This window comes from Dicentrarchus labrax, unplaced genomic scaffold (genome assembly GCF_905237075.1).
Source record: "Dicentrarchus labrax unplaced genomic scaffold, dlabrax2021, whole genome shotgun sequence".
NCBI lineage: Eukaryota > Metazoa > Chordata > Actinopteri > Moronidae > Dicentrarchus > Dicentrarchus labrax.
In genome coordinates, this window is record NW_026136713.1 from 28,527,186 (window position 1) to 28,671,364 (window position 144,179).

General features: G+C 40.0%; 1 protein-coding gene and 1 long non-coding RNA gene across 3 annotated transcripts; both read left to right on the forward strand.

The window, feature by feature from the left end:
* Nucleotides 1-56,461: 56,461 nt before the first annotated feature.
* Nucleotides 56,462-93,725, forward strand: ankrd50 (ankyrin repeat domain 50). Of its 2 annotated transcripts, XM_051419558.1 has the most exons (5): nucleotides 56,462-56,745; nucleotides 58,108-59,252; nucleotides 73,043-73,275; nucleotides 88,150-91,694; nucleotides 92,000-93,725. In XM_051419558.1, the coding sequence occupies exons 2-4, from the start codon at nucleotides 58,747-58,749 to the stop codon at nucleotides 91,689-91,691; spliced, it is 4,281 nt and encodes a 1,426-aa protein (XP_051275518.1). In that variant the 5' UTR covers nucleotides 56,462-56,745; nucleotides 58,108-58,746; the 3' UTR covers nucleotides 91,692-91,694; nucleotides 92,000-93,725. The 2 variants fall into 2 exon arrangements, with proteins under 2 accessions (XP_051275518.1, XP_051275517.1); XM_051419557.1 differs by having other exon boundaries at nucleotides 88,150-93,725.
* Nucleotides 93,726-100,167: 6,442 nt separating this feature from the next.
* On the forward strand, nucleotides 100,168-107,621 carry LOC127375091 (uncharacterized). The gene is made up of 2 exons (XR_007887307.1): nucleotides 100,168-100,335; nucleotides 102,401-107,621. It is a non-coding gene; the product is annotated as an uncharacterized LOC127375091 (long non-coding RNA).
* The last annotated feature ends 36,558 nt before the right edge of the window (nucleotides 107,622-144,179 follow it).

The following is a 144,179-nucleotide window of genomic DNA, read 5'->3' on the forward strand; positions in this document are numbered from 1 at the left end:
CTTGTGTAACCATACGGTGGTAAAATGTGTGCACTCCATATAAAACAATGTTAATAAGCAAATAGACTACTAAACAGATTTCAAATCAAACAATGTGTGTAATATTCATTGTTTGGGTGAGGTTGACTGCAAACGAAATGAACCTAGATAGCAACTAATGAGGTGAGGTGAGTGTAAGCTGGGGTGATATTACTCTCTATGGCTGTCACACTACCAATGAAAATGATCTTCCATTTCTGCCAATAGATCCTCCTGAATGTTGCACACTGGAACTTTAACTGCCCCACATCAGTTCAATAAGGAGAGATAAATTGAAGGATAATGTTTATTGAGGTTAACAGCAGAAAAGGACTTTGGCAATTATACTGTACCCCACGGATGTGATGCATTGCATTTTCAATAAGCGCAGGCCCTAGTACTATAGGAGATACTGAGAGTAGGTGTGGATGCTAATAGTGGTGGAGCAGAGCCAGATCTTCCTCACTGAACTTCCACCAAAGTTTCATCAATTGGAGTTTGCCACATTGCAGCTGCTGTCCTCTGAGAAGGAGTAAGCTACAAACTCTTTCAAAGCCTAGAGGCTATGAGTGGAATAATTGGAAAATGGGATTTAATTAAGCTTTAGGGTTGTGGCTGGCAAAATAGCGCAGCCACCCTAGCCTCAGATAAAGCCTAAATCTAAAAAAAATATTTTCAAGTGTTGGATGGGCTCATTGCCGCCCCTTGTGGCCAATGGAGGAAAAAAAAGGTCCCACGTTTATGAAAGAAACAACATTTTTAACAATCCAGAATTCTTTGTTGCTGCAGAAGATCTTTAACTTTATTCAGAAAAACATCTTAAGCCAGTTAAATGTTATGTGCATGGATTTTGAATTACATACATTGTCTCATGCTAATCCATGTAGCCTTTACTTAACTGTATCACAAATTGATGTTTAAGCTTTGACTTCACGATGATGATCCCATTTCAGAACATTCCCAAGGCTTTTTTAGATATATCACATTAGCTCATGACTTAAGAGGCAAAGAGCTCCAATGGCGCCCTCCCCCCCATAAGGCACTGCCTGTGTTTTAGTTACAACCTTGAGATGAGAGCGTATGGGTCCCAGAGGAAGTACTGGAGGAGGGGTCGTTATCATTTTTGGCAGTCCTCCCGTGTAAACCCAAAGGCCCTCCTCCATATTCATCAGGGGTGATTATGGGCTGACCTCCGTCTGCTGATAATCCTGAGCTGATGTATGCCCACCAGGCAGGCGTCATGGAGGAGGGCGAGCAAACCTGACACTGCGGCCAATTAGGTGTCTCCAAAGTGAGAGAGAGAGAGAGAGAGAGAGAGAGAGAGAGAGAGAGAGAAAGATGAAGAGAGGGGAGTACTGAAAAGATTACATTCATATCTACAGTAAGGTTTCAGTATTCATTTGAATTATGATTTTATTATTGTCAACAAATAGGTTTACAAGACGCCACAATAATAATAATAATAATATATATCAGAATCAGAATCAGAATCAGGAATACTTTAATAAGGGGGAAATTACTTTTGTTACATATACTCCATATGTAATAGAAAAAAACTGGACATACAATATATTAAGAATACTAATTAAGAATATATTAAGAATTAAGAATACATTAAGAATTAAGAATATATTAAGAATTAAGAATATAAAAGGTTTAAAATGTACAGTTTAAAGTCACAAGGTTTAATATAGACATACAATGCTTTACAGGGGAAAGGAAAGGAATAGAGATGATATAAGACGATAGTAAGGTTGATAATAACGCAACATAGCTATGGAATATCTAAAGATGTGATTGAAAAGCTGGTAAGTGGACCTTTTTATCTGGGGATCGAACCAGCAACCTTCCAGTCACAAGCCCTCTTCTTGAACCTCCAGGCGAGCACTGTTTTTGTGTGTTTTTATGGTTTATATGGGAAGAAACCAAGGGCAAACTCAGACTTTGGGGGCACCAACTGCAGAGTGACTGAGTGAGAGAGTGTGTGTGTGTGTGTGTGTGTGTGTGTGTGTGTGTGTGTGTGTGTGTGAAAAAAGCTAGCGATAATGGAGGTTGGCTGCTAGCCAACTTCTACAAACTTTTTTTTCTCGCCCCGGACAAACTGGAATAATGAACTTCAATACAATACGCGACATGCTGCCAACAATATTGTTATGCGAGTGTTGTTTGAATGATACAATGTCTTGGTGCTCACCTCGAACCTGCATCTCATCACTCTGCTTTCTTTCTGTCAGCCTCATTTGCCTCTGTTATTTCTTTTTACCGGAAGGTTACACTTTATACACACACATCTTTTTCTTTTGTTTCTTTTGTGGTACACCACTAGGCTAGAACAATAAATGTTGCCCCCACCTGACTGAGTATAATTAAACAGAAAAGTATGAGCCTGATCCTGTAACGATGGAGAACAATCGAGAGGTCTTTTAGTATGAGTTAAAAGACTTTTTGGCATTTAAGAAAATATTTATTCTCTTTGTTGCCACTAGATATGGGTAATGATTATCTTAGATCAGCATAAGGAAGCTCATTAATTAACACATCGGCTTTGTTTTGTTTGTGTTCATTCTGCACAGAAACAGAAACTTGGTGTCAATTTTCTCAGCAAACTCTAAACATGCATATTTAATCATTTCGTTTAAAGCAGCAACAAAAAAATTTGTGTTGATTCTGGCGGCCCCGTGGACAAAATTTCCCAAAACTATTTATTTAACAACTTTAATGAATTCAATTATCTAATTATTATTTTGCAAAGACTAATCAGTCAAAATGTCTCTGCATGTCTATTTCTGTCCTTTATGCTGATGCTGATTCAGATGAGCTTGCAACATTTTGCTGCCAAAACCTTGACAACCGTCACAGGTAGCATCGCGACACTGACAAATTCCGGCTGCAGGAGTTCAAACATGTGTCATGTTGTTTCTCAACATGTCACACTGCGATTTTGTTCTTCAAATTCGAGAGAGGGAGCACAGCGCAGCCTTTCACTCCTCACACTGATTAGAGAGCATCATGTCAGTGCCACATGCGAAGGAAAAACATCAGATACGTGACATTTTTAGATGCAGTGTGAACGTAGCTCCAGAGACCGATGGAGAACACGAGTTCCTATAGAGAAACGGAGGAGTGGAGGGTTAGACAGATGTGTTAGTGGTCAGGTCACAGCTGGATCAATTCGCTGCTGTTTGGACTGGCCACATTAATAAGAACTCGAACACCCTGTGGGCTCCAAAGATCCAATTTGGGAGCTGGGGAGCCAAAGGGAATCCATATTGGAGAGTTACACCAATAGGGAGGGTTCACTCTGTATCAAATTAACTGCACCATAATTCATGTGCAGTCCTGCTGCATTATTAAAGCCTCAGTGCTGCTTTTTCATGACAAGATCAATTATGGGTATGTTTTCTCTTCCAGGGTGTAATTAGTGGTGTAACCGTGGAAAGTACAATTTAAAAGTATTATCTGTACACTGTAAATGTTCATCTGACTGTCACTCAAAATACAAATACAGGTCGGTTTACCACCAGTGATAGAAAAAAGTAAACTTCTTTCTAAAGCCCGATAATACATTTAAAGCAGATGTGAAGCTGTCATATACTGACTGTCAGTCAGTATAAAGCTGAAGAATAAAAATGCTGATGTTAACTAAAACAACGTTTTATATAAGCTACCCCCATCCACCCAAGAATCTATGCTTCATGTTCTGAATTGGCTTTTACAAGATTGAATACAGGTGATTTATTCTACATTTTCAATTCACATGCATGATGGGAGATATTTTCCATGTTGACTAAATTTCCCCTGGGGCAGTGATTGATGTCACAGAGCCTTGGAGTGACCACAAGAGGAAGAAGAGTTGTGTATTTTGAGGTTAGAATTTATTATGTTGAGGGCATGAGGCGGGTTACGTGAGTTCACAAAATACATATCAGCCCCTTATTTCATCGGTTGTATAAAAAAAAAGTCAGGAGCCTGTAATTTTAGTGTCAAGGCATAATTTCTTGGATTGTATTTCCTTTAAAAACCCTGAAACCCAGTTTTCTCAATCAGTTTCTTGGTATAAGTGAGCCTATAAGAATATATACATATCATTCTTTAGGATCTAAGTTTTCAGGGGTTTTAAGACTTCGAGCGAGTTATGTGTCCACATGGCAACGAGCACAAACGACATACAAAACAGAAAACTATCATGATGTTTAATATAAATGATTAAAACAAAGATAAACCGTAAGGTACCTGATTTATATAAAACATTAAGCTTATGAACTGTGGTAGTTTTTTTAATTTATTTTCTATTGAGTGAATGAGGTTGTTATAGTTACAAAAAGGCAACTGAGGATGTGAGAACTATTGATTGGGCTACCTTGCTGCTCTATTTTAGATGCACTCAAGTTGAGTTCACACTTTTCAAAGTTGGTTTGCACAAAAGCAAACAGAACAAGCACACCATAGCACACGTGTGCACATGATTGTGTGAGACCTGTCATTTCCCACCACTGATAACGTTTTTTGTTTTCATTTCACTATTGTGCAGTTCAATAATTTAAAATTCACCTCCCCTTTGAAACCCAGATTCAATAACCCTGGAGCCTCCAGAGATTCACCATCCTATGCATGATAATCACTTGTAATTAACAGCTGAGTTTCCCTGTTTCCAAATGTGTGAGTTAAAATCAGCCTCTCCCCTCCTCCTGTTCAGCCTTTGTCACCGACACCAGGATTAAATTGCCAGTTTGACGACACTAAACAACTCAATTAAAGCTGCCGGACTCCACCAGCAGACGGAGGACACAATTCGGTGTGCTGATTTGCAGCGGGCAGATCCTGTCGGGGATAACGCGCTGTGGGAGATGTGTATTCTCCGCTTCGTGTCGAACGCTTAAGTACCTGCCGAGTTCAATCAGTGAGCGTGGAGTGAATTACAGGAGCAGGACAGGTCTAGCCTCTGGAGCACAGAGCTTTTAGTCTGCTGAAAGAAATAGCTGGCTTTCAAGGGCATTAGAAGAAGAAAGCATACAACTTTATCTGGCATACATATTCAGTTATTAATTGACTGGCAATGTAGTTACAATTTTTTAATGTCAAAGTTTTGCTATACTGTCCTTACTTCGGTTCATTCAGTGTCAGGCCTGTGAGAGTATGCCTGTCGTTATAACTGTCTGTGGCCCAGGAAGTACAGTCCCTCACCTGCAAACACTTCAGCTTGTTAGTGCTCGTTAGAGGTGAGTGTGTGTAGAGCTGAATTTAGAAGCCAGCCATTTGGGTTATTGGGAGGCTTCCATTTGCCACTAAGAAGTATGCTTAAATTTTGATTGAAAGTTTAATTTAAAAGTCGAAACCCTCAACATAGCAGTGGGTGCTGGCCAAATGCAGCTGAGATAAAATAATACAGCACGAGAGCGGGACAGAGAGGTTTGCTGCAAAACAAAGTTGTATACAATTTAAAGGAGTAGTTTTACATTTTCAGAAAATGCTCATCTGTTTTTTTTTTTTCCAGGCGTTCGATGAGAAGACTGATACCACTCTGATACCACGCAATAAGCTTAGCTTGGCATAGAGATTGGAATCCACCACCAGCTAGTGGTTCTAAAGCCCCTTAAATTACACCTTGTATCTTTTAAATGTTTCATGCATGTTTTTAGTTTTGCAGGGAGTTATGTGCTGTATCCAGTTCTTGTAGCACATTTTTAAACTTTTAAAGAACTGTTATCTCCTGCTTCTTTATGTGAAACTAAGCTAAAAGTTTCCTGGTTCTAGACCTATAGTTACTGCACAGACATGAGAGTGGAGTGGTATTGATCTTCTCATGTAACCCTTGGGGGAAAAAAAGATATATTTCTAAAAATGTTGCTGTAAAATGTAAAAATCCCTTTAAAAATGTATTTATGTCACCACTTTTTTCTTGTCTACTGGGAGCCATCACTCCCAACTCATAAAATATGTTGCTGTAGGTACCCCTCTAGAGTCATGTCTTGACATGCCGGTGTAGCTCAATGGTTTGATATGTTGTCAAAGTCATGTGACATGGTATAGAGAGCGAGACAGTCTATAAATGGAGTAGGTGAATAACATCTTTTCCTAATGCAACTTGTGCAACCATTAACCATGCAAGCTTTATTTTGAAACCAGACATTGCAAATGTCAAAAGCTACATTAACATAAATAAAACACAATATCCATCATATTGTTCACACAGTTTTACAGTATAATCATGGAAATACATTTAAAAACCTAAGTAAGTGCACAATTCACACATAATAAACCTCACTGAAAATGAACACATGACAATTAGACTAAATGAGGGGGCTATTTAACAATAAATGAATAGAAAACTCTTCCAGTTAGTGCAACAATGCTGAGATCCATTTGAAAAACTAAATGAATGAATGGGTTTTGGGTGTGTGACAAATCATTTTATTATTATACTTTAATTTTGATATTTCAATAAAGTGTGATGGACAGTTTTATAGCCTGTGAACTGAATCTTAGGAAAGGCATTCAACTAGCTGTGTTTTAAAAGACCCTTTTTACAGCAGACATTTTGACATATCATAGCAAGAACACCACAGCTGTAATTAATAACATTAATAATGGCTACGTTCAATTTAGGTATGTTCATGCTGGCTTACTGAGACACTTAAATTAATGTTATTAGTTCCTCCACAGTGACAAGTGAAAAGGGCTCATTGTATTTGCTGTCATGCTTTGTTAAAGGCCCTTTATCTGTTTGGACAGAGGATTTAGAGTCCTGTAAACACTAACCCTCTTGTTGATTTAATGGACAAACCATATCTCATATTAGCTCATTTTGAACATTCTCAGTTGATTTATTCTGAAACTTTTGTCCCTTTTTTATATCCAGAATGTGGTATGCAGAGGCTGGCTGTATGCTGGATGGGATGTGGCTGTCCTCTCCGCTGCAGGTGTTGGTGGTAATTGAGTGAACTCTCACCTTTCTTTGCCTGCTGTGCTTTTCAAAGTGTTATGAAGGTGTTGGAGGTGATGGTTGGTGGTGGCCCTGAGGTAAACCTGCATGGTTTTCATGAGTAGAAATCAGTGTATAAGGTTCACCTGCTCAGTCTAATGTTATGAAACACAAAGCCTGTGCAGTAAATCCTGTCTTAAGCCTGCAATCAGGTTTTGATGACACTCTCTAAAAGGTGTTGATTCAGCTCTATGGCCATTTTTGAGGCCTTCTTTATTTAGTGGGGATGATTCACTGTACTTTGTTATATCAAGAGGTGTTTCTAATATTTTATTTTATGTCCTTCTGTATGTCAATAAGGGTGGACAAAATATTAGAAACATCTTTTAGTTATAATGCTGTCCAATACAACAGCACCCCTAACTTCCACCTCAAACATTTCTGAATGGAATAGTCACTAAAATTGAATAGAAGCTGTTTCAACTATTGTGGTTTGTTGGACCTAGTGTTTAATACATATATTTTCCCTTTTTAAAGAAAAAAGTAATACATAAATCTAATATCTAAGATCTACAAAGCCATGGATCCAACTGTGGAGGAAGGGCAGAAGGGCAGAAAAAGAGCATATTATAGGACTTTGTACTGTTGACCCAGTCATTATTTCTCTAAAAAAACATCTAAGTTGTGATGTTTCTGAATCATCATGGCATGGTGTTATTTTATTTATGACCTGAGGGCAGACTTTCTGGCTTCCCCCAGTGAACAATGTGCTCACAAAACAGATTTTAATATAAGAGTCGGGCCTGCATCACAACACATTTCCAATTAATTCTTGCTGTTTGTTTTAACCATCATAATGGATGGGTGGGGTTGACCACAAAGCGAAATACAAAGAGTGGCAGTAAGTTGAGACAACAACAGGAAAAGTATTTGAATGTCAGTTTCCCTATGACTGACAACTTAGTTGACACTATCTGATTTATGTGGTTACTCCCACCCATCTGGGCAGCTGGAACTCATACAGAGATGTATTTGCATATAACAGTCAGTTCAGGTCAGTGCAGGTCAGGTGAATGTTCACACCGGCCAACTACTAATGTGTTATAATGTTGCTTTCTTCTCGGTGTCCATGTGCTGCTTTCACATTTCAGTGGTTGTGTGAATAAAGATGGCTTAAAGGTTTATTAGCCAGGTGAGTTAGGGCATAAACTTTATCTTATCCGCCAATACATCACGATATACGTAAAAGTGCAAACACTGTATGGAATATGGAATAGCAAGAGTAATAGATTTGTTCATGGAGTAGTATAGAACCAGGAATACTATGTATATATGTATGTGTATATATTATGGAAATTATTATATATATTTGCCCTGTTTTAATGAATTAATGACTTCTTCTTCTTCTAATTCTGAGGGCTCTTAGCCCCCTGTAACCAGCCTCCAGCATGTTCTTAAAAGCATTAGAGGGCTGGGAGTCCTATGGGCCCACTGTAACATGCTGTATGCTGCTAATAGGATTTGAGGTTCACACAGGGAGACTGATGCCCCGGGAATGGAGAGTATGCTGGAGGTATATTGTTAATTCATAAAAACTGATTTCTTTTTTTTTATTATTAAAAATTATCTCATAATTATGAGATACTAAGTCAATAATTCAGTAAAACAAGGCATTTACGTTTAAATAAATGCAATACACTTACATACCATGCTATGAAGCACGACACATGAATACATTTTTAAAAAAGAAAAAAACATTTAAGGATCGTTAAATGTTCAAATCAATATTTCCCTTTCTTTATCCAGTCTTTAAATAATAAACTAATAACGGTATTTTTAATAGAATTGAAAAATTGGGAAAAAAATGGGCGTCCATTGAAAGGCAGCCAAGCTGTTATTTTGGAACTGCCGCTAGCAGGCGCCAAAGTCAACAATTTTCAAATCCTACATATGGTGACTCTAAACGTATCAAGTTATTAAATGATAATAATTAAGTACTGGAAACGTCCAAACGTTCCACACTTATGACTTCATGTATATGCTTTTAGTTTTTATTTTAAAATGTAACTAAATAATTTTGACTCAAGGTCCATTAACTTGTTTCCCCCTGCTGATGAAGACTGTAAGATGTTCTTTAGTTCTGGAGACAGCTACTGGGTACACCCTTGAGTACACCACAAAATGATCTTGCCAAATTATGTTTGGCATAATGAATAATAAATAAATAAACATGACTCAGTTTATTTGCTGGCAAGTGGCCACAGTAAAAGCCAGCTGACCCAACAAGCACACCAAACAGATTGTAAGATATGTCCAGAGATAATACTGCTGAACGTTAAGTCTACACCTTTATATCCCAACACAGCAACAAGAGTTTGGTTAAGGCGTAGGTGAGGTGATGATGGATACAGGCACTGTAATAATCAGTAATGTGATTTGTGCTGCTTACCTTCCACCTGCATCCTTCTGACATCATAAGAACTGACCCTGGTTTAACTGCAGATGGCAGACATGAAATCCTGGCTGGATCATACATATGAAGGTAGGAGGAGGAGGAGGAGGAGAAGGAGGAGGAGGAGGAGGAGGGGCAAAGACTTTCATTTGGACCATCTGGATGGTGGATTAGACACCTTTAGTGCTTCAATTCAGTATGTGAGAAAAAAAATCTTTATTGATTGAAACAAAAGCCGGACACAGCACACACCGTGAACAACAGATGCTCTAGTCAGTCACTAAGAAAACTAAACTAAAAATTCTATGTGTGAGAAGGAAGAGAAACACCTGACATATTAAAATTACCAGGTGTTGGAGCCATATTGAGAGTTTTAGAATTTAAATGAGAAGATGTTTTGAGTTAATTTATGATATTCTGATTTATGAAAGAAGAAATGTGATCATTTTGTTCACTTATCTTTTTAATTATGTATTTTTAAGGAAACTGAGACTGTTCACTCACCTGCTCCTCCTGTATCCTGCTCACCAAGGAGCTGATAGGCAGGTAGGTAGGTGATTGACATAGCCTGTGTGAGAGTTTCCAACTACAGCATTTAAATCGTGTGCTTGAACCTTTTTTAATTTTTTTGTTGGAAAAGTCAACCGCAGTGTCTAGATAAATAAAAGATATTTCAGTTATTTAAAACAGACCATATCTCTGTGTCCTTTATGAAGTGTGTGTCCTCACCTAACTCCAGCTGGCTTCTTAGAATATTAACGTCGCCAGGTGTGATTGTATTATTTGAGTGAGTGCCACTGATTATTTTATCGCTTTGGGTTTTATGTTTTTGGGAAGCAATTCATGCTGCAAAATAAAAGCATCTTTGTTGTTTTGTAAGGGTAAGAAGCATATCAAGCAAGCCTCACTGATCATGACGCACAGCTATGTTGTTGTTTCTCATTTTATCACTTAGTGTTGACTACAACTACACTGTACACTATTATTTCAGAAGTGGCTCCAGACGTGGCAGATGTGGAAAGAGTGTCTCCTTAAAGATAGAATCTGATCCGCTGTAGTCAAAACAACCGTACAACCTGGGCGAAGGTTGAATGGGAAAGGGAGTAATCTCAACAAACTACTGCTTGTGTACCACGTGTAGGAGATGTGTCTGCTCTCTACATGTCATTGCCTTCACTTGGTGCATGCAAAGATGGCGCTGCATGAGTGGCTTCAAGTCGCAGCACCTCCGGTTATCTTGTGATTGTGTTTTTCTGTTGATTTCGAAGGGTAACTATACCCTCAAACTCCACTAGAACCCTCACTCCCAGCATATTTTAAAAATGCAACAGTGGAGTGGGGGAGCAACGACTGTAGGCAGTGATGGAAGAAGTACCCATATATTTTATTTAAAGGTCCAGTACATAACATTAGGAGGGACTAGGTAGAAATGTAATATAATATTCATAATGTATAATCACTTGAATATATGAATCATGTTTTCGTTACCTAAGAATGAGAAACACCATGTTTCTACAGTAGCCTGGAACAGACAAACCAATCACTGGGCTGTAGATAGTTTTTGTGAGTTTTTGTGTAGTTTCTCCTTCTCATCCCCAGGTCATCAAATAAAGATGCGAGCAGTTTTCAGTTAATTGCAATGTACAACTTCACCGCTAGATGCCACTAAATCCTACTCCCTGCTCCTTTAGGTTAATATAATGCTGTAAAAGTGAAAGTCCAGATCATATTTCTTTTTAGATTCAAGAAGTGAAACTACAAAAAATAATGACGGAAAAATTTAGTTAAAATATTAAAGCAAAAGTAGGCTACTTGTTGGTCCCATTACTGTATTATTATTACTGATGCTTTAACATGTAAGCAGCATTTTATTGTTAAAGCTGGTGAAGGTGGAGCAAATTTAAACTACTTTATATATTACTTATATATTGATGCAGTCAAATGAGGTATATGATATAGTGACTTTTGTAGCTAAGCATGTGTGAGAAATAGACTACATGGGCCATATATAGTACGCTATAGCAACAACAAGCACAGTTTTCACATAATATAAAATTAGCAAAAGCTGTAGTCCAAGACTTATCTTGTCCAATGAAGACGAGGTATACTTATAATCTATAACTTCAGTTTGTTAGTTTCGGGTTTCAAAACAGATCTTTATTTATAAAAAAAATATTTCTGAGGTGATGTGACTTCATTTCAGCTCATGCAGTAATGTAGCAAATCTGAATTATTTCTATATAAAAATATAAAAAAAAGAGCAAAGCATTTTATCCCTGGCTCCCCATCAGTTTAGTCAGGGACACAATTACAGATGGATGTCAGAGGTTTGTCTTAAAGAGATATTGCTATGCTCCACTGAAGATTCAGTTTCATTTCGACACAGATTTTCCAACAGAGCTGTACTTAGTATAAAGACAGAGCTTTGTTCACTCCACTGTGTGGGAGTCCATTTCCACCACATGTGCTCATATTTCACTTAAAGCTGCAGAAAATTATTCCAAGGTGGTAAATCTTGAAATAATTGTGTCGCTGCTTGCTGAGGACTTAAAAATGAAACTGAGTTTGGTGTACAAATCGCTTGCTTGTTGATTACCATGACCAATGTCTTTGAATGTTTTACAAAAAAATAAATTGTAAGTACAAGTTGCATTTTCAAATGATGCTTCTAAATGTACCCATCCACTCTGCTTCAGCAGTTCAAACATGGTTTCACATATTCTCTTTGGGCCTTCACAGTCTGAGGAGGTCTCAAAAACAGAAACAGCATAGCCTGAAATTATACTATCTAAGGCACTGAAATATGGATCACAGAGATGGGTGAGACCAAATGCAATCTGCATAAATACACATGAAAGAGTAATGACTCACACACACCACTCTCATTTGCCTACCAAGGTTTAGTCTTAAAGTAACTGAGGTTCACTAGCGTAACAACCAACCTTGGCAGAGATTGCTAGATGATGTGATTGATTTAGCTCAGACATCAGCAGCCCCACAATCAGAAACAGCAATTTGTTTTGAATGAATAGAAGAACTGGGTAGACACAGTATGAGCCTAACATGGTCAAGCATGACCAACATATTCAACCCCTAGAACAAGACATCTGGCTTGCCAGTGTGTAACATTTAGGGAGGATCTATAAGCAGAAATGGAATACAGTATTCATAGGTATGTTTCCATTAGTGTATAATCCCCTGAATATAGGAACTGTTGTGTTTTTGTTAACTTTTGTAAAAGAATGAGCTGTTCTTATCAACAGACGCCGTGGGCTGCCTTCCACCATATTGAACCATCTTGTTTCTACAGTAGCCCGGAACGGACAAACCAAACAGCATTTTTTGCAGTAGATTCTCCTACACACCTCACAGCGTTCTCATTCTCAGATCAATTATTAATGATAACAATATCAGGCACCAAGTGAACATTTTGTCCTTAGACTTGATGTGTTAGAAGCAGGAAAAATGGGCAGCGTGAGGATTTGAGCGACTTTGACAAGGGCCACATTGTGATGGCTAGACAACTGGGTCAGAGCATCTCCAAACCTGCAGCTCTTGTGGGGTGTTACCGGTCTTCAGTGGTCAGTATCTATCAAAAGTGGTCCAAGGAAGGAAAAGTGGTGAACCGGAGACAGGGTCATGGGTGGCCAAGGCTCATTGATGTACGTAGGGAGTTAAGCCTGGCCCGTGTGGTCCGATCCAACAGACGAGCTACTGTAGCTCAAACTGCTGAAACACTTAATGCTGGTTCTGATAGAAAGGTGTCAGAACACACAGTGCAGCACAGTTTGTTGGTACGGGGCTGCAGAACATTATGACCCCCAGGTGTTCACAATGTTATGGCTGATCGGTGTATAGTGAAAGTTTCAGCAAATATGACAAAAAGTTAGTTTTAGAAAAGTTACCTATTGCAGTTTTAAGTTTTTTAAATTTTGATTTATTAAGTCAAAAAAATAACCTTACCATGTAGTAATTTTGACACAGTGAGTCAAACTTTTGACTTAGTGTGAGTATTTAAATTTTTGTCATACCTAACTTCATGTATTTTCTTCTCTTCTTGGCAGAGATGGGCTTTCTTAAATAATTAATCCATTTACAAAAAATTTAAAAGAAGCTGGGATGGGAAGGAGTAATGAGCTGCCACTCTACAGTAATTATGTAATCTTGATGCAAGGTCCCGACAGTTTCTCTTTAGACATGCATAGTCTCATATTCTAACAATAAAGATCCTGCTTTAGCAGTGCTACACAGAGCAGCCAGTGAATGAGAAAGCAGCTGCTGGTGTGTCATATCAGCTTGATCTGCATCAGTTAACCCCAATGTGCAGCCCAGTCTCTTTCTAATGGAGGCTGTCAGCTGGCAGATCTGGCTTTTTCTCAGCACCTCCTCGACCTAGCCGCACATTATGTCTCCTTACACTCTGGTGCTCATGGCATCTCCACAAAGTCAGTTTTTCAAGATTTAACAAAAACAGGCCCACTTCATGATTAATGAATGCGTATTTTTAAAAATATTCAAGAGCCTATAACATGGTTTTTAAGATATCAGTGGTCAGATCTGTTTCTTAAGCTCACTGAGGACCTGGTACTTTGTCAGTGTCAGTCACACTATAAACATAAAAATCAGTGACAAATGAAAGGGGAAAAAAACACATGAAGTAAGACAGTGAGTGTCTTAGTGGGGTGTCCACAGTGAGCCTCTAGAATAGCTTCAATGATTCATGGCATAGATCCAAATCTCTGGCACTGTTCTCGAGGACCTTTAATCTGTCACTCACCTGTAGCTAAAGGTTTGTTCAGGCAGAACACAAAGTACATTTTTTGCTTGCTTTATTCTCTCAAATTCAACCAGATACTTTTTGCAATCCGTGTTTATTTGCACCAAAACAGCTAATGCAGGCTGCAGTAGACTGTAGCCTGCTAACAATGTGTCTCTATTGTAAGTATACACTCAGTTGTCAGTTTATCAGGTGCACCCAGCCACTGCTGTCAAATACAGCAGTCCTGCAATGAATCTTCATTAAGGTTATAATGTTCATTTTTGTTGAAACTGTTTTAGAGAGGTGTTGATTTTGTGTTGCTGTTGCGGCCTCATTGATATAAATGTGGTGGACAAAATAACAGAAACACCGGTCAGTATAACACAATACAATTTGACAGCACAGGATTTATTGCAGGACTGATGTAGTACACTGCATTAGTTGTAGCTAGGCTTACATAGTAAACACATATTGGGAGTCCCGACTTTGCATTATGTGATTATATTAAGTTACAACCACTCCTTAAGGCATTCTTTTTTAGCTTCCTTCTCTGTGATGCCTTTTCAAATCTGAATGTGAAAATTTTTGAAAATTTACTGACAAGTTAGTGTCAGTTTTTACCAGCTAAAGCTAACAAGCTAGCTCGTAGGCTACCAGATAGTGGCAGTTGATTTGACTGAGAAATGCTAATTATTACACAGCGATGTTCACATGCAGAATAAAACATTGCAGAGTCATGAAGTATGCTTGGTATAGAACGTAAAGAAACACAAAAACTCAAACAAAAAATAGTGATCAAGTATATATTAATCTAGATTTTTGTTTTTTTAAAATGTGTATGCATATAATTAAATGAATAAAATGACTCCCTCAATTAAGTAGTTTCATTAATTAATGGATTATTGCACAGATGTAAACTGCAGACAGTGCAGTCATTGCATGAACACACCATTTAACCAGACTGTAACTGATTTTCGAGGATGTAGCATCTTTATTGCCCTGAATAGCATGTCCCATATTTATAGTTTTCTGGCAAGCTTTGTGTAACTCTTGGAGATTTTCATGGCACAGTTTCAGAAAGTTTTACCGTCCTTGGACTGAAGACAACCTTTCAAAACCCACTAGATAATCTGTGCTGAGTTAAACAAGATGTTTTCTTTCCAAAAAGTTAACATTTTATAAAGTTTCCACTGGACATTGACAGTCCGTGTGCCATCTCTCACTTGGAATGTCATGCTGCACAAAATTGGAGCGAATGGAAACTTTTTAAGACATTTCTAAAAACAAAAAATACGTTTGGAAGAACCAACAAACAATATTTTTTTTAATTTCACTTCTTTCACATATTCACACCAACACACAAACAAAACACAAAACAGACTGTGTCACTCCATGCTAGATAAAATCACTGTTTTTGTCGTAGTGCAGAAACTACTCGACAGCTAGACGATGAAGTGAAGACTTGTTCTGCTGCAGCCAGAAAGTAAATGCCAAGATAAATTTGTTCCCTCTTCACGGCGAGACTCGCTGTGAATCTGGCGTGCAGTCCTGGCCTAGAAAATACACACAGCAAGATTTCACATTTTTCAGTGACAGAATCAAAAACCTTACTTCTGGCCTGTAAGTGTGTGTGTTCCAAACATCCTTTTGAAAAATGCTGTGTCTCTTCCTGTTGCCCTACTTATGTCGAATGGCCTTAAAAAGTGAAAGGGCAGAACACGTATTGTTTGTTTTTCTTGATCCAGTGTTTAAAAAAGTATGCCAGAATATAAACAGCTATCCGGGATCCATATTGCCCATCTCAGTACACTTTTCCTCTGTAGCTTTCAACAAAGCAAGCTCTGTGTTTCTGTGTTCTGCATGTGTAGGCCAAGTAGCAATCTCACGTGTTATTTTTTGCAATTCATTAGAAATATTTAACATGATAAAACACTATTATGCAGCTGTGTTTTGTTTTTTTCCCGCGATGGCTGACCTATGACCTGTGATGACTTGTTCTCATCCATCTTTAACCAGGATGGCTTGGTTTGAAATTTTCACTTTAAAAAGTGTCCCGCTGGAGCTTTGGAGAAAACTAAAGTAATCTGCAGTTTGCAAAACCTGATTTAATTACCACAGAACTAATTTGTCTGTGGAATATCACCTCAAAGCAAAAACACTAGCCCCATGGTAGTCGACTTAACCATTAGTCAATGAGAAAGGTCTTAGTCGACGCACTTTTCATTAGTTGAATAGTTGCAGAAAAACAAAAACATCAAAATCCATTCGGTAGCTGCACCGGGATGAAAGTATCAGAGAATTGTTGCAACACGGACCTTTTCTATTGTAACACAGGGAGTCACTTACAGCCGCGAGACTGTGTGATATTATACTGTGTTGCAATAATAAATGTTCAGTCTCTTGCTGGTTTTGGCAGTTCTGTTATCGTTTAACAGGCGACTGCTGAAATCTATATATTTAAATAATTCATATCATAAATGTCTGACAACTAGTTGACTGTTGGCTTTATCTAACGACTACTTGTCATCTAGGAAAATATTTAGTTGGGGGCAGCCCTAGACCCTACACCACCCTACTGAAACTGTCTCTACAGGGCCCCGACAATCTACATTGCAGGAGTGTGTACTCGTGGGCGAATAATGAAACCTGTAAGTGTGAAGATAACTAAAGAATTGACTGACTGCCACCATTGTTGAAGACAAAGTCGAAGACGATGGACTGAGAGAAATCATTGGAACTGAATCGGGAGAATCCTCTTATAATCCACCCTCGAGAGGAACCATCGTACACACTTTGTACGGGGGCAAGAGGGCACGGAGGATGAACATGCTTGAGCAAGCAAAGGACGTGGCTCCCACAGGGGACCATTGGACTGACAATTAACTGGGCATCAAAGTCCACTAAATGTCAGGAAAATAGGAGAGTATTTGAATTTAAATATACTTCCTTTGTGTTGATTCTACATTAATCCCATGCTTTTACATTTAAATATCCATTATTACAACAGTTTCCACAACTTATTATATAGAACGGCAGCTGTAGACAGCTTGGATTCGCAGCAGGTAATGAATTGTAACAGCGACCCAAAGTCACGGCAAAAAGACGTCAAAGTCAAAATGTATCAGAACACCCAAACCACTCCTGAAGCGTAATCCAGTTTTCAGCAGTTGATCTGCATGCTAAGAATGTGGAGGAGCGGGCTGAAAACTTTTCAGAACCACCTCTCCAGTCTGCAGGAGGTGAGTGTTTGATGCTCAAAAGATACTCAAAGGACTTCAGAAGTGTCTTTCAAGCAACAGTATGTGACCTACAAGGTTTGTTGAGGTTTGATTTATATTCACGTCATAGTGAGTAAATCACTGTTTTCTCTAGAAATAAATACAAGTGCAAAAATGATCCTTTGAGAGGCTTATTTAATACAGTTCTTTAAATTCTGTTGTGTGATATTATATAAATGTATGTGAGAAGATCTTATGTACAGTAACACCTGTGGTTCCCAACATTTGTGTGTCTATCCCCTTAAAACAAAGCTACTGTAAGTCTCATTGTGTCATTTTTTTCTCTTAACTTCCCGGCAGCAATCAAGAAATCAAATACTCTGAAAAACAAAATAATTATCAGGTATATGTGGCTGGCTGTTGCAGGCCTGTCATAACTAATAAGCCCAGCCACTCATTTCATCCGGGCCGTATGAAATGATTGTAGCTGCGCACACACAGCCTGTGCACTCAATGCGCATAAAAATCTGGCCATCTCTTGGTAGTTTATCCTTTAAAGGACCAGTGTGTAGCGTTTAGTGCAGTTTTTTAAACTGAGCCCAGGGGTCCTGTCCGGCCCTCCATATCCCTCCTTCCGCCCTTAGACATGACGTCAAAAAACGACCCTTTCATATACAATTAAAATAAAAACACAATTACATTTTGAAGAATGTATTTTTTTTGTTACTTGCAAAGGGCTGATAGGAAGAGAGCAGGTTTTCGGGCCTTGCAAACACTAAAGATGATATAAAATGATGATACAAAAATGTTTTTTGTATCATTTGTTAAGTATGGTGTTAGTAACTGAAATATTATCAGAATATTACACTTTTTTGTAGTACTTTAACATTGAAGTGGCCCTCTTATGAGATGACAATAGCAGCAGTGGGCCCAAGCCAATATGAGTTTATGAATATTATATTCCATTTCTGCCAATAGATCCTCCTAAATGTTACACACTGGACATTTAACACCAGAATGAAAAGCACTGTAATATTTAAAGAAAAGACATGAAGCATGTGTTTACTTTTCTAAACCAAAAGTTGTATATAAATTAACTACATATACATTTGCAGGAGACAGGGTTGCATTTGCAGTGTATGTGAGGTTCTATATCCCTGTAATATATATGCTATGATATGATATATTGCAACTAAAACCAAGGCAATGTCTCGTGCAATTATTGTATTTAGCAGCAAAATAACTCAATGGAAGGTGAAGCGTACCTCAGGTATAGACATGTACAAACTTACAACAAACAACAAAGTAGAATTACTAGAAACTCCAGACTGATCTTTCTTGTTCTAAGTGCTCTTACTCTGATTAGCACTGGCCTTGTAGTGCTGCATTAGGCTTTATGCTCATTATACAAGTGTATTATGTAAATAAATAGCCGCTGTTGTGATGATGTGTACTGCTCAGCGGTCCTGACTGAACGTCAAGGGCTCGACTCCCACACTCGTTGGCTCAGTGAGATGTTTTGGCAGTTATTGTGAAGAATCGTCATTAGCTGTGGGAGCTTTGTGCATCATCGTCATTCATTCTCTCAGACTTTCTGTCATATTTCTCTTCTTCTTCTTCTTCCTCCTTTTGCTTCCCTTGTGTCTCATAAACAGGCTCTCACATACAACCCTCCTGGTTGTGAGAGCTGGAGGCGGTTTGATTGTAGGGGAAAGAAAGGAAGAGTGGGAGCCGGTGAGAGCGAAGGAGCAGCAGAGTGTTCTCCCGGTTTGCTGTGTAAGGCCCGGATGAAAACCTAATTACTAGTGTCTGTGGGAGATGGACGCGTTTGGCTCGTCAGCAGAGAACAGCCGGAGATTCAGGGGCTTCGATGGCGCTCTGCGGCGTGGCTGCGAGGCATTCTGGGAAAGCTGCACCTGTCAGAGGACCACTGACAGCTTGTCCTGCTCTTGTTATACAGCCATGCGTGATCCCTCCCATTAGCAGGCCAATGACACAGTTGACTCGCTGTCTACAGGAGGGCGAGGGGCCAAGGGGGAGGATCTTTACCAGCCATGATGCTTCTGTTTGGGGCATTAAAGCTGTCAGTGTGACCTGGTTTACACTACCAGCGAGAAACTGATTTTTTTTCTATTTATTTGTTTTTCTATCCATCTATTTTTCTGTCTGTATGTATTCCCCTGTCTAGAGCTGGAATAATTCAACCCAAGTTATTTAGTAGGAGTTAGTTTGCCCTTTATGTTCAGAGACAAAACTTAAGGGTGATGGTCGCTCTCTATACAAAAACCCTAGTTTGCAATCAGACCTGCAGTTAAGGCTCACTTTTGCTCTTTAACCATAATCACAAGCTTTCCCTAACCTTTACTATAACTGAATTTACACATGCATATATTGTAGAAAGAGAGAGATGTTGGCATGGGACATTAAAAAACACAGGCATTGAATGTAGGTCTGGGTTTTACAGATTCATCCAATATCAACATACTTTTCTGCCGAGTGACTGATTGAGATCATTTACAGTAAATGAATTTGCCTTTCTACCATGCAGCTTGCCATAAAAACAGGGGATTACCATCAGCAGAAATCATCTACTGAATATTTTAATGCACAATAGGCTGATATAGACCATGTCATTGACTTCATCCATGAGTTACTACACAGCTCAAGAAGATCATGGTTTGGATCATGAGAACTAAATACAGGATTCCAACATGGCCCCCCTTCCTTCACATGACCCCAAAAAGAGGGGCCAGATCGATTTTTTTAGTTGCTGTACTGTAGTTGGCCACTGGGTCCAATTGGCAGCAAGGCTGGTATCCATGGTACATAATGGCATCCGGAAAATTGGTGGGGCAATAAAGGTTAAAATTAAAAAATAAAAGGGGAAAAAAGAGGATCCCATACAGACGCAAGATGTGTTCAGTTAGTTGCAATCTTAAACTTCAGCTCCAGGTGCTACTAAACCTTACACACTGGTCCTTTAATGAGTGTATTGCCTTGTCACAGAAAATAATATTAAATACCTTTTAAACAAGCAGTGAGCCCAAAATTGGTATAACATGTACAGAATTGGAGCATAATAACAGATTCTTAGTAAAAGACAAATAAATTGAGTTTCTAACAGTCAAAGCCTCACTGGATATCCCTCTCTTCAGATTCAGAGGCAGAGAAATAAAAGAATGATAATCAGCACGAAGACCAACTCTAAAGTCCTGATATAGCTTGTATATGGGGGAACAAGATATTGATCTGTGTGTTCAAGTTATTTTTCTATGTGTACATTTCTGCTCAATTTTAGAATTTTTAAAGATGATAATGGGCAATTCTTCCGCTAATTACAATTGTTGGCACTGTGGTTATCATAATGCTTATTACAAGTGTTATAGTTATTCTAAAAATATTATTTTAATAAATTTTAATATTTTAACTTGTATATGTGATTTTGCATTAATTGTCTATATTGTGATGTATATGTATATTGGGCAAAAGGCTTATTTATGTCATTATATTGATTATAATATTAATTTAATATCAATCTTTTTACCATTTTGACTACCTCTGTCTATAAGTTTTCAAAAGTGAGTTTATGAATTACATTGTCTGCATGTCATCAAATCATCATATTCAAATATGTAGTTATGTTTGTCATATTGTTGACATTTGGTTAGAAAAAAAAGAGTACACTTCTGAAGTTGTAAAGTCACTGGTTTGGTCAGATCAGGGGAAGGCAGTGAGTAACGTCCCTCTGCCCAGTTGCCCTTGAGCAAACCATTACCCACTAACTGCTTCAGTGGAGCAGCTCAGTGTCCGGCAGCAGAAGGCTGTGCCTCATCCCGCTGCGTTTTCTATGAGTTCTTCAGCCTCCCTGCAGCTACTCTGACAGGCCATTTCTGTAAACAAGAATTTCTTCTTTCTTAAGTGCCCAGTTAAATAAATGTAAAAAACAAAAAAAAAAAAAAAAAAGGATTGATTTTTGTCTCTTGCCAGCTCCGCCTCCTGCTCCGGGCAGCTTTGGTCATCTGCATCGTGTAAAAAAGTAAAAAAAAGTTGCCCACATATCACAACTGTGTAAGTGTAGCACATTAGTTTTGGAGAGATTGTACTGTTAGTTGTCAGGACTTAAAAAGACTCTGCAGAGGGTGGAGATGTTTATCTGGAAATTCACAGCTCTCTGCACGTGTTTCTACCCAGGCATCCGAGTTTGGGAATGACCCGATTGTACCGACAGCAGGAGGCTGTTTTTACACAAAGACAGCTGATTTCAGAGACGCCTCCCGACTCTGCGGGTCACCCAACGCTCTGTTTGTTGTGACAGCAGACTCCTCTGTGTGTTTCATTGTGTGTACACGTGTGTGCACACGTAGGTGGAGCTGACTAAGAAAAAAGACATTTCTCATGTATTTCTTTTCCCATATTTTCACTTAAAAGGCCTCTGACTCCTTTCTCAGCACTTCGTATCTGCCATCACTCTTTTCTCCCACCACTTCACATTCTCAGACAAACCTCCCTCCTTCAAATGGCGGAGGACAGGCTGAGTAATGGCAACCCACAGTAAACAGACCCAGATTGTCATGTGTAATATGACAGCCATATGAACTAGTGACATTCCTGGTTATTTGTATGTCTCCAGAGTAGAAGAAATGATGAATCTACACTGAGATTATTTCAATGTTTTGCCACCTACAATCATTTTTATTCCATGCGTGGAATATATTTATTTTTGTAATAATCATATTGTGCACAGTGCTATGAATATCTAAATCATGCAGTTCATATTAAATTACAGGAATGGGAAACTGACATCTTAGTTTTTGAAATTGTGGTTTCAAACATTTCAACATTTCAACATTTCAGCACTTCGCCAGTGGAACTAAATGTTATCATTGATTTATCTTATTAAAGGTGCTGTCGGTGAAATTAGCAATTTGGCTGACTCTCTCTCCTGATTGGATAAATTTGGAACGGGTTACCAGTGTTGTATTCTTTGATAACAATGATTACATCATGTTTTTATAAAATGTTCCTGTAATGTAATGTTACATGTAACATTTTGCCTGCAAACACTCTGGGGATGTTTTGTAGACGTTATTGATGCAACAAATTATAGAACCTTCCTGTAATGTGACATGTTAACAAAGGCAGAACATTTTCCCTGATCATTTGGTAACATTGTTGAGGTTACAGATTATACAATATTCTTCTATAAAAACTTAATATAATATTATATATATATATATATATATATATATATATATATATATATATATATATTCTAATACTTTTTAAAAATAATATTTGAGTCAAAATGTTACCACAAAACAGTTAAATATATTTTTAAGCATGTTATCCTACTCTGAAATAATAACATTTTCGGATGTGACAACCCCTCCGCTCCACTAGGTGTTCTTGTTTTTGGTTCTGTTTTGTTTTTCAGATCCTGGTTGGGGGCGGAGGGCCATTGGGTTGATGAGCCACACCGGGCCCGCTTTAGTGGGCTGCAACATGGGGGAGACTCATCAGGAAAAAAGTACCGCATTTGGTCATCAACACCTACAGTATGTGTAGCTTTTGCTGACAAGGGATTTCTTGTGGTCGTGTGAATAATGACTGTTGTCTCATTTTCAGGAGGAGGTTGGAGTGAGTGGTTGGATGTACAAAGCCTCTGGGTTTAAAACTCAACACCACAGTTTGCATCCCGTCCCCTACAAACAGTCAGTGGTTTCTTCTAACCACAACTTAAAGGTGCCCTGTGGAGTTTTCTTGTAAACAAACAATGTCATACACAGCAACAGCGACACGGATCATGCATAGAGATAATTGCATCACTCGTGTGCACATGCATGCACGTCCTCATGAAGGACACACAAAACAGGGATTCAATCATAAAGAAAACAGCTCCATGGTGCTACTAGTGGTCAAAAACTTCTAAATCGAACATGCATTATCTTTCTATCTCTATGTTTTGAATAATTCCCTTTGGTTTTTTTGTTGTTGACAGCTTGGGAAATGACAGATTGTGACCGCTGATCACTCATACTGTAACGCTGACGTCTTTTGCCTCTCGAGCTGCAGTCAGACAATAGACGCCTTATGGGCCGTCACACATTCTTCACATGCTGCTGAGATGTGGTGGATTCTGGCAAAAACCTTGCCTTCATTTGTTTTGTATCACTATTCAGGGCTTGTGATGGAGGACTCCTACAGTCAGATGACTTCTCATTCTGTTCTCATGTGACAAAGTGAAGAAAAAAAAGTGAATTCATGCTACTCTAAAATTATATTTAACTCATTTTTTTTCTCTCATTTTTATTAAAGGTTTACCCCCGTCTAAAGACTGGGAGTATTTTTGGTTCATTTTTGTGTTTTACATTTGTCCCATTTAACTTCACTGTAAATACATAAATGCATAATATACACACAGAGTTTAAGTTAATCTGTTAGGTCTGTCCATGATATTAAAAAGGTTATATTGTCAGCTTTCTGTTTGTTCACGCCAGCAAAAGTTGTGGGGCCAGGGGTATTTTCAGATTTCAAGGGGGATTTCTGATCTGGTTTGTTCAACTATTTATGTTGGCTCCTTGTTTGAAGAGGAATGTCTTTAGCTGCTTTTACATTTTTATCACCTGGGCAACAAAGTCTCAATTCTAAGAAAAGTCATTGCAAAACTATTACAGTATATAAGAACTTCCTAAAGGGGGTATTAAGTTAGTGATTGTTTGTTTGGTTGTTTTTTCCCTTTTACATTTGATTATTTTTCTCTCCCTTTCCTACCATTTCTATCTATTCATTTGTTTCCCTTATTTTACCACAGTAGAATATACAAATATTGCATACTTGAGCATGTGTACATTTACATTACACACTGTTTTGGCACCTTTTTGGCAAAATTCTTTTGTGACCATTTTACAAAAAATAAATCTTTGCAACCCTTCCTCATGAGATTTCCACAAAAAGAGAAAAAGAGAGTAATCTGGAAAAATAGAGATCCAACTGACAGGCTTTTTGAAAGGTGCAAATAACAGAATAAAACATGTTTGTTATTTCCTGTTTCAGATTTGAGATTGCACAACGTAACATAATGCTGCACTATGGAGGCATTGATTAAAATGTGTGGGAGGAATTGAATGCAACCAAAAGCTTAAATCACATATTTTTGTACCAATTTCATGTACTATATGCTGTCAGTCATTTCATGTGTGTGTCACTTGTATACACATAACATTTTGCTACAAAATAAGTAAAAGTATACTTCTTAAATTAATGGTTTTACTCTTATTTAACAGTAAAATTGTCAGGTTTATTAGACCTTCACTGTGTCTGCAGTTTGTTTCTAAAAGCCAGAAAAGAGTCTCATTCATCAGCATTAAAGAAGAAACTGAGGGTGGGAAGATGTGAAAAAGACGTGAAACCTTTCGTCAATCTCATTGATCTCATTCAGATTTTTTAATGCAAGCAGTTTCACAGCTTCACCATCACTACTCGCAGCCTCATCCCCCCTGCTCTGCCTGTTCTGATATAAGGTTCACAGGCCATATGTCTCGGTTTCGCTTCCTGCACAAACACATATACTCACACTTGAAACACTCAACACACAGAATTCACGCTCCACACACACACACACACACACACACACACACACACACACACACACACACACACACACGCACTTCTCATACATACATATCACCCACAGGTCTCCAGAATTCATCACCAGATGGTGTGAGGAACAGCCTGAGTCTGACTTCCCATCATTCCCAGCTTTTCTGTCATAGCAGTTCCAAATGAGTTTTTGAGTGTTGGAACTTTAGTAGATTTTTAACAGTGTCTTTTAGAATTATTCTCGGACAAAGAAATAAACGGAAGAGGGAAAGAAAACCTTACATTTAAAAATACTATTATAGACTATTGACTATTTGGCAAATGAATTGTGTTGCTTTAATTTGGAAAAACACACCCAAAATAAGAGTTTACCCTCAAAGCATTTTGTGTAAAATGTTTATTTAATGTGCTCTTGTGCTGCTAGCAGTGAAGGACTGTAATATGTCCATTTAAAGGGCTTATGCAACCACACAAACCCATTATCCATCTATATTTTAGCTGTATTAGCTTATTGTCTGATACAACATCGCTGCTGTCAGGATGCTGGCAAAGGCAATTAGTTCTGTCTCCCTGTCATAAAGATGCATTGCAGTGCTGTCAGTCGTTAATGTCATGATGCCTCCTCCCCTGAGGTTTTTACCTTAAGAGAAATTTAATCAACTAATTTATCCATTATAGCGTATCAAAAGCCTCATTCAACTTAATGTGTCTGCTCAACAAAATATCAGGCTAATTAAATTAAATAAATGAGTGAAACTCATTATGGTGGATGAATTCAATTAGTTTGCAAGTTGAAGCAGATAAAAAGCAAACACATACATTTTTTAAAATGGGTTACTCGGTTTAAATGCTTTGGATTAAAGGTACACTGTGGGGTTTTGTTTACATTCAGTGTTTACCACAAAAGCATTAATACATAGATATCCGTAAAGAATGACATAACACCAGACAGAAAAGCAGTGTTTCACTGCCCTTTTTGGTTGCGTGTTTTACTTTAACTGCACCTTTAACAACACCCAAAAGTGATGTCACAGTGTACTGACACTCCCTGGAGTACATTTCTACGTCACTGCAGCAAGATGAGAATTTAAACCACTGGTGGCCAACAAGAACAAGCTTTTCAGCTGCTGTTAAGTTAGCAATTATCTTGCATACATCATAAAATATCTGCAAAGCCTCTTTATAGTTTTGAAGCCCGGGATTGTTGTAATAGCTATCTTCTCGTCCGGCCCTTTTATTGGCCCTTTACTACCTTATGTTACCATAATTACCACAAACTGTTAAAATATAGCTACACTGTACTGCGAGCGACAGCCATTATTGTTCCTTTCATTTGGTAGATTTGCACTGCAGTTTTATTAACCAACACACCAAGAGATTTCAAATGCAGGTCCAACTCACAAAGATGAGATATTTCCAGGTGGTTTCTGAGTAAAAATACTCTGCAAACCAGGAACTAACTTAGAATTGAAATCTAGATTAATACTCAAACATCAGCTACTGGCCTGTAAATGTATAAGATCTTCATATTAGAAGGTTTATTATTTTGCCATTTATAGCTCAGTAATGTTTTTTATTTTTGCCTTCTGCAACTGCAAAAATACTGTATGTATTGTGTGACTTTACACTCTTGAACATACCGTTGAGCACACGATACAATCAAACTGGAACCAGCACATCAAAATATTGTTCCACAGCGCCACCAGTGGTCCAAAACAATGCAAGAAAAGGCACATAAACATTACAAGTAAATAACTGCAATTGCTTTCAGTTTATTCAAATAAAGGCGAGTATTAAAGGCACTGTTCATGTGCATATATGCAATCAGTTATTGCTGTTAGTACTAAATCCATCTACTGAGCTCTCTAACAGTCAGATACTGTACAAAAACCTTGGAATTGACATTAACCTTTCCCGACTACTTTGAAGATATTTAGCCCTTATTCTGGCTGAACTCATAATCAAAAACATCCATCACTCGAATTCATGGCAGGCTTGGCATTTCTTCAGTACTTCCACTGCTCAACAGTCACACAGACTCGGCCATCTGGGCACTCTGTGAGCTCTCTTCAATTCAGCTCGAGGGAAGCTTTTCTCTTCTCTAACAAGAAGCAGCTTTTCACAATTTAACGAGAAGCAATCTTTATATAAGAAGTGTCTCAATGCCACTGTGTATCCACTACCCAGCATGCCAGTGTTGGTGGCTGGTGCCACTGTCCAAGAGAAAATAAACAAGCGATAGAAAAGCCCCCGCAGACCCTCTGTATCTCTGAATACAGCATTGTTGTTTCAAACTGTACACAAAGGAAAGTCATTGTACCAGACGCAGATGAGTTCAATGTAAATGACTGTAGTATGTCGGACCACAATGGATCCACACATTCAACATGATTCTTAGGAATATACTTCAGACAAGGACCTACACATGTATGGTATGCCAACAAATTAAGATATTGCTTTAGCTCAGAAACACGTTTTTCTTTCTCTTTTTGCTTGAGAACAAGTTGTATCAACCTACAGACCTGCACTGTATTGTTGCAGGTAGGAAAACATATATAGATAACTTAAAGGTCCAGTATTTAACATTCAGGAGGATCTATTGGCAGAAATGAAATGCTCTATTTCTGCTGGAGGTGTACATGTGAAACAGTTTGTTACAATGTTAGCTATAACAACTTTACAAGGTGATTGTTGTCATGTGTCTATCAGCTTTAAAAATCAATAAATGCATCTTTAAGACCTTTTCTGAATTACATCAGCTGGTTTGCCTGTTATAGTATAGTGTGTAGGGACTTGGTTTGGGAACCGGAGGGTTGCTGATTCAAGTCCCACAGACCACAAAATATGGAGTGTGGACTGGTAGCTGGAGAGGTGCCAGTTTCACCTCCTGTGCACTGCTGAGGTGCCCTTGAGCAAGGCCACCTAACCCCAAGCCTGCTCATGGGGCGCTGTTAACGTGGCAGCCCCATCACTCTCTCCACCATCTCTCTCTCCCTGTTGCATGTCCACAAGTGCATGAAGTGTGTGTTTCAGCCTGTTTGTGTGTGTGTATAAAATAGAGTGAAAAGACCAATTTCCCCTAGGGGATTAATAAAGTATATCTTCTTCTTCTTTCTTAGTGGTGTCTATATATACTGGCAGTGTTTTGTATTTTTCCTAGTAATCTTAAGATAAAACAAGATAAGATGTACCTTTATTGATCCCCCGTAGGATGCAACAACTATAACAACAGAGAAGGAAAGTGTTGCTTACAAGTGAAGGTGCTTCTATAATACATAGGTATATGGTGAAAATGTCACTGCAGCTTTCCAATAAGGCAACTTTTATGAACACTATGAGTTGTGACAAATGTTTTTATTAATGCTAAATAAATATATTACTAATGTGTAATCAGAACAACTTTTGGGTTGCCGGGTTATGAAAATTCCCTTTGTAACCAAGTGTCTTAGCTGTGCTTAGTCCTCTAGAGCGCTTCTAAGGCCTGCAAGCTGCCTCACCTGAATTAAACAGACATAAGAGAATCCAAAGAGTTCTATGGTACTGTGCACCATTATCAGTCCTACAGCATTGGCTAGACCAGGGGTTTTCAAAGTGTGGGATAATGGGCCTCCCCTAAGAGAACTGAAAAGTAGCCCCCCCCATTATTATTACTTTTATTAGTGTTTTTGATGTTGCTTTATATGTTCCATGCAGGCTTAAAAAAAGGTTTTTTATAAACCGATTGAAAATCTTGCCACCTTATTTTGCTCACCTCTATTTTAGTGGGAACAATGAGTCTGTTTGATGCGGGGATGCACTGTAGAAAGGAATAAACGCAGATCATCCTCTACCCTTTCTTCTGTGACCGCAATTCATTAAGCTTCCTATCAAAAAACTCCCACGGCTTGGTTGTTAAACTTTGGTGCTTGGTTTCAATATGGCGTCGGAGTTTACATGGTTGCATACTGTCGTTAGCTAGCACCTCTTTGCAAATGACACACTGTGGCAGCGGAGCATCATCAGGACCAATGAATGAGAAACCAAACTCTAAATAATCAGGGTCATACTTCTTCCGTTTTCTGCTCGCCTCTGTGTCCACTCTCATTTTCACCTGAGGTACTAAAAATCGATCCATTATGATACACTTTTTTTCCTTTTTTTTTCGGGTGTATTTTTTCTCACGCCGCGCCTCCACTGAAGTCCTCTGGCGCCCACCTGGGGAGGTGCGCCTCACACTTTGATAACTGCTGGGCTAGACGATGTCAAACCATCTGTTTTAAGTTGGTTTCATAATGTTCTGCAGCTTCTCCCATTGGAAAGGTGAAACACATGTTCTCCAAGGAGGCACGAATGGGTTTTTTCTCTGTTTGGAGCCCATAACATATCTGAAATCATATCATAAGGTTTTGCAACTTTGCCATCCAAGTTATCTGTGTACATTTCCTTGATGATTTTTGTTCTTTGTTGTTTTACTATTTTTGTCTAGTTTTTTTTTCTCTTTTCCTTTGTCTTAGTCTAATTGTTTGTATGACTTGCTGTTGTCTGGGTCTAGTGTTTGTGTTATGTGCTGTCCTTGTTGAGTCCAACACGGACTGCATAACCTATTTAAACCGAAAATAAAATGACTGAAAGACAGAAAATTCAGTTTGTTGTGTTTATCTATAGGTGGTAAAAATCAGCTCAATCAGGCAAAGACATTTGTCACAACATGGCGACCCAAAACTATAATATAGTATGAATATTACTACATTTATAAACCTTATAAAGAACTAAATACTAAATAAATAATAGTCACAAAAATGTTGATACTTACTGTATCAGTAAAATATTCACTGACGTATCACAAAATCACTCGTGGTAACTCAAGAACGGAAGGTCGGAGACACGTCTGCCATAATTTGACCACGCTAAACACGGCGGAGCTGTCCCTGAGTCTCTATGACCTCTGTTTGCCTAGATACAACAATTTCGACTTCAAAATGGGCGTAACTTTTGAACGTCCCACACACTTGAGACCGGCACCAATGTAAAGAACATGCTCGATAATGGGGGGATAGACACTGGTTCCATCAATCTAGCACAAACACAGACAAAGTTATTCACTGTTATCACAAATTCTTATCACAAATTGTTAACACGAATTTTTCACACAAATTGTTATCAAGAATTTTTAACCCCATTTTTAACACAGATTTTTAACACGAATTGTTATTAAGAATTGTTATCAAGAATTAAATCATTAAAAGGCAAAACAAAAAAAGAACCTCCACATGGACTGTGCCTTGACGTGGCGTGGGGGCTTAAGTGCCTCAGTGATCCTAGAGACTCTGCAGATTGGTTCTACCCAGCTGAGCTACTCCTGTTTGGTAAGGCAGGAATAGGACCCAAGAGAAGGTCCTGAAACCTGACAGGCTCCCTTTTCCCTGCAATGCTTTTCTGCAATGCAAAGACCTGGTCACAAGGCCTGGACTAGACCCTCACTGCTGCCTTGAACTGGGGCTAGAGGATCCCAGATGTCCACATACCGACAATGGCTGCACGGCAGACAGTCATCCAGAACGGCATTCTGGATGAGATTGTGCAGCGGGGGCTCTGTTTTGACAGCAAGCTGCAGAGATATAGAGAGCAGGGCTTCCCGTGGCTGGAACTGTGCCTGCGGCGTGTTCCAGAGCACATTAAAGGTGGGTGCTTGCTCACAACTCTCTCCTTTCTCTCGTGCATTGGCATGATTGAAAACAATGCTTATGTGAAAAAAGAGGCAATACGGACCCTCATGAAGGAGCTCCCAATGACCCAGAAGACAACGCAGGACCTGCAGCTGCAGTCCCGCTTCTGCCTGCCACGTCGCTCTGGGTTTTTGGTGTGGCGCCTTCATGAGAATATCCCAACCAAACTGAAAGATACCCTGCCTTCCACAAAGCCACCTCCCTCCAAGAAACCTCGCCTTGAAAAGGAGGATGAGGACCATCCACCAGAGGAGGAGATGCAAGAGGTCGATCCAGACGAGGGACCATGTGACATAAGGAAGCAGGTTGTGCGCTTCTTGCCTGCCTCAAAAAACATTCCCATTTTCTGCCAAGGAGCTCTCACTGATAGGGCTAAACAAGGACCAGACCCATGGAGACGCCTACAAGGCCATTCTCTGGCTTTGTTCGTAAGAGAACATATCTGCTGACACAGTGACTACATGTCCATTAACATGTTGTTAGTGTGAGTTAGTGTTACTGCTCATGTGTGTTCTGCATAAACAAACCAAAAAAAAAATAAAATACAAAAAAAAAAGAAGAAAGGAGTGAGTATGTTACTGTGTGTGTGTGTGTGTGTGTGTGTTTTTTTTTGTGGGTGGGTGTGCGCATGCACACTAGAATTAAAGTAGTAGTTTAGTTAGGTAGATTGTTAGGTTAGGATTGTTCATTGTTCAATAGTAGTACTTTAGTAGTAGATTGTTCAGTTAGGTAGATTGTTAGATAAGTTACTTAGTTAGGCTGTTCATAGCAAAAAAAAACAAACAAAAAAACACATGTCCTCCACATGGACTCTGCCTTGACGTGGCGTTGGGGCTTAAGTGCCTCAGTGATCCAAGGGACTCAGATTGGTAAAGCAGGAATAGCTCTGCTGTGTAGAACCAAACAGGAGTAGCTCAGCTGGGTAGAACCAATCTGTAGAGTCCCTAGGATCACTGAGGCCAGACCAAAGAGTCCACAACTCACCTGATACCTGTCCATGTTCAGTTATACTTACCTTAACCACTCCCACACTTGGTGTTGGACCAAAAAAAAGTCAAAATACAAACCTGACCCAATCGACTCTAAATGGACTGAAACGTGCTCCTAGACACTTTCTGAAAATTCCATACTAGGGCTGACACTTTGAAATTTTTCAACATTGGATTGCTCCATTAACAATGAATGGACCCTCTGGCGTTGGACACGGTGTGGAGGAAAGATGTTCCAGATCTGGAACCTACATTTGACTGGGATAAAGTGTGGCTCAGTGTGGGCTTAGCATCCAGAAACCCTGATAATCAGCAAATACATTATAATTATATACACAGGGTATATTTAACTCCTAGGAAGCTTCATTTGATGAAGGTTATTGACGATCCTACGTACTTTCTGTTCCTCCAAAGTGATTGGCAGTTATTTTCACATGTTTTGGGAGTGTACCCCAGTGGCCGAATTTTGGAAGATGGTTGCCTTTAACCTCTCTAGGTTGTTTAAGATTAGACTGTCCTGTTTGCCTGTTACACTCATTTTGAATGATTTGTCAAGGCTGGGTTTGCCACTGGATAAGAGAAGAGCATTGTTGGCTGGACTTACGGCTGCAAAAAAACTAGTTGCCACACGTTGGAAACCTCCACATTCAATCTCTTTTCGAGCTTGGGTTTTAACATATTTAGATATTGTTTATTTGGAGTTGTCGACAGCTAGAGTCCATGGAGCAAAAGAGTCAGCAATAGAGGCTTGGCATTCACTTTTAACTACCCTCCGTGGGATTCAGGTGTAATATGTAACTGAGACTTGGAGTTCTGGATCCAGGGGGTGGGTTATATTTGGGGTTTTATTTATTTTTTATTTTTATTATTTTATCTTAGTTGTTAATCATACGTATCTGTATATATGCATATGTATAGGTATGTATGTGAATATTTATTTTTATGCTATATTTTTGTAACATGTATATACTTGTATGTACTTTCTCTGTAAAATAAAATAAAAAACATTTGATCACAAAAAAACAAGAGAGCTTGGTTTCAGGTCTCTAGGATGTTCCTATCCAGAGTTATTCAATCTCAAAGTTTCGTCGTAGGGCGGACAACGATCTTATAAACCCATATACCCTACCGAGTTTCATACAAATTGGTGAAACGTGGCGCCGCGGCTGCTTTGTTGAAATACTGTAGGGGGCGCTACAAACGCGATTGTTGGTATGTGAGCTACAGGCACCAGTTTACACCTGTCCTGTGAATTTCATATTCATAACTATTACGGTCTCCGCAGAGTGATTTACCCTGCCACCAGAGCGCCACGCAGTGGCGTGGTTTTTTTCTCCTTTTTAAGTGAGCCTCAGGGAGCCATGGGCAATCATCGTACCAAGTTTTGTTTTAATCACACGTGCCCATGTGGAGATATAAACTGCTTCATTTTAAAGAGCGCCACCTTGTGGCGATGGCCTGAAATTGTGCACGATGCCTAATGAAGACATAAGGAACTATGGACCCGAGGTTGGTGTCAATCGGACATACCAATGTGGAGAAATGCCCCACTTCCTTTTTTGATGAAAAATCAACAGGAAGTGCTAATTTTATAACATGCTTATTTTTTGAAATATCAAAACACTTCAAATTAGTTTTTTTGCCAGGACGGTCTCCAGATGCTACGTGAAAAGTTTTGTGCGAAGAAGACAAAAGGGCATCGATGGAACACGAAAGCGTAGTTTTGGATATTTCGCGCTGTAGCGAAAAAGAATTCTAGGCGAGAGTGGGCGTGGCCTATGTGGGGAGATGCAGCTCCATTCACCGAAAAAAATGCAGTGAAAGGGGCTAATAATAATAAACAGCAAAAACAATAGGGACCTTCCAGTTGATACTGGCTCGGTCCCTAATTATGAAAACAGTTTAGTAATATACAAACAAGAATTTCAAGGAGAAATGAGTTGAAATGTCCAGATGCAGACCAGCACCCAATCTGAGCAGTTATGTTTTTGGTTCAAGGTCCACCTGTCTCCTAAAAGGAAAATAAATCTACTCATGTATCTTTGGAAACAAACTGCTTCTGGACCGACGAACAGAATACAAAAGACAATACTTTGAGCCTCTTTGTAGCAGTAAACACACACTCTTCCTTACGGAAACTAAACCCGCAACATTTACAGAAACTTTGTGGGGTCGTATTTGGGTAAAGTACCACTTTGAATAATAACCTTAAAAGCTTGGTGTGGGCAGCTGTGGGCCTGCGTTGTACTAAAACAGTGTCTTTTGTGTGTATTCTGCATCTTCCCCATTCATTATTTCTCCCATCCCTGTACCAATAAACAATGGAGGAGGACAGGATACATTCTTGAAAAAAAAAAAGAAGAAAAATCCCCAAAATCACCAACAATGTCAACTTACTTGCTTTTGAAAATGTGCCCTTTATTTTTTAGACCTATTTAGGAATAACAGTGTATTACCATAAAAGGCTCATAATAGCACAGGGGGAAAAGAGTTAATGTCAATATACCCTGAATGGATAGCATTCCTACAAAACACACAATTTCCAGCACCTGGTACGGCGTAGAGCCCACTTTAGGCAATAATTGCATATTGGTTGTGGAGGGGAAGGAAGTGGCATACTGTGAATCGCCACCTTTAAAGAGGTTGACGGAGCAATCTTCTCTGAAATGCATTGGCGGAGCGCTGAAGCACGCTCAGAGGGAGAGAGGGGAGGAGTAACAGAGAGAGATGGAAAGAGGAGAAGAGCACAGCTTGTGAATGTTGCAGATCGTTTGTATATTTCTCAAGGCATCAGGTCCCTGTTGTCTTGCTGTTGTGCTTCCAGGTTACATTCTGTGAAGGCGTTCCTAATGCTTTCTTATTACTGGAACAGAGGAATGCTGGATTTGCAGGAATTAAATCAATTCCATGGATGCATCTTGGGACTTCAAGCTACACTGAGCAGGATTTTCTGTATAAATACACCAATTTAAATGACAACATAGGGCTGCAGCAGAGAAAAGCATCCCGTTCCCTCAAACCTCAAGATACCCAAGTTTCCAAAAAAAACAAGTCTTGATCAAGTCCTTACTCACATAATCGACAAAATTAAGCAAAAGCTCTCTTCGAACAGGATTAATGTACAGGGGTAAGTATGGAATGAAACACTCACTGTGCTCCACATCATTTTAACAATTGGGAAATTACAGGATATGGTCTGTAATAGACATGGACGTTCAGCAAGAGAGAGCCAAAAGACTCCCCTAGGGGGGTGCAGGAGAGTTGAAGGGGGTGTGTGGAGGGAGAGATGTGAGGCAAAGATGCTGCGTGAGGGGAATTTGAGCCAATAATCGCACTCCTTCTTGGATTCATAACGCAGTGAAATCTCAATACAGAGACATGAAACACATGTTGATGTCATTCAGTGTGACGTTCACTTCCAGAGGATATCATTGTCTCCAATGTCCATTGCAAATAAACATCCATAAATCTGATTAGGATCCATAGAAAAAAAATACACTGCACTTAAAATAATCACATTTTGAAGTTTCTTTCAGTATCTATTCATTGTTGTCTGTATATGCATGAGTACACTGCAAACAGCAACTGCTAATTTGGCATGCTTTTAATGTTGTCAATTTGCCAAAATGTAAACAAATAGGGGCTAAAAAACAGGGCTTAAAAGAGAATACTTATAGCTGACATTGCAACAGCCTATTTGCTTGCTTTACTCCATTACACGAGGACCAGTGAGTTCACAGAAAAACAGTAGGTAATTGTAATCATTACTGTGGCGGGGGTGAAAAATTACCCACATATAAGCACTCTGGATTAAAAACACTGACTACTGCAGGTAATGTTTATAATCACCCCACCTCCCCTAGAGAAATAAGTCCAGTCAGAATGATGCTTAAGGAGCAAATACTTTTTTTTTTTCAACATTTACAAGATCATAGACTAGCATGGGGAACAATAGCATGAATGTGCAGAGAAGGTTTTAAGGAGCAACCCTCATTTGAGACAAATCTAAAATAAGTCCCAAGGCCTGTAGTGAAATCACTTATTGAGTTACAAGCCATAAACTAATTATCAGGATACAATAATAAAGATACTACAGAGGCTGAGAAGGGCCATGCTTTCAATTATTTTTTTAATTCTGTTATCTTGCAATCACAAGTTGGTTTATATCAAGAAAACAAAAGGCCTATGTACTGCGAGACAACAACTTCACGGTATAATTACACTGTAATCCGATACATTATTTTAACAAAATACACAGATTACATTGAAAACTTTGAGTTACACAAACACTAGTAATTACTAGTAATTTTAAGTGACACTAACTTAGATTTATAAGTTACAGAAACATTCTTGATTAAGTCATTTTCACTAGGTATTTTAGGGACATTACAAATAAAAATCACAAAATTAAATCAGTGTCACTTAAAATTACTAAAGCTACTTGATCAAGAATGTTTTTTTAACTTACAAAACTGAATTAGTTTTACTTACAATTTTCAATGTAATACATTTTTTGAGTTAAATTAATTTATCTGGTTTCACAGTGATATGGTCAACTCAGTGTCTGGTTCATTTGATCAAACCTGATTTCAACTTTCAAGATCACTGTCATTACTGTCGGGGAGGATTCATAACTGAAATTAAAAGAGCTGTTACCAGAATCCACATCTGAGAGTTCATTTAAGCTATTCGAGGTCATGTATTTGTCATTGTACACACAAGAATGCACAAATAGTTGAAAGTTGTAATTACTTCACGCTACATACACATAGAACATAACAAATAATTCAATTTAGAAGAAAAACACAACTTCTAGGAGACGAGACGAGGAAATTGCGAACGAGGAGTGGAAGAATGTAAGAAATACATAAGGACTGAAGTATATAGTACACAAAACATATATTTTTCATGAATATATTTTACAGATGAACCACTTATTTATTCTATGCTGACTTTATGAATTCTTTATGAATTCATACTGTATATTAATTCAGCAGAGATGCTCATACAGCTGCTTTAACACTAATAGCTCACTTGACCAGAACCTAGAATGGCTAAAGAATCTTAAGGAGTGAAACTTTGTGGGCAGCAGGGGGTTGTAGATTACAGTTGGTTAATTATTTAATTTTTTCTCTTGGTAACCTCCTGGCAACCTTTTCAAAACTCCCACAGCTTTGGAAAAAATCTTCTAAGTTTAGTAATAAGTTCAACTCTGTGTGGAAAGGAAAGAGATTACTCTTACTTCGTCAGTTGCGTGTTCACTCATTTAACTCATTCCTTTTTTATAGTTGCATTTAAGCATTTAGTTGATCCCTTTATGCAGCTTACGATGAATACAACGTTAGTAGTTTAATCTTATTAGCAAGATTACAGTAAACAATCTGTGGTAAACTGCAGTAATTAGAGCTCTATGTGTGGCAAAATACTGCTGCGACTGAATGATCTCCTGTTGAAGTGAACAAAATAAAAGCTGAGGAGAGACTGGGAGGGATTTTTAACAGCAAAAGCATTTGTGATTGATTTTCATTTCACATTCCATCTCACACACTCTTCTTGTGGGCTGCGGTTTTATTTAAAGACTTTAAGACTAATGAAACAGATTTCGATTTTCACACACTGAGACGATGGTTTTCACTGTCCCTGATTGTCACAGCACCGAAACCAGCTCCTGCAGCATAAAGAACTCCTTGTTTAATCCAACTTTTTAAACTGCAAAGAGTCTTTATGATGCATTTTACGACTTTAATACACTTTACCTGGCATTTATGAGAAAAGTTTACTGCATATGACTTCAACTACCTCTCTTATAACCCTCTGCAAGCCAACTCCTCAGCCATTAAGTCACCAAATTAGTCCAAGTGGAAGAGAGAGAAGTAAAGTTAAGGGCCTCTGCTCAGAGTGCGGTGACCTCTGAACTCTTTGGCCAGTGCACACTTGAGTGAGTGTGTGTGTGACTGTGTGTGACAGCAAGGGGTTAACCAAAGAATGCATGGAGTCTGCTGGTACCTTGGATAATTGAGCCATTTGTGGCAAGGTCACTGCAGAGCAACCCCCCCCACCGAAAACCTCATGTTATCAACAGCCTTGACCAGAGCAACAACAGAGTCAGGCTTTGGTAACATCAGCAAATGTGTAAGGAAATGGTAAAGACTTGTTGTGGTAATTTCTCCATCTCAATCTCTGATATATTTTGGTGGGTGTCTGTTAGATCGCTGTTCTGTTGTACACATTTTTTTTTTTTAAATATTTGGAAATATTACTTTAAAACACCATTTACTCATATATATTTTGTTGTAGCATCAAATAATCCTTAAAGCAGCTATAATCTATATTTGTATAATAACAATATATCAAATTAAATATAAACAATGTCACAATGTAAAGGGTTTGCTCGTAGTGATGAACCTCCAAAGATTTATTACTTGAATCTTCAGTGCTGTCGGCCCAAAACTTTATTGTTTCCCATAGCATCATATTTCCCTCAGGAATTGGTGGAGACCTAAAACAGAGCTAAAAGAGAGTAAATATTGGACTTATAATTAGCAGGTAGCCAGAAACACGACTCCAGATGAATGTGCAAGTTACTCCATTTCTGCTGGATGTGTAAATAATCAACAGTTTGCTAACATGTTTACTATATAAACTGAAAAGCCACCCCTGTCTCATAGAAATTAGGTTTATATACAACTAATTTGCAACAGCAAATACTTTTACAGGGAAATGTAATGCATAGTGAATTACGTTTTTTATTACTAGAGAAATGATGTTAATTAACATACCTGGCAGGTTGCAAAATGTTGATACTGAACTTATCAGTAAAATGTTCACTGACAATGTATTTCATTCTTGCAGTCTTGCAATACTATAGCAACAAGCAGTAAGTTGAGACATAAGATCTTTTATTAACATTTAACCAAAATCACAATCTGGAGGCGAACTCATCTTGGGCTTTGACCCACTTTGGATGAACTCAGTCAATCTGCAAAAGATAATTTTATATTGAGTCCTAAATTGTTTCTTTTTCAAACAACACAGAATTTGTGAGATTTATTTTTTAACAGTTTCCATTATAATTCAACCAATTTCAAGAGAACTTTCTGTCACTTTCTTGCTTTAACATTAATGCCTTATTCTGTTCAAGATACTGACACTCATTTCCCTCAAAACAAGGAAAACTTTACTACATTAGTAAAGCAAAAAAATATAATGAAGGCCAAAAAGACTGGTTAGAAAGCGGGACAAATTATTTTGTGCAGTGGAAAAAAACTTGATATTTGATATAACAATCAAATAATCCACTGACATTGATGGTATCATCCTGTATAGTTGCAAACTGGGTAAAATGATGACGGGCAAATACCACTTGATTCAGATTTCATGATGTTCCAGACAAGCCTTGGAATCAGTTCATCAGACCAGTCTCCTTTTCAAAAGAAGGAAGTACAACAGGAAAGCTTTGTTGGTGAGACCTCGCTCTAATTGACTTTATGGCCCCGCAAACACAAACTGCAGCCTCAGCTGAGAGTGTGTGTCCTTTAAACAACCAGTATCATGGTCATAAAATCACCCAGACAAGCTCTTCTCTAAACACTGGAAAAAATGTTAAGTGGAAGTCAGCAAACGTTAGAAACAGACAACAAAAAGTGACTTTCATTTGTTTAATTTCACAGAATTCCATTTAATGAAGCATTCTTTCCAGCAGACGTCATGCAGCCAGCTTTGGTGCTACAGTATGTTAAGGCAGAGCACACAGAGTGTCATACAAGCTGCTGCCTGTTTGCAATTACACATAAACCAACCAATGCCGGGATTCTGACTCTCAATTTTTGGTTTTTATTGAGATGGAAAACAAAACAAAGTAATTATTAAAGCATTCCACAGTATTTTACTATTATGTTTATTCTATTTTATTTCTTTAACTATATTCCCTCAGTCAGGCATCAGGTAGTCCAAAGCTGGGTTTGACACTGGAAAGTTGGTAAAACTGACAAAACTCTGGAAATTACAAGTGGGTGGTTTTGTGAATGTCATTTCAATTACATATGGATGGCACTTATTTCGTATTTTACGACCAGTCTGCTCCATCTAGTTAGCTTAAGTGAGATAGGGTCTCACAGTGATCTGACCTATTCTGGTCCCCCACTATTTTTAACTTTTAGAAAATGATTTAATTTTCCAGCAAGGCTGAAAATATGAATTTATTTCACATTTAACACCTCAGAAACAGATTTATTTATTTTTGGCCACTTGGGGGCAGCGTAACAACTGTAATATTATCATGTTAAACGTTTATATGGTGAGTGGGAATTGATAAAAATTTAACGATTCCGATTCCATTATCGATATTGCTTATCGATCTGATTCCTTATCGATTCTCTTATCGATTCTCTTATCGATTCTCATTGGGTGAGGGAATAAGTACAAATTTGTTTGTTTGTATTCACTCGCTTTAATATCTGATCAGAGACAAGCACAGAGTATACACAAATTATGTGTAACAAACCTAAAAGTAGGTGAGCTACTTCTCAAAGTAAAGTCCAGGGACCCATAGCCTAGGGCAGTGTTTCTCAACCAGTATGCCATGGCACGCTAGTGTGTGCCTTGAAAGAGTGCCTTAGGATTAGGAAATTGTAAATTTTCACATTAATTGGTCCAGACTTTTTAAGCCCAACTGCCATTATGTGCCATAAAAACTAAAAACACAGACTGAAATAGGGTGGCCATTTCCTTCACATCAAAAAGGAGCACACTTTGCATACACGGAGACACGCAAGCAGATATTTGTTTGGTATCATCCGGTTTAAAATGTTTATGTTTTTCCACCAGATTACATAAAGGTGCATACACATAGCTAATAATAAATATAGAAGATACAGCTCATGACAACGTGCCCTTCCAATTCAGATTACATAGGTCTAATAAACATCATACAGAAACTGTTCTTAATGTTTTTATCTGGATAGATAAAGGGTTAAGTTATCTGTTGCTGAGAGCTTGATTTACAGCCTGGTGGTAGCAACTGCAGTGAGCTGGTGTTGTGACAAATCAACACATGGCTCATTTGAATATTAAAATTAGCCATGTGTTGATAGGTCACGAAATGTAACCAATGAAATTACTTATTTTGACACACATTTTTAGCCAATAAGTATAATCATTTTTGTGCAGAAAAATGATCAAGTCATTTAGAGTTACCTTCGGCATTGATAACAGATGGCGTCCCGTTAGCTCCGCTGCGGCTTGACTCACTTGTGTCGCTAGGTAGTAGTGTATCAAACACGCGACAGTCCTGCAAATGAATTGATGCTGTGTGGCCAAATGTTTCTGCATATTGGAGGTAGTCCCCCCTTTGACGAAATGGTTCTGCCTCGACGCCATGTTCGCTGTGTTCTGAACTAAAACAACGCAGCGCGTGTGTGACGTCATGACACATTTGCAACGAGCGGAACCGATAAGCGGAATCGTTAAGCAGGCACGCTAACGGTTCCAAGGAATCGATTCACTGGGCACCGGTTCTGAAGAAGAACCTCTCGATTCCCATCCCTAATGGTGAATGTGTTGGTGAAACAGTTGCCTGTTTGCATATTCAGCAGATACATTATCATCCATATTTGGTTGTGTTTCTTGCCATCTTGCAAACAAAAGTCCAATATTCCTTCTTCTTTTAGCTCTGTTTTTGTCTCTACCACCTCCTGAGAAAAATATCTAGTCTAGACAGCTAATCTGTCTTTATCCGCCCAGCTTGGTGCTGTACAGGTAGGGTACAGTGAGGACATAATTTTTCAAGAGAGGTCAACTGATTATTGTTTTGAGTTCAATGTTCCATTAGGACCTGCTATTCACAACGAATGCAGTATCAGCCAGCATCACTCTACCAAACACAATATGCTAGGTACTATGGAGAGGAGAGCAAAGGGCAAGTTGCTTGTGCTTAGCTAAAATTTTAGATTAAGTTTGAGACTCTTGCTTTACAAAAATCCTCACTAAATGAATGAAAGAAAAGAAAAAATAAAGCTCTACCTTCTGAAATACGATTTAAAGAAGCAAAGAAACGTGAGTGGTAAAAGCCGATTCTTTATCTGTGTGGTGCCGTTGCCCCGCATGCACAAACAAACTGCCATTTTCATTTGACTGAGTGCTCAGTGGGTCAAACCTCTGGGCTACAGAGTTAAAAGCATTTGGAACAAAAACACTGAAACTTTGGGAATTCAGGAGAGAGGAGAGCAGGAATAAAGAATGATGCCTGTAACTTGTTCCGTGATTATGTAACAGAAAAAAAACAGGATGATATTTTTAAACCCGGTCCTGTGCAGAGGTAGAGGAACAAACATCACACACCGCGCTCACCTCTATCATCTCCTTCAGCAGATTAGTCATTAATGATGCACAATATGTATGAAATGTTTTACAGTGTTCACCAGTCAGTTCCCATGTCCTAGATTTCCGGAGATGACATGTAGCTGTGCGACGGCTTTTTGTGTTGTTTTAGAATCAATTATTCAGAGGACTTTGAATTTACAATGAATTTTGTGTTGAATTTAAAAGCTGTGGTAATAGCATTAGCTCGCAGTGCTGGACTCGTGTTCAGTATTCATTCATTCATTTGAATTAATCAATTAATTCAATCATTAATGGTGTTGGTTTATTTTTTGGTATCTTTATTCCACTAGCAACCTTACTGATAAACTGGAGCCACATTAGAAATTAAGCAGTTTAGGTCTAGTTTAAGTCTATAGCCATGCCAGCAACTGTATGCTAACACATGCTAACAGGCTTAAATTGACATTGACACTTTCCCAGGGGGAAACTATGGCAGTACGTACAGGAACAAACCACATGGTACAAAAAAAACAAACCAACGTCAAACGCTAGTAGTACTAACAAATAAGTAAAAACCGGTATGCCATTTTAAGCACAGGCATTCATGTGTGCAGAATGCTAACATGATGTTTAGCAGGTCGAAGTTTAAGTGCACCATTTTAGGTAAGCGTGTTAGCATGCTAACACTTGCTAATTAGTACAAAGTGCAGCTGAACCCAATGGGAATGTGGGTCAATGGTTGTATTTGATCATAAACCAAAGCTTTGGACAAATTTCCATTTTGACCTGACGATGGCGCTAGCTCAAGGACATGGAACACCAAAGTGATTACAATTGATCCTGAGAGAAACATGGATGTCTGAACCAAATGTCACCGCAAGTTTTCCAATAGTTTCAGTCAGAATGACAAATGCCAGATGTAAAGTCCGGGATTCACCAAAACACATAGCAAAGAATCTTTGTAGGCCTAATAATAATAATAATAATAATAATTCATTTGAATTATAGAGCAAAGTTACAGTGCATACGTTAAAATAATCACAGAAACAACATACAACAATTAATCACACATTAACAGCAGTTCTGAAAAGATAGATTTTGATTAGTGAGTTGAACGTGGACAGATGGGTAGAGTCTTGGATGTGGTTGGGGAGTGAGTTCCAGAGAGAGGGGGCAGCTACGGAGAAGGTTCCGTCGCCCCAGGTACGATGCTCGGCCCTGAGTGGTGGCGACGGGAACTTGGCATCAGAAGAGCGGAGGCTTTAGGAAGGTGTGTTACAGAGGGCTTTTGTGAGTGAGGAGAAGGACTTTGATTTGGATCCGCTGTGGGACAGGGAGCCAGTGGAGTTTCTGGAGGACAGGGATGAGGAGAGGAGGAGACAGGAGTTTATTTAGGACTTTGGATGATGTGCCATATAAAACACTGTTGCAGTAGTCAAATCTGGGTATGATAAAAGCGTGGATCAGCAGCAGAGAAGGAGAGTGATTGGTGGAGAGAAGCTATGTTTTCGGGGGGAAAAAGCCAGTTCTGGTGATTTGGTTGACGTGCTGTTCAAAGGAGAGGTTGCTGTCAAAAATGACTCACAGGCTGCGGATCTGTTGGGAGGGAGACAGAGTGGAGTTATCAGTGAGGCTGAAGTTGTGAGTGTTTTTGGGGGAGGCCTGCAGTGCATATCTATCTGACAGATATTGTGATATTTCACTGGATAAGTGATAAGTTTCACCTGCTGGTGAAATGAAAAGTCAGAGGATCACAAAAGTCACTGGAATTCATCCACTGGGGACCATGGAAATCCATGAAAGGGTTTTCAAGATATTTCAGTCTCAACCAAAGTAGTGGACCCGCAGGACCCGCACTGGACGACATTATAATCCCAGTGCCGTTCTGTGCAGCTGAAAATAAAAAGAAGAAAGGAAACAAGTCCATGTTTTATTGATGTAATAAAGTGTGCGTTCCTGACTGTAGCAATTAAAGGACAGCTCTGTTTTATTACAATCTGGGTGTAATTGTCATAGTTATGGCCCTTCATTTGGTAACAAAAACTGTTTAGTCATCAAAAGACAGAGACATGGCTAAAAATAAGTCAGACAGGGCACAATAATGAGCTGTCAGACAATTAGACAAGTTGTAAACAAGCCTAAGAAGGCAAACAATAAAATTATCACCCAAACTGTTCATAAACATCCATCACAGCTGAAAACCCCACTTCCCTGGTTCTGCTTTAACACAAAGTACCTGTCGTAGGAGTGTGTGCAATGAGGGATTCTTACTGACATGCACACTTGTTCACGCTCACTTTCTGTTTTACCTTTAAACAAAGTGGTTTCGATAATCTGGTTAAATGTGTTGGCTTATTTGTGGCCTGTCTGATCATCTAACCACTTGTATCTCTTCAACTTCTTTAACTGCAACTGTGGCTCATAAAAAAGTCTCCAAATAAAGCAAAAGCACCATGTTGCTCCTTATTTGGGAAGTCCCATCATTCGAATATCCATGACGAAATCTGCGAGGAATCCCGATCTGTGTACATGACAAACGCAGTATTTAAGGGAAATGAAGATAGTGTTGACAGTGACAGAGAAAGACAGAGCCTGCAGGCACACAGAGAAGAACCGTTGCTTTAATGCAGTGCACACATTAGCTTGGATGTTATGTTGTGCCACTTTTACACACACACACACACACACACACACACACACTCCCCAGGGACATAAATATTTCAGAGAGTTGTTGTTAGTTCCAGTCTGCTGGGCAGGACGTGCCCGTAGTGAAGGAGCTAACACCGGTTTCTCGAGTAGAGTTCATGACCCATATAGAGGAAATAAAGTCAATAGAAGCAATCTGGCTTAATGATTTTATAGTTTGCTGCGTCTAGAGAAAGTCTTTGGGGGAGAAATTAAAATTTAGAAAACAAACAGAAGTTTTCAAGTTAGCAGTACAGGTTGGTGCCTCTCTTTTGGATTTCATCTGTGCTGACAGTGGATTGTTTCAGATTGGCCTCGGCTTGACCTTTGACTCCAAGCAAATCAATTAATGACACCAGAAGACAGCAGATGTTCAATCACAACTGGTTAAGGCAGTGATTTACATTCAAAATATGAAAAGGTCATCCCTTGAAGCTGTTGTAAAGGACCAGCGTGTAGGATTTAATGCCAACAAGCCGTGACGTTGCAGGTTGCAACTAACCCAATTCTGCTCAGCTTCTAAATGTGTTGGCGAAAAACGTGAAAGGCCCTACGTAGAGCCAGTGTTTGGTTTGTCCTTTCTGGGTTAATGTTGAAACATGGTGGTTTAACATGGTTGAGCAAAAACTAAAAACCAACTGTGCACTAGCTGCTCAGCACCCAACAGCAGCACCTGCATATAAGAATTGTTGTGTTTTCGTTACCTTAGAATGAGCGGGTCCCCTTCTACACAGTCCACCATGTTGTACCCCCATAGCCCACAACAGACAACCCAAACACTGTTTTTAGGCTTTAGAAAACTTTGCCCACAGCGGGAGACTTTGGCCAATCACAGGTCAGTAAGATAGTTGATTGTTGAGTCTCATTAACAGTTTGTCAAATACTGACACTTTGGGTCACCCCAAAGCTCTTTCTCCAGAATTGCTTACTGCACCTTTAAGTAAAAGTTGGTGGTCATGTGTAAAAGAACTGTTGACTGCTGAAAGGAAACAAGATGCAAACAGTGGTCTCAAGTCAGACTTTGTACACCCAACCTCCTCTTTCCTCCAATAACCTCAGATTGTCTCCAGTTTGACCTTTACCCCCCCCTTCAAATCAATTAGCTTCATTACCTCCATGAAGACGCCAGATGTTTAATTACAGCTGCTTCAGGTAGTGATCCATTTCCAAATATCATGTCTTTCCTTGAAGGGGTTTTTGTTGACCGTAAGATCACAGAACAATTAGAAAATGTATCTTGCCGAGTCATTGAGGCTTAATACAACTTTGATTTATTCATCTTAAATCAAACAGCTCTGCTTCTGGGTTGAAATGTTTAGGCTTTTTTCCAATGTAGTCTTATTTGTTTCAGAATTTAATTTTATAAAATGAAGTGATGACAGAGTGAAAAATAATGCGTATCCTACAAATTTTTCATCAGTTAAGTGCATATGAATTGGAGTGGAACAATCTGTCACACAAGTTTTAAGTAAAATAAGATTTTAAGAGTCAACATAAGATTGATGAACAATGTTTCTGCAGTGCAATTTGTCAATTTGTCCAAAAGTAGCACAAGATAATTGGAAAAGATTCTAACTTTTCTCTCAAAATATGACATTTTAATTTCAGTCTCTTCCTCCTAGCAGACATATCACGTTTCCCCGGTAAAGTAAATATCTAAATATGCTTCCAAACTCCTGACATATTTATCACCATATCTCTCTGATCTGAGGAAAGCTGTGCTGTGAAACACAACATCGTATTCTGCTTTCAAATGCATGCAGCTCAGTAGCCTTGAAACTGCCAAGTGTGCTCCCTCATTTTCCGAAGGGTCACTCATCTGAATCACGCAGTTTGCCTGTCAACTGTTGTGTATAGGCCTGAGGATACTGAGCAGGGAAGACTTGTCCAATCTGACAGGGAAAAAATAAAATCTCTATTTTCTCCAAAGGGCTTTGGGCTCTCTACAGCAAATAACAGACAGACAACATATTCTGAAAACTGACATGAGTGAGTAAAAAGCACAACAAAAAAGACACATATTCATCATGATTCATCATGTTTTCTGTGCACTATAAAAAAAAATCTCCATTTTAAAGTGATTTCTTTTAAGATTTGACTTCTAAAAACCTCAGAAAATGTATTCTCTTGAAACTAATGAAACATATCTGTTATTGGCTAAATAGTCCAACCAACTGACAAAGAACCAAAAAATCCAGCACATTGTTGATCATTTGTACTTTATTAAAACTTTCCTAACCGTCATCTGGTAAATGAGTAGATTACTAATTTGTCCTATTGAATTAAGTAATTTATGTGCATGAATTTCCAGCTGACATTTGAACATATGGTCGATATTGATGAAAGATACAACTTTGTCTAGCAGGAAAATTTCCAAAATGTACTCTCCAAATTTTTGCACACAAATGAACCAGTTCAACAGCACAACTAATTTTATTTATTTTATGCACACAAGTTAGTAATTCTAAAGCATCGGGGCACCCCTGTAGCTCACCTGGTAGAGCATGTATCAAGGCTGAGTCTTTACCACAGCAGAAATTCATGAGAATTTTTTTTTTTTAACATTCAGCAGATATAGAGCACTATTATCATTCATTTGCACTCATGTTTCTGGTCACCTGATGAATGTAAGTCCAATCTTTACACTGCTTTTAGCTTTCTTTGTCTCCTCCAACTCCACATTTAGCCCCAAAAATCTTAGAGACAATTTTACTGAAAGCTGCCTGCTGTGACAGATAATTACGCTGATGAGAGCAGTGAGAACTGACTTTTAGAATACTTACTGCACTTGCAGCTTTTTTCCCCCTTTACTTGTTTTGTGGAAATAACATTTTAAAGAACCAATTATAGACAAAAATGTTTTGATAAGGAGACTTTTTTGCAGTGTGTTTACTGGCTGGTTGACATTCAAAGCAACGCATTTAGCACTGGTTTATGAATGGAGTGTGTGCCTCCACGAATCACTTCAATGAAATATTATTCTATAAATAAATGGACACACTAATCAGCTGTGAACGCTACCAAGGTACATGCCAGGTTTCATCTGTTTTCATTCAGCTTATCTTCGCCCACAGTAACAGAAATTGATCATGCATCTGAATTATTTCTGCACTTTGTGCCTCATGAGCACACACATACATTCTCATATATATATATATATATATATATACTTGAAGCACACACACACACACACAAAGAAAACTCTTGGAGTGCCAGCGTTGCCCTGTCCTGTGATTGCAAATTAGCGTTCACAGGCCTGTAGCTTTGTGTTCCATGATTGCCAATTATGTATTACTCAGCCTCTATTCAGAGACTGAGTGAAGTGCTGTAGCATGAGTTATCACGGTCAGCATCCTCATTGTTCATTATTGCCACATTATAATTCTGGGCGGTGAAATATTGATTTTGCTCGTCATTGTGTAGAAGTCATTCCCATAATATGACGCAGTATTTGATCTGCAGGGACGTGTGCGGACATTTTGTGAGGCGGTGGCTGAATTTTACAAAGGGTCCCCCCTCCCCCGACTGTACTATCTCCTAACCTCATTCTAGAGTCAGCCGCACTACATCAAATGAAATGCCATGACAGGTTTCACACACTCTCATCTGTATGCACATGCACACACATGCATTTTACCTCTCCTTGTGTTTCTTATACATGGTTTGTTATTTAATGGATCTGGGATATTTTATTTGTTGTATCTTTTTCACAGCAGACACTTTGGCTTCTTATAGCAGAAAAAGCATAGATGTAATTAATAAGAATAATAACAAGTGCAATCCTAGTATTATGCCTGCTGGCTCACAGTCATGGCTTAATGGGACACTTAATGAAACCGTTGAGGAAATCTGTTTAACCTGTGTGTTTCCTGCAATGGTAACACAAAAATGGTTGCCCTGAAAAAGGTCTTTTACTTTCCAATATTGTGATGCATCATCCTATAGCTGCAATATATATTCTCTTTTCCAAACAGGAGGATCTATTGAAACATGTACAATGTTGTCATAGCATGCTGTAAATCCCTTTTAAATATATTTTGAAACATCTGTCTTGAGTGTTTTATTGAATGTGTTTAGATAATTTTACTCATTTAGTTGAACATAACATTTCTCCATTAGCCATTAAGACCTGGTAGGATCGAGGCATTGCTTTTTCAGTCCATCAAGGTTCAGGAGCTATAATCCAGTGAGCATTTCTTTTACTAAATTCTCTATTGAGTATTGAATTATTATTATTTTTTGTATGCGATGATAGAACCCAGTATGGAAAACTGCCCAATCCCAAACATGCATGCTCAAATTCCCTCTTCCTTGCATATTCTTCGATCAGAGATCTTCTGACTTAAATCAGAATCAGAATTGGGTTTTTGTGCCAAGTAAGTTTTTACACGTACATGGAATTTGCCTTGGTGCGTTAAAAATCACACAAAATGATCATTTTAGACTCCCTTACATGACTGCTTGTGTTTAGACAGCATTGTCCAAACAGCTTTGGCGTCTTTTGTTGGCTTCATTCTCAAAGTAATGTAAGGAAAAAGTATTTTGGTAAATCTCAGGTATTATATCAGCACTTAGATCGAACAACTTGACAGATTGCCCTAATCCTGCTCGCTCTAAATATAGAAGTGGATGTGCAAATGACAACTATCCTGCATTTTAACTACCTGGATAAAAAGCTGATCAGATGATGCACCAAGTAAAACACAGAATATTACTTATGACCACATCCAGCCGCAGTGTCCTCTTATATTAGTATGTTAAAACACACCCAGTTCACAAAGTGTGTTCTATAGTAAGCCATAACCAAGTGAATTTTACATAAGTACATGGTTACTATCTGACTATACGTATGTAAGATACATAAACAAATGTATTTTTGGAGGTTGTACTGGCTGCTGGAAGTTTCAGTCATCATTATTCAGCTGTCGGCTGCTGCTTTGAAAGCAGCTTTATAACAAAGCTTCCTTTAGCCGTCTCCCGTAACCTTTTCTCTCTTTGTGCTTCTGTTGCCTCTATTTATTGGGCACTGTAAACAATGTGCAACACCCAATATGAACCTTTGTATATAATGAAACATTTGCCTTAGCTAACCCCAACTAACAATTAGCCTGTTGTGCTGAGCAGATATGCATGATTTCCAAAGAAATAGCGTGAATACTGCTTGAAGAACCTAAGCAAAGACATCTTCTGCCAAAGCTTGTGCACATTACAAATGCCAAAACACACAAACATTGCTGCAACCGTGCCCTTTATGCTAATTAGCTGACTAATGAGGAACAAGCAAAAAATAAACTTGGTTTAAGCCAAACATGCTAAACGACCACACTAACTGCCGTCCATATTCCTACTTGTTACAGCACTCTGGAGCAGCAGCCAAGTCAGAGAGAAGAAGAGACGTAAAACATAGAAGACATGGACCACTCAACCTCAGTTTTCTAAAGCAAACCTAGTGTTTCCCAGCCAAACCCCAATCACCAAATGTGCGTCACCACACTGTTAATAACAAGGTGGAGAATATTTCTGAATATTCACAAAAGAGAGAACAATTATGGTGACTCATGCTGAACTAGCCTCCCGAGGACTATGACTTGGACCAGTTGCTATTTAGCCGGCAAACAGACAAAACAATTACTGTAATTATGTGAATTCATGTGATTGGTGAGAGTGTTGAAAGTGGAGATACACATCGATCTTGGTGTGAAAAAATGGAAGAACCAGTAACATGCGGCTTGGCAGTTTTCCTGTGGGGAGGAGTGAACTTGTAACTTGGCTCCTGCTGATCCTGGAATGGCAGGCCGATTGGAGAGCACTTTTCTGAGCACTCTCTAAGAACTGGCCACATAATGTGTTTGTGGGTGAGTGAGTGTGTGTGTGTGTGTGTGTGTGTGTGTGTGTGTGTGTGTGTGTGTGTGTGTGTGTGGTAAGTAGTTCACAAGTTTTAAAACTCTTTAAGAAATTAAAATTAAAACATTTTGAACATCATGTATCAGGACACCAATTTCTGTTTACTGTTGACTGGGCAGCCAAATTATTTTAAAATCATGTGGAGAACTGTGGTTTGAGAAAACATACCCAGCTTCTAGTTAAGAACTGCATCTTGAAGGCCAGTTTTATTTGTTGGTAGAAATAGGAAATCCTGAGCCCCGCATGAACAGTATGTGTGCTCAACACTGGAGCCCCTCAGGGCTGTGTGCTGGGCCCCCTCCTGTTCATGCTGTACACCCATGACTACATCCCCTGAAATGGAGACAACTTGTGAAGTCTGCAAATGACACCACCATCCTGTCAGATGTCAAACAATGATGAGACTTGATTTCGGGAGGAAATCCACAATCTTGCAGAGTGGTGAACAGTAAACAAAAACTAGTGTGTAACATTAGCAAAACCAAGGAGCTGATTCTTGATTTTAGGAAAAAAGAGGCAAAGACACACACCCCCATCAGTTTTAGTTTAATTCCTGGGAATGAACATCACAGAGAACCTGTCTCAGGTTCTCATAAACTATAATTTTTAGGGGAACTTACGAAGTTCTTGTTAGTTCTTGTTAACTTTTACAGAGGAGTGATAATAAGCGTCATGTCTGGAAACATCCAAACTGGCAAGGCATGTGCACGGCCCAGGACAGGAGATGTATATATTTTTTTTTTTTGGGGGGGGGACTATTTTTTTAATTTCATTACACAACCCTTCATTTCAAAATTACATTTAAAATATATTGTATCCTTGTCAACACATGCATGGTTATTCCAAACAAACTAGAGATGTACTGAGCATCACTTGTGAGCAGAGGATTTCTCCCAGGAAATAACTACTCACTAAACTGTCTCAAATAAATAAATACAACAAAAAACTCACTGTATCTTTGGATTTCAGATAGTTGTTAAAGAAAACAGCCAATTGAAGCTGTTATCTTTAAGAAAGAGTAAAAGTAAGTAATTTATAGATTCATTGATGATTGAAAATAATCATTAGTTGCAGCCCTATAATTAACTAGAGTGAGAGGTGAAATACAAGGCCTGGAGAGTTCATCGTTCTCCTGTCCTTCTCTTGCTTATTTGTTGAGGAGCAGGCATTAGCAGATGAAGTATCATGTAAGGTCGATCAGTGTTTGTGATAACTCTGGAGGGCAGTTCAATATATGGATTTGTTTATCTCCTCTCTGCATCCACAGGGGGCACCTCCACGCTTCCTGCTCAGCATGGTAACAGGAACACAACAGGTTGCACACCCGAGTGAACAAAAACTGAATGAACATCAGCCTCTACAGTGAAGGAAGTTCATGAAATGCTCAATAATGTGAGTCTTTGATGTAGTATTTACTGTTTTACAAGCTCTATAGGGAATTAAGCCTGATTTGTTACAGAATTGACAGCTGGTAATATAGACAGTATTTTGCTGTGTCAGCAGGCTTCCAACTGTTGTAATATTGTTTGTTCCAGCACTGTTATTATCTTGATGGAGTGCTTATTTTTCTCTTTGATAAACCTAACAAAAAGATCGTTATAACTTTCCAACAATATTCCAGTAGGGCCTTCTAATATGTTTGTGGAAAGCAGTAATGGGTTTGTAATAGGGACTGTTTCTCTGTGATATTGTAACATCTAACATGTTGTTCACATCTTCTAAACATGGAAATATGTATAGTATTTATTTATTTGTGTTGCTTAAGCCACAATGTGCACTGTGCTTTACTGACGTATAGCCTATTAATGTACTGTAACTTGTGGCCAGATTCACCTGCAAAAAGGAATGTCCACCACGTGAGCAAAATAATAAACTAAAATAATTGAGATCTTAAAACTATATTTTAAAGGTCCTATATGTAACTTTCAGAAAAACATTGTAAATAATATGACACTGAAGTTGGCATCCTGTTGCTCGTGTTCGCACTCTGGTCACAGCCTGTAGGCGAGAGCAAGCATCATACTGGGCATCGCCAAAAGTGACATACCCGAGAATGATTGCTGAAATGAACAGTGAATGCTGGAATAAATTACAATCACTTTTAGAATAACATTGTGATCTGCAGTGTTCCTATATTTTATCTGGACCATTGACTCTTTGCTACTAACTAGCCAACAACACGAAGCAACCAATGACCCATATGGAGCCAGAACAGTCTCATACTGGATAAATGCACACAGAAATGAATAAATACACGAAAAAGGACTCACAAATGTATTTGGGGAGTTGTATATATAATATGACTCGATACACAAATATATTTTCAGTGCACACACAAATATGCTTTTGATCCATATATAAGTTAAAAAAAAAATTCACATATAAATATAAGATTTGTAAACATTTGTGATTTGCACACAAATATTTCTTGTTTTAAATATGTGCAATAAAAATTCACAAATGTACAAATCGTCAGGTATTTGCAATTTTCATTAAAAATACATATTTGGAAGTTGTTACATAGATATATGAATTGTCAAACGTGCATTTGTCTCAGTGCTTTTAATTTGTAAACCTCCCTGCATTTGTGTGTGGAATTTTGAGACTCACTGTGTTTTTTCTACAATGACTGACCTGCAATACCATCCGACAAAGTAACCTGCAAATCAGTCAATTTAGCTGCTAGATCAGCACTGGGAGTCTGGATGGATTAGCTGACATTGGAAATTGGACCCTTGCATAACCATCCCATCCAACCCACAACCCTAAATAGAAATCTCTAGGTCTCAATTTTAAGTGACGTGATAACCCATTCCCAAATAGCAATAATTAGTGATTAATACATTAAAATTATACTTAAAATGCCTCAGAATCTTACATATGGCGCTTTTAAAACAAGGCCCCTCTTTAAGACAGGGCAAAAAGATTAGGAAAAAATGCTCGACCCTTCATAGTCGATACTTTCTTGTTCGAATTTCTTAAATAAATGTGCAATCAATAAAGTGAAAAGCAGTGAAGTCATGTCGTGCTGTATATGTTGTTCATAATAAATAACTGCAAACCCACTGTGACATGCTGGTTTTGTGAGTTGTGTAAGCCCCAGTCATACTTCTCACTGAGTCAAGCTACAGTCCTTCTGCTTCATCAGCATCATCATACTTCTCAGTAAGACAGTTTGCTTACTTCGTAAGTGAGGGCGAAGTTAAGGGTAGAGTTTGCAGGCTGGTAGAAATTACATTTATGTATCACTAAACAGTTTTAAATCTTTTCCTGGATTATGTTCAGAAGCACAGTGAGTTGATCCGGATGACCTGATGTTGAGTCTACAAAGTGGGTCTTTGACACCAGAGACCAGATTTGTATCCAGACTGAGTTTAGGTTTAAGCAACAAAAGTCCTTTAGTTATGATAAGGGAAAGATTGTGGTTTCGGTTAAATGTCTGTTAAAAATCTGTCTCAAAATTCAAGTCAAGACTTTTTCTGTGTTAAACCAGGACTATGATCAAACCTTAACCAAGTGCTGTTAGTGTCCAAACATAACCATAAAAAGTGTATGAATGCTGTAGAGCAAGCTTGTATTGCAAGATTGAATATTTTGGAGGAAAACATATACATTATTAGTGAACATTTCCCTGTTGTCTTTAGTGTCAGCAGGTTTGCTAGACATCCAGAGAGATGTCCTCATTTAATAGAAAAAAACAAAATTTCAGGGCACAGTGCAGGCTCTCTCAGTCTCTTTTGTCTCTGCACGTTTCGGATATCTTGTTTTGTCCTTTCAGGTCAGGGTTACATTAACCTGAACAAAACCTTAGCCCTAATCCCAACCAATCATCTGTGTAACCCCAAACATGGTGGGTTTTTGTGTGGAAACTGATCTCCAACACAAGACTGGTTTATCTTCATGTGAGCACAGACAGCATCAGCCGGTAATGCTGTCAGTTCTTACAACCTACTGCAGCTACACCTCAAAGAAAGAGTCCCTGAAGTAATTCTTCGGGGAGTGATAAATAAGTTGTAAGATCAGCAGCTTTAGGTTAGATCAAAACGCACCAACCCATGTGCATCTGTGCTGGAAAAAACGTTTAAAAAAAATCTCACATTCCTGCTACAACTAGCTCACTTTTAAAGTGGCTTCTCATGATATTAATAATACTATATATAATATAGTTTTGTCCTGCTGCTGAAACAAACAACAAACCAAAGTGTTTCTCATCATTCAAATCAGCATCAGATCTATGGATCAGATATTAGCAAAAACAGATCACCAGCCTTCATATCAGCCGGTAAGTTACTAGAAAGCCTCATCAAATTACTGTCAAAAGTAATTCCAAAACACACACCTGCCTGCTGCTCGCTAACAATGACAACATCTGGCACGTCAGCTGCGAGAAAACACATCACCGTTAGCAGTTGGACCATGGAAGGAACAACCTGGGAATGTTTTTATTTCCGATTAAGGCTTTATTCATTATTTTCCAGCTGAGTATAACTAATCTAATTTTAAAGGTATTAGGGGATACATTTGTAGAAAAAAAAAGGTGGTCAGACTGTGGCATAGAATAAATGATAACTTTCTGTAAGCAATTCTGTTGAGTACAAGAAATCATTGATTCTTGCTCAGCTGTCCAATGTTGTATTATCAGTCTCCAGTGCTGTCTGAACCCATTCATCAACTACCTTTGGCAGATGTTGCAAATACACCCGATCTCCTCAGGCAGACTGAAAACAGGGAGCCAATAACTTTTACAGCAATGTTTTTAAAGAGGAAACTATTGGATCTCGTGCCAACTCCAAAATACATTCAACCCAGCAATGTCTGTACATTCTCACAGATGGAGGAGCATGTAATGCAGGTTTTCAAAACATAATTTCATTATTTACATCTACTACTTTAATGCTGGCAGTTACAACATGTATCTGAGAGCCAAGACACACGCAGTCTCACTAATCAGGTTTTGGATTTTGTCCTTACCTTGTTCTTTTCAAACAGCCAGTGTTCCTCCGTGCCTCCTAGCGGTTGTTTCGATGCTGCTTTTAATATTTTCATTTACAGTAGAATTTTATATGCTCCTTGAGACTGTGGAGGGACAAGGACAGAGGAAAAAGAGGAATGTTTAGAGTATTATGAGACTCGTATTACCTCCCAGTCAATTCAATCAATTTACTTCATTTCACCAAGATAATCCACTCATCAATACTGCTTTCCAGGGAGCTATAGGTACATATATTTTAAAAACAATAAATTAAAACACAACAAACAGTCAGTCGGGGCAATTTGTCAGGGTTTCACCTAATATTCTGCACTACGTAAAAAGATAACTGAAGTAAAAAAAAAAAAAAGTAAAGTGTAGCTGCATATAGTTGCACCTGCACTTATGCAATAACACCCTAGGTCACAGCTGATCAATTTTCTCTTTTAATGTCACATTAACCAATATCATATATCATATTAGTCCGCAGAGGAGATGGTAAGCCACATGTGCTGTTTATATAAGCAGGGAGCAAATTTGTCTGAAAATAAAATATCTTTTCATTTAAAACACAAAAGTTTGTTTGGCGTTGACTTCTACCAGACTGAACTAACTTGGAGGTTTCTTGTGGATAAGCAAGTGGAAAGAAACAAGTAATGAAAAGTTATAAATGAAACAACATAAAATACAAAATATAAATATCATAAATATTAATAAATATATATATTGCTGTGTTTGCTTATTTAAATAGCCTACAGTACGCTATGGGCTGACTCTATGGGAAAATATTCTATAGCCTATTCAATTATTTATAAACCAAATATATTTCACTAATGACGATATGGGGGTACAACTCCAAGTCCCAGAAGGCCTTGCGCCGCTCATTGGCGTGTGTGTGCTCTGCATGCAGTGGAGAGAAATGTAGAGTGTTTGGAGGCGGAGAGTCAGTCAGTCGGCTCACTGTGGAGCTGTGTCGGGCAGCAGGAGGAGCCGACACCGACAGAAAGGACCGATTCAAAGAAAGACGGGAACGTCGCTCAAATGCACGAATACGGGCTTTGAATCTCACCGGAGGAAACGGTCGGCGGCTTCACGTGAGGGTTTACCGAGGACAGAAAGGGTGTTGACTCTACGGACACAGCAACCCCCCCTCCAAAATAAAACACAACAAAAAAAACCACAACAGCAAGAGGAATCGGAAAGAGGTGAGGGGGAAACCGTTTGGGGATGAGAGAGCGAGAGAGAGAGAGAGAGAGAGAGAGAGATTTGAAACTGTGGCGAAAACAGTGAAACGCTCCACAATTGGCTAAATTGAAGTTTGAGGAACAGTTTCGGTAGACTGCAGTTACACGACAGGCGACACCTTTATTTATTTGCTTGGTTTTCTCCTTAAAGCATGCAACTGTTCGCTCGTCTGGACGGGGCTTTTTTTTTTTTTTTTTTTTAAAGTCCCCCCCCCCATAGGTGTAAATTGTATCCCATTTGAAATGGGTGAGGTTGGTCTGGCCGTACAAAAGACTTGTGCTGCCCCTCCAGTCACTGGAGTGAAGTCGTGTCGTTAGCTCTGATTATTTGTCGCCTTCCGCCTGAAACCCAGCCGAGCACCGCTGTATCCGACATTCATCCGCCGGGCTTTGTGTGTCGGCGGCGCCTGTTAGAGCAGCAGAAAGGTGGAAGTGTATCGCAGCCCACGTTAAAACCTTGTTATTTGGCAGCGTTACAAACTAACCAGCAACACTGTTGGTGTGTGGGGGGGGGGTTTCTCTGTGAGTGTCTGTGTTTTCATGGCTGGAGAGGCTGGGTATTATTGGCATTTGCTCCAGTATAGAGAAGCAGGAGTAGGCATGGTGAAGAGCTACATTAAAAAAACAAAAACAAATGGTGGTTAAACTGCATTTACATTCTAATCAGGAGAAGCTTATATTTTCTGCACTTTCCTCCTTTTTTAAAGATCCACCATTCATGCCATTTCTTCACATTCACTCCAGATTAAACCCATTAAGATTTCTGTCACCTTAAAAAGCTGTTTAAAAAGCCTTTATTTAGGTGGGGTTACCTTCCATTTCCAACCCATGTAAACGACCCCTCTAAGTGCAGGAAAACGGGGTCCTCTCCCCCTCTCTCTACAGTTCAGGACGGATGTGGACTGTTTGGGATTTAAAGCCACATAGGAAGGAAGGGGGGGATCAGTGGATAGACTAGAGAAACTGGACGTACCCCTGCCAAGAATTTAGTTGCAGGCAGGCAGTGATGTGCGTTGTGCAGGATAAAAGCAGCGAAAACCAATTTGCCCACCTTTTGTAGCTGCGGGAATGGAGTTAACCCTCCTTTTGTAGGTTGGAAATATCTGTAACACTAATGTGCATCATAATAAGCAGCTGCAAACTGTTGCTTATACAGGGATCTGTTCATATTGGTGCTTGTGCGTCCACTTTGTCTACTCTCAAAGGCTGCAAATCATGTCTCAACAAACATCTGCATGAGTAAGACAGTTAATTGTGCATTAGCTTAAAGTTGCATCTGAACTGTGTCCTAATTTAGCCTTTATTCCTGTCTCTGTTTTCCAGGGAAAGAGCCAGGCTTAGTATGTTATTGGAGAAATTGAGTCTGCACTGGCAGCCTCCTCCATGTTAATGTAATGGAAACGAGCCTTGGTCACCCCCGGTAGCATCTGAAATGCATCAGCGGAAATATATCAGCAACTCCCATGGCTAATTGTATCAAGCGGTGGTGGCTCGAGTTTGCCAGTGGATGCACTCAAGAGCCGGGTGCCCTGCCATGCCCAGCGCCATGCTAAAGCAACACACTCATAATAACAAGGAGCACTCAGTTCAACCAGTGGGAAAGCTGTGGAAAAAGTTGGTGGAAAATCTATGGTTTGAGCCTCAATTTTGATTTCCTTTTTTTTTTATTTTGACCTAGATATTCCGTAACGCAACATAGCTCGGCTGCTTTTCCTGCCATCTGCGCCGGCTCTGCTTCTTACTCCACTTTTCACTCAAGTTGCATTCACTGTGGCTTCTCCTTAGCATCAACACCAAGGACGTGCTAGACTGCTACCTGCTTTCTGAGTGGCACACTTTCAGCCCGACGAAATGGATGTTCGACTTTACTGCCGGCCTTTGTTGGAGTTGCGAATGTGAGGGGCAGGATGAAGGGACCCCTATGAAGAGGAGGAATAGGTGGAACAGCAGCACTATATCAAAATGGCCCAAACCAGTTTGCTGCAGGGGAAGCGCTTTTACTGCCGGGAGTGGGTCTTCCATAAGATCCAGCATTGCCTCCAGGAGAAAACCAACAACCTCAGTGGAGTGACCAGCACTCCCAGTAAGCAGCCCCCGCCGGCGCCCGGTGGGGTTGCATCCAACCCTGGCACTCTGACATCAGGATCCACAAAGTCAGGTACCTCCTGGGGGGTGTTGCTGGTGGGAGGGCCGGGCAGCGGGAAAACTGCGGTGTGCACGGAGCTGTTGTGGCCCACGTCAGCGCAGGGAACGCACCGGGGTCTGCACCAGCAGAGCCTGGCCTTCCACTTCTGCCGGGCGGACGACTCGGACACGCTGTGCGTCGGCGGGTTTATCCGAGGTCTGGTGGGCCAGATCTGCCGCAGCGGGCTGGTGCCGGGGTACGAGGAGAAGGTGCGCGACCCAGCTGTGCAGAGCACTTTGCAGCCCGGGGAGTGTGAGAGGAACCCCACAGAGGCTTTCAAGAGGTAAGGATGAACACACACACACACACACACACACACACACACACACACACACACACACACACACACACACACACACACACACACACAAACAGCCCCTCCCCTTCCTTTTTTCTTGCTCTCATTATCAACTGCAGCCAGATGATTTCACAGATTATCACACCTTCAGACAAGAGGAACTAATCCATGAAGTTACTGCTAATAAACAGAGAATTAATTAAAAAAAACAAAAAACAAACAAATAACAGTTTTAGAAAGCCATTGTTTAAGGTGGCACAACTGCCAAAAAAATCTTACCCAAATTACATCATTATTATCTGAATATCTTTTGGATTGCTGGTTGGACAAAACAAACATTTTGCACTATATTTTTCACTATTTTCTGACATTTTATTGACTGAACGATTAATTGGAAAAAAATTGAAGTGGGTAAAAGCTAATAAAAAAACAACACGTTGTGGCAGTCCTGTGTGAACTCACCTGCAGTATAATTTGTTCTGAATAAAAACCTGCACATTCATTTCTAACACCTGAAATCAGAACATTCAGATTTGGCCCTACCACTCCTCTCTGGTGGTTCCAGGTAATGTTTGAAACCACGAATTTGGTTTGTCTAGAAATGTAAAATGCAAAGCCAGCCCCTCCCCCTCTCCACCTCCTGACCCCAATGCACCCCCCCTTTTTTTTTTTTTTTTTTTTGCTCACACTCACAGCATAGCTCCGCCCCAGCAGCCTCTCCACTTATTTGATGTCATGGTTTTGTTGGTTTTCCCCCCCAGTGTGGCATGCTGGGTGGGACAGTCCCTGCTTGGCTTCTGATTCAAGAAAGGTCAGATATTTTTAAGTCGCTGCCGAGCTCAGGTGGCTGGAGACTCGTGAGGAAGGAGCTCTGAGCTGACTCACCGACTGATTGACTGACCCGAGTGACTGCACTGCAGAAAGATGAAGTGCACATGTGAAACTGAAGTACAGTAGGCCTGTGGACTCCCAGGGCCCTGCCCGGGCATGTAACGCGATCAAGATGGACTGTTATTGTAGGCAGAGGCTTTAAAAGTAGCTGCGCGTGAGCATGTGTGTATGTGGGTTACTTGCATGACTTGTCTACACAGTATAGGTCAGGCAGTCTATGCAATGAAGGCTGGAATGCAGAGCTGAACACACACACTCACGCTGCTTGTCTGGCCATCTGGTGATGCTTATTGCACCATCTCGACATCACACACAGGGGTAAAAGTAGGTCAAACGTTCAGCAAGGTAAATCATTTTTTAAACGCTCACCAGAGTCAACAGCTCAACCCACGTTTTTTCTTTTTTAACATGCTCGTTCCCAAGGAAGCGAGCGCTCCTCTTGTCATCTGCTCGTAATCATGCGGCCTCCGCCGATGACTCTGACTTCAGTTTGACCCTCTAAGATAAAAGGCAGGTTATCGTGGGGACATAAACAGAGACTGAACCCAGCAGGGACCAGCTTCTCACTTCAGCTCTGCTCTGTGTCACGCTGGATGTAGGGGGGCCTTTTGTTGTTGATGCAGACAGTCACGTTTGCTCAGCCTCGCCTCACGGAGCAAATATTCTGTAGTATTTAAAACCTCAGGCCCTAAATTTGCGGACAACAAAGAACCGAGGCTCACCGTCATTGCCTGTTTTGTTTGTGAGCCAAATCCGCTCTTCCCTGAATGCCTTATCGCCATCTCAGGTGTAAAAACGTTCCAGGCACCGTTGTACACAAATAATCTGAACGGCTCCCCTGCTGTTCAAGATGCTATCTGCTTTCAGGAAGCCAAGATTGTCGGCTGTGTCTGGCAGTGACATACGTAGAAAGAAATGAAAACAGAGCGAGAAATGGAAGGGTGTAAAACTTTATTATTAGTCCAACATTATGACCACTAATTCACATCAGGGATGAAAATTCACAGCGGGCTGCGTACCCTCGTTTTGATAGAACAGATTCAGGCCCATGCTCTACTCAGTAAAAGTTTCATTTAGTTAAGGGTCTTGTTTAACACAGGTTTTTTCTTTTTACCCCCGCCCCCCTTCCAGCTGTGATTTTAAATGTTGGCCAGTGAGTGAATGCAAGATGCCCTGTCAAATTCTCCAGCCTAGTCAAAGACAAACAAGTGTGTTTGTTAATGGTAATCACCAGTCCTGTGTTAATACATTGAAACTGGTTCAGACACGGGTTTACGTCCACCCTGTGCAACCTGATCATTGCTTCTCACATCTGCAACCACACAACATGACAGACTTTGGGCATTTTAAAGCTAAGAGTTTTGTAACTTCACATTTTTTATGTAGCCTACTTACACACGTTTTCCCCACATTTATTTATTTATTTATTTATTTTTATTCTGTAGAAAAATGCTTTGGTTTGTAGGCTTTTAAAGGTATAGCAGATAGTTGAATCTCATTCCCAGCATCAACATTTGACGACATTTGGCGCATGAGAGTCGATCAAACGACAATCTTTCCTGGCTCTGATTGGTTGGTTTTTATTCAGGCTCTGTGGATTCTTGCAAATGCCAGATTAGATTTGAGATTATCTTCCTCATTTACTGCTGTTAGGATAAAGTGTTGGAAATAAGTTACCTACTGCAGCTTCAAGAAGCTGATCATACAATTTGTATATTAAATCCTCACATCTAAAATTTAGTAGAGCAGAAGCATCAAATGGAAATACTGAAGTAAAGTACAAGCAGGGCTGGAGCCAGACGTTTAGAAATACTGAGGTCATGAGTTGAAATTCCCCCAGCAGAGCCCCACCCACCTGGAAACTGCAGACTGGTCACCAACAAAACTATTTTTCAACTGTTCAGTTATATTTTTATTGCCCTATATTTTCTCTAAATACTTGTTATTTTAGTTTAAGAAGATCAAAATTGGCCTCAGACAAACTCAACATGTGAAATATGTGAGTTATTGTAGGATTTAAACTCCTCTTCATGTCATTAAAGCACCCAGATTCCCATAAATATCACAGAGGACACGACCCCTGTGTCCTCATTGAACACCTGTCCTCATTTTGCCCTGAGCACAAATACCTGCAGAAGCAGAAATACTCAAGAAATCAGCTGAAATGTATTCCGCCTTTTAATCGGGTACAAACTGACAAGCTAATCAAGCTGAATAATGTTTGCTCTGACAGCTGAATCATATTGTAATGAGATGATCAAATTTGAGCACATTTTAATTGTTCAGGTTAACAATTGTGGGCCAATTATAAATAATGTTTTAATACACAATTAGTCATCCAAGTGTTTGTATTACGCATATAAACAGTTAGTGACACACCTGTAGATAGAATAGTGACACACATTTCATTGCCTTGAACAGTTAAGCCTATATTATTAATGTCACATTGAAATGAAGCACTAATTAACTGGTTCCCACTTATCAGATGTAAGTGTATTTTGGTTTTCTTAGCCTTCTGTGATAGTGAAGTGAATATTGCTGGGCTCTGGACTTGGACTTGGTAAATTGACATTTGAAGATGTCACCATGGCCTGTAGGAACCTGTGATGGGCATTTTTTTACTATTTGCTGACATTTTAAACCGATCGATTAAATAAAAAAAAAAAACTGATGCTGATGACACGCGTTACTGGCAACCTTATAATATTTGAAAGAAAACTATCCTTTATTAATATAATTGTATTGACATCAGTAAATTACTGAATGCATTTTTCTTTTGTGCATTACTAAAAGTACCATGATGCATTAGCAGGGCTGATCCCTTCTGGCAAAGGTCACGAGCCAAGGTCCTCCAGATAAAAGACAGTTTCACCTTTCAGTTTGCCTTTCTTCTGCTTCACTCTGCCGATCTCTTGCTCCCACAATAAACATGATACTTGCTGCCATCCGTACTGTCTGAAGGGATCGACACTTGGGTTGTGCTGTATCATCAAGGATTTTATTTGTAGACAGAGCCAAAGCGCATTCCTCTGTCTCATCAGTCTCTGTCTTTATCAAAGGCCACTGCCATGTTTTGACTGGAGTCCTCCAGTTTGAATGAATTTTTAAACAAGCTGCCGTCCAACATGCCACACTTTCTCCCTTCTGGACAAAAGAGCCGGCTTCAGATAGGTGGAGTTAACCCAGTCGTGTGGGTCAAACTAAAGGCAACAGTTTTTTTTTTTTTTTTTGCTGATGTGACAAAGCTGCCTTTTAGTTTAGGTGTGACCTTATGTGGATCTGTTACAGGGCAGTTCTCCACCAAGGACGAATTAGGCTTGAATTGTAGCTGGACAAGTCTCCATTTCTTTATAAAGGGCACAGGCTTCAGAAATGATGAATGACCGTGGCTTAAATTTGTGAACAAGACTTGAAGTTTCTCAGCAGTGTTTTATTCCCTCAGCATGTCCACGGAAGAAATTGATGCTGCAGTTCAGATATTTTTCTACAAGATGGTTAAAATTGTTAGATTTTTCTGGCAGCTGCATCAGACATTTCTTTGCAAAACCTTTGCCCGTTGCTTTGCTCCAAATAACTCCTGATAACTCGGATAAGTAGTGACATCAATCAAAGCAGAAGCATGATTAGATCCAGTCTGGTAGCCTGCAGTGAGCATGAGTGTTTGGCTTTTTTAAGTTGTCAATTTACAAGACAGCATGGCATTACGGGCTCACAGCAAAACTTTTTTAGTACACTGTGACAAGTGAATTCCAGTTATTGGCTCTTGGAAATGTAGGAAATTGTGAGGTGCAAAGCCAGAGATATAAATAAATGTGAAGATGTTTGTAAAGTTGTCTTGACATGTTGTGATCTAACCATTACCTAAATGAGAGAAACCCTCAAATAATGTGTCTGTAGCCTCTCTGTCTGATTTTGAACACAGTTCAGCTTGTGGCACATTTCAAGTAAAACCAACCATGGCATTTTTTATGAAGTTGGCGAGGGAGCTTTGTGGGTTTTTTTTCTTTTGTGTTGACTTTTTGACTGTTGCACATTGGGCGGCCCTGCTTATTGGGGTTAAGGGACGCTAAATGGAAGCGGCCCCCGTGCCTTTCATGTGGTGCACGGCTGTGGAAAACCCGCTGCAGATTAGGGCCACGTTTTGGAAACAAAAAAAAGGCTCTCAGTGTGACGCATCAACTCCAGTTGAGCAGATGAGGAGAAACAGCAGCACTGGTGCGGCTGCAATGATGACTCAGCAATCTGAGGCCAGCCTCTGTCTCCACACCACCGGGCGGATCGTGTGTGTGTGTGTGTGTGTGTGTGTGTGTGTGTGTGTGTGTGTGTTTTATGTGTGGGTTTTATTTGTGTGTGTGTCTGTGGATGTGCCTACGTGCTTGTGTGGGCACACATAACTCATTCATATTATTGTCGTCCCACTCAATAAATAAAGCTTATATATGGTGCTAAAGCTTGTATAATGGCTCACAGAGAAAGAGTTGAAGCAGGTTTAGACTCATTCATTAAGGCTGAGGAGGGCTGAAACTTGAATTTCGTAACATTCTGAATAAATGTTTAGTCTAAAAGAAAAAGGAAATGGTGCAAAAAAAACCATCACATGTTTCTTTTAAGCTTTTAAGTTGCTTATCTGGTCTGACCAGTAGTCCAAAACCAGAAAATTATTCAATGTACAACTATATAAAACAGAACAAAGCATTACTTCCAAGGCTAATGCCCCTGAAAACATGTTTTCTAACACTAAATATTCATTACTACAATTAAAGCTAAACTTCAGAAAAAACATCTTTAAGTATATTCAGGGTTTGCACAAAGTCTTCATAGTTTGAAAAATGCTTCATTTGAACCGCTTTGTTTTCAAGGTTAGGTGTATGATTGAATATACTCCTTAAAAATCTAACTGGGGAAAAAAAAGGATTTTCAGCATAATCTGGTGTTTCATCTACATAAATATTTATATATTTGAAATGATACGATCCCGTTGTCATAGTTGTTTGTTGTCTCCTGGTGTGTTCACTTGTCATTCATAGCTAGTTATAAGTCCTTTGTTGATCCCTTTATCTAGAAACCAGCAAGCATTAAATAATCATGATCAGAACATACCACATACAAGCAAAGTTAATATGAACAGCGGGTAAAATAAACAGTCACAATATACATTGTGCTGTGGGTACAAAGGATTTTTTTATTTTTCACAATTGTATTTGAACTAACACAACCCAAAGATATTCAGTTTGTATGATTTAAAACAGACGAAAGCTGGAAATATCCATATCTGAGAGGCTGAAAAATTACATAAATGATTAATCGACTTTAAAAATAGTCAAATGTCAACTAATCGATCCATCCACTAATCCTAGCATCTCTGCTGCGTTCTGTCACCCAAGCTGGCCCTGGACACCTAGCAGGTCCACCTGTCCGTGTTGAAATCCATGTTTGTATTCATGTGTTGAGGCTTTTGCACATGTGGACAGACAGTTGTGTTTCCATGTGTGAGGACAGCAGGAGGGGAGAGTGTTTTGGAGGCAAACTGTGGCAGGAGTGTCGGTGGGGAGAAGAGAGAAGGGGTTGGAAAGGATGAAATTTCAGATTCCTCTGACAGTATTGGATAGCTGGCCAGGAATGCACACCTCGTCTGGGCTGGGAAGAGCTTGGGGATTTGGAATAGTTATCTGAGGTATGTGTGCTGGCTAGGAAAGAAGTGTGTGTGTGCGGTATGTTTACACTTTTGCAAATCATTAATAGGCTGCGTTATATGGGTAAAGACATTTGACTGGTGATTGAAGAGGCTGGATTTGAATGTTTTTAATTAGGATTTATTCTATTTGGAGTCTGTGGATTTTTAACAACCCATTTGCAAAACAGATAGTCAATAGAGAGTCATAGTTTTTAACAGCAACAGTCTGGTGAGATGAAATTAAAGTGTGGTAAATGGGTTAGATCTAAGGATGGACAACACTCCCAGATGCAGCCCTCGCCGTCACAAAAACAATGTGATCACTGTGTGTGAGCAGTCCCATGACAGAGTGTTTAGAATCCAAAAACATCATAAGACTTGGTCTGAAAGATCATCAGATATATCAACGTACGTTTGAAGGACATTAGTAAAGGTCGATTATGGGGAAGCAGTTTGGGCTTGTTTTTAAAAGAAACTGTTGTTTTTGTGTGTGTAAGTCACCCAGATTTGGCTCTCACGCGCCACCCACTTCCCCCTGACCAAGCAGTCTCCAGGACATTGTTTCTCAGACAGCTGGAGGCATTTGTCTGCTTGGGATCCAGCACAAAATTGATTGTGCAAATCCATTAAGCCGAGATCAGATTCTTGCATTGTCCGGCGCGTTTAAAGAATGGCACAAACAAGCACTTTTTAAATACTTTCAGGACCATTCAAAGATTGGAGTTTTGTGCTGATGTTACTTCATTAGATGAGGTAATCTGTTGACAGTCTGTGGAAAACACCTGCTGTGACATCATTGACTGAGGTGTGACCTGACGTAGAACATGTATCGAGAGTTTCAACTTTTAGGTAGTTTGGTTGGTTATTATATTATTGTATACATTAGAAATCCTATGATACAGTGACAATATCATACCTGAGTTTTGGTACCAATAGCAAATTGATACATTTTCTGATCTCTTACTTTGAGGAATATAAATGTGTTTTTATAAGAAAGTAATATTTTTACTTGGGTAACAAAGCATAAAGAACAGTGCTAGACTTCTGAAATGTGTCTGTTTTTTAACGTTTGTTGTTGTTGTTTAGCTAATAAACTACCTGGGTGATTTTTACATCTCTCTTTTCTAATAAAACAACTTAAGTCCAGCTAGTAGCTCCGTGAGGCTGTACTTAGGCACCAACAGTGCTTTGAGCTAAATGCTAACCACATTTAACTTGGCATGTTAGCGTGGTAACATTTTCCAGTTAGCTGTAAACACATAAGTACAGCTGAGGCTGTTGGGAATGTCATTAGTTTTGCAGGTATTGAGTCATAAACCAAAGCACTGGACAAATTCAAATTTTAACCTCATGGTGGCGCTAGATTAACAGTCAGGGGATCACCAAAGTCATTGGGATTCATCTGCTGGGGACCAGCAGTGTATGTAGAAAAGCATCCAGGAGTTGTTACACTGTAGATATCTTAGTTTGGACCAGAGTGGTTGACTGACTGACTCACCGACCGACTGCCCATCCCTAGTGTCAAATGTTCAATGAGAAATTCATAAAAATTGGAGCTTCACAAATTCCAAACTGCCACTACTACTCCCTACCAACCTCTCTAAGATATGCAATGTGGACAGAGTGGCCTCATGTCAGGGGCGGATGTTGATAAATTGTGCACTTAATAAAAAAATGCCAGCATGGTTTTAAGCTCATTTGCGTCTAGACACGATAAAGTTGTTTGAGCTTAATAAGGATTTTTAAAAACGTCGCCCAATTCTCCACTCAGTCGTTTTGAACAAATGATTATAATGGCCATTTCTGTATTTTTGAAAAATAACTAATTTACTGCTGCCGGGTTGACATCCTCAGAGGGTTATCTGTCTAATGAAAGGCTCTCAGCACAAATTAATGTAAATATGTCCGCAGCTTACATAACTGCTGTTCTGCTCCGGTGTAACCACTCTGCATTAAACCCTTGATTTGTTAAAAGCTTTAAAAAACAAGCTTTATTCAACGCATACCCATTTTGCAAAAACTGTAATGAAGCCTCAGATTCAGAGTTTATGTCCAATCAGATAAAACTGGAGCGAGATCATAACAGATTGAGCAGGAAACAAGAGCATATGGCTGACGTAACAAGAAGAATACAGCTAAAGTGTCTGGCTGTTGAGAACATTTGCTCTCACCACCAGTCGCTCTTATTGTCCTCATCAGTGTGATTACTTGGAACAAGATGATTGCAGTAACGTTGTGCCTAATGTAAGAAAGTGTGAGGGAAGAATCTGCAAGATAGTTGTCTCTTTCACTTTGGATGAGCCGCCCGGTGCATGAGTCAGCTGTTGTCGTTAAGCTCTGTGGCACTAAGCTCTCCTGACTTTGCAAAGACGCTGAGCAGGCTTCCTGCAAATTGACTCAATACTAAATGAAGAGATGGGGGTTCTTCTAATGAAAAGGCCTTTCTGGTTTTTGCCTGATCACGGTGGAAAGCTTTGTCAGTATCGCTCTGTGTGGCGATTCGTCTGAAGCCGAGAGCTCGCTCACCAGTTGGCCTTTCTTCCATTAACAGAGCAGTGTCAAGGCCGGATATGGATAGTATATTTCACCCTCTCTTTTCCTTGAGCCTTTGCTGTATCCCGGTTAGTGTTTATGGGTGTGAGTGTGGTGGCGTTTGGGTATGTGGCATGGATCTCAGGCTCTGCGCCCGCTCTATAAAATGAGCTGTGTAAATTTGTAAGGCTCTGGCTCGGTGCCCGGTGCTGCCCTGTCGTCCCAGACATCTTCACTAAACGTCACACTGAAAGCTTCACTTTGCACATTGGGGTGGGAGCGGCGGCCGCTGCAGTTGAGAGCACAACACGACAGATGGTGAGTGCACTAGATGCATTTCACATCCCCCTTCTTCCCTTTTTTTTCCTAGTCTTAAATAGCATTTGGCATCAACTTGGGCATATGTTGAGGACTTGAGCGAGAACCAAAATAGTTGGTACAAATGTCCAAGACCACAGTGTGTGGGATGAATAACTTTTCATTTTCTGGCTCAGGTATGCTGCAGGTTTGTCTGGAAAACTAAATCAGCTTTTCCTGAGCGTATTTTCTCTCCCTCTCTAGTGTCCCGCAGAGTTTTCTTTGTCTGCAGTCCTCGTCTTTTGACTCTTTGACAGGCCGAAAGTTGCTGAATTGTGAGAGAAGAATGACTCTTTGTTTTGCCCACTTGCTGTCACTGTGGATTTGATTGTCTCAGTAGGCAGCATGGCCTCAGACACAACCATTCACACACACTCGCACACAGTCACCCCTGTGGATGGACATTCCTTTTGGCAAGGCTCCCAGATGGCACTGCAGGTTCTCTGTGGGCTGCAGCCATCAGAAGGAGTGATTGACTGTGTTTCTGAAAGACTGAGCATCATCACGACAAAGCGTGAAGGTTGGAGACCGTTTTCACTGATTTCTCTCCTGTTGACGGTTCAAACTGTTTGCAAAAAGTTTTGAACACAAGCTAAAGTTTGTAGAAGCGTTGCAAAAACAGGTTTAACTGTCCAGCGTCCGCCTGAGGGGAAGCTCACTAAAATGTGAGAATTTGTTACTTTTAACAAAACAAAGTGAATATTTTTAGGGTTGTGGACTGATTCGAGGGACAGAAACAGCAAACTGAAGGCATTGCCTTGGGCTATGGGAACTTGTGATTAGGGATAGGTATCAAGTGTCCGGTACGTCTGGTACCAGCTCCTACTAAATTGAATAAAAATGCAGCTAAATGCTATTAATCGGGAAACAATTGACCTTATTTCTGCAAAGACCTAATTATAAAAAGAACTGTTCTTTTCACATCTTTTCATGTCATATCTTTATTTTTTGTGCCAAATTAGTAACAGTAAGAGTATCAGTGTCAATAAAATCCTAATGTTACCTATCCCTGCCTATGATGGGACGTTTTTGGATCAGAGCATTCTTTGCACTAAAAAGAAATCAGTTAGTAGAAAACGTATTCGACAGCCATATAAATGAAAATAATCTTTTGTTGCAGTTCATCCCAGAATTGTAAACACTTTGGAGAGTATGTTTCTAATAGTTGGGTTTGGGTTTTCATTTGCAGAGTTGCCTGTTGGTATGCACTGGGACACATTTGTCAGTAAAATGTGATTTCAGAAGACTTGAAAGTGAGCTGTGCATTTGAAAGGAGACTTGTAATACACAGATATAGCAGCCTTATAAAGTACAAACTGTCAGCACAAACCTTTCCAATCTAGTGTCTTTTTTCCTGCAAGTCTTTCACAACATGTTTTTCTACTCTGAAATATTGCACATTAGCTCAAATGTATTGCCACTAATGAATAGTACTAAATCTTATCAAGCTTGTCCAATATTATGACTTTATTTTGGGAAATTTAGTCAACCGGGAAACTGTGTCAACACTTTTCTATAGTAACCAAGGGGTAGGTCATTGTAAAAAATGGCCTCTTCTGTATCCCAGTGCTTTGGACTGAAAGCACAGAGACCTTCACCCAAGACATCTCGGCTCCAATGTGTTTAAGGATAATGAACTTGGGCTAAAATGGTAGATGCTTAAAAGGGAATGGCTTTCGGAGCCACAGGCTTAGCGACAGGCTGTTGAGCATCCAGAAGAAGTCTCATTAAAACAGTATTTTAGTGTTTTATGACGAAGCTTACAACCATTGTCAGATCCATTAAGGAAGAGTGGTAGTTGAAGAGTCCCATCATGTGGAAGTTGAATGATTTTTATCTGCGGGACAGCTACCCGTGAAAAGCCTCCAATGCCCAGAAGCTCTCGCTGCTCTCGAGTCAAGTTTTCATGTCATTTAATTGATTTCAAGTCCTTTTTAAATGTTTAATTAACCTAGACCCAGATTAAAATGTCACTAATATGAAATCCTCAGATCCTTTATCGTGGCCAGTTGGGCTGGAAGTAATTTTATGAGTCTTGGGGAAATGACATTTCCTCAATTGGTCGTCTGATAGCTGTCAGTGGAACAGAGGTTTTGCCAGTACAAATGTAACTCTGTGGAACAATACATTTGTAGGCTTTGTCACTTGAGTGTTTAGGTGTGAACTTACACATTCGCACTGGAGTGAGTAGATTCCATGTCTGGCTTGCAGTTGGCGTTGATAAAAGGTTAATGTAGCATTTTAAATAGTTAACTAAATGCTAACTTTCAGAATGCTATACATCATGTTCGTTTATCACGGGATGCCACAGGGCTGGTTTTAATGGATGTTCATATTCAGACATCAATATTTATGTTGCAGTGAGATTTGTTGAGGTTCGACTTGGAGAAAATCTTGCATGTTTAGTTGTCATGATAGCTGCTGAACATATTTCTCTCCACATCTTTGATATAATCTCAAGGCTGAACATTTAGCTCTCGGGCAAAGTTTTTCTGTCGAACAAAAAGGCCCACTGAATTATAAATGACTGTATCTGCTCTGGATGTTTCTGTGAGCTCAAATCATCCGCAGTGGGCCCGTTAATGGATGCAATTTGGGTTGGATGGAGACATATTTAAACGCCTACACTCTCTACCAATTGAGACGGATGAGCTGAGAATGGTCCGCCTCAAGAAAATCACTCTTGTTCACAGCGACTGTGTGTCGTTGTCACAGCCTCAGTTGGCAAAATATGATCGAATCAACAGTGAAATGCTGTCAGGCAGAAGTGTTGAATCTACATTCAGTTGAATCTACATTGATGATTGATTTTCAATTGTGAAATGGAACGAATACCAAACCAATACTGACTGACATATTCTCTAAAAGCGAGATTCAATTTGAGTTGGTTTTAAAATATTTAAACAATCGTACACTACTTAACTACAAGAAACCGTGATTTTCACGATTATTTATTTAATTATTAATATTAACAATATCATGTTGTATGATATTGTTCTCTACATGTGGATAAAGTTCAGAAAAACTTTTCAAATGAATGCAGAAGCTAAAACTCTTAAGAACTGATATTGCACTACTCAAGTTAACCCAGAAAACTCAAAAGCACAATATAACACTTATATCCTTTCCCAGTCTAATAATATATGAACTAGGATGATCTTCTAGACACATTCTTAATACCAAGTGTGTTTGTTTTTTTTTTTTACCTTAAGGCCGAACAGTTTAGTATTCCAAACAAGAAATCAGAAAGCAGTGTTCAATTTTGATGGTCAATACACAGATCATCATTGAGGGAACAGTCACTATTCAAGTGTTTAGGTGTCATCATATATAGTTAAATCTTCAGTATAACGTTATGGATTATGCTCTTCTTGTTAACAAATCTTAAACAAAACCAAATATAATTATCTTAGAATTTAAATTAATAGGGCTGAAGGGGGCCATTGAATCCAATTTATCAATAGTTTATTAAACTCGACATAAGCAGTCTTTCACTAGAGTTTCCTTAGAGGGCCTCTTGTCTGCCTTGTGTTCCCACCTGAAGCTGATGTTTGTACTGGTTGAAGGTTTCTGTAGATCACCTTGGAAGTGTAACCATGACAGATTGGAATGAGTGTGGTTGGTTAGAGTGACTAAGAGTGTGGACAGATGGTAGCATCGGCCCAATATGTAATGCACTTGGATTGCAGTTGTTGTATTGGACTGAATTCCAAATGTACAGTATGTGCGTGTGGATAAAATAACAACATACAGTGTGATACAGTCCCATTCAAAGAAAATACCAACAAACATGGCTTCAAAAGGGGCCCTATAGCTCATCTGGTAGAGCTGGCACCCCCTGTACCAAGGCTGCATCCCTGCTGCAGTGGCCGTGGGTTTGAATCCCTTTGCTGCGTGCCCCCCCCCTTTCCTGTCAATCTTCAGCTGTCACTTTAAATTGAAGCCAAAAGCTTTTTTTTTTTTTTTAAAAAAAAACAGTGCCTCAAAATCACAGTATCTCAGACATACTAGTGCTTTCCCCTAATGATGCTTCCTGCTTCCTTCATGCAAGAAAATAATTTGCCAAAGATGTTGAGAAATCAGACTTACTTTATACTGCAGTTTACTACCAGCGATTAAGCTTTTACTTCTCTTTTACCCTCCATATGGGAATGATTTCAACCAGTGGGATTATATTCTGTCTTTAGACGAGTGCTGTTTCAAAGGACTGTTTAACAAAAACTAAATTCTTACATGTCTTATTAGTCAGACACAGCCCAAAAACGAAAAGATTCTAACATTTCTCTCTCTCTCTTTCTCTTTGTTATCCTTTTGTCCTCAGATGTGTCCTCCTGCCTCTGCTGAGCATTAAGCCTCCTCAGCAGTCTCTCTTCCTGATGGTGGACTCCATCGATGAAGGCTGTCAGCTGGGTGAGGGGGAGCAGAGGTCCTCCCCCGGCTCCCCCAGGACCATCGCGGAGCTCCTGGCCTGTCATCACGAGTTCCTGCCTCCCTGGCTGCTCCTCATCTGCTCAGCACGACGACAGAATAAGGCCATTACTAAACTGTTCACAGGTAAACAGCCCTGCTTCTCTCCTCAATGTGTTACTCTGTGGGTCAATTTTGTCATTATTATTACTGTGAGTGAAAAGGTTATATCTAAAGTGATTTATGGTGTCATATATGGCATCATTGTTAAAAATAATTGTGATGCCTTAAGCATAACTGAACTGACTACAAAAAGACAGTTTAATAGATGAGACCTGTCACAGCTGCTCCATGCTTGTTTCCTCTCATTCCTCTGTGCTAAATGTGAAACATTTCACCTGAAAATGCGGTTACAAACAAAGCCTGCAGCAGTTCCTTTGCTGCTGGAACAGTACAGATACAAAAGTCTTTGTAACATCACGACATGCCCAAAGAGATTAAGGTCACCATTACAGACCTCTGTAAGAGTTGCGATCGCTTCCTTGATGTCCTCTGACACTGTACCATACCAGCTGCTATTATCTCCCTGTCAGTCCTGCAGCCTACTCTGTGGTGATGAGCTGGCATAACATTAATCAAGAACCTGACTGTGTGGGAGGAAGTCTCCTCCGCAGACTCGCACTGCTGTGTGTACCCTCTCTACCTTCCCAAAACCACCGAATGTGGGTGCTTCTCGAGCCTTCGACTTGCCTCTCCAACCATTATGTAATATCCCAGCAGTCTAAGCAATCGTTGCTGAGCTACTCCTCAATAGATGTATGGAGTCAGGTAATGTATCGCTGTAGTACACTGTCTCAGGGAACTGTAATATTCTATTTACATTTTTGGACTGCAATTTGTCATTTGCACATTTTCTTGTCTTATAAAAAAAAAGTGATAATGTGGCATAGAGACACAGGTCTTGTCTTGGACTTTGTTTTGTCTTCTAGGTCAGTGGTTCCCAACCTTTTTCCTTAAGGGACCCCTTTTCTGTCATTGACTAAACTGACTAAACTGGATATTTCATATTATATTCAATAACATTAGAGAACAACTGATAAACTGTTCAATGAACCCAGATAGTGAATATAGTAACAGCAGGAGGTTTATGTAAAACGAGTGATTTGGATGAATTTCAAGCAGATTATTTCCTGTGAGTATTGCTCCAGAGATGAGATTGCCTGATATTTTTAGGAACTTTTTATACAATTTTGTCTGTATCGTGCATTATTTAACTTTTGTTTAACATTCACAACTACTTAATAGGCTTCTGGAGATACAGGCCAACTGTATATATTTTTAAAGTTGTCTTACAAATCTTAAAAATCAAGATGGTCTTGAAACCCACCGTGACGCTTTGGTGACCCCTTGTGGGAGCTAGGTTTGGAACCACTGTTCTAGGTGGCGTGGCTCATGTTGTGTGTCATCATGTAGGAATGGTGCAAAGTTAATAGAAGTTTCGAAGCTGCTGCATTGTGTAGAGCAGCCAAACAGGACCCTGTATGATGCCCAAGTCCAAATATATAACTGCATAATGGCATCATTTATTGCAAAACACCAGTTTGGGTTTAATCAAATTTAGTATTTTTATACTGTTTCCAATGTCTGGGCTCCTGTGTTAAAGGCGCGTAACGTTATATTTATAGCTCAGATAGAGTGAATGCAGCTGTGAGGAAGGGAGCATCCATCAGTTGGTTCAAACTACTGTGGTCCAGTTCAGAGTAAAGAGCCACATGGATCTAAGAGGTCACTAGCAGGGATTTTCAGACTCGGTGTCTCTTAAAATGGTTGTCACTTGTGTATTGATTGGGTATAATTTCACCATTATCAGAGCAGCTGTCTCTCATTAGAGTGACTGTTATGTGTTTACATCTTAACTCAACAGTGTAGTTTGAAAGTAGGTTGTAAATGATTGGGTGCAGTGTTAGGGATTAAGTGAAATCTTAAGTGTAGGCGTCAGAGTGGTGTAAGTGTAGTTTAGATGAGTGTAGATCTGAACGGTGTTGACAGTGACATTGAAGGGGGGGGGTCGGGTTTTAGGACACCAGAACTCACTTTGAGTCTTTTGTGGGCGTCATGAGTCTAATTCAACAAACCAACTGTGATGCAATGCTGCCCACTTCATAATCGCAGAGACATGCCCACCCACGCTTTCCTCTAACATCAAAGGCTCTACGTAGGTGCCTGTGGTAGATTAGATTCTGGATCGGTATCAGAGTGTACTATAAAGCATCCTCACAGCATTTTCCAAAAGTTTTTAGCCCACAGACAACACAGATGAAAAATAAGTTTTATATTTGATTTCCATTCAGAAGCAATTTGCATTCAATCGTATTTTGTGTGTGTGTGTGTGTGTGTGTGTGTGTGTGTGTGTGTGTGTGTGTGTGTGTGTGTGTGTGTGTGTGTGTGTGTGTGTGTGTGTGTGTGTGTGTGTGTGTGTGTGTGTGTGTGTGTGTCTGTTGTGTCTCTGCTGAACCATAGATTTAAATCAAAGATTTTATTTGCAGTTGCACATAAAGTTGACAGTGGAGTCACCAGGGGAATATATAGCCGTATATGCCACGGATGTAAAATGCTAATGGGAAATTTTTATCTGTAACTTACTTCAGAGTATCTCAGGGAGTTCTGTGATTGCCTATTTGCCTTTTCTCCTCTTATGTTGCTGTAGCTGATGAGCTGTCTGTTCTTTTTGTTTTTGATATGGTTTGAAGGGAATTTCATCTTGGAACAATCTGATAAACAGCAGTTATCTTCTTTCTTTTCTTCTCTTTTTTTTGGACTGGCTCTCATCTCTTTCCCCTTTTACTGCCTCTTTGATGACGGCCAAGCTTTTGTCAAGCTTTTATTCCAATTGCCCAGCAATCGGTTTTAAAAAACGACACTCTTTTGAACAGAGGAACAGAGCCAAACTCTCCCATCAGATGCGATGCCCCCTTCTGAGAGAAGTGAAGGACATATGTGATTTTGTTTTCCCTTTTTTTCCTTTTAGAATTGCCTTTGTCACTGTGTTTATGAACACGCTGTTCTAGATTTAATGCTTTCGTTATTTCAGCGTTTCACCGGGTCCTTTGAGTTTGTGCATTGAGATGCTCCTACAGACCTACAGCCTTGGCCTTCCTCCATTGCTTTTAGCAGCGTCTTTGTTTTGTCTAGATTCAGTCTTCCGCTTTCAGTTCAACACTGGAAATTCTTCTGCTAGACTGGCTCCCCCCCCCAACACATACAAGGCTTGGACACAAACACATTCACCCACTTACCTTGTCCTCCATTAGTTTGTGCGCCTTATTATGAATACAGCAGTGTCAATGCTTCTTATTCATGCGGCACTGGACCTAAAATAGACCAAAGGACTTCAGAGTATCAAATTGAGGCCAAGTGTCCCCTAAAAATACCCTCCATATTGTTTACAAGTCAGAGATGGCAGTGACCTGCCAAAAGACTCCACTTTCATGCTCTGTGCAAAGCCAACTCCTATTTTATACGAGCGGCCTATTTTGTCTGGGGTGGAGGTTGTGTGGGTTTCCCAGTATACTCTGGTCTGCGGTGATGGGAACTTTGTGGTCATGTGAATATAGTGTCGATAAAGTTTGAGGAGTGACCTTTAACCAGAAGGTCATTTTGCAGAGAAGTTGCTGTAAGAGTAGATGTTTTTAAGATTTCCGAAAGCATTTAGGATCCTTTTGTTCTACTTGTCTTTGATTTGTACTTAATTGACTGGAGTCTGTCACATACTTTCTGCATCAGCTGGAATGTTTTTTGTTTTGTTTTTTTACTAAAAGAGATGACTTCGTCCCCAGGAGCTAAACCCTGAATTCCTCTTTCCTTGCTCAACTGTTATTCCTTGTGTCTGTCTCGGAGAGGAATGTGCTTTGGGAAGTTTTCAACACCTCTGAGACCGAGCAGGAAGAAGGAGGCATTCTGACTTGTGCAGCAGAATGCCTCGCTCGCATCCGCTCGGCTAAAGCCTCACAAACAAAGGCTGTTCTGTTTGTGAGGAGGAGTACAAGAATTTTGCAGAGTATCCCTCTGGGTGACTCACAATATATGATCACTCAGCTCTGATTAAGCCTCAGTCCTCATGTATTAGCTTTGAAATGATGTAAATAAGCAGCAGTACTCGGACTGAAAGCTGATGTCTGTGCTGATCTTCACGTCCCAAGTGACAGCAGACCTATGGCGAGAAGCTTGCCTCTGCTGTGCATACCCCCTCAGTGTGTGCTGTGCTACTGTAAGGCCACGATAGGGGTAGCGGAGTGGAAACACTTAGGCAGCGATTTTGGTTGGGAGCCGGGCAGAATCTGTGCCAATTTAACAAGGCCTCCGGCAGAAGGGAGAGAGCAAGGGAAAGGGGAACGGGAGGGCGGGGTGGAGGTGGGAGACAGGGGGTTGGGCGTTTAAATAGAAACAGCCTCTCAGACTATTTTCTCTCTTTTTCAGCAGCTCATACCTCAGACTCTCATCATTTTCTTACTCGTACGAGGCTGTTAAAGGTGATGATTTCTTAAAATTGTACAGAACTTTTTGTGCTGACCCAGAAATGCCTCTTATAGCTTTTCAACTGCCAAAATGAGCCCTATTTAATATATTATAAAGCAGAAATGTAATTTATTTCTGGGGCTTTTGAAGACTCTCCTTTTTGTTTTTTTGCATTGTTTTCCCCAAAAAATCACTTTGCTTACGGCCTCATTAAAATAATTACAGACTAATTGTAATCATAATCCCCTCATAGCGTTTGATCCAGCCTAGTGTGTGATCTTTTTATCGTGTGGAGGCATCACTGAACTGTAATGGCTACCATCTGCCCAATATTGTTTATGGTGTATGCTTGTCAAAGTCACTGTTTCTCAAGTAGTGAGTATGCATAGGCGCTCTCCTAGGGGTAGCAGGGGAGTACTGCATGGAGGGAAAGAGTATGAGTTTCAGCACATATACAGGGATAAATATTTGCTAAGTGAGGGATGAGAGGAGGTTGGTCAGTGTGTGGGTGGTAATGTGCTACAATCTGTACATCAACTAAAGTCTCTGTGATATTAAGGATGTTATCTATTTTAGCTCTTTAACTTCTCAAATGGGGCTAGTGTACCCCTGTGGGTATTCTGGAGTACTGCAGGGGGAACGTTACATTTAAAAGTTAATTAAAAAAGAATCAGTCATGCATAATTCCAGAAATAATTACACTAGCTCACTTAAAAATGTAAATGTGAGTTCGATAAACCACATTACATGTTCAGTATTTCTATTTTCATTGAAATCTTGCAAATTAACTGCAGTAAAACCTCTGGAGGCCTCCCTGCCCCAGAGAATGACAAATATCCTCAGTGAAGCACAAGCCTCACTAAAATCTAAGTACATCTCATCAAAAAGAACCCATTCAGTACAACTATGATTTTTTCATTGTTCCTTCTTTATAAATTCTACCAATTTAAATTATGCTTGTATCCAGAGCTTTAAATAAGTACAGAAGCAGAAATAACCTGTTTACATGAATTGTGACATCCAGCCAGTAAGTCATGCAAGGTCACAGCCACAGCACTATGATTACATTACTGTGGAACAAGTTCTAGAAATATATGGAAATAGGTTAAACAGAGAGGTAGAGTTTGGGATTGACAGTATATTCAGTATTTAATCCACTCATCAAATCAGAACCCTCTACATTGTCTGACTGCAATGATTGAGCTTTGAATGAATAAGTAAAAGTGACAAATAACTATGTTCAAGTAATACACCTCAAAGATTGACACACATTACAAAGGGGGATGTCATTCCTCGTCTCTTTGTCCTCTCTTTTCCCCTCATCTCTCCATTTTTGCCTATCAGATGAAACTCAAGTTCTGTCAGCCATATGACACATTGTTAGCTAAATAAGTACCTAAAAACAGGGGACAAGAGGGCTATTTTACAATAAGAACGCATCCCCATAAAAGTATAATGCATGTGTAATAAGATCTGAGATAATGAGTATTCCCACTCAAATCTCTCCCCCCATGTGGAAGCATGTTGTGACTAATCCGTGAATACACGAGTAGGTAGATGACAATGATGCAGCCCAGTTTAAAGGAAACACAAAACACAACCTCGTGCAGGCTGTACTTAGGATTTTGAGCCAACATGAGCGAGGGATGAGGAAGGATGCAGCATGCATGGATTTGTCAAACTGCAGTGCCAGTAGTTGTAATAATACGGTATCGGTGGTGCTACTGGAGCCGTGAAAGATAATGGCTCTCTGTGAACAACCACATTGCTGTACTGCAGGGTTACAGCAACTTCAATTAGATTGATTTCCACCATCATAAAATACATTATTTCTTTTATTCTTTTCCCAATTTTGCTCTTCCAGTTGGTCACAGGGAGCACTTGGCAGGCATTGTGGGGTTGTACCAGCAAGCCACACACACACACACACACACACACACACACACACACACACACACACACACACACACACACACACACCTAACCACACATAAAAGCCCCTCTTAGTTATGATTCACAGCTGTAATTAAGACGGTTATATTCCTGGCTCAGTCTGAGGAATGTTACAGGAGCATGTGGCCTCTTTAAGAAGACACTCATCCTGCAAGGCATGCTGATAGGGGTTTACTCATTTCCTTCCTAAATTTGCCCATGTTCTGAGTTTCTTACCCAAAAGGACTTCTTCCATACCCCACAGCACACAGATAAGTCATTGCAAATTCCACGGCCATTGTATAATAAAGGCTTTCAGGAAATTATGTGACTCTGGGGTGGGTCCGTGTTTTTGTTTCCTGTATTTGGGTCTCTTTGGAGAGAGGGTAGCCCACCCTGGCAAGGACTTGAACCACATCTTCCACCTCCACTCTGCCCCGCCGTGAATGGAGCTTTCTTTACCCGCCAAGCAACAGAACTGATTTACCACCAATGATCACAAATGAAAAGAGCAGCCCTGTTTAAAGTATGCGCCCTCCTCCACCACTCTGAGCAGCCCTTTGTCCCGAGGCCCACGGGTGAATCTGACGCAAAAAAAAGGTCAACAAAACTCTTAACATCTCCCTGGATGTGTGTTTTTGTATACTTTCTATTTGATCAAATGTGAGACCTCACTGGAGGGGCCGCGAGATCTTCTGGCCGACTGACAACACAAACACAGTCGTAAAGCAGCGAGGACGGTTTATTTCTTCTGGGCCGTGGAATGCTCCCTCAAGAGAGACAAAGACTGCTCCGCTCACTGACTCTCCAGTAAATGACATTTTGCGGCATCATTTAGACGATTGGATGTGTATTTGTACGAATGCAACAGAGGAATTTGAAACTTTAACTATGAAATAAAAAAAAGTTTTATGAGAGATTGGACGCCAAGAACATTTTCAGGACTGAAAGGGGAAGGATCAAGTCTTCATTTAATATTTAAAAGAAAGAAAAACCAATTCCAAAACATTTTGGCCGTGCTGTGGCCTTCACCAGAGAGACTACATCGCACAACACTAAACCAAAGAGCACATTCGACAAATGTCTCCTGCTACCAAAGCATAATAAAAGCCCTCTCTGTCCACTCTTCTTGGAGTTTTCAGTATTGATTGCCTCTGTGCCTCGACGCTGGGGCTGCAAGAGCAAGGACGACATATTTAATTAGCTTACCTCCCCCGTTCTTGAAATTGGCTTACACAGACAAGCTGATTTAGGTCCGTATTCATGTATGAGTTGTCGTCTGCGAGGCTGCATGTTGATCCTCACTTTGGATGAGCTGAAGACCATAATCCTCACTGAATACTGTAATTTACCACCATGCAGTCTGACAGCCAGGCAAATTACAGGTCTACCGTGTCTGTATCTATAACACCTTGGGTGCTGCACTGCAGTAACATGATTCTGATCATGGCGGACGAACCGGCTGGCCTCTCTCCCTCTGAGGTGATGCCCTTTGGTATGTTGCATGCCACTGCCAAATTTTTATAGACTCGAGATTTTCAAGGCTGTAGCACAGAGCACAACTTGCTTTAATTGAAGGGTATTTAAATTAACTCTTAATTTAACTTTAGTTGGGAATAAATGCCGTGGAATTCCTGGCATGTTTTTGGATGTTTCTGCTGCAGGGGTAAAGGCCTGTTAAGTAAAGACAGGGGATTTTTATGCCACACTGCCTCTTGACCTGGATGCCAAGGATGACTTTGCAAGTACCTGATTCCACATGAAGCTGCCACAGCTTTACCTCGTGCTGAAACAGTCGTTTGGACATATCCCTGCGAAATCTTTCCAAAATGGTTCCAGGCCTTCCTGGCGCTGCACGTTGATGGCAGATAATGGCTTGTTTGACTTGATGGCTAATAAAACACCACTGACATGCTAGACTGAGTCGCAGGTTGTACAGGTGAATGGAAACGTGCTGGTGGGACTAAATGAGGTCACAGGGAGGTCAGCTGGTCTAATGATGAACAAAAACACAGGCAGAAATTGAGGAAATGTGATCCTGTGTGGGGCAGGGAACTTAAGCACACCAGCTTACTGCCACCATGAAGACTAAAAACTTGTATCTTCAGAAAAGAATTAGTTATTTTAGGTTGACAAGCGAGCATTTATCGGGAAGGATTATGGAACCTGTTTAAATATGTAACCTTTTAAACTTAAGAGCAAAAAATAAAAAGGGCAGTGTGTCATGAAAAGTGTGATTATTGGCTGTACAAGCCCCACTCCCCCCCCCATTACAGAAAATTGTAACGCTTGAATGAAGTTCATACTATTCCTGTACTGTTGGTGCTGTTTGATCTGTGTATTCCTGGCTTAACACTCTGTTATTTCAGTTCTCTTTTGGAATTTCTTCACTTGGATGAAATTTCCAGTCATCTGTGCAGCTGCAAGAAGCTCTGTGATATATAGTGACAACTCTCTTAGAGTAGATATCCATTATGGGATGCAGTGAGTGAAGGCACACACATGTAACCAGGTGCACAGCCTCATGACTCTCTTCTTGTCACCATCTTAATGAGCTCCTGTCATTCAAAATCATGTGTACAGGAACTTTGCTTGTTAGGAAAAAAAACCCTTTTTCTAGTGCGTTCTGCATAGATGCTCATAAGATGAATGCATTACTTCTCGTGCAGGTGGTTTGATGGCTTTAACAGATTGCACCTGAAAAGATGGGCCCTGCTGTAAAGCTCCCACATGTCTGAATGAACACCTTGGTCACGTTAATGTAAGAAGTCTGAATTGAGTGCTGTTGGCTTAAAGGTTCCAGTGTGTAACTTCGGCAGAAATGGAATATAAAATTCTTTACATTAGTGTGTAATCACCTGAAAATAAGAATCATTGTGTTTTTTTTTTACCATAGAAAGAGCTGTTTTTAATCTACTGAGGGAGTGGGTCGGCTATGTTTAACCGCCATATTTCTACAGTAATCCAGAACGGCTGGCTTTAGATAGCGTCTTTTTTTTTGAGAATTTCGCACCCACTTCACAGCCCATTTTCATTCCCAGGTTGTCAAAAACAGACACTAGCAGTGTTTATTAGTTGAGATCTGTAACTTCACTGCTAGATGCTACTAAATCCTACACACTGGTCCATTAATAAACTAAGAAACACTTGGAAAGTGCCAATTTTAAGGCGTTGAGGAGATCAATCTTATATCAGATCAGTCTATAAAAGCTTGTTTCCCCAAAACAAATTTCCAGTGTTCATTCATGCCAACTGCATCCCAACTTATCATCTTGTCATTCAGTGCTTGTTTTAACAGTGTGTTGCTTGCTTGCTTATAAAACGGGCAACAGAACTCACTATCATTAGCATTATATTATAAAAGTGATGTGAAAATGTATCCATACATTGTTAGAAGCAGGAGCGAGCATCCCTCATGCTCTTAATGGTCATTAATTGAGGGCTCAGCGGCAAAATAAGTTTTGAAGTCCATCAGCAATGCAGCCGGTGAGAGAACACTTTCCTTCCAAGCTATCATAACTAGCACATAGCTGCTGATGAAGGCAGCAATGTTAAGTACTCCAGGTTTGAAAAGGGCTTCAGTGTCTTAAATGTATTCCTCTTTGCCCCACCCCTCACCTCAGCGGCTCTGCTCAGTTGCACCACAACAGGTTTGACTGGAAACCCTCTCACGACCCGTTTGAAATCCAGCGAGAGGCGTGTTTGGGCAGGAGTGTTTTTTCATGTGCTTTGCCTCTAGCGTAACATGAATTAATTGTTTAAGTGTAATCATTTCGGTGTCTCACCTGGTGGTCGTTTAGCACGGCAGGAAATATACAGCGCACATAAAATGTAGCTGCTAATCTAAAATGATTTTCTCCTGCAACAGTTATCTTTGCACAGTTGAATTAGTGCCCCATTAGAGTCAAAGCTTCTCTGTGCCCGGCTTTGTCTTTGCTCACTTGTGAATAAGCCACATTCATCCAAGGTAAAATAGAAAGTGTTATCTCTATTCGTCTGTTAGAGTAGAAATTAGAGAGTGCAAATAATCAAACGAGGAATGTATTTTTCAAAGATTAAACAGCAGCACTCTTTTCAAAGGACTGTTGTTTGCAGACCGTTGGAGCTGACTCTCATCCACATACTTGTGTTTAGGAGGTTGGCGCTCTCGTGTTTTTTGGAGCCGGGAACGCTGCAGCTGTCGAACAGACGTTTGTCGAGCGCGGGTTTACTGGAGAGCCTGAGGAGAGGGCAGCGAGGCTTGGGTTTCTGTTTTCTTTATGGATCAGATGACCTAAGATGGTGTCTCGCAAAAAAGAACGTGCCGAATCAGAGAAGCTGCCCCTCTGAAATCCCGGGCTGATGAGCTCGGACCTCTTATTTCTCAACACGTATGCACACACGCTGCCTCGTTTGTCATCTGAAAAATTAATCTAGAAGGCAAACAGTCCCTCTTTTGTACGCGGGGCTCTGTCTCCTGTGGCTGGTATCCAGTTCTGTAACGAGCAGCAGCTGGCTCAGAGGCCTGTACTCGGGAGCTGCATCCCTCACCCTGATGAATGTGTCATTTGTTGCTTGTTTAGCAGTCGCTTTTGTTCAGACTCTGAACCATCCTCTCTCTCTCTCTCTCTGAGACACACACACATACACACACACACACACACATAAAAAGCCTGAACACACACAATACTCAGCTACAGTTTGTGTAGCCCACTTAACTAATGGTGCAAAACCTAGGCCTTCATGACTATTAGGTTTTGGAAAGAAAAGAAAATGGTTCTTGGAAGGCATTTGGACATTTGTAGCCAATGAAAGTTCTTGCATTCTTGTGTAGTATTTAATAGTAGTTCCTGTTACACCGCAGTCATCAGATGCAGGTTGGATGACTTTCCCCCTGTGGTTTTTTTTAGTGCTTTATCTGCAGGAGTAGGGCAGTAATAATGCTATGACTTCACAGTGGACATCCAAGCCATATGAAGTGATGTCTGCTGATGACTAAAGTGGAAATTTCTTCTAGCAACTCAAAGATAATGTATTTTTTTGTTGTGTTCTGACTGGAGGTTCTTGCTGGTTCTTTTTCTTCTTCTTGTCTCTTGCATATAGAAATTTTTTATCCAGGCAAGTGCTTTATTTCATGGTGGCTGCAGTCAAATTTCTGTCTCCTCCTCCCTCCTCCAGCTTTCCTAGTCACTGTATCTTCATAATTGGTGTGTCAGTGAGCGTGGAATGTAGGAGAAACTGTTTATCATAAACTACAGCACAGAAGCATTTTTCTTTTGTTCCCCTGAGAAAATATTCATGATAGAGTAACATCTCCAGAATTGGGCCGTAATGCACACTCAATGTTTTTCTTAGTCCCCTCAGTGAATAGAACAAATCAACATCAAGAAAAAATATTAAATGTCACACTTTGCCAAAATCACTGGCTGGATGAAAAATAGTTTCTCTTCTTGGTCCCCTGAAGTCTATTTTTTTTCTTTCTTTTTTTCCCTTGTTTTTCCCCTTCAATGGCCTCTTCCCCCTCTCAGCTAGTGGGTTTCCTGTCCAAACTGGAGCAAACCCAGAATGTCCAAAGAAGGATTGGGTCCAGTAAGAGTAGGAGGACCAGTCAGTGACGTTTTGGGGGGGCAGGCACGCACAGAGAGTCACACACAACAGATGTCTGTCTTAAAGCATTAATACAAATTTGATACTATATGAGTGTGTCAGTTGAGGCACTTGTGATTGTGCATTGGCAGAGTTAGACAACACCAATATAAGGGTAAAGGAAGCATGTACACAAGCTAGTTTGGCCTTTTAAGTTGAACAAAAGAACATTAAGGCTAGAAAAAATAAGGAGAGGAGGAGTGAGAAATCCTCTGATTGCATGATAGACTGAAATTTGATCTTTAAAGCTTGAAGTTTGAGCCGGAGGACTAGTGAGTACACCGAGAACAGGAATGCACATTAGGATCATTAGGTACTTTCAAATGGTTCTGTATCTTTTGATGAAAGAATCCACTGCCAGAGTCACGATTTAAATTACAATTGTTCCCATGGTTCTGTCAAAATGAGTCACCAGAGAGGCTTTAGAGCAAAGGTTCTGAATGCACACAACATCTTTAGTGTTTTTTTGTACTCAAAGATAGAGGTGCTTGAGTGTTTTTACGTATCTATAGCTATTAAGCATGCTTACTGTGTATCTGTCTCTCTTGTAATGTCACTGACTTGCCGAGCTGGAGAAAAGAGGGTGAAGGGAGGGTGGAAAATGCACACGCTCACTGAAAACAATGACAGACTGAAAGTGGGTTAGGGTCATTGAGTTTTTGTAACGATTGGGCAGTTATATGCTATAATGCTGGGGAGTGATACTTTACAGCTTTATTAATTGAAACTGTTTGCACAGCTGCCTCCTGTCATACATTCAATTAAAATCTGTGGACATGAATATTCTCATGTTTTGTTTCACTTCCTGTCCATTTATGCACTATTACAGTAAAGTCACAGAGCCCAAAAACATATCCCCTGCTAATCTGGGGTGAGTAGCTCGGTCGTAAAATATTTAATGGTAGGTAATTTGTGCCCATAACAAAGTCCGACCTAAGAGAATGATTTGTTAGAATGAAAATAAGCGCTTCTCAGATTCTTATTTTTCTGCATAAAATATATCAAAACATGTAATTAAACATAGTATGTATGTGAGGTGTGAATGCCTTCATTTCATCTGTTTTATCACAGTTTTAAACATAATGAAGTCCTCAAGGACAAAGTATAAGGAGATTATTGTGAGGCACAATTAGTGGAGGAGGCACGCTTATCTTAAACAAACTATGAAGCAGATGATAAAGAAAACCCACTGCTCCTTCTGTTTACTAGGATCCGTTGCCCAAACTGTCAGTATCTGCTTGGGAACTCTGGTTAAACTTATCAGGTTTGTTATCTGGATCCCAGGTGTGGTGAGCACTGGCCCTGCGTGGAGTAAGATTTCACAGCCTTTTCTACCCACACAATAGCAGTCAGATGAACAGAGCACTGCCTCGGGCTTGGTGACAGAGTCTGATTCATATTATGTACAGGGAAAAGTTGTGTTACATAATCAAAGCAATCACAGTTAACTGTTAAAGATAAAAGTACTGGTGCTAAATTTTGTAGATTCTTTTCAACAAAACCCTTTTTAAGAGTAGTTTCCTGCCGGTACATAAAATGTTCAGTCAGTAATGAGATGCCTAAAATTAAAATCTTTAATTACCTTACTTTAAAAAGGTCAACATTAATGAGTCTGCATTCAGCAGGATATAAAGGAAGCTTTTTAGAGAGAGGAATGCAACTGCTTTTCCCATAGTTGGAGGCCTGTTAGTCATTGTAAAATTCAGTATGTCAGTAACACTGGAAGAACCTCTGGTGACATGTTTTTCCTGTCCCAGTAACCCCCGAGAACCATGGGAACTGTAAATATAAGTATGCAAAAATCCTCTCCTTTCCCTCGGGCTGGTGGCCAAACAGACCATGAGACTGTTTTAACATGGAGGAAAGTTCACTTAATGCCCATTAGCCGAGGGCATTATGGAGCCATTTTTCCACGTCTCGGACAGGAATTCCCATTAAAGATCATTCATTGAGACCCACTGTGATTATTTATTTATTTCAGAAGGATTTCTAAAGGTCTGTGCTGGGAGCATGTAGCACGATAACAAGTGAGGCACTAGAGAGATGTTTTGCACACTACTGATGTGCTACAGGCATGGAAATGATGGCTTCCTTGCTCCCCCCCATTGTGATTCTTGTACATCTTCAGACCCTGACTTAGATTTCCTCCTGCTGATTAAGTTATAATAACTTCTTCAGTCAGTGGATGTGTTGAATGGCCAATCAACCCAATTGGATAGTCTAAAAAAATGTAATCTTTTGTCAGAGTATAGTAACCATTATATGTGTTCTAAGCCTTTATGCCAAGACAGATGCTTTTTTGTTTTTTGTTTTTGTTTTGATGAGTATTTATCCAGTTGTTGCGGTACATGGATAGGCAACAGCACATGTATGTTTTAGTATAAGGCATTCATTATTTCAGTTTACTGAAATGATTGCTATTGCTGTTATCTTCAAACACACAGACACATTTGAATTTGAATTATTACAGCTGAATTTGGTTCGGCATCAGACACAATATAGTGCAATAATTTCCAGGATTTTGTTTTCCTTAAACTGATAGTGAACTCCTGCTGCTCATGTCTGCTTCCAGCAGACAGAGAGGTTATGCTCTCAATTCCTCAGAAAGGGCTTTCTTTAACAACATGGCTTTACTGTTAATTATCCTATGCCTTAGGAAACTAAAGGTTGGCTTAACCTAATTATCCAAAGGTACAAGATCAGTGAATAAGTACTGGGTATGATCTCAAGGTCAGACTTAAGATAATTACTCAAGGGGTACTGTGGGAAAATAACACTACTCATCGTCAGCTATGATTTTTACAACCACTGCCATTCATCCTTTACATTTTTTCAGATTGTTTATATACTTGCCAGGTTCATTTGGATAAACTTTTTAATCCTAGATCCCCTTTATATATTATCCATTTATCACCAGACACCTCTAATGCCCATTTTATTTTCTTTCAGGATTCCGCAAAATCAGCCTCGATGATCTGCGCAAGGCCTACATTGTCAAGGATGTGCAGCAGTACATCCTCCACAGGCTGGACCAGGAGGAGGCCCTGAGGCAGCACCTGACCAAGGAGACAGCCGAGATGCTCAACCAACTCCACATCAAAAGCAGTGGCTGCTTCCTCTACCTGGAGCGTGTGCTGGATGGCGTGGTGGAGAACTTTATCATGCTTCGCGAGATACGTGACATCCCTGGCACTCTCAATGGCCTCTACCTGTGGCTCTGCCAGAGGCTATTTGTCAGAAAACAGTTTGCCAAAGTCCAGCCCATCCTTAATGTAATCCTGGCCACTTGCAGGCCACTCACGGTCAAGGAACTGTACCATGCAGTCTGGACCAAAAACATGACACTGACTATGGAAGAATTTCAGAAAAAGATGGACATTCTCTCCAAGTTGTTGGTTGATGGCCTTGGGAGTACTAAAATCCTTTTCCACTACAGTTTTGCAGAGTGGTTACTGGATGTTAAGCATTGCACCCAGAAGTACTTGTGCAATGCAGCAGAGGGACATAGGATGCTGGCAATGAGTTACACTTGCCGGGCAAAGCAGCTCAAACCACTCGAAGTGCAGGAATTTGCACTGCACCTTGTCAATTCCAATCTGCAGATTGAGCCATTTAATCTTGCTCTTTGGATGGTTTGGAATGGAACTCCTGCTAAAGACTCTCTGACCACCTCTATACCAAGAGAACAGGAGGTCCTGCAACTTCTGGTCAAAGCTGGTGCTCATGTAAACAATGAGGACGACCACGCGTCATGTATTGTACAACAGGCCCTGGAAAGAGAGGACTCAATACGGACATTACTTGACAATGGGGCATCTGTGAATCAGTGCGACTCCAGTGGGAGAACTCTGCTGGCCAACGCTGCATACAGTGGAAACCTTGATGTGGTCAACTTGCTCATATCAAGAGGGGCAAACATGGAGCTAGAAGACAACCATGGACAAACGGCACTTACTCTTGCTGCAAGGCAGGGCCATACCAAGGTGGTCAACTGTCTAATTGGTTGTGAGGCCAACATAAACCACACAGATCATGATGGATGGACAGCCCTTCGCTCAGCAGCTTGGGGTGGACACTCAGAGGTTGTATCTGCTCTGCTTTATGCTGGTGCCAAAGTGGACTGTGCTGATGCAGATGGTAGAACTGCTTTGAGAGCTGCTGCTTGGGGAGGCCATGAAGACATAGTGTTAAACCTTCTTCAGCATGGGGCTGAGGTCAACAAGGCAGACAATGAAGGAAGAACAGCTCTCATTGCTGCAGCATACATGGGACATCGAGAGATTGTTGAGCACCTCTTGGACCACGGGGCCGAAGTTAATCACGAAGATGTGGATGGGAGGACTGCTCTCTCAGTCGCTGCTCTCTGTGTTCCAGCAAGTAAAGGCCATGCTTCTGTTGTGAGCCTTCTGATTGACAGGGGAGCAGAGGTTGACCACTGTGATAAAGACTGCATGACTCCCCTCCTTGTGGCTGGCTATGAAGGACATGTCGATGTAGTTGATTTGCTTCTGGAAGGTGGAGCTGATGTGGATCACACAGACAATAATGGTCGTACTCCTCTTCTTGCTGCTGCATCAATGGGCCATGCCTCTGTTGTCAACACATTACTTTTTTGGGGGGCTGCTGTTGATAGCATCGACAGTGAGGGAAGGACTGTCCTGAGCATTGCATCTGCTCAGGGTAATGTGGAGGTAGTCAGAACTCTGCTGGACAGAGGTCTGGACGAGAATCACAGGGATGATGCAGGCTGGACCCCGCTACACATGGCTTCATTTGAGGGCCACCGGCAAGTGTGTGATGCCCTTATTGAGCAAGGTGCTCGTTGTACAGAGGTTGATAATGATGGTAGAATACCGCTGATATTAGCTGCACAAGAGGGACATTATGACTGTGTGCACATTCTTCTGGAAAACAAGTCATGCATTGACGAGAGGGGATATGACGGGAGGAATGCTCTCAGGGTGGCTGCACTAGAAGGCCACAGGGACATTGTTGAACTGCTGCTGAGCCATGGTGCTGACATAGATCACAAAGACGCAGATGGTCGCCCAACACTCTACATATTGGCACTTGAAAATCAGCTGGCCATGACAGAGTATTTCCTTGAAAATGGAGCAAATGTGGAAGCTTGTGACACTGAGGGCAGAACAGCCCTCCACGTGTCCTGCTGGCAAGGGCATGTTGAAATGGTGAGGCTGCTGATTAACTATCATGCTGATGTGAACGCCTGTGACAATGAGAAGCGATCTGCCCTCCAGTCTGCTGCATGGCAAGGACACACAAAAGTTGTGCAGTTTTTGATAGAAAACGGCACACATGTGGATCATACATGCAACCAGGGAGCAACAGCACTAGGCATAGCTGCACAAGAGGGTCACATTGATGTTGTGCAAATACTTCTTGAAAATGGCGCTGACCCCAACCACGCTGATCAGTTTGGACGCACAGCAATGAGAGTGGCAGCCAAAGGTGGCCATTCAATGATCATAAAACTTCTGGAAAAGTATGGGGCCACAACTCTAAATGGCTGCAATCCCTCCCCAGTACACACCATGGAAGAAAAAACCCCATTGGCGGTAACTGGCAAAATGCAGTCACTTACCATTAAATCAAGTAGCTCTGGAAGCACCGGGGCAGGAGATATGCAGTCGTCTGGACGTGGTCTACCCAACGGACCTGTCCATGCTTTCAGTTCGCCATCAGAATCTCCTGATTCCACAGTAGATAGACAGAAATCTTCTCTTTCAAATAATTCCCTCAAGAGTTCGAAGAACTCCTCCTTGAGAACCACATCATCCACAGCCACAGCACAGACTGTGCCGATCGACAGTTTTCATGGACTGACGTTCACAGAACAAATCCAACAGCACTCACTGCCTCGCAGCCGGAGCAGACAGTCTATCGTGTCCCCTTCCTCCACTACTAAGTCCATTGGTCAGCAGCCATCATCTCCATCCAATGACTTTGACTGGTCTCAGTTAAAACCTAGTCTCAAGTCAACAAAGGGAAGTAAGACCGGAAATGGGACATCAAATGGTAAAGGAGCACTAGGAGACAAGAAAAAAGGCAAGAACAGTGGATCCACTCAAGGTCAGGTTCTGGAGTACGAGATGACACAGTTTGACAAGAGGATTGCCCTCAACAAATCAGTAGCAAACATCGCAGTGAAGGATCCCCATTGCAAGATCATGATTGGTGGTTCAATTCGGCAGGAAAGGGGGCAAAGCCAAGATCAATTCTTTATCCAGCAGCAGAGCTGTTCTGAGAAGAGGAGGAATGGCATCATGACCAACCCCAACTATCATCTACAGGGTAATCAGGTTTTCCTGAGTAGGGTATCAGTTCCTCGGACTGTACAGAACAGAGGCCACCAGGATGTTCTAGAGAACTATCCCATAGGGGAAACCGAGCTAAGCCTTAAACAAGCCCTGAAACTGCAGATTGAAGGATCAGACCCTGGGTTTAACTACAAAAAGGAGACTCCATTATAGCTGGTAAGAGATACTTTTCAAAATCATCCTCCAGCATGTGCTCTTGTTGAAATACATCAAGCATTTGTCTAAAAGTTGAAATTAAGGTAAGGGTGACAGCACGTAGGCAAGCCTTTGGATTGTCAGTTCATTTACAGTGGCTAATATAGAGGCTAATAACTGACTATTAGTTGATACTGGATCACACTCAACACTACCACCATTAGTTGGATTTAATCAGACTTGCATGAAGAATGCCTCCATCTGGATAAGCAGACTTTTTCCTCCCAAACGAAACATTAACCCAAATCATTCCTATACCGTTTCAGATGTCTTGAATGCCATTCATCATGGAGGGAATGTGCCAAAGCCACTGTTTTCATCTGCATTAAAAAAATTGTTCTCATCAGTGGGAGACCTCAAAATACCTAGGGACGATTGTTGACTGCTGCCTAAGGCTTATGTGAACTGATACATCGATGTGCCTACATCTGTTACAGCCTTCTTCATGTATTCATGCAAACTATCATTTTAATTTAATGTTATGCTATTTAATAAACAGTGTATGCACTTTTAAAAGAGTAAAATGACAGACATGCATTTGTTCTATTTACTTTGTTTGTATCCCATCCATGTTGTTGAGTAATTGTTTGAGAGACATACCAATGCTTTTTTATTATTTTATATTATGTTTGTTCTGTCTACTTTTTCACACTGACAGCAATGTACCACTGAGTACATTGTCACAAACCACAGGACATAACAGTAACTGATGCCATGGTATGAATTTAAGCGCATTGATAGTCTGCCTTTCTAGAGACCCCAAATAATCTGTGTTAACCTTGATCAGTGTGCTAAACCTATGTTGTGTGTAATATGTTAATAGCTATGGCAATTTACTTCACGAGTATATACAAGCATATTTATTTTTGGAAAAAAGCCACTTTTGCTGCATTTTGTGTTGCATTACGCTCTACCATGGTGCTGTGTTCAGAAGTTGCCTGCAGTTATTTTTGGACTCCCAGTTTTGTTGGCTTTGTGCGTTTGTGTATTACAAATATCTAAGAAAGGAGGTGCATTGAAAATGTAAAAAAAAAAAAAAAAGTTCATTTTGTCCCTATGGGATTTTTCGGTTGCTTGTGTGTGATTATTTTGTGTGTGCTTAAAAAATATTTAAATAACCCATTGTGTACCGTCGGCAAAAGTTTGGTGCTAAGTGCAGCGATTTCAAGTGAAAGCAGCGATTTAAAGAAATGCATTTGTCTGCAGAGTTACATGTATAACCTACTACAATGCAAGTTTGTTTCCTTCTTGTCATGTGGTTAATTTCCAGTTATTCCTGCTGGATTTTTCAGGGGCATGACACAAAACGGCTCAAAAAGGGTTCAGCCATTAAGACAACTCATAGCTGTGAATGATATTGTTTGAAATGCAGAGTTGTAAAGCCAAAGTTGAAACAACCGAACTGTCTCCCACCTTCTCCCTGTGAGAAGCTGCATATCAGTTCAACAGGACTTAACCCCAAGGGAGATAGAGGGGAGGAGGTGCTCGACTGTGACGCTGAGGGAACTGAAACATCTGTTTCTCATGAACTGTGCGGAGCTGCGTTAGCGTTTACAGACTGTCATATTTTTGCAGGCTTTTCATATTGTCAACAGTGAGCTATTTTTTGCCAAGAACTGGGATCGGGGGGAGTAGAAACCTATCGCATGCACAAACACTTATAAGCCCTAGTGAAAGCTCTCAGCTCTTCAGTACTACAGTAGCTCAATCGTATGCCATGAAGGGTCATAGAAGGATTCAAGGCAAGATCGGGTCTAGGAAACAGTGTTGGAGAACATACTGTATAGTCTTATTATTAAGCAGTTATCTTGTTTGTCTTGACTGTGTTTTGTCTGTCATCTTTGATTTGACTGTCAGTGATTGGGTTGTAAATAGCTTACCATGTACATTCAACTTTCATTTAAAAAGAATTCCTGTATTATATGAAGTGGAATTTTCTGATGTATATTAAAGTGCTTAATAAACATATTTGCTTTACTGCTGAACAACAAATGGTTTGCACATTTCTTCACACGTAAATAGGGCTGAATATCAACAAAAATAAACAGAACTGAGGAATGCAATAAATTGTTTTAGCAGGCCCTCTCATTATGGAGGCAGGAGGACATTTAAATTAATATGTCTGGTATCTGAAGTTCTACTGCAGGCAATTTTTCACGTCTTCCTAGTCGAAGTGCCAGATATTCCTAAATTCAAGGCCGACTGATTGATATGTCTGGGAAAAGCTTGTCTTAGCACTGATGCTCCATTGACTTTCTCTGCATCATTTTGAAGATAGCTAATAAAAAGGACAGCAAAAAGAAAGACAGATGATTGAAAGGAGAATGGCAACTTCCAGAAGCTGACAAATCTGCAGTGACTGATTATTTTTCCTCTCTTGTATCCATTCCTGCTTCATTGTTTCCTTTGAATCCTGAGGCCTTTTTTATCCACTCAAGTGTTTTCTCTCCTGTTTTGGGGCTGCAAAACCACAGGCTATGCTGTTAATACCTACCTCACTGTTGGTCATTTAATGTTGAAGGGCCAAACCAGGACACTGCAGGCATCACAACACATGGATCAAGCTGAAGTGGAACAGACGAGTGTGCCAAGTAGTATCACCGCCCCCCTTCCCTTCCAGTTCACTCAGTTCACCTCAGACAAACAGGAGCTGCAAGAGGGATCAAATACAGCGATGGCTCAGTGCTTTGAATGAAATCTTACAAAATTACATAGTTTATGTATTAGGTACTGTAACTGGATTCCTTGGTTGTCATTATGAATCATGTTATTCGAATGCAAAATTCTAAGTCAACTTCAGCTGTGTTTCTATTGCATTTAACTGAATGAGCAGCATTTCAGCTTTTGGCCAAAAGACTAAGGACTGGACAGAGTTGTCACATTGACTAATTAGGTTTAATTTCCATCACCCAACATTTCATGAAAAAATGTGCCAGAGCAGCTAAAGCAGTATTAAGATTTTTGGACTTGGAGCACAGCCTTTCCTGTATGTTTTGAGAGGGTGGGTGTTAATGAGTAAACCATCTGGTACTGATGTCATGTAGTATGCACTGTCCAAGCTTGGAGGATCTCCTTGTGAACCATCTGCCAATGGCCACATCTGGTTCTTTTCCACCCATGCCCTTGTTTTGGATACAGTGCTAACAAGCTCCCACGCTATATACACAACATGGTGACAGTTGTGGCCGACTCATTCCAGACGCAACTTTAAACCCAGTGGCCCTCATCTATGTGCCATCAAGAGCCATATGCGTGCAGGTTTTCATTCCAGGAAAACACTTTAGCAAAAGATTTTTCTGATTAGCACTTTTTGAAGTGAAATCAGCTGCTCTGTTGTTTGATTGTGCTGGAAATCTGCGTACATGTGGCTCTAAACTGGCTCAAGGTAATTATCAAATGAAAAAATTCTGTTGATTTGTGCGTCCTTGGAACATTTTTTCCCAGCTTGCCTTTGGAAGAAGCAGCTTCACAAGAATGCAAACACTGAAAAGATATCTTGGGCAGGACTGTGTGCCTGGCTTCATGCTTCCAACTCTCTGTGTGATCACATATGTTGTGTTTCAGTATAGCTCATCATCACGGAGTACAGATGTTGTCACAAGACGGTGATACATTAGCCTTTTTGACAAGCTTGTGCGTACTATAACTACAGTCTGTCAGAGAGAAGAAATTTAGTTTTCAGTTGGTGGAAAATGGAAGTGCAGTGGGCCTAAACTGACAATAAAGGTACCTTTTCAAATGTATCCTCAGTCATGTGATGGTATGAATGAATGAGCACAAAACACAACATTGCTGAGAAAGAGCATGTCCTCTACAAAGCTTGTTTTCCTGGAGAGATTTGTTTTCTTTTTCGATCATATTCCTGATTATACACTGTAACCACACAGAGGAAACACCCCCACACACTCAATTTCATAGTGTAGTAATCAATTAACTTTGATGAATACATCTTTTTGTATGGCATAACAATCAACTGTGGATAAAATGCTAGAATATATACATTTGCATTGCAAAATTGACTCATCTCCCACAGCATACAGTAAGTGCATGACTTTTTAAGAGTAGGCTACATCTTGTCAGGCCATTTTTATTCTCCAAATGTTAATTGCTGTTCTGGGAAACTGGCATCCGTACAAGCATAAATAGTCAACTTCTGCAGATCAATGCCAGCAGTGATTTGGTGAGGAGGCAGCCAAGTGTCAGACTCATGGAGAAATTTTACAAAGGGGTATTTAAATCTGTCCATCCATTTTTATAATGACACAAGGGCAGCCATGCAGAGCCCTTCATCATACAGGGTTTCAAATTAGATTGACTGGAGTTGCCAGTGTAGGAGTGTTGTTCAAACTGTGAGGTGACTTTCTTTCCCCCCCTGAACTCACAGCAATTACTCGACAATCCAGAAGGGGAAACGACTGCAATTTCAGTATTTTTGAATGGAAATTCATGTTCCAGTTGGAGGTCAGCTAACGTTGAGAGAGGCTTTAAATGCATTCATAGCCACATTTATATGGAGAGAATTTTGTTCCTTTATTATTCAATCAAATAGAATAGATTTGAAACCAAAAAAGAGATTTGAGAGCAAAAAAGAGTAAGTGCCAATCCAAAAAAATTTTTTGCAGGTTGCAATGATTGAACATATTTCTTCAACTTCAATCAAAACTAATGTTTGTAAGTAAAAACATACGACCATTCTGCTTATAAATCAGTCCTCTTTGCTTGCAAGTTCTAAAGTTTTGCTTGCGAATTCAACTGCACTTGATGGCTGGGGCCTACGCTGGTGGATGAGAGAAGAGTTTCTATTGGTTGGTTTAACCTGGCTACGTCTTCCGCATTACACCCACTTCTCCCTTGTGCTGTGCTGCTTGGAGGTAAGCCTGTTGCTCTTGAAACGTTTCCCACAAGTAATGAATTGTGCTATATATCGTTGGCTACAGCCTGCCGTACATTCACAACAACAACAACAACAACAACACAAGTAATGAATTATAATGCCCTGCTGCTGCAAGCACACTGATCAGCAGCAACATGGTTGTCTCTGCTAGTCACGGCCTGAGCAGAGTAGCCTAATGAGTGAGTGAATTACAGGGAGGCGTATACAACGTAGGGCTGTGATTGAAACATTTAGTGTTGCATGGTACTCGCGGTGACAAAACGTCACGGTTCCTACACAACAGTACTACCGTGGATTACTAAACTACCGCTGAACGCGGTGCCAGTTTCCACTGTGTAGCGGGCTACCGCTACTCCTCCTGGCTCCCGTTCTCGCTACAGCTGTTCTAATGTCAACAAACACACATTCTGTTTTTCTCCTACATTAAATGAGGACTGTGGATTTTGCCCCCCATTTCCTAGGCCTACAGGTGACATACAGTATGAGTACTAAAAATCCAAAACACATCTCGTATTGACTAACGGCCTTTATCCCTTCATGCCTCCATTCTCATCCATGAGAGGCAACAATCAATGATGATCTCGACATCAGCCATAATTCAGAGAACCACAATTGCATTTGTAACTTTTGCTTTAGTTCCAACAACCTCAGAAGCAAGTTTGAAAGCCAGAAATCCCTGACCCTCCTGAAGTAGTCATTTAGTCATTGGTATTGATCAAAAACCCCATCATCCCGCTGCAGATACATTATGATCACTTTGTGTTTCGGGGCAGTATAAATCTCAGTTATAGCTCCTATAAACTTTTAGACTCCCACAATGCCAACAAGCAGTAATCACAAAGTTGGTTTCAGATGCTGTTGTGACAGCCAGCCTACTGAATTTTATACTCTTTACTGGCAACAGTTCAAACACAGAGCGTTTGAGTTAAACAAGGCTGTTCTAGTCTGGAATTGTGTCAGTGGAGTACAACAGGTGGGGACAGGGGTATTCATGAGCCCTTCAGGAACCATGCATTTAAAAAACGGCTTAAGAGACCTGCTTGTGCTCATCTGCTTTCATAAACCGATTTATCAAAAGGAGCGAGTGTACTTTTATGAATTCAAATTTTTACAAAAGAAAGATTTTTCTTCTTTCAAACCATCCCCTTCTATCTGTTGCAGTGCAGAAGTTGAATACAAAATTTGGAAAAACGCCTGCTCTTAAAAACAGGCAGCTATGAAAGCAGTCTCCGCTTAGCAACAATGAAGTAACTCATGGCCAACAAAGCTGGAGGATGGGAGATTAAACATACTGTATTCCTCTTTGTTGCCTGTTTACATAATCCCTACAGTCTCTCATCAAGGAGCCTGGATGAAAAGCTTTCATCAGCTCTCTCTGGAAAACCTGTTTCCTTCTTTGAAGCTCAACACAGTGGCCCAACATGCATGCAGGTGTTCCACTTTCACTGAACAGGATAAGTAAAACACCTAACAGTAAAATCTAAAGTCAAAATGTCTGCGTCTCATCAAAACACTGAGACACCGGTCTTTTGAGCACTGGGGGAGTTGGATATAGTGCACCGTCATACTATGCATCATTAATCATTACGGCTGGAGCCAAGGACAATAAATGGACTCGAGCTCCAAAGGCTGACATATTCTGGTGCGGGACAAAAGCAGCTGCCCTGTAAACCAGAGAGCTCGGTGTATCATAGCTCTGTGCTGTCTTTCTGTCACGTTCAGAAGCAACCCTTGTAGCTCCAAAATGTCAGCTTTTGAACAACTTAGAAAGACAGCTTTGTTTACAGCTTGAACTCAGTCGAGTTTTGAAGCCAGTCAGTGTTTTTCTAAAGGTTTTATAAGCCCAAGAGGTGAGAAAATTTTCCTAACCCATGGAGCATATAATCCTCTAATTCACCCCCATTGGAGTTACAAGCTTTGCACCCAACAGTGATGATGTGGGAGTGGGAGTGGAATCTGTAAGAAGCAGCTGAGAATTGAAAGTTTTAAATATATACAGGGGAAACTCACAGGGAGCAAGCTGTGTCCTGTTCTGTACTAGACTGTACAAAATAATAACCGGTAAAAAGAGATGCACTTCCAAGATAAAAAGCAGCATTGCGAACTGAATAATGTATATAACAAATTTAAAAGATGAAGATGAAGAGTTCACAAGTGAACGGTCACATTGAGCTTGTGGCAATATTCCAATGACAGACGAAAATTGTGAGTAACCAAGCGTGCCAGGTGCAATAGTATTCTGATTGTTATTCCCTGCTGAAGTACAAACTTAGTAAGAGCTCATTTTCCAAGGTTTGTCTTCACCCTCGGAACTTCCAAAAAACTGCAGAGCACGGATGAGTCACCATGAAATCTGGTTTTTCTTCCTTTACTGTAAATAAAAGGTAAGCTGTTTTTCTTGGAGCAATGGGTAAAAATGTCAATTTCATATTTTTGTCTTATTCACCAGCAATCTAAAAAATCTGAACATAACGCCTTAATTGAAAAGGCTCAGCAGCTTTAGCTCACTAATGGGACATACAGTATTCCAGAGTGCAACAGAATATGTGGGTGAGGTAACATTCCTAAAGGGATTTGATCAAATTGGTTGATTGAATCACTCAAGAGTGGGCGAACCTCGGAAAGCACAGGTCTCTTAAGAATCACAGCAATACAGAGGTGAAGATGACTGCTGGCCTCAACCCACACCTCCGTCTTTAGATCAGGTAGTGAGGGCCAGGGTAGAAATGACACACCTCTGTTCCATCATATTACTACACTAGCTAACATTTTTCAGGAGAAGGAAAGAGAGATTTTTATATACCAATACCAATACTATTTTTAAAACACATATAACAAGAAATTAATGCAGGGACACAGGATAAGAATTTGTTGGCTTAAGAAAAATGAGAAGTGTAACTTGAGCAACTATTTTGTACCTTTTTAGTGAAATGATTTCTATTTCTTTCTCTTTTTTTGTCATTTCATTTGACACAGAAGACTTATCTTAATTCCAAGATGTCTGTAGGCTGGTAGTTAATAGATACTTCATAGACAGATACTAGAAATGTAGTGTCATCTGCATAGAACTTTATTTAAAGTTATTTTAAAGTTATTAACAAAGACATATAAGGCCAGTCTAAAGTTGCCAATTCCATTCAAAGTTTTTTTGCCATGGCTACATAAATACGGCCATGATTGCTAAAGTTAGAGTAAATAAATTGCCATATCATCATATATCATATCACTATCAAACTTATATTCCTTTGTGACATGTTTGCATCACATCACACAATATTTTAATATTATATATATCTCCGCAGTTGATGTGCACAGCTTAATCTACAACTAATTTCTGAACCACCTACAGGTAAGTTATCAAAGCCAGTTTTTGTAAAGCATCTGAACAACATGTTGTGTCCTACGGCATCAAACGCTTAGACAGATCAATAAACACAGCACTACCAGGTTAATTTTCATCTAAGCTGGAATGATCATTGACCCCCCCCCACGCACACCGTCCTTCCTGGTTTTACTGTAGCTGAGCATTATGAGGACAGCACAAACAGAACAATGAGAACCAGATTCCCTTGAAGCACAGCATTTGCGAATCAAGCTGAGAAAAGTGAGCACCACCTGGGTGTTTTATTGGTACTGAGCTGCTAAATCGGCTTATTATGCAGAGCTATTATCGCCGGGAGTTGAGGAAATTTCACAGTGTTGGCAAAGGTTTGCTCTCTCTCTCTCTCTCTCTCTCTCTCTCTCTCTCTCTCTCTCTCGCTACCTGGCTCTGTCTCTCGTCTTGGCTCCGTTTCCTTTATTTTTCTTCTTTCGCGTCTTTTTTTACTTGCTTTCAGTCTTTGTGTTTCTTCCTGTCACTCTTCTTCCTCACTGTCTTTGGTTTTCACTCTCTGTCTTGTTTTTATTCTCTCACCCTCTATTTCTGTATTTTGATTTATCTCTTTCCTTTGTCATTTCCTTTTCCATACCCCCATCCATTAAGCATGTTTTTTTTTTTTGCTTTTTTGTCCTCCCTTTGACCTCTTTATTCAATTTTTTTACTTGTTTTCCTGTTACTCTGCTTCTTTGTGGCTCATTCTCTCTTCACGTCACTCACTCATGTGCTGTTTGTTCCGTTATTGTGACATTTTTCCCTTTCGTCTTTTCATTTTTCTCTCTGTCTTACTCTTATTTGTCATGTCCGCCTTCTCCGTCGCTCTTTTCTCTTCGTCTGTTTTTCGCCCTCCCCTGCCTTCTGCTCTCGCTCCCTCTGTTTCTTCCCTCCGTCAGCAGTGAGCAGCCCTCACCACGGCTGCTGCAGAGTTCATCTCAGGACAAAACCCTGCTCTGCTGCTGTTTCTCTTGCACACACACCATTTGTCGACCGAATCAAAGTCTGGGTGTAACGGGGCCCGGGGACAGATGGAGAACAGTGAAGACGAAACAAAGACGTTCTCCGAGTTTAAGAGCACGGCAGAAATATTAAAAAAACAAGGCAGGCTAAAACTAGGATGCCACATGATATCACAAATGGATGCTGTTCAAGTATGTTTTGCACATGAACACGTGAAAAAAACTGGCACAGACTCTGCCCTCTTGGCTTCAATTTTGCGATCCGTTTGCTCTGTCTTGCTTCTGCCAGTATTTAAATTTGTTTTGTCAAGAGTGCTTAACAGATTTGACCTGATTTGACTTTTGCAGCAGATGTTAATCAGCAGTCTCAAGACCTCACTGGATATCAGTTTTCCCAATGTATACAGCACTACATAGTTGGAAATTGAGGGATCAGATTCTAGGTGGTAGCTTTGGGACAAATATATCATTTTTGCTTATATAACACTACAATGATGCAATGAGATAAAAGGAACTCACATTGTGAGGGAACATCACCAGCACTGGGTTGCCAGAATGACTGTTGTTCTTTGGCTCCAAAGGTTGAAATTGAACTCAACCACTAAGATTAGCCACGCTAGCAGCATTTTGCACGTGGAAGAAATTCGCCTTCAAGGCTTTCTGCAAGGACATTCACCCAGGAGACCGCTGTCCATATCCCCTGTGAAGCCAACCATAATCTTTTCCTAAACCTAACCAATTACTTTTGCTGCCTAAACCTAACCAAATTGTAGCTGAAAACTGAAAATTAAGTCAACTAAGTCTACAAATAGTCAACAAGGACTTTTGATTTCATACAGGACACAAACCTCAGTCTCCTGTGTGGTCTTGTGTTTGACCCACTCATCCATGACCACCAGACAAAAAGAGGATTATGAAATATTGTAGATATTTAGGATCCCCAGAGGATTAATCCACCTGACTTTGAACCCCTGACTTTACCTCTATTGCCTCTAGTGATTGCCATGAAATCTGGTGTATCCATGTCACCTCAGGAGGTAGCAACTTTGGTGAAACCCTTACATGGCTGAAGTCTTCTTTGGACCACATTTAGTAAGGATCTAAGAATAACAACGGTATGTCAGTTGCCCGTGATTTCCAAAACGACATATTGGAGATCACTGACAACAGACGTACCAGACCTTAAGTATGTTGCACGTGTTGTCATTGCACGTGTTGTCATGTAAGTCACATGATGTAAGTCTTACATGTAACATTATGTAACTTCAAATACTTGGTTAGGTTTAGGAAAAGATCATGGGTTAAAATAAGTTTGTTGCGTTATGAAAGTTCTGTGTTTAACATAAGTATGTTATGTTACGTAAGTCAAGTGATGTCAGTTGCATATGTAATGTTACGTAAATTTGAAAGTAACTCAGTGTTGACTTTTGGTTCCACACAGGACACATCTCCCGAACTCCTGGGTGAAAAGTCATGGGTCCAACCCATCCATCCACCATGGTTTCTTCCATACGCTGAGTTCTTTGCTCTTCACACGGCTCATCATAATTACTATGGCCACTTGAGGTCGCCGCCTAACAATCAACGTAAACATGGGTCGTAATAAGCTGCTTTCACGGGCGATCAATACAGCCGATTTTCTGGTGAGGACTGGGACACATTTGCATAACTGAAACTCCAAGTTGCTACACAGTTGCTACAGTGTAAGTAATGGTTTCTGGCTGGGCTGTCTGTTCTTGCTGGAGACATTCACTTACCACCATTCAAATCTCTGGCCAAGCTTTTGTGTGTGACACCAAACCCTGAAAGTAGCTGCTATTCAGCACAACCAGCGCATGTCTTTTCAAATCTGGACTCCCCTCAATGTGAATTACGCCTGACCTGGCAACCCTGCACTTCCCTCACATCTCACCCTCTCTCCCTCTCCTCATTAGCACTAACCCTATTCCAGGTCAATACGTATGGCACAGAGAGAACACACACTACACACACTTACCCTCTCACACATTTTCTATCCCATTCTTTCTCTCCCTCGAAGTCACACACACTCACTCTGTCTTTTTGTGAGTCTCTCTTTGTCTTGCTTGCTTTATCCCCGTCTCTCCCACACACACACACACACACACACACACACACACACTGCTGATCAGGGCAGCCGAGCAGGCAGGAGTCTGACCTCATTAGGAACTACGGCAGCCAGCCAGGGGAGGGTCTGTCGATGAATGACCAAGAAAAAGTGTTGAGGGAGGAGGATGGACTGATCAGAGCACCAGGAGGAGATCTAATAGTTCCTCCCCTGTTGGATGCTTTCATATGCAGTCAAGATTTTATAAATAGTACTCCCCTAAATATTTGAAGGATAATTTATCAATGTCCCCCCTCAGGATCATCAGGTCAAAATTTAGTTTGTGACCAAATTCCAGAAAAACGATTGATATTCCCATTAGCCTCAAATGTACTTTGTGTTTAATGCTAATGAGCAAATGTTAGCGTGCTAACATGCTAAACTAAGATGGTGCATATGGTAAACATTATACCTGCAAAACATCAGCGTGTTTGCATTATCATTGTGAGCATGTTGACATACATACAGTGTCACAAAGGCATTAGCATGGCTGCAGACTAAACGGTCATCAACACCAAGAACAGTAACTGTAACAATAATGATGCCGATGTGAGTATCTGATGAATGATAACGTTCGTACACACAAGCTGCACAATCCAGCTGCACCAGCAGCTTAATAGTCAAGTGTACATACATTGATAAATGTAGAAGACTATCAAAATGTAAAAATTAGAAATCTTTGCTGCAGCATGAAAAATACAGATAAAGCAATACAAACAATAAAAGAGCAATAAAAAGTTAATGCAAAATGTAACTCTGTAGAGTAAGTAGACAATTTTGTATTAAGTGCTAGATTATCATACTGTAGATGATGGACTGTGTTTGTGTTTAACCATGAAACCTTTTGAAAATATGCTACATTTTCAATGCAACAGACTGCACAATCCAATGCCTTTTCTCCTTTTCTGTCAGACAGTAGCTTCCATCCATCATGTCACTCTTTCCGTGGCTTTCAACAGGCATGCGTTTGCATTAGCGGCCTGTGAAAAATCTTGTTTCCTCCTCTCTTCCCCACATTTGCCATTTACAGTTTGCAAGTAACTGGATGGAAAGAGAGTACAGTCAATCATACACAGGCAAATTCCTACTCCGTCTTCTGGATTTATGACAAAAGTTAACCTCAGCTGTGTGGCTGCTCTATATTCAACAGATATTTTACAGGTAGTCTTCTAAATAAATGGTACAGTTATGGAGTCCGGGGAGCCGACGTGCTGCCAAACCTCGCAAATGATAGATTGCTTCTAGACTACAAGGATGTATAGGCTTTCCGCTGCTGTCAGAATATGTCCAGCTGAATGCATTACCAAACCTTATGCTGGAATCACTCAAATCCTTACCAAGGTCCACAGACAGATTAACATATAAATGAAACTACAGGCAAGATCCTGGCCTTCATTTCCTATCTGTTTACGCCAATGATGTGCGGTCAGAGAGCTTTGGAGGAGGACAGCAAGATGTCTCTTGGAATGGAAGTCAGGCCTCTGTATCATTGGTAGTAGAGAACATTGTAGTAAAACTGAAGGATGCTCCAAATGAGTAGCCTGAAAATGTTTTTACTCTGCAGGAGTGGCTATATAGTATTTTAAACTGCTATACAAATAAATGTGTTTCTTAATTGTTATTTCTTGTTTTTCCCAAGTCCAGCAGAAGAACATATTTTGTAGATTTTACTGAGTTACTAGAAATACCTCTGAGCTTTTCTTGAGAGAAAACAAACCTATAATTACTACACTGCATAACTTTATCAAATAGCTTGAGGATTAATTCCTTAAAAAACTTTCTAAGCTGAAATTGTTGGCGGTGTTTTATTAAACTGAGTTTTGGCATTCAAGATATAATGCAAGTGAGGGAGATGAATGCACACTGTCTCCATAAAAGTCTCATGTAAGTAATTTAATCAGTTGTTAAATATTAAAATCTATATCTCTTCTTTATGGAGAGAAGAATGTGTATTTTCCAAATGGATTTTCTTTAGGCAAAGAAAAATGACTTCACCTTACGGGTACATTTTATTTTAATAAAGTATTAATATAACACACTAATATATAAAAAAAAGACTTTATGGCTTCATAATCAATGAAATGAATGGACACACTCTATAGTGCAAATCAACTCTAATCAGTTTACCTCAACAGCAGCGTCTGAACTCAACAATGTTTTATTCCTCAACCAAAGATGACTCTTTAACCGGTGCACTGCTAAGCCTTGCTAAACCCTGCGTTTGTTGTAGCCCTCAAACATGCAGTGCAGTAAACAATCAGCATATCCAACAAAATCTCTGTATAATTGCATGTTACACTAAAAGAGCCACTGCTATTTTCATCAGTACGCTTGTTTAAGTAAACAGTGTTTACTAGAACAACAGTGTCATGTTATGTGTGAAGTAAAATAGGGGGTATCTGACTGACAGTTAATTTAATTCAAAATGAGGGACACCTTATTTGCCAACAGTAATAAGTATACATCTTTCTGTCTTGGCTGCTGTAGGCCAGAATGTCACATAGAAACACAATAAGTACTCGGCAGAGTTGACGGACTGTGTGACAGTGAAACGCACATGACAAACAGCAGACTTTAAGCTACATCTTTGGAAGAAAATTTAAGTGTGCTTAATAGCAGGTGCAAACAGGTTCAAATGACTTAAAATGAAGATCCCCTCCAAATGTGTATTAAGTCATACAAATAGTTTCCTTGGAATGATAATGTGTGTGATATGTTTTGTTTTTTTCCTGAAAAAAAAGAAGTATAATTTACACATTCATCTTCTACCTCATTAAAACCTCCAGAATCTCTGAATATGCAAATGTTCTTTATTTCTAAAGTTTTCCTGCTGGACACAAGATGTCTCCTACTTCACTGTTTAGTCCATTCACAGTAGATGTGCACTGGTGGCTTCAAGTTTCTACATCACACAGTACAAGTTGCAAATTAGACCAGGGTGGACTTCCAAACGGTTTGTGATGTCGCAAATCATGCTCATAGGCCCTGGCCAGGAAACTTTCCACTTTCAACAGATGAATGTGAAAACATTTTTCTAGTGTCAAACTCTGCACAGACATCATTCTGCACAGTGAAGCTCAAACATAGGAACAAGAAGAAAAGTATAATTCCAGCAACAAAAAAAACTCTTGAAAAAAATGTTGAGTGGAGGGGGGCTTTAAACGTTAACATTAGAGTTACTGTATGGGAGTTGCAGTTTAAGCACCTAAAGCAGCTGGAAGTGTCAGCTGACAATGTAGCACTGAAAGGGTTTGAAGTGTCTGTTAAAGTGTAAAAGCTGAAATCAGTTGAAGCGTACTTAAAGCAGTTGAGGTGTCAGTATACGTTAAAAGACTGACAGGGTTTGAAGCACCTCTAGCAGTTGAAATCAGCTGAAGCATTTGAAATGTTCCTTTTCAGTTTACATTTAAGTGCTAAAAGTAGTTGAGCTGACAGTTAACTGTTAGCTGAAATGTCAGTTGATGTCTAAGCCATGAAGGCAGTTGAAATGTCAGTTGAAATAACCCCCAAAGCTGATATGTGTTTTTACTGGTGAACTGACCTGTATGTTTACATTTCCTGACAAGCAACCTCTCCTGGTGCTGCAAATAATCACGGTACTTCGGGCGTACAAAGGCAGAAAGAGCATGATGCACTTCAAGCTGATGCAAAAAAAAAAAAGTCTCCAGGAGTTTTGGGTGGATGAATGGGTTTCAAAGCATGTCACCACAGTTTATATGCCCCATCTTCTACCAACAGTCAACTTTGATTTTATTTCTAACCACAAAGGTTTCCAGTATGACCACTGTACTACATTAAACAAGTATAGTTCTAAGCTGGTGATACTTCATGAAATGTTAGCCTAAATGAATCCACCCCCCCCCCAGTCATATTAATACTCACATTCCTCGAGGCACTGGCCGAGGAGGTGGAGTGGCAGCCATATTTGATTCGAGCGTTTTAATGGACCCTAAACCTAAACTAAATTATAATTCATTTGAAAGCCTTGTTCTTAGTCTTTCTCACCCAAACTGGAAAACACTGCAGCCAGTTCTATTTGTTATAGTGTACCGTGCTCCTGGACCGTACTCTGATTTTATATCTGAGTTTCTATCAAGTTTAGTCCTTAAATCAGATAAAGTAATTATTGTAGGTGATTTTAATATTCATGTGGATGTTGACAATGACAGCCTTAGTAATGCATTTATATCATTAATAGACTCAATTGGCTTCTGTCAGAGTGTAAATTAACCAACTCATTGTTTTAACTGTCTCTCGCTCTCTCTCTCTCTGCCTCTCTCTCTCTCTCTCTCTCTCACCCCAACTGGTCGAGACAGACGACCACCCACCTAGAGCCGGAGGATCTGTCCTAGGTTTCTGCCTTTTAACAGGCAGTTTTTCCTTGCCCTTGTCGCCAAGTGCTTGCTCATGGTGGTACTGTTGGGTCTCTGTAATTAATGTTAAAGAGTTCGGTCTAGACCTGCTCTATTTGAAAAGTGTCCTGAGATAACTTCTGTTATGAATTGGCGCTATACAAATAAAATTGAATTGAATTGAATTGAATTGAAAAGACCACTGCTACTAACTTGTTTTATGTGCATCCAAAGTCTGATGTAACATATTCGTCTGTGCCAAAGAGCTCTATAATTGTCCAAATACTATTTTTTTAAAAACACATAAATAAGCATACTGTTGCACTGGGTCACATGTTCCTTCATTACAATGAACGTGGGTGGTGGTTTATTTTAAGCTGATCACACATACACCATCCAGCTGCTGCTACTCACTAACGCATTATTATTCGGCAGCTGAAAATAGTCACATATAAATTCACTCTTAAGTCCTGTTTGAGTGAAGTTTCCTAACAAATACCCAACTGTGGTGATTTGAGATGTGTTTTCAATCATATTTAGACCTTCCTAAGTTGCAAACTGCAACTGGAAAGGACTAGCAAGTGAAGGGACTGATTGGAAATAGGAAGAAATTATTCAGGGCATGGGCAATGGAAGATGAAAATTTCACTCCCCTGGCCCCTTTACTGAAGAGGACCTCTGTTTTCAGACCACACCAGCTCTCAGATTAAAGGCCAATGACCATCATGAAAATCAAATCCATCTTCTTCAAAAATCTGGTGTAATTTTACCAAACAGCTACAAGAACATCTCCGGGGCAGTAGTAATCTTCCTGCCTGATAGTTATTAACGACTTTTCAGCTCATGATAAAAGGCTTCGAAAAGAGACTAAAAGCCCATTTTGGCAATTTTGCAACAGGTTTCAGCACCATGCAAAAACCAGCAAAGAGCGGGGGTGACTAAGCTGAACTGAATGAGTCATTACAGCAAGGTAAGGGGCTGCAGAAGGCCCTCAGAGAGCAGACCACCCACTCATGTCCCCCATTAAGACGGCCGGCTCTTCTTGCACATCAACGCCCCTGCAGCAATTTACAGCTCAGCCTGCATGGAGGGCAAATGAATGGTGAACGACAGAGAATTCTTAATGAGACACGGGTCAACGAAATGTCAAAACAAGACAATGAATAGAGAAATAAATGTCCCAAATTGCGATTTCAGTATTTACACCTTCAGTGGGAAAATGTGGACTAAATTACAAGCTGCTGTTCATCTCTTGTTTGAAACCAAAACTCAAATCCGCATTTAAATTTGGCTGTAAAGACAGATGTGTTTTTATTGAGATATATTGTATATGCTAGGAGATAGATGGTATTTCCATGGTATTTAATTTTCAATTTCTATTTTTTTTTTGGACATTTTGATTAATATATTGTTTACAATGTCTGTTCAGTGCTATTTCTCAAAATATAGAGTAACTCGTGAAGAAAGCAGCTCACTCACATATTCATTCATTCATAGCTTACCCATACATATAGTGTCTATCGGGAGGCCCCTTGCTGTGCACAGAAAACCCACTGGACCTCGATCACTCACTTACCTCATTTATTCAACTCAATGACCTGTGTAGGAGCTTCATGTCTGTCACTCAATGTGTCCTTGTTTGATTCATTGCACCTCTACCACTGTGTTTCCTGGCATGAGCGAATTTGGCAGTGGCAGGAGCATGAGAATATAGGTCACACTGTACAACGAGATGAGCAGGTTATATTGCATCCTTTGAGACAACAAGGACACACAACCAGCCTTGTGCTGCCACAGGAATTCATTAAAGGACATAGAGACGGGTGACAAATTAAAGGAAAAACCCAAATGAATGAGTGGAGAAACATGACAAATGCAGATGCTTTCATACAGGACACGAGGGGCCATTGAATGGTTTGATGAGAATAAAAATGATGTGAATCAATTGAATGCCTATGGGAGAATGGAGAGGGTGCAGAGACCGTGGGGTTGTATTTTCCTTTAACTTATCACCCAGCTCTAACTGCCTTCTAACAATGCTGTACCCACATGTGGTGGGTTTACATCCACTGGCTTTTTATGCACATTTTCAATTTGCGCATAAAAAATCCTGAGTGGAAATGCAGACAATGTGAAAAAAAAAAAACAATTTAGTTATCGCAAAAAGGTTTTCAGGGGAGGTGCATTTGTTGGTGTATCCATAAAAAGAAAATCTGACAAACTGCAATGGAAACAAATTCAACAAATATATCATGACGTAAATGAAGCATATGAGATTAACATCTACTCTCAGTCTGAGGTAACCAAGCAGCTGAAAAATCAAGCCAACACAGAAGTGCCAAAAGCTGCAGTTCCTCAAACAGCCACTTGAGGCTGGCTCCAAAAATGAAAATGGCCAACTTTACAGCAGAAATAAACATAATGTAACTTACCCATTAAAATTCTACTAATGCTTAAAGTTATGCATAATTAAGAGCGTGGCTACTTTTAGTGACAAGTGAGTGTTGTAGCATGACAGTGTGTAACTATGTTTCATTTCTCTTGTTTACTTACTCATATGTTGTGTTATACTTGTGCTTTGGGTGTTGTTTTTCCGTCAGTGTTTCTTCCTTGGATCAAGTACTATTACAGATGAGAAATAACTTAAGTATCTAGCCAGGCTACTTGTTAGCTGAATTAACTTTTAATTTGTATTATGTCTCCTGATTTTAAGTACCAGTTATTATACTTACTGTGGTTTATCCAATACAGTTTTCACAGTCTGACATTGTTAACACTCCTGTCAACTCCTATCTTAAACCCTTATTGGAAGAGCATTTAACTGGCATAGCAGTGCAGCCACATACATAATGAGGACAGTAGAGGCACCTTTGACAAGTGTGCTCAACTATATTTTCCTTGTTGAGCTCATGCATATTATACCATTGTAACAGAAGGTATGTGTGTTCGTATGTAGTGAAACTTTCTCGAAGTGAACTGATGATCTCTAATAACTTTGCAACATTTGTCATCCAACAGTCACAATTTGTATGCAAACATCATACTTTTAATACATTTTATTTCACGGCTCAGGAATTGGAATGAGAGGAACAGATGCACTCAGTGATAGCCTTTAATCTTCAGAATACCAATAAACAAAAAAAGAGCAATCTGAAGCCTGTAATCAGTTTGCAATCAGACAGTACTATGAAGTATGCAGCAAACACCTAACTCAGAAAATCAGAGGATCGCTTTGCTCACCACATAACCGTGTGTGAGTTCCGAGTTAAAACAGACTCACATATTGATTGATGCTTTAATTGATTCATTAGGTAGGAAAGCGAATGGGTCAAATATATATTTCTGTAAAAGGCTCTGCAGCCAAGTCAAACACCAAGGCACTATTATCTGAGAGCAGCAGGTTATCAGTGGTAACTGGCTGACCAACCAAGAGCTGAAACATCAAACATAGCACCAAACCTATACTGTATATGAGTAGCATACAGTATACAGGGGACAGGGACAAAAGGATGGATGTAATGACAATGAATTTGTGGGAATTCAGTCATTTGTGGGCACCTCTTTACTGGAACATTGCCTCTACCTCTAACACTTGGTGTGGGTGGTTCCTGGACCCAACACAACAGAGTAGCCACAACAGCTCTGACAACTTCCCGTTATAGTTGTTTAACACTATCATTTGGTGCACAAATGTGATCAGTTACAAGGTAGAAATTACTAATTTGAGTGAGAATTATAAAAAAAATAATTAGACACAGTTGCAGGTGGATTTAAGAATGTGAAGGGGCATCTTATCTAATTGCTTACTAGCTAGTTAGCTCATAAAAAATTGACCAAAAAAATGGCGAGCTGTACAAGTTGTTGTAAGTTGTTTTAAGTGAATGTTACAGAAATACCAACTCTGAAATTTACATATTTCTTTGATTAATATGAAAAATGTTAATTACTCCCTATCAACTGCAACCATAGGTTCCGTGTTGACTAAAAATGACATGGCAGGATGAGTATATTGCTCGCTACAGATTGGTTAAAGATATAATATTCAACATTTCCACATTTAAATGTCTAAAAACGCTAGACCTTTGTTATATATTTCTTGTTGTATATTAACTGTATCCCAAATGTTAACAACAATGTTCACACCCAGAGAAATCTGTCAATTTATTCAGGAAGCCTAATGGTGCGTTGCCTTGCTTGCCTTCTGGGTAAACACGTGATTCATCAGATACGTCAGAGAGTGATGAGATAAGTCGGCAAACATGACTGAACCTAATGTGCATAAAACTTTCTACATTAACTCGTCTGTAAACAATTTCTGCCTGTCAGATAGATTTTCATCAGCAACTCCAAACAAGACTGGTTCTAGACTATGGTCGACATGCTAGCTGCTGAGGACATAATTGAGGACTGCCTGCGCCTTACTGTTAAGCTTTGTTTATGTTCGACACAGTGTTCCCAAAGTGTGGTCCAAAAGTGGCGCCATCATGGCTCTTCTGTCAAGTATATCCACTCATTATTGGATATACTTTATTGCAACTTGCGATAAAGTACAAAACTATTTATAATACAATTCTTCCTCTGAGTGTGCATTGCAGCCATGTGTGGTGATAATTCAGGACTATTCATTTTGAAAGAGCAACGGCCAGTGGAGATCTCGACTGAACGATGGTGTAACGTCGTCACTCTTTCATGGGCAGATTTTCATGTTTATAGGGGTGGTCCTGTTTTGCTGCAGACCAGCCAAAAAAAACAGAACAACCAAAAAACAGATCCATGTTAAGAAAGTGATTGTAGTGGATAAGATTTATTAAGATTTTTGGCTGCATGGTGGTTATGAACTGATCTCAACAATGGCTGTTAAATTGATTATAACCTGAAAGTCTATTGTGTTGGTCAGTTTGTCATTAAGTGGGTTACATGGAATGGATTTTATTTAAACACCATTTTCTTCCTCAATGGTTTTTGTGTTAATTATGAAAACAGGTACTTTAGTGGTTAAATAATCACAATGAATATAGTTTTCCCCCATATCATTTGTAAGAATTGTTACACACTGATATTTGTTCTTTACATTGGTTATTAATGGACAGAGCTTTAAAACTGAGTCTTGCAGCACAGTAACAGCCTCTTTTGACTGCTAGGGGTTTAATAATTTCTAAGCCAATCAATATCCTCGCAGCGGCTGTCCAAACGTGTTGCACAGGTCTCCTTAGTTACCATCCCCCACTATTCCTGCAAACCCCCCCCCCACGCACACACACACACACACACACACACACACACACCCACACACTCAAGGTAACAGATGATTTGACAGGCTATGGACTGATGATGCACAATGGACACACACAAGATATCACTACATTGGGGTAAATGGAGGATAATTTTTCCCTTGAGCCCAGTGTCCAATGCCGACCATCAACCAGTCCTCGTGAAGGTTTGGGATTTATTTAAAAAAACTAAATATCTCCCCTCTAAAAATCATATGAAGTGTTTTCTCTAAAACTTAAGGTAAAGTTGGCTACTTGAGATTGACTTTACAGCATTTGTAAATTAGCATGCTGAGATAATTTAATGGTCAGTTGGATAAGCTTTTCAGGTTAAAAGAAAAGGAAAAACTCATCATTCTGATTGATTTTTGGTTTCAGTAGTCTTAAATGGTAACTCTGGTGATATTTTTATATTTTCATTATTGCAAATCCCAATGAAGACCAAAGCCAACAATATCGTATTGCATATCTAGCAAAATCCTTATATACCTTATTGCTCTGAGCCCCATTGTCCAAAAACAAATTAATTAAAAACCCATCAATATTGCACTGTTGCACTGTGTGTGTAATGTCCCTTTATTACCATGAACACAATTGCTGTTTTGAATCAATCCCACACACACCATCTTGCTACCATAAATATTCAGTAGAGCACCAAATGTGTATTAATCTGGTGCGAAAAATAGTCCACAACAAACGCACTTTATACATTAATGAAAACATACCTATGAACATTATATTCCATTTCTGCCAATAAATCCTCCTAAATGCTACACACTGGACCTTTAAGATTAACATCCTCAGTAGGAATGAATGAGCTTACGTGCCAGAGACAGGGTAGAGAAGTCAAAACGTATTGAAAGATTGACTAAAAACATTTTTCATCTTTTAAGGTGATTTGTAGAAATATGTAGAATTTCATCTAGCTTCTGTCCTTATTAATCGGTGTCAAATCATAATAAAATATGAAATTTAAGACACCTACAAGAAGGAAAAAAAGACTGATGATTGCAGTTACTAAGTCAGGAACACCTTTGAGAGTACAACCTGTATCTTTTAAATGAAGGCAGACGGCAGTGAAACACACTCATTTGGCAGATTAGTGCACTGTCATTTGGGCTGATGAAGATACTGCACAGTCTACATCACCAGTAATGCAGTGACGGCAGTAATACTTCAACCTTGAACACTTTTAATGGGGTGTGTTGTCTGTTGTCCACTGTAGTCCACTGTTTTTGTTTGATGGGAACCATTTTCTCTTCTGGCCTTGCAAATTGAATTTCCCTTAGGACAATAACTGGTATTGCATCTTGTGTCTGATGAGCATGCAGGCTGACTCTGAAAGGAGGAACTGATCTGTGCGCTCCACTGATCATTGATTTCTGTTTTGCTGAGTCTTTCCTGAGAAGTGCAGAACTGGTGTGTTTTGTGCCGGGAGATTGTCGCAATCATTTAGCTGGCCACAGTGAAAATAATCTATAACTTAACATTGAAATACCAATACTGTGTGTCATTATGTCAAAACTTGTGGATGAATCACTTCTACAGTCACATCTAGCATTAGAGCTTTTTATTGGTCTTCATAGCTTGTATTGCTTTTTATTGCTTTATCTGTATTTTAATGCTGCTGCAAAGACTCCCTGTTTTTATCCATTAATCTCAGGTTAATTCCCCCAGTTCTCCATGCAGCCTCACAACGGCCAACATGTCCACACATTTCATCATGGCCTAATGAAGTGGCCTTCAGGAAAAAGCACCGAAGCATCACCATCTCAGTGTCTGTACAGTAAATCGCTCTGTGGTGAAAAATGTCAGCTAATCGCCGAAATGTAAATGAAACAAAACTGTTTCACATGCTTCTTTTCCAGAGTCATTTCCTCACAGAGTGTGACTGAGGTTACTGATTACAGGTTAGGAGAAAAGGTGCTTAAACAGCCATCCATTCAGAGGGAAAAGTGGCTGCAGAGGTAGAGTGACAGTTTAATTTTTGCAATATTGATTGTGTTGTCATAAACACGATAGTATACTTAATATTTACTCTCCTGCAAATATTTGCCAAAGTCGAGCTTGACGGCATGAAAGCAACCCAACAATATGCTAATGGCAGAATGCTAACGTCGACAGAAAAGGATTACTTTGGCTGTGACTGAGCTACTGGGCGTGTCTCCTTCATTAATCTCCCCCCTTTCTCTCTCTCTCTGTCTGTCTGATGGTCATACCTCGTTAAAGACGGGGGTGGGGACGGGGGATCAGGATGGGGGTGGGGTTCACAGGTGCAGCCCAACGGAGCTGCGCCATGGTTAATGGCGTCCTCTGATCAATTATGGCCCGGCTGAGGCACAGTGTCTATACATATTTAATGACTAGGAGCGGATGCGAGCCCGGCTGCCTAAACCTCTCAGCCTCCACCCACACGCACTCTCCCCCAAATCCACCAGCACTCAGACACCCCCCCCCACTTCCCCCTCAAGGCCCAGATGAAAGGGAGGCTTGACTTGTTAGCACCCTGCGTCAGTTAGCTCCGGACAGGAAGGTGGGGTGTCACAGCAGGGGAGACTGGCCAGCTTCACCCTGAGCTGTTGGAAGCTCCTGGTTCCTATTTGTCTTTGTCTGCAGTGTGTGGACATATGTTCGGATGATATAGGCACATCTATCTATCTATCTATCTATCTCTCTCTCTCTCTCTCTCTCTCTCTCTCTCTCTCTCTCTCTCTCTCTCTCTCTCTATTGTTCTGTCCTATTATATAAATGTATACATTTTTCTATCCATTCATTTCATCTCTTCATCCATTTTCAATTCATCCATCCATTCATCCATTAATCCATTCATCAATCAATCCTGTCCATCCATCCATCCATCCATCATTTATCTTTCTGTCCTTCTATTATCTATCCTTCATGTATCCATACTTCTATCCACCCATCCATAATATATCTTACATTTTTTAGATATCAGATTCTTTATGTATTCTGATCCATCTCAGTTTTAAAGGAGATTACAGATGCCCAGCCTTTTTCCTTTTTCCTACTCTTGTCCTGTATTACTTCCATGATTGTACAACTGAACCCTCTCATGTAATCAAACAGCATCACTGTGGATGGAAGCCATTTTGGTTGAAGGGTGCAAGGGCCCTGCAATTATGGCAGTGGGGGTTGGGAGAGAGAAGTGGGTGCTGGAGGCTGTTGGCTAAGAGCCGGTTGGTAATGCTTTGTAGTCTGTTCCCACCCAGCCGCTCACCGCTCCAAAGACTAGACTATGTCCTGAAGTAAAAGACACTGCAGAAAATATTCCATGTAAATCATACGGTTTTTCGTTTTTCAGAGTTCAGTGTTATTCTGTGCCTCTCACCACTCTTCTCCACATAATTTTTACTGTATCCAAAGCAGCTTTGGTTGTTCCAAGAACCGACATGAGAACCGAAGTTGGTGAAATAGATTGAGTTGTTTCGGTTATCAAACATAATGGCCAGACATTTTTCTAATTTGCAGTACTGCACAGAAGAACAAAATAAAATCACATCTGGCAGTGTTAGACACAAGGACACACCAGAGTTGTCATTATTATAAGAAAGACTAGGGCTGACGTTATTTGAAAAGACTTGAAGCATGTGCTCGCAGCATTGCTCTTTATCTTGTAGCAGACTTTAAATTGGTGCATTCACAAAAGAATCTCTTGCCTTAAAATGCTAAGCTCAGAGTGTGTCCTGATCAAACGGATCAAAGTCTCTTCTCAACCTGTAAGGAGGCTGCTTAAAGCCCCCTAAATCCTCTTTGGTCTTGATAAGAAAGTTTGATGCAATTCGTTAATTCTTAAACTTGAAATGTCATCCTTTAAAGGTGGTGAGGACAGACTGATGACTGGTGTTCTTTCCTTTGATATGCAAAACATTTACAGGGGTACCATGGGGTTTTTTGGACAAAGAGATTTGTAACCTGACTACCAGATTTTGCATCGTCCAGTACAAAAAATATGCAATAATTTCTACAGCTTAAAAGACCTATAAATACTATGCGGAGAAGTAATGTGACATTTTAATATCACAGTGAAAAGTGAGCTTTAGGGGGTGAATGGATGCAAGTGTTTAACACTTGAGACCAGAATCTTCTCCTAACCCAGGGGTCAGCAACCTTCACTATCAAAAGAGCCATTTCTGGTAAAAAAAAAAACAAAACAAAACAACAAAATGGTATCAAAACATATTTGAGCCTTAAATTGCAAATTTCTCACCACAGGTCAAGGATACTGGTAAGCCATTGCTGTTGGTGGTAAAAGAAAAACAAATGGGTCCACGCTGTATTAAATTCTCTATTTTCTTCTGAGACTTTTATTTTCTTGCATTTGGAATCCAAGGAGACTAGCAGCCACCACTATTGAGGTCAGGAAAAATATAAAGGAAATGGTGCCAGGTCAGGAAGCAACTTATGAGACAGATTAGTTGACGAAAATGTAAATGTTTTTATTTGATGTGTATGGCTACATATTTCTACAATTGAATGTAAGAATCCTTACAAAAATGATAAATGAAAGTGAAAATATTGGTCTCCACTGTTATCTGGCTCTTTAAAGGTCCAGTGTGTAGGATTAAGTGGCATCTAGCTGTGCAGTTGAACATCCCAACTCTGTCACTTTACCCTCCTCTTCCAGATACAAAGGAGAAACTAAGGTTGCCACAAAATGGACAAAAAACATGAACACCCATAGAGCCAGTGTTTGGTTTGTCTGTTCTGAGCTACAGTAAAACACAGCAGTTCAACATGGCGGACTCCATGGAAGGCAACCCACACTGTAGATAACAGCTTATTCCAAGGTGACGAAAACATAACTATTCCTATATTCAGGTTATTATATATTTAACAGTAAAGTTGTAGGCCATAAAACCAAAACAACGAGCCGAAAGATGTTGAAAATCTCAGGCGAGCAAAGGGTGTTTGAGTGAAGGGATAATTCTCTGTAGGTTTGTTCACATTACACATAGTCATTTGATCCATTGCTATTATAAAAATATTGATTAGGGCAGCCTTATCTATAACTATAAGGTCTGAGGACTCTGGCAGCAGAGGTGGTCAAGAAAACCTATTTCACCCTTTGTTAATTAGCATAATTAACTTTTCAAATAGGATTTTGATAAGGTATTCATTTTATACCCCATAATGCTCATTTAAGCCAGCAGACATTAGAGTGCTTTGGGTTCAGTCATGAAGAAGTTAAAAGAGCAGAGGACTGGATCCATTGTGGCCTGTTCACAGGGTGTTTACTGGTGGTTACAAGGGATAGGCCACCATGTTGGAGGAATGACAACAGATAGAAAATTTACAACATTATCAACTCCTCCCTTTTCGTTGTGTGTCATGTTTCTTGTAACCTTTGATAAGTAGTCCCCAGTTAGTTTGTGCTGGGATGGACTCACCCCTCTGATACAAGGGGTTTGGCTGTGTTTGATGCTTTGTTGCTAATATTCTGCTACAAAACACTGACCACAACATTCCATATCGCAAACGTCAAAAATTCTTTACATATCTTTCTTTTGAGTAGTTGATTGACCAGCAGAATATTATAGTCAACAGCAAGACTTGAAATGGCAGTACATTGTGATGTGTGTGGAGACATGTTTAACCTCACTTGCTGGGGACAAATGTGGAAAATATGTGCATGCTAACCCAAATTTGCAAACAAAGAAACATGGTTTTGACCAATATAGGCTTTTAAAGATTGACTGTATTGCTTTTGTAGCCGTCAGTGTTTACTTTTTTTTAATATAAAAAAATGTTTGGAGGAAACAAACATAACCTTTTTACATTTCTTGAAATACATAGTATATTAACAGTGATCCTTGTTGTGTACCCATTTTTGTTCTTATTATTTAATTGAATATATTTTGAGTATAGCCCAATTGTGTTTAAACATTGGTTTGATACATGTAATTGGAAACATATTCATACAAAGTCCATATTTATTTAATAATTGAGGATGCCACCAAGTTCTAATTAATATTTTATAAATACAACACATCTGTTTCAACATACTGATGTTGATTTTTGATCAGAAACCAGTGCTTGATTTCAATCAATTAGACAGCTGCAGTCATTCTGCAACAGAGCCTCCATCTTTGATTCCATACACTCCTCACTGTGGTGTTTCAGCACAAACCCCAGATCTAAATAGCTGTTTTGTTATGTCTTTTTCCTTAGTCCCTGAATGTTTTAACCTTCCCAGTTCTTGTATTTATCCCAAACGTAATACTCATCTCTTCCTTTGTGCCTATCAGCACAGTGCCTATTGGTTTCTACAAGTCCAAAGATGAAGCCTTTGATAAACAACGCTAAATTGCTAGTTTAAATCTAACGTTTATCTTTATGAAGCTTATCATATTAATTTTTTTGTTCATTTACATGAATATTTTGAACAAACTGTTGTAATTCAACATAGGATAATTCTGTGCCTGCGAAGAGACCAAAGAGGTGACAAAATGTCTAAAAAACCTGAAAACCATGAGCTTCGTAGGGTGCACTGCTGGCTGATTTAGCTAGGTGTAAATGTGCGCATGCAGTAGCAAATGGAAGAATGACCGAATAAGAACCCAATATCAGTTAAAATGATAACTTCTCAACAAGTATTTGTCCTAAAAGGAGAATTTTTATTATTTTTTTTAACAAACTACACGTAAACGCTATCCACGCCCCGTAATCAAGGAGATTTACTGTTATAATTCTACAATTCATCGAATACATTCCACACCCAGCTGTCAGATGTAACGCCTGTGTCATATTTCGAGTGCTGCCACTAACAGAGTGCAGACGCTGTCAGTGATGTTAAGATCAGTGGTTGAGAGCCGTTTGTGTTGAACCCAAAGCTTACAGAGGTCACAAGTTCATTCTGTCCATTACCAACTGTTTTACAGAGACACTTCACAGACATTTCTGGTTTGATCTGCAGCTTTGTTTATGCCACGAATGAAAGGCTTTATGCAGAGACATCTCTTTCATGGTGGTGGAGGATTGCTTTAGATAGGTGGAGATAACTGAAAAGGCACTGCAAGTGTCCAAAGCAATGGTAGTGGTTCTTTGAATTTATAAGTGTAAGTGTACCCATATCTGCAGACAGTTCATCTTTATGAAAGCAAGAAAATGACTGCAACATTTACAGCTTAACAGAGCTAAAACATGTCTACAAAATAAAAACAAAAAAATCTTGTGTATAGTGAAACAAAAGGCCACACAGTGGGACATGTGACATTTAACACTCAATGCTCTTTAGCTCGAGTGGTCCTGGATCTTTCTGGGCATTATTTTCCTACAGGGGATTTAATCTAACGACATATCCAATCAAAAGATAACTGCTAAGTGACAACATATGTGGACATATGCACAGCTGTTATATACTGTGTGCGTGTGTGAATAAAGGGTGAGGGAGTTGCTGGCAAGGCCTAGAAAATGGTTCATGGGAAAAGACTGCGTTTATCCTGATTTAGACAAAAAAATAAACGTGCCAACAGCTGTCACATTGGGCATTCTCCATGGACTGCCTAGCACAGATGTATTCTACAATGGTATGTGTGTGTCTGTGTGTGTGTCTGTGTGTGTGTGTGTGTGTGTCTGCATATGTTTCAAAACCAACTTCTGTCATAGCTATTTGCAGTTAGGCTTCAACAGAGCCCAGTAATAAATCCACTAAATTGCATTTGACTAATCACATTTTTCAGAAGGTAAATGAAGAAACATTCACTGACGGTGCGAGGAGACCTGTTAAATCTTAGGGAACACAAAGCAATTTAGATTGGTTGCAGCAAATTCTGTTAGCATTGATTCATGGGTAGGAGGAGAAAACCACAACAGTTCAAATCTCTTTACCCCATCAGCCTTCCATTTTTCAGAAGCTATCTCCTTAACCATGTGAACTCACCTCGCAAAATCTGAAAAACAAGTCTGATTTTATTAAATTCAGGAGCTGACAGGTCACAGAGTGGCACTGAGATGACAGCGTTTTCCATCAGGGTCTCAGTGCCATCAGGAAGAGCAGAGCACAGTGCTAGTATGACTTTCAACATTATCTCCATACGGTACAGTTGTTGGGCTAATTAGCAGCCATTAACAATCCTCTGCATATGAACACTACAACCCTCACTTCCATCATCATAGGTCGGCATCCCAAGACACAAATATGACAAAGTACACTGACATTTATAAGACCTGTGATAATCTCTTACTGTCTTGTTGTCAACTACTCTGCCGTGTAGGCTACTTGCATACTTCACTGATAATTACATTAAACTAAATTATATGAAGTAATTATTAAATAAAATTCACTTGATTAGCCGGTATTCTACTGTTTTGTTCTCTTTAGAGGCATGCCAATGTAATAGCTCTGCCAGAAAATAAAAATGAAGCCAGCATTGTTTTGTTTTGCTACCCCTCTTTATAATGTGTATTCCTTTCTGTTACTTTAGGAGTTCATATTGAGTTTTAACAACACAGACTGAGTGCTGTTAACTGTGGGAGTTCACTCCTGTTCATTTTCCACTCGTTGCAAATGGACACAGTGCACTGTACTGAACACTGGTGTCCAACCAGCCTTCAACCAATGTCGGAAGCAGGGTTGGCACATAGGGTTGGATGATGAGTTTCAAAGACACTTTGAAGACTTCAAAATTCTAAATGACGGTGATCTTTTGACCACAGAAATTGTAGGGAAGTAGGGTGTTTAAAATGTCTTTAATTAAATGACACTCCAGCTGAGATTACCGACCAAAATGCTACCAAACCAAAACTTTTTCAAAGGAAAGTAGTACATAATTCAAGCTAGCTATCCGTATTCAGCTGCTTAATGCAAGACTGTTCTTTTCACTGGGTATGTGTGGTTCCTGACATCTAAGCCAGCCTAATCATACACCGCAGCACTGGTTATAGAAAGCAACTGTAAGGTCACTGTCAAAAAGCCTCTTTTTGTGACATTGGAAGCTGCTATTGGCGGACTCCGGGCAGAGCTTGGAGGACTCAAAAAAAACAAAACAGTCTGCCAATTAACTGAAGTACAAAGTCAAGTTTTCCACAAGAAGTCTCAATAATCAATTTCACTAAATCTAATATGTGGCTTGGTGGCCACAAAGCTAAAGTCAGGACACCAAGAGACCTCATTTAGTACAGTGGCAAAATAAGGAGGCTTTTGCTTTTTTTTTTTTTTTTTTTTGGCTTGCCAGAAGAATTGACTTTTTAAATGACAGATGGTGTACTTGGATTTCATCCTGAATTTCCAAACAATCAGGTTAAATCTGGGAGGGGGCATGTGTGGACCGGGAGTGATTCGTCGGCCATGTATTAGGGAAAAAATGCCTCTTTGTATGAGACTTATTCTGATCTAGAAAACCCTTCAATTTTACAGCTAATGAGTTGATAATGGTGGGGTTTCTCAGGGCGGTTATGGGGTCCCCTGGGTGGCAGAATATAGTGTTTCCATTAAGCTTGCTCTCTTGGCCTCCTCTCTTTGTCTCCTCACCCTCCATCTCTCCAGGGAGGCACTCCATAAGTTCCCAAGTGGCTTATTTACTTGTAAGCCAGTGCAATGTCCCCTCAGCGGCCCTCCAGCCAGAGCTGACAGTTGATTGGCTTGTGGCGTTGCATTCAAGTCCTCTTATTGAGCTTAAGTGGAGTTGCTCTGTAAGACCTAAGATATACACTCCCTGTGAGCCAGAGAAAGACGTGGAGGTGAAAAGAGGGGCAAAACTGAGAGATTAAATTCTCTGAAGTGAGATGAAGACAGATGGAAAAAGTGAAGGTGAAAACAGGGAAATGGATGGAGAAAGACAAAAGAGAACTGGACCCCTTTTTAATAGAGGTGCAAGTAGTGTGTTTGTGAATGCAGAAGTGTTCTCAGAAGTGTGTGGGTTGTGTGTTTGGTGGATTAAGAGAGCGAGGACCTTTGCTTTTACCACTGAGCTAATTGGCTAAGTCATACAGCATAGAAACTATACTGCAAGTCTTGCATTACTTGAAAAACAAATACAAATTATTTGTTCATCAAGAAAGTCAGAAGAACACTTGGAAATCAGGATATTCTTTGGGTTGTTAGTAAACAGAATGAAATGGCAAGCAGGAGCAGTATCCTAACGTGTACACAGAAAAATGAGTGAAAACTGAAAACAATGAGCAATAAGTATGTACTGTCTATGGATATGAGCACACATGTGGATGTACTGTATTTTTTTAGATCTGCAGTCTTCCTATACGGAAGATGATTTATAGGCTGCCGTCACAGGCATGTCATAGAAGGAGATTAGAGTTCTCTCCAGTCCTTCCATCAATACTGCGAATGGGGACCAGAGTGCCCTGCCTCCAGATAAACAGGGCGACGCCAGCCTGGAATTGATTGCCAAAGTGCCACATCTGTCATAAAGCTAACCAGAAGGTGATCGCACAGGACACTAGGGTAGACTGATTTTGTTTTGTTCTGGCTCAGAGTCAGAAGATTCATGCAGATCTTTATCCATCTATCTGTTCATGCATCTTTTAGATGCTTATTCTTCTAGGAAAGTTTTGCCTTGCACACATGCTGGTTTAAGCAGCATGCTGGTTCTCATTCAGCGAGTTGCATATATTCACACCCAGGAGCTTTGCAGTACAATTAGTTTGTCTTCTGTTAGCTACCGAGCAGCTGCACTAGAGCAGGTGGTGGGTAAGTGCTTTTCTAAAGCACACTCTAAGGGTCTTTTTTTCCATGGAAGTAATAAATATTTACTCTCCCTATCCAGAGTTTTTCCAAACAATATATAGATCCAAATTCACAACTCTGTTTAACACCACAAAGTTAGCAGTTCCAACCATTTAAGTCAATTGTGTGGAAAGAAACTGAAAATGTAAAACTGTGTTGCTGGGTGCAGACTGGTGATGAGGTTTTAAACTGTTAAAAAGAAGAGCTTTAGGTTGCCAGGCTGTGAACAATCAGTCGACTGCTCTAGCATCACACTTGCTTTGTCTGTTAGCTCTTTAGTTGACCACTTAGACCTCCACTGGGCCATTTGACCTCTGACCTTCTGAGCCTTCTGAGAAAGGCTGCACGGCATCGGGACAAAAATTATTTATTGAGAACTTATTAACATTTGCAACTGCAAATTATTACACTGACCCTTTTTAAATGGTTTATAATTTATAATTAGAGATGACTAACTTCTGCTAACTAACTGCTGTTGGCTTATTAGAACGCAAGAAACTAAAAAGCTAAAAAGCACTGGTAAATGATTTATTAACCATTAATAAAACCATTAGTTACAACGTGATAAGTTCTATTTATATTTTGTATTTAGTTATAAGGAAGTGGTACTTTGTCTACTAATATGATCTTTTGGCTGACACTTGCCTCTTTGCTTCTGTTTCTGCAATGTGATGGTAAGAAATACAGGAATCTATTAACAAGACAGCATCCATGTTAATTGTGTACACTTTTAAATCTATATGGCCTTATGTCACATACCAATCCAATCACCCAAAATATCCATATTTCTCTGTTTCCTATAGGCAGAGGTGACAGTAACAACATATTTTTGGTTGTTTTGATTGATTCGACAGTCAAGTCAATGGACTATTGTTGAACCAAGATACGTCACAAAATGGATTCCAGCACCAAAAATGTGGTGCATGCACTTTCAGACTGGCCCAGTTAAGTACTGTACCTGCAAGGAAATATTGGCCAAAAAGTATGAAAATAAAAAAAGGAGATCCTATTTTGAATTCTGAAACAAACAACAACACTAAAGAACACCAATGTAGGTGATGAATGATGCCATTGTGCTGCTTCCTCCAGGCTCAACAATAGCACTCTATTGTAAAGAACAGTGGAAGCACACACAGAAGCACAGAAAGCATCAATAAAACTAAAGTCAATGTGAGCAGAGAAACAATAACACCCTTGGGGCATTGAGCTGAACACTTACTGAGGGCAGCTTACAATAACTGAGCAGGTAAGAGTTGGATGTCTTGCTCCAGGATCCGGCATATTTGGGATTCAAACCTTTAACCTTTTCACTAATGGAGTATCGTCGCTAACAGTACTTCAGATTTATTTCCCAGGAGTAACTGGGTTGACATTCATATCAGACATCCACCAGAGAGAGTAGTCAATGATGTCAACAGCCTCCAAAGGGCAGACCAGTGGCAGGAATTATACCTGATGCAAAACAGCCAAAGGATCAATGCATTTAAAAACAATGTCGTTTTATGAGAGGATAGATCACGAATGGAGGGGGCCTTGTTGAATGACTTGTGCTGTCAGCCTTCTCTCAAGATAAAGGTTCCCAGCATTCTGTCCTTTCCAGCTGAGTTATTCAGCCATTGTTGACAGATAATTAAGAACTCTTGGCAGTTTGTTCCTGTTGGTAATTGCTCTACCAAGAACAAGTTGCGACAAATTATAAAGGACAAAACATAAATGAGCTGTGCAGGTGAATTCAGGTGAAAACTGATTATTGATTTTGCAGAACTAAAACCACCTTCCTTTCTCATGAGATGAGAGGAAAGTGAAGAAGTATTAAGGTAATAAGTAATAAGCGTACACAGTACAAGCTGTTCCATCTTGGGTGTGCTGGGGTACATTTAAGAGAACTAAACCTGACTGTCTAACAATGTAAGAAAAGATGTTTCCCCGCTTTGGTATTACTGAAGAGCTGCATCTGAATTTAAAGTTTTAGAATTTTTGATGGTTAGTTTTACACAGAACATAGGAACAGAATCAATAAAAGTGCTACAGCTCAACCCAGTGCAATCCCAGTAGCACTATTCTCTTTCTTCCTGTATTGCATTGTTATGGTTCAGAGGTCAATACTGCTGAATCCCCAGAGACAGACCTGTGTCTCTCTGTTCCAGAGATTACAGCAAGCTGCTCTAGACAAGCCACTAAAGGTTTGAAAGCAAGATTCCCCCTTACTAGAACATTTTGACTTTAACAACTGCACCTGCACAGAGTTCAGAAGCCATATTGACCTCCATTATTCATTACCTTTTGGATTGGTAGTCAGTGTTCCTCATGCTCTCAACATTATTAACTGCACCGCAATAGGTTCTGCCAAAAAAGTCAGAGCCACACAAGCAGAAATCAACAAGCATTGGATTGATTTTCTGTTAAATTTGTCTCGAGACATCTGTGGTCCCCAGAGGAAGTTCTAATGACTTTGATGATCCCCATAAGGTTCAAATTTAGTACATGACTGAGGGTGCCACAAGCCTCAACTAATCTCAGCTGATCTTAATGCTAACATACAAGCAATAAAATGTTAACATAATACACTTTATATGTTATTATCCTCACATTAAAAATTATCAGTCAAGTGAGAAAGCAGAGATGGAACAAAACAATGTCAAAGCAATGTCTGAACTTGTTTTAGGATTATGTAGGTTGCATTCAACTGTGGGCTACACTGTTCGCATGGTTATCTTACTTATGCTTTGATCTGTATGCTACCATTAGCATTCAGAGCTTGGCACATGCTGTTTGAGGGACTTGAAGGAAGTGCTCAAGTCCAGTTTAGACAGATGATAGGTAAGCCAGGTTTGACAATGTAAAGTTGAGCCTCACACGCTGAATCTGAAACATCCTAAACTGAATTTACCAACTGACTTGGGTAATGTCATAGTCTTTTCTCTGTGATCTAAAAACAGAAAACCTGTCAATTTTTGATCCATTAAACAATTTTATTTTGGACCATAGCCTACAGCCTCAAAGGGCATATAGCATGGCTAGCCTATTTTCTTTATGTGACACTGCTAACTACTCCTCAAAATGGTGATTAACCTAAAACAAAGCAAAGAACAAAAGCAAATAACTTTACACCAGTGGTCTGGTGATGCACAGGGTGTTTTCGGTCTTATGCAACCAGGGAGTGCAGCAGCAGCAATTCACAATAAATGGAACTATGGTGCATTGTCTGATTGACAGATGATCTTTGGAAAGTGCAGTGCGAAAACACCACAGTACTCAGTATTTGAAACATTGAAAAAAAAAAAAAAAAATTAAAATGAAGGCAGTAGGGAAAAATATACCAGTATCATAAACCTTGGAAAGGTCAACCTCTACACTTTATCCCCATTTACATTGCAATTGACCAGTTGGAGATTCTCATATTACCACTGCGGCAAGAGAGAAAAGAACATTAGGTATAGTGCAATGGAATGCTTGTGCAACATATTTGGCTCTGCAGCAGCACAGCAATGAAGTCATGATCACAGTTCAAGGTTGTGTTGAAACACCACAGCTGGATTGTATTTCATATGTCTTGAGAAGACAACAGGGATGTGATGTCTGATGTCACTCGAGAGAAGAAAGGGAGGTGAGGGGATACAAAAGAGTGAACAGAGGCAAGTATGTAGTAGGTGATATACCCATATGGAGAGTGTAAAGACTGTATAATTCCGTGATGGGATGTGAGAAAACTTCCTGACATGAGAAAAGAGAGCAGTAAGAGTGTATATGGAAAATAGATTAGTGTTACATGAGAATCCTCCCCTTGAACTTTCATCATTAACTTCAGATACATCCTTTTGAACTTGAACCAGGGCTAGACAGAGTCGAACAGAAAATGCAGGCAGAGATTTCTTTAATGATCCGCATTAACATTTTGCTGTTAACGTTTAAAAAAGTTCCTCCTTCATCCTCGGTGAGTTTCATTTTTTAATGTTAACTGAAGGATTAGGAGGTTTCTCCTCTTTGGGTTGAGAAAATTCCACCCAACCTAAGATCCTTTCAAACCCTTTCAAGTCCAACTGGATAAAGTTTAAATTACATGGCGCTGAAGCTCAAAACAAAGTGTTTTTTTGTAGTTTTTGAAAAGCTGACATTTTAAAGACAGGATTACTACCCAAGGGTAGGTTGTTCCAATTGGGAGAACATGTCGCTGTAATTTTGTTGTTTTTCATTTTCCAAACCCAAGTTAAAAGTTTACACGGACAGTTACATGTTCACAGTGTTTGATGACCCTTGGACCCCTGAAAGCTAATAAAACCTAATATCAGGGTATCATATCTTTTCTGAAAAGAAGATACTATTTAATTTTTCACCTGGCAGCGGTGGCATGTTGTGTCTTTTCCTTGCTGCTTTTAATCACTCTGCCTTGGGTTCTTACCCTTGCAAGGCTTTGCCTTGTCCTTGTGATGTGATGTGATGAAAAGCCTACGGGGGGGAAGCAGACAAAGTCGAATGAGCAGGGCTTTGATCAAACCACAGCTCAAAAGCTTGATACACTCATGAAAAGAGTGTATCAAGCTGACGATTCCTTGTTCGGACCGCATTTAGCCGATGGCAATTCCAGATGTTTCCTAGGTGTCCCACAGAGTGGGAGAAGGGTTTAACACTGGCAACGTGACCCCAGGGGAACCTGTAAATCCAGATGAACAGTGATAACATGTATCACAGACTGTGAATCAACCTTGTAAGCTGTTGCCCTTCTGACACAAAGTTCCACTCATTTGGAAAATATCAAAGCAGGTCCTTCCTGTAGTAGTGGAGTTGATGATGGGGTTGTAGCACGTGCTGACTGATTGCAACACTATATCATGTGGAAAGATCTCTATATCACATCTGTGTGCACTGACCGGGAGCACCCCCCCCCAACTGTGTGACCTGACAAAGAAAGACTAACAAGCGTTTCCAAGCCTTTTCAAGCCGTGCAGCAGAGCAAGGACACAGCAGTGATTATAAATGAGAGTAAAATTGAATGTGATGACATGCTAAGACAATGACAAAGTGTGAACAAAAAAAATATTTAAGTTATTCATCTGAGGGGATTTGTGAGGATTTTGATTATACTGAGTAAAACCAACCAAACAATATTTCAGTTCAGTTGTTTTAAAATAGAATTGAATATATTGTGTCTCTGTTTGAAGTCAAAGTGATGAAGGCAATGAGAATGCATCCTAATAAAAAGGAATATAACGACATGCTGAGACAATGATAAAAGACGTTACACTGTAAAATTCAATCCAAAGAAATTCAGTTAATAATATACTAAACATTAAAGCTGGAATGTATAACTTTCTGCATGTTGCTGCTCACTCCAGCTGTGATAGGAAATTTAAATTCTGTTCAAACTGCAGCAATGGTGGAGAGTTGTGTGGAAGCTATTTGCCATCACAAAACTTGAAAGGTGTCCCAGCACAGTTTGACACTACTACTGGATTTATGCTTACACTTTAAATGTGTGACAATACAAACACAGTGTGAAAAGCATCACTTCCAGCATGCAGAATCTGCGTTCAAGAGACTTTATTGGCATTGTCAACAAGGAGAGCTAGGGTTTGATTCCATAGCTGGGGGTCAGCATGGTAAGGCCCCAGCTTTTGCTAGCCGCCCAATTGGCAACACAATCTGGTGTGTGGGCCCATGTTATTCCTTTGGGCTGAGTCTGAGTGGGCTCCATGGGACTGGCCACCAGGTGCTCTCCAACAAGCTTCCCTTCGGCCTGGCTTCAGGAGAGATCTCCCTAATCCGGACGCGGTAGCTTGCTTCCAAAGTTGCAGTTCCATTAGGTTTTTGGGGATGGAAATGAGTCACTGCCCCAGGTGAAGGAGTTCAGGTATCTTGTTTATAAGAAAGTATAAGTTGGAAAATCACATAAACAGGCGGATCATTGCCACATGACAAGTGATGCAGACACTGTGCTATGCCGTCATGGTGAATCGGGAGCTGAGGGTCAAGTTCCTGATTTAGCAGTCAATCTACCTTTGAGCCCATGTAATGATTGAAAGAACGTGATCACAGATTCTAGTTGTGAAAATTCTTCTTCTGCTTCTCTGGCAGGGTTCTTGGCTCACCCTTGCAGAAGAGCTCAGACATCCAAAAGAACCTCAGAATAAAGCGGTTTCTTTGTGTTGAAAGGAGCTAGTTGGTGGGTTGCTAGGTTTCTTAGTAATGTGATTGAAATGCCTCCTGTACACCTTTTTATGGAGGCACATCGGACTGAGAAAAGTGCACAGGGCAGACCCAGAACACAGCAGAGGATTACACATCCATCTAGGAAACCTCGGGATCCCCAGGAAGAGCGAGTGTACATAGTCATAAAAGATATATGGGATACCTTTGCTGCTACAGTGAATGGACCCAGAATAGAAAATGGATGGATAGTATAGAGTATAGAGCATGTCACGGTTAAAGTAGATAAATATGTTTATATAATAATGGAAAAATACAAACTTTTTGCTTTTTAATCAAATAAGCAAAAATAACCATAAAACAGTTAGTCCATCTTGAATTTAACATTCTTTAAACAGGTAAAACTGTACTGAAACTTAATTCTTCCTCTTGTCTCAAACAAATGAAGAACACCAACACCAAATGAAGGCTAGAAAACTAGATAACTTACTGTATATATTACTTATATATTTTTTGACTGCGTTATAAGGGTAAACAAATGGTAGAAATAAGGCATTGTTTACATTTGGAATATGTTTGAAAAAGCCAATAACAACAAGCAAGTGTTGTGAAGAAGACCCCATTAGCACCACTATCATCTCCGAACCTTCTCATTCATCACCGTGACATTTGTGTCGAACTCCTCTGAGTGGCAGTTGCTCATTATCCCAGCATGCAACATGCCATTTAAAGATAAGAGACGATTATACAGTGCACACAACGGGTTATTGAGCATCTTTATTCAACCCTGACGGAGCCATTTTTGTCTAATCCGTATCCATTTTTGAACAGCTATTAATATCTCATCACCTGCCAAATGATATGTTTACATTAATTAAAAGAGCTATTAACACCAGGAATGCTCCGTATCACGTGAGGTAGATCTGTTCAACTTCAGTATCGTCCTAATGTTATCTCCTCCACACGACAGGCCCAGATGGTGAGGTCTGTTAAAGATAGCATGGCTTTTCACTATTTATCTCACTGTCACCGAGCCCGGGGAGCGCTGTTGTCTCTCTCAAAAACTCACAGTACAGAGGCTTCACTTCACACCTTTTGTGAAACAAGCCACCCTCAGTGCCTTTGGCTACGGGAACTGTTCATTACTGAGGAGTGAGACTGCGTGGCAAGAGAGCTCACAACCTGTTTGACACATTTCTCTGTGGGTGTAATTGCATTTCCCATTTCCCTGTTGTTTCATTTCGGAAAAATGCCAAAGCTCTCCCAATTAAACCCAGGGCGACGCTGTTTTGCAGTACATTCTCTCTCCGCCCTCTCTCTTTCTAGTTCCCCCCTCCCTTCACCTCTCCAGTTGGCTCAAGTTGGTCAGTAATGCGTGGACAAGAGGGATCCAGACAAATTCCGTCACAGCTCACGGACTTGTGCATCCAAAAGCCTCTCTGCGCTCAAGATGTTTTCCAAGGCACTGTAGTCGGTTAGTAAAATATTCGTCTTCAGATACAGGCCTGTAAAACTTGAAAATCTTGACCTTCATCTTGTTTTTTTGGTATTTCTTTCTCAAGTGTGATTGCACTCCCTTGGACAAACCCAAATCACATGAAATTAATTTGCAATGTATAAGGATGCACAATGAATTGTTATTCTGTTGGCTCTTTGATAACAATATGTCCCTAATGCTTTGGCAATTTAGTGATTGCACACTAGATTAAGTTTTAATGAGTTGATTAAGACGTAATATTTGAATACATTACTTACTTCCTGTAAAAGTATTCATTCACAGTACACCATATGGACCGTCTCCATTGCAATGGTAGTTTGCAGCACTACAGTCCAAATATTACACACTCCAGTACAAATATATGTTTACAACAAATGTACAGAAAAGGCCTATCTTCCTTTGACAAAAAATTATGTCTTCTGTGTACTTGCTGCATAAGACTACAGCAACCATTCGCCAACATCTTGGGTCAGTGAAAGCTATTCATACAGTTAAAAGGTTACTGTTTTCCCTTTACTGCCAAAAATGATGAGTTTGGCAGGAGATTTGCTCACTGCTTGCTTATTCACATCATATTGCACAGACCTTGATTACAAGCAGCCAAGTGGGGGGGAGAAAAAATCAAATTAGCCCTGTTGGTGTAATTCCAAGTCAGATACAGTATATCAGGAATTTCTGAAAGCTACAACTCCCACTTGGTAATAAGAACTAAATATTAATCTAAATATACAAAAATACAATATAAATACTAATACAATTAATTTAGCTAATTAAAATGGGCTCTGAATTGTTTGTGTCTAGTTTCACTTGTAAAAACAATCCTACAAATATGTAACATGATGAAAAATAACTAACTGACTGGGGCTTAAAGGGTCGACTAAGGTTAACTGGTTACTGAGTTCTACTAGCCTGGGAACCAGACCAGTCTGCAAAGTCGTGTTTTATTTGCTCTGGCAGGAGTGTCTGGCCACGCTCCCATTCAGACAGATTTTGACGTGTCTTGGATTCGGTCAGGCCAGCCCCAACCGTATATCTACAATGCGGCGGGTTCAATACGATGTTACACGTTTAACTCCATACAACTTCTTCAACATTGATCCCAAGTAGTTACAGGCCTATAATTTTAGACAAAGGCAACTTTACCTGCATGCCCAGTAAGATAATTACAGTGTGAATATCCTGGAAAAGCTTGCTTGACAAATTTGGCTCTTAGCTTACAGTCTTTTGCCAGACCTTTCCTTTTTTACAGTGTTGTATGCCATGAGTGGAGGTGGGGAAGAGGTTATTCTGCGAGGATCCGCTGTGCACACAGGCATGCTGGACCAAGCTGCTTCTAATTAGTGAACACAAAGACACCCGCCACCCGAACACATCCAGTCCAAGGGAAGTTTGGCATGCACGAATCACGATGAAAGGCATTCCATCGCTAACAGTGTGGAGCTCTGGAAGAGAAACCAGTCCGAAAAATACTGGGCAGAAGAGGATGAGGGATGAGGTCCCAGTGCTGTGGTGTGTTTATTTGTCTATCAGGTGTGTGTCTGTGAGGATAGAGGGTGTGGTGTGCAAGATTCTTTACTCTGAATGTTTCCCTCAGGCCAGAGGGTGCCAAAGGGTGGTCCTACAGCCGCTGTACCTTACAACAAAGCACTTTAAGGACGGCTGCCATGTAATTGGCAGGAACTGGATGTAAGACAGCCAGAATAAATGAATAATTTAACTCCATGGGGGCAGCCAGGCTGTCACAAGGCTGCCAACACTGATTGACATGTTAATAAAATTTGTCACCACAAAGAGAAGACAATCAGAGTATTTATATTTTTTTATTTATTTTGAAAGGTAAAAAACTAGGAAAATGTGATCCAGGTGGAAATCTAAAACAAATATCCATCCTGGGGCTGGTAAGTGAAACCATCTCAGAATGAAACATCACTTTTTTAGTTTGTAGTTGCAATCTGTGACAACAGGTTGAATGTCATTGCATTGCTTCAGTTTAAAGGGTCGCAAGTGAAAAGGGTTAGGGACCAGTGGTTTAGAGATTCTGTTGCATAATCTGCACCCCATTTGTATTTTCTTCACCATTTTTACCTTTTACTTGAGATTGTCGGAATATTTTCTGAGCAGAGCTTGTTGCAAGATGAAAAAATCCCATGTGACAATGATTGAACTACAAAAGAGGAAAAAAAACCCCTCATCATCATTCAAAGGAACTGCCACAATGTCATGCCCTTGAGAGACAGAAATGATTACCGCATGTGCCCCCCGCATCATCGGCAGGCATTTGCTGACAACAGCAGGAACAAAGACCTTGCAGACGGCAGGAGTGGTCTTTGACTCTACTGTTCCATTACCGCATGGCACTAGTCCAATCCCACAACGCGGCGCAGGGCTGTCCACCAAAAGCAGGGGCTTTGTTTACAACGCAGGGATATGCAGCACCAGAGGATGTATGCAGTAGTTGTGGGAAAGCAATTATGACCAATAGCTTGTGTGTGATTACATCTTGATGTTTTGTCAAAGTGAAGAAAAGTGTAGGAGTGTATCATGTTGCTCCATTTGGCGCAATCACACGAAGAGCCGGACCCTCCACACAACAAAGAGATGCCTTTCAACAGATAGAAACAACAAGGGCCCACAAAGGCGGACACTGAGACACTAAACTGGATTATGAATAATACGCTGCATTAGATGTGGTATGTTTCTGAGTTGTCACTACGGCTTCACAGTATGGGAGGGAACCGATAGATTATAAATATTGACAGAAGACAAAAAACGTAAAATAATCCCTCTGCCAGGGTGGCCCGGTTAGGGAAACTGCACTCCTCTTGGCTCCAGTACCGTGAATGTGTTGAAACGAGTGTTGAAAATTTAAGATTCTTTTTTAATTGGGGCAGTCTGCCACACTACGTTTCTCTCTCCCTTAATTGACTGTGCGAGACACCCTTTTCCCTGACCGCACGGGTCCAGTGTAGAAAATATTCATTGTATTACAAAGTGATATAAAACATTCATAAACAATCCCCAGCTGAACTCAGTGTCTTCGCCAGGGAAGGCTGCTGAGCAGTAGTTCATAATGCATGCTGATGGATTGGGGTTCTTTTGTCTTTGAACTCTTCTAGCAAATCTGACTGAGCATACTAATACACTTCATTAACATATTTGGTTATAGGGAGCCCATAAAACATAGTGAGACAGAGTTAGCTGTTAGTGCTCCTAAAGTCTAGAAGATTAAGTGCTGTTACAGCCGTATAAGAGCAGGTATTACCTTCCGGTTAGAAAATGGAAGGCCATCACTTTTTGACACCTTTTGACTGCAGGTTAAACCAGATCAACTGATCACTAGGAGATCATTAACTCCTTGTACCGTCACTTATCAAAACAACCCCCTGGCCACTTTTCTACAAGGTCTAAACTCTTAAGCAGATGTGCAGTACTGTGACTTGACTGTGTACGTGTTATGAATTAACACTGGACAGAGTAAAGGAAATTCAACTGGCTTTAAAGAAGGTTATGGAAGGACAAGATCCTGGTGTCTGACATATTCATATTGGATGATGCAGTTGAAATATCTTATATAATATTACCTAAAACAGATGCTACATTACAAATGCAATAAAAAAAAATACTTTCAGTGACCCATGTTATTATTATATAGTACTCCAGTTTGTTTAAAGCCCCTACAAAGACCTACAGTGGTTGCAACATGTTAGCTTTTTTAATGATTTAGCATTTATAATAAAGGCTTTTAAATACTTTCTACTTTCCTCGTTGCTATTTTTTTTTTAAATGCCTAGATTGCCTTTTTGTCCTTCCTGTTTTTCCCGGTTTCCAAGAGCACCTGATTCATCTTCCTTTTCCACTCTGAATAGCAGGAAAGGCTTAGATACACAGAAGACATCATACAACTGTTTTCACAGGCAAATGAATAAACTGATAAAACTGATCTTTATGTGTAAAATTGGTGAAGTGCCCCTTCTAATCAAACTAAAAAAACCCTGACGATCTCACTTGTTGGTCTTTAATCCCTGTTAGCTCACAGGTTTTCATAGAATGAACATGATATGATCTTATCATCACATTAAAATCTCAGTAAAAGTCAGTAAATGATCATATTGAATTATTGCTCAGACTTAGTATGAGACTTGTGCCTATTAGAATGATTTTAATTGTCACATATAATGAATATGACCATGAGATAAATAATACAAAATAGTCGTAAACAGTGTCTAACAGAAGCATCGTACGCAGTATTTCACTCCTCATACAGTACACTCAGCAGTCTGAAGCTGTGGGTGCACATTACAAAGCACAGCTGCAGGGGGAAGTGTAGTCAGTCACCAACAGAGAAGTGGTCAAGCATAAAATAAGGAAGGTATACATTTAGCTTTTTGGACCAGTAGCTGGGTATATTGTGACTGAAGTGCTCCACTTCTTTAGTATATCAGCAGTCAGTGCTCCACTGAGGAGTACGAATTATACGGTGCACAGTTCAAGGTAAATACTTGTCTCTGGTTGGCTGACAGGTGTTTCCTTACAATCAGAAAACCTCAAACATCAGTGTGTTACTGAAGGTATCCATAGCAACAGTATATGTGCTACAGTTGCTAGTGTGTTCAGACTGAATGTAAAGCTCATTTTCACTTTGTGTTAATGTACCAACTGTACGCCGATTTTATTTTCCTAGGATGGCGAGGGAATGACCCACCGTACTGTGCCTCTGATTGGTAAGTACTTGTTGGTTGGTTGGATTGGTTAGGTTTAGGGTAAGAATATCAGGGAAAGCCTAGGATTCTTTTGGCATCCTGGGAAAAGAAATATGGCCTACTCTACAGACCTCAGCTAGCTCCAGTTGTTTTCCTTATTTTCCTCCAGTCTCATTCTCTTGCCTTGTACATTTATACATTTCACTCACAAAGCCTCAGGATGAGAAAAATTATTTTGCTCAAGTTGATCCGGGATATTTTGGCTTCACATTTGTACAGTGGGAGTGGCGATGCGTCGTCCATCTTTAGATACAGTCCATGGTATTACCACTTACTCAAGATTTGCCTAAAAGCCATCCAATTTTGTCTAATATTTAGAATTTTTTGTCTTTGGGTACACCTTTCAGCCTAGATTTAGCTCTCATTTTGCATTGCAAGAGAAAGATGATTAGAAACACTCAACCTAATTTTCTGGGTTGTTTTTGAGTAAGCATCTTCTTTTACTCATTCCACCCACGAGTTAGCAACAATAATGCATAATGTGTAGTAGAACCTTAATTCCTATAGTTGAAAGGTGTCACATATTTCTCCACAAAACCTGGCTGACACTGCCGCAGCAGAGCCTGAGCAGGGAGTGATAAAGCACACAGAGCTGAAGGTACAGCACTCTGTTCAAAACAAGCTGCAGCACCTTGTCTAGCTCCGGAGAGGCAGAGGACAAGCCCTCTGCTCCTCTCTGAAGACCGAACTAACTCGGGCCGACACAGACACTACAGCAGCCAGAGGGCCTTAACTTCAGTGGCTGACACAAGCTGGAGAGCAGCCATTATGCCTCAGGGGGGAAGATCCCTCCCCCCAAAACCACCAAGGGAGAGAGCAGCCTCAACGAGGATAGCGTGGACATTAGCAAGTGTCAAGATGGGGAGCTGATCCGAGCACAGCAGCAAATGGAGTGAGAGGAAAGTGATTCATGCCGACATGTGATGATGTGCCTGGCAAAGTGTCTCTTTCTGTGCAAGTGATATAAAGACTGGTGTCAAAGTCACTCATGTCACTTTCTCTGGTCAAGGATTAAGCCAGCAATATGCGGCTGCAATGAATGGACTTCATGTCTGTCATGACATTTTTTTTATACATAAACCGCGTAATTGCCAGCTGAATGCACACATTTTACCACAACTAAACACAAAGTACACTGCACTACTGCGAGTACACTGGTCTGATATACTGCTGAGCACCAGTCCAACCACTACCGCTGGATAAGTCTATATTTATAACATTCTGCTCCTACTCAGAAATACTCCAGGAGAGACTGCACAGTCAAGGCTTTGTCTTCCGCCTGGATGTACATTAGGGTAATTAAAAAAACTCAAGGACTGAGCTCACCAGACAGATTATTTCCTGAGTCAGGGGGCGGCCTTCAATCTTAACAATGGGATTCTCTGGGATATTGAAAGAAACCTATTTCTTGTCTAATTAATAATCTTAAATAAGGGTGTACTCCATGGACAATATCTATAACTCAGCAGTTAGAAGAAGAATAGAAATATTTCCAAATAGATTTCTTCCCATTTTGCTTTCAATAGTGACATTAAGTGAGAGCAACGGGGAAATTAGTTTCAGTTACTTGGTGTTTAGAAATATTAGGAGCACTCAGTTAGTCGAGACTACAGTTAATGACCAAACCTCGTCATTATACAGTAGAGTTATAAAGAAGTAAATAGTGGTAATGTGGATATCTTAATAGACAATCATTCAGAATATGATGGAATCTTTTACAGTTCAGCCGGCAGTAAAGTCTGGTAATAAGGCTGTTGGTTGGGTTTCATAAAATGAATGTGAGCTGTGAAATGCAGATCACGTATTTTGTCCATGAATAATGTGAAGATGAAGTGTTCACTGCATGAAAACATTAGTAAATGGTGTGTATTTGGGTGTGGTTACGATCCAGTTCAGTCACCCAGCAGCAGCCTTAATTAATGCAGCACCGGGGGATTGAACATGTGGTCAGAAGTATGTTGACACCCAGATGTTACACCCACATGTGATTGTTGAACGTGTCATTTCATAACCATGGGCATTAATATGCTGCTATAACAACAGCCTCCACTTTCGTCAGATTTTGGAACCTGGCTGCAGGGATTTGCTCCCATTCAGTCACAAGAGCATTAGTGAGTCCAACTCTGATGCTGGGTGATACGGCCTGGCTCACAGTCAGATTTAAATTCATCCCAAAGGTGCTGGATGGAGTTGAGGTCAGGACTCTGTGCAGGCTAGTCAACTTCTTCCACACTGAATTCATAAAGACCGTTTCTTTATGGACCTCACTGTGGTCCCTATCTGTGCTTTCAGAAAGTCGGAAGCACACTGTTGTCTCAAATAGAAATTGTGTGCTGTAATATTAATTTTTCATAATTGGAACTAAGGGGCTTTGCTCAAACCATGAGAAGATCTTTTCTGCATTAAACTACTTCCTGTTTCCAATAGAGTTGCATATTAGGAGGAGCCCCTGGTTCCAAAAGTATTTTTCCTAGTTGATTTAAAACTTAATCAAGTCATGAATGTTTCTCACCACAGAGACAACTTTATTTCTGTGAAGTCTTCTTTTTGGTATGAGGAAGAACTCTAAATCGAGCACTGCTCTATTAATGGCTACTGTATGGAGAGGAAGCCAGTCAGTGGTTCGACTCAGAGCCGTAGCAAATTCAGAAGACTATGAGAAGAAGACCCTGCTGAATTCATCCAACATTAACCCAGAATTATCAGGGGTCTGCACATAATGTAGCTTCATTCGTTGTTACACAATTCGACGATTGGATGCTGCTTAACAAGATCTTCATTGGTTGTTATACTTGACTTCTTTCCTTCTTTTTCAGTTTTCAGACATACATTTGATTTCTTAAACAAATATTTTCTTAGGCAGTTGCTCAATGATATTATATATTCATTAAACCCTAGAGAGTGCAGGACTTTTGCTTCTGGAACTGAGTAAACCTCAAATAACCCCTTTCACTACTACTGTATTTTCTTTGCAGGTAGAAAAAAGTCCTTCCCTTTACTTGACATGCACAGAGCATACTTTGTATGATTTGTATTTTAAGACATTGTGCTCATTTCAGTACCTTTCATTAGACTGGGCTGGCTAGAACTCTTCATATTGCTTAGTTGTGATCAGCTCACATCAAACACTCAGGCCTTATTCACTATTCCACTGCCCTTGAAAATTCTATTATAGAAATCCATTTGGTGGACTGAAATGACTTATTCCCTGAAGCCTTTGAACCTCTGCAGAGCTGGTCAGACCAGCAGACGTGTGACAGTTTCCCACTCAGACATAATGACAGGCGCATGGTGCAAAGTGACAGGTCGACACCTCGCCTCCCCGTAGAGAGGTCATAGGGAAGGTGCCGACACTTCTCGTCTCTTCAGGGCGTCATCAGATGCTGGTTGCGAACAGACACGCAATCAATACGGCTTGACAAACGATGGAGGCGTCTGGGCCGCCTGAAAGACACACTGGCTTGAAGATAAAAGTAATTTCTTAAGAATGTGCGACAGCTCGTTTCATTAAGCTTTGACACGATCCATTAAGTATAAAAATACAGCTTCTAATTACACATATTGGATCTGTTACAACTGTTTCCTTTAGGGTCCGGCTTTATTAAAAGGGGTTTAAGAGTCCTGGAGCTCTGTGGCTAAATTTATGGGGTCAAAGTCTGATCTGTGCTGTTTTTATTTGGCAAAACCACTTAAAGGTAATTACTAAGCATGTAGTGACCATCATTCAGAGTACCCACAATGCATTTCAACTGCCCAATAAGTTCCCGTTTACTCCGGCTTTCACTCAAAAGGATCGTTAGAGACACGGTGGAAACATCAAAGAGATTTATTTTGATACGTTTAAAATGTAACACGACACCTATTTGCCTTGTTCTTTTAATCTTTTAGGTATCCTGGGAAATACATGTAATATAAAATAAAGTACCCTGCTGCTCTTGTCTAAATGGATTTTACTTGTTGCACAAAGTGCTAGCAATGGGGGCAGATAGCCAGATTCATGGCTGGTTAAGAGAAAAGTAAAGTAAAAGAAAAAGAGAAGAGTAACTTCACACCTAAAAGCAGTGTTTTACTGCCCTCTCTGGTTTAAAATGTTTTAAGTCTGCTTCACCTCTCCGGTTAGGGGTGGTCTGAAGTGTGTACCTGTAACCACACCCAACACTGATGTAACAGTGAACTGACACACCCTGGGTACACTTCTACATCACTGCAGGAAGGTGACAGGTTCAACCACAGGAGATCAGCAAAAACAAGATTTTCAGGCGGTATTAAGTTACTTTTTAAGCTTGAATTTTAACCATTGCTGTAGTTTCCTCTTATAGAACAAACCCGGTCTCACTCCCGAATCATAAACTACTGCCACTGTTTCAAAAATTCTGCAAGTATCCCTCTAGTGTCATATCTGGACCTCAAAGTCAAACAAACACAGGACTTTAATCCAAGAGACCTGCTGTTCGTGTCCCATGTGAAACCAAAAGTAAAAAAATTAGGTAACGTACATAGGTTAACTTACATAACATACTTAAATTACATCACATACATTACCTAAGAGTTTTATTAATGTACTTCAAGGAACTTATTTTTCATTCATTTTGTGTTGATTCTGTGGACAAAATGGTGTTTCTACCGCCTCATTTAATGTATTTCAAGGGGAATCCCTAGAATCCGATTTGTTGACACGCATTAAGAATAACTAGAAATAGCCAATCTTATCGCTGATGGTCTTATTTGTTTATGTATATATATATATATATATATATATATATATATATATATATATATATATAAAGAGAGAGAGAGAGAGAGAGGCATCAGTATTAAATTGAAACAGTTTCATAAGCTGTTTAACACACTACCAAGTCGTTTTTGTGGCTAATCCTAACCAAACTTTCACACCCAAGGATGCTTTATCTTGAAGGTCTAACCAGACGTTGCATATTATTATTGCTAATTTAGTGAAAGCATGTTGGTCACTGTTAAACCCTTTGGACCTGCATATTTTGATGCAAAATAGTGCCTTCCCAAGTGAAGTGATTCTTTTTACTAATATTTAATAATAAACAAACAAAAAATAGTTATCGTTTAGCACATTTTTTATCTGCAAACACAAGGCAGCACATGCTTGTTTTTTCTAATGTCGTCCAAATTTGCACAATTTGACATTTGCAGAGCGTTGCTACTGTGAGGTATTAAATGATTATATACATACATCTCCACTTTGCTACTGAATAAAAGGCTAATAAAACAACAACCCGTAGCCAGTTAATAAGTGAACAAGCCAGTGTCTTTGAGCAACAACAGTGTGTGTGTGTGACCAATACATGATGAGCTCAACTAAAAGAAACCAAAACTCCAACAAACAGAGACCCCACAAGACATCAGACTACTGGATTCACCAACTGATGGATAATCACTGCTACCCTGTTGTTTGACATATAACAAAGTTTCTACAAAAAGCTAACCTTAACCTGCACACTAGTGGTCGATATATTGATCTAGATCACTTGTTTCTGTTTCTGGCTAGCACCCCATCAGAAGCCAAAGAAGATCCCACCTCACCACCCACCAGTCTTGATCAGTTATGATGATAGGGTAAGCAACTAATAAAAAATATTGTTGAAGTGTAATTTTAGAGAAATAAAGATTAGCACAGTAGCATCAGAAAACTCTTGTTTGTGTATCTTCTATGATCACATTCTGTATATCCCCCCAGCTATGGCACTGTGCCACCCCAGGGGGGCCTGTCCCACAGCTTAAGAACCACTGATTTAGACACTTTCAGACAGTTTTTTTTATTTAGCCAGAATCAGCTAAATCCCTTTAAATGTTATTTTTCTCACTGATTCACATGTAGATTTTATTGTTATGCAAGGCAGCTATTCAGAGACCCAAGGGCCATCATTCTCTGAACCTCCAACAGTGTATTTAAACTGATATATCAGACGTTATTCAAGTCACCACATACAATATGGTTCCTCAGTAAACAGGTCAAAAGGGGGAAAATATTTCACTGCACTCTGATGGCACCAATTTGATTCCAGGAAGCAATCTTGCTACCAACTTTCGAATGTCACTTAGATATTAGTCAGAGAGAAAATGGCAGAGGAAGCAATGAGTCATGGGTGATATTTCAGTCCACACTCACACTTGGTGAACGTGGTTATGGAGGTTTGACACCCCCTCTTACACAACGATATTGGCCTATGATGTTAAACTGTACCGTTACGCAACGTGACAGGGTGTCAATAATGACAGCACAGCGGAGAATGCTGTCATTATTGAGGGTTAGTGATTTAGAGGATCGTGCAGGAGAATGGGAGACTGCAGCGATCATGCAGCTGTACAGATGCTGGCCTGCAAAGAGCCACGAACACTGAAGATTAATGTATGGTCTGACATACTGAAATTAATCAAGGGCAGCAGTGGCGTGATCTGGGTATCTGTTTCTAATCATACAGTGTATTATTGCCATAACTGTTTTAAGGATGGAAAGTATTTGGTGACCTCACTCTGACTGACAGGGAAAGAATGCACTATTGAGATTTGTTTAGATTTTTCCTGGTCTTTTTTAATATTATTTATTGTTCTCCACCTGTTTGATTCCTTATTTTATGACTGACTGTATTTTTAATTAAGTTTTATTCTATTTTTAGTGCACTCTGGGCAGTATACTTTGTATAAAATGATCAACAGACACCTGGACCATCACTGTGACAATGAACTGTAGGTAGGTTGATCGGTTAATGTGTCTTCCACTCTGACGCTGGTCCTTTTCTCTGGTTGTCAAGACAGTAAATTGGCTCAAAGCACCAGTTTCCTCCACCAGAGACCACTTGTTGGCTGCAGACTTTTTAAAGCAGTATGTGGTCTGCTCAGTGAACTGCTGTTCGTGTGTGGTGGCTGATAATTAGGCATTGTAAGGTGTATGTCTACACATTTGGACAAATAAAGGCCTGGTCTGGATTTTATAGAAGTTGTTTGGATGTGTAATACCTCTTTAAGCCTACCAGGTCGCCTGCTTGAGTGAGTTCTAAGCTGCTAAACTTTTGTCAGAATGGACATCGTTACATCGCTTAGATTCTCCACAATTCAGTCGTTCAGTATGGAAACCTTGACCATCAAAGTATCAAATTATCCAATGAATGATTGGTAATTGATATGTTATCTGCCAATATTCTACTCTATTGTTTAAGTAAACAAGTTGATAGTATTTCCCATCTTTGCTGTACAAAAGGAATGAAATGCCTGTCCCATATAGAGGCATGTTTCAAATAAAGGCTGGTTTATTTCAGTGATTGAAGCAAATAAAAGCCTGGGCTATTAATTGAAGTTTTACGCTACCTATGAATATTATATGCCATTTGTGACAATAGATCCTCCTAAATGTCACACACTGGACCTATAATGAAAGTCACCTACTCAGTGTCATCCATTCACGCTACAATGTCCTCAGTCCTTCAATATTTAGGTTATTGACTTTTCCTCAGTAGTATTGACCTTCTTTTATTATTTTGTCTTTTGCTGCTTCTTCTTAACCTGTACACTGGGCAGGAAACATATTATTTGCCCATTGTTTGACTGTCCCAGAGGTTGCTTTTAATTTCGCAGTTATATACCCTGTTGTCATTCTCCAGTGAGTGCAGGAACTCATGACACCAGTAGTGCCAGATTACATCAACCGAGCCTTGTCGATTGATAAAAAGCCAGGTCACTCAATTCACTGGAGACAAAAAAAAAACCAACAAAGTGAACTAAGGCTGAACAAGCTGATTAACAAAACTCAGTAGCAGTGACTTTTTCCAGAGCCAATATGATTACTGCCAACAGGTTTCCGTACAAAGCAACCATGACCTTGTATTAATGAATTTCAGCCTGCCTGCTATTATCATCTTAAAGAGGCCATATTCAAACGGCACTGCTGATTGTAATGAGGCACTAAGTAAAGATTTAGTGGAGCCCTATCTCATTCAGTGTTGGTGAGCACTTAATTCTTTGACTGGGAGAGCAGCAGCACTGTGAGTCAGCCTTATTTTCCTCCTCTGCCTGTGTAATGGAATCAAACCAGGGTGAGCTAATGCCTGAGTTGGCAGTCAGGCAATGTGCCCACATCCCTCAGCACAGGAAGTCAGCTGCACTCGGAGCAGTGCGCTCCTGCCATCTGCTGGTTTGATGTGAACATGCAGCCACAGTGAGGAGACGGACAGAAAGACTGACAGCTCCGGACCACTCGGCTGTTCGGAAATGTTACAGAAGGTCAGGACATCCTCTTGGCTCAGCAGGCAGATTTGCTATAGCTTCTCTCTGAGGCATTTCTTTCCTCACAAACACACGCTCACAAAGCCGCCTGCTGTGCTCAGCCACAGCTCTGTGCT

Coding starts and splice junctions, on each gene's coding strand:
- ankrd50 (XM_051419557.1), top strand. CDS start 58,747: ATGGCCCAAACCAGTTTGCTGCAGGGGAAGCGCTTTTACTGCCGGGAG. Junction 59,253..73,042: donor CCCACAGAGGCTTTCAAGAG/GTAAGGATGAAC, acceptor TTTTGTCCTCAG/ATGTGTCCTCCTGCCTCTGC. Junction 73,276..88,149: donor CATTACTAAACTGTTCACAG/GTAAACAGCCCT, acceptor ATTTTCTTTCAG/GATTCCGCAAAATCAGCCTC.